Consider the following 140,090-nt stretch of genomic DNA (forward strand, 5'->3'; position numbering starts at 1 on the left):
CTGGGGCTCTAAGGACTTGCAGGGTCCTAGTTGCTGGCAGCTTTCGTTCTGGAAGGATCCAGCACAGTTTGTAGATTCCTGGCTTGGCACTGCCCTGCCTGCCAGGCCAAGTGGCCACAAATGAAGGCCATTTCCCATGGGAAAAAGATGTCCTTTCCCCAGGGTCTCAGTAATATGTTCAAGGTGGCGTTTGAGGCTCTAAGTACTTCCAGGGCCCTAGTTGCTGGCAGCTTTTCTTTTGGAAAAATCCAGCAACGATTGCATCATTCTAGCTAGGCTCCCACTTTCTGCCAGGGTGAGTGGCTGCCAAGGGAGGCCATTTGCCATGGGAAAAAGAAGTCCTTTCCCCAGGGTCTGGGTGTCAGATGAAAGGTGGCCTTTGGGGTTCTGAGGACTTGTAGGGTAGTACTTACTGGCTAGAGTAGAGGAAATGGATTCTATTTGAATATCTGTCTAGAGGCTTTGCCCCACAGGTCCTGGTTGTCCTTGATGGGCTGCAGCTGTGAGCATTGAAGAGAACTGGGATAAAAGGGGGCGGCGTAGCCATTCAGGGAGAGCCTTGAAGGAGCCCTGAACTGGGAAAGAACAGCATGCAGAAGAAAGCGTCTGTGCTGTGAAGATCTGCAGCCATAAGAACACACCGAGGAGGTATGGACTTTAGCAATCTGAGAACAGCATTATGGGACTCTAGAGAAATAGAACAACAACAAGTGGCAGCTTTCAATTTGGAGCAATCCAGCAAAGCTTGCAAATTTCTTGCTGGGCACCACCCTCTTGGTCAGGGCGAGTGGCCAGAAATGGAGGCCATTTTCCATGGGGAAAACGAAGTCATTGGCCCAGGCTCTGGGTGTCAGATGACTGGTGGCATCTGGGGCTCTAAGGACTTGCAGGGTCCTAGTTGCTGGCAGCTTTCGTTCTGGAAGGATCCAGCACAGTTTGTCGATTCCTGGCTTGGCACTGCCCTGCCTGCCAGGCCAAGTGGCCACAAATGAAGGCCATTTTCCATGGGAAAAACGAAGTCCTTTCCCCAGGGTCTCAGTAATATGTTCAAGGTGGCGTTTGAGGCTCTAAGTACTTCCAGGGCCCTAGTTGCTGCCAGCTTTTCTTTTGGAAAAATCCAGCAACGATTGCATCATTCTAGCTAGGCTCCCACTTTCTGCCAGGGTGAGTGGCTGCCAAGGGAGGCCATTTGCCATGGGAAAAAGAAGTCCTTTCCCCAGGGTCTGGGTGTCAGATGAAAGGTGGCCTTTGGGGTTCTGAGGACTTGTAGGGTAGTACTTACTGGCTAGAGTAGAGGAAATGGATTCTATTTGAATATCTGTCTAGAGGCTTTGCCCCACAGGTCCTGGTTGTCCTTGATGGGCTGCAGCTGTGAGCATTGAAGAGAACTGGGATAAAAGGGGGCGGCGTAGCCATTCAGGGAGAGCCTTGAAGGAGCCCTGAACTGGGAAAGAACAGCATGCAGAAGAAAGCGTCTGTGCTGTGAAGATCTGCAGCCATAAGAACACACCGAGGAGGTATGGACTTTAGCAATCTGAGAACAGCATTATGGGACTCTAGAGAAATAGAACAACAACAAGTGGCAGCTTTCGATTTGGAGCAATCCAGCAAAGCTTGCAAATTTCTTGCTGGGCACCACCCTCTTGGTCAGGGCGAGTGGCCAGAAATGGAGGCCATTTTCCATGGGGAAAACGAAGTCATTGGCCCAGGCTCTGGGTGTCAGATGACAGGTGGCATCTGGGGCTGTAAGGACTTGCAGGGTCCTAGTTGCTGGCAGCTTTCGTTCTGGAAGGATCCAGCACAGTTTGTAGATTCCTGGCTTGGCACTGCCCTGCCTGCCAGGCCAAGTGGCCACAAATGAAGGCCATTTCCCATGGGAAAAAGATGTCCTTTCCCCAGGGTCTCAGTAATATGTTCAAGGTGGCGTTTGAGGCTCTAAGTACTTCCAGGGCCCTAGTTCCTGGCAGCTTTTCTTTTGGAAAAATCCAGCAACGATTGCATCATTCTAGCTAGGCTCCCACTTTCTGCCAGGGTGAGTGGCTGCCAAGGGAGGCCATTTGCCATGGGAAAAAGAAGTCCTTTCCCCAGGGTCTGGGTGCCAGATGAAAGGTGGCCTTTGGGGTTCTGAGGACTTGTAGGGTAGTACTTACTGGCTAGAGTAGAGGAAATGGATTCTATTTGAATATCTGTCTAGAGGCTTTGCCCCACAGGTCCTGGTTGTCCTTGATGGGCTGCAGCTGTGAGCATTGAAGAGAACTGGGATAAAAGGGGGCGGCGTAGCCATTCAGGGAGAGCCTTGAAGGAGCCCTGAACTGGGAAAGAACAGCATGCAGAAGAAAGCGTCTGTGCTGTGAAGATCTGCAGCCATAAGAACACACCGAGGAGGTATGGACTTTAGCAATCTGAGAACAGCATTATGGGACTCTAGAGAAATAGAACAACAACAAGTGGCAGCTTTCGATTTGGAGCAATCCAGCAAAGCTTGCAAATTTCTTGCTGGGCACCACCCTCTTGGTCAGGGCGAGTGGCCAGAAATGGAGGCCATTTTCCATGGGGAAAACGAAGTCATTGGCCCAGGCTCTGGGTGTCAGATGACAGGTGGCATCTGGGGCTCTAAGGACTTGCAGGGTCCTAGTTGCTGGCAGCTTTTGTTCTGGAAGGATCCAGCACAGTTTGTAGATTCCTGGCTTGGCACTGCCCTGCCTGCCAGGCCAAGTGGCCACAAATGAAGGCCATTTCCCATGGGAAAAAGATGTCCTTTCCCCAGGGTCTCAGTAATATGTTCAAGGTGGCGTTTGAGGCTCTAAGTACTTCCAGGGCCCTAGTTGCTGCCAGCTTTTCTTTTGGAAAAATCCAGCAACGATTGCATCATTCTAGCTAGGCTCCCACTTTCTGCCAGGGTGAGTGGCTGCCAAGGGAGGCCATTTGCCATGGGAAAAAGAAGTCCTTTCCCCAGGGTCTGGGTGCCAGATGAAAGGTGGCCTTTGGGGTTCTGAGGACTTGTAGGGTAGTACTTACTGGCTAGAGTAGAGGAAATGGATTCTATTTGAATATCTGTCTAGAGGCTTTGCCCCACAGGTCCTGGTTGTCCTTGATGGGCTGCAGCTGTGAGCATTGAAGAGAACTGGGATAAAAGGGGGCGGCGTAGCCATTCAGGGAGAGCCTTGAAGGAGCCCTGAACTGGGAAAGAACAGCATGCAGAAGAAAGCGTCTGTGCTGTGAAGATCTGCAGCCATAAGAACACACCGAGGAGGTATGGACTTTAGCAATCTGAGAACAGCATTATGGGACTCTAGAGAAATAGAACAACAACAAGTGGCAGCTTTCGATTTGGAGCAATCCAGCAAAGCTTGCAAATTTCTTGCTGGGCACCACCCTCTTGGTCAGGGCGAGTGGCCAGAAATGGAGGCCATTTTCCATGGGGAAAACGAAGTCATTGGCCCAGGCTCTGGGTGTCAGATGACTGGTGGCATCTGGGGCTCTAAGGACTTGCAGGGTCCTAGTTGCTGGCAGCTTTCGTTCTGGAAGGATCCAGCACAGTTTGTCGATTCCTGGCTTGGCACTGCCCTGCCTGCCAGGCCAAGTGGCCAGAAATGAAGGCCATTTTCCATGGGAAAAACGAAGTCCTTTCCCCAGGGTCTCAGGAATATGTTCAAGGTGGCGTTTGAGGCTCTAAGTACTTCCAGGGCCCTAGTTGCTGCCAGCTTTTCTTTTGGAAAAATCCAGCAACGATTGCATCATTCTAGCTAGGCTCCCACTTTCTGCCAGGGTGAGTGGCTGCCAAGGGAGGCCATTTGCCATGGGAAAAAGAAGTCCTTTCCCCAGGGTCTGGGTGTCAGATGAAAGGTGGCCTTTGGGGTTCTGAGGACTTGTAGGGTAGTACTTACTGGCTAGAGTAGAGGAAATGGATTCTATTTGAATATCTGTCTAGAGGCTTTGCCCCACAGGTCCTGGTTGTCCTTGATGGGCTGCAGCTGTGAGCATTGAAGAGAACTGGGATAAAAGGGGGCGGCGTAGCCATTCAGGGAGAGCCTTGAAGGAGCCCTGAAGTGGGAAAGAACAGCATGCAGAAGAAAGCGTCTGTGCTGTGAAGATCTGCAGCCATAAGAACACACCGAGGAGGTATGGACTTTAGCAATCTGAGAACAGCATGATGGGACTCTAGAGAAATAGAACAACAACAAGTGGCAGCTTTAGATTTGGAGCAATCCAGCAAAGCTTGCAAATTTCTTGCTGGGCACCACCCTCTTGGTCAGGGCGAGTGGCCAGAAATGGAGGCCATTTTCCATGGGGAAAACGAAGTCATTGGCCCAGGCTCTGGGTGTCAGATGACTGGTGGCATCTGGGGCTCTAAGGACTTGCAGGGTCCTAGTTGCTGGCAGCTTTCGTTCTGGAAGGATCCAGCACAGTTTGTAGATTCCTGGCTTGGCACTGCCCTGCCTGCCAGGCCAAGTGGCCACAAATGAAGGCCATTTCCCATGGGAAAAAGATGTCCTTTCCCCAGGGTCTCAGTAATATGTTCAAGGTGGCGTTTGAGGCTCTAAGTACTTCCAGGGCCCTAGTTGCTGGCAGCTTTTCTTTTGGAAAAATCCAGCAACGATTGCATCATTCTAGCTAGGCTCCCACTTTCTGCCAGGGTGAGTGGCTGCCAAGGGAGGCCATTTGCCATGGGAAAAAGAAGTCCTTTCCCCAGGGTCTGGGTGTCAGATGAAAGGTGGCCTTTGGGGTTCTGAGGACTTGTAGGGTAGTACTTACTGGCTAGAGTAGAGGAAATGGATTCTATTTGAATATCTGTCTAGAGGCTTTGCCCCACAGGTCCTGGTTGTCCTTGATGGGCTGCAGCTGTGAGCATTGAAGAGAACTGGGATAAAAGGGGGCGGCGTAGCCATTCAGGGAGAGCCTTGAAGGAGCCCTGAACTGGGAAAGAACAGCATGCAGAAGAAAGCGTCTGTGCTGTGAAGATCTGCAGCCATAGGAACACACCGAGGAGGTATGGACTTTAGCAATCTGAGAACAGCATTATGGGACTCTAGAGAAATAGAACAACAACAAGTGGCAGCTTTAGATTTGGAGCAATCCAGCAAAGCTTGCAAATTTCTTGCTGGGCACCACCCTCTTGGTCAGGGCGAGTGGCCAGAAATGGAGGCCATTTTCCATGGGGAAAACGAAGTCATTGGCCCAGGCTCTGGGTGTCAGATGACAGGTGGCATCTGGGGCTCTAAGGACTTGCAGGGTCCTAGTTGCTGGCAGCTTTCGTTCTGGAAGGATCCAGCACAGTTTGTAGATTCCTGGCTTGGCACTGCCCTGCCTGCCAGGCCAAGTGGCCACAAATGAAGGCCATTTCCCATGGGAAAAACGAAGTCCTTTCCCCAGGGTCTCAGTAATATGTTCAAGGTGGCGTTTGAGGCTCTAAGTACTTCCAGGGCCCTAGTTGCTGCCAGCTTTTCTTTTGGAAAAATCCAGCAACGATTGCATCATTCTAGCTAGGCTCCCACTTTCTGCCAGGGTGAGTGGCTGCCAAGGGAGGCCATTTGCCATGGGAAAAAGAAGTCCTTTCCCCAGGGTCTGGGTGCCAGATGAAAGGTGGCCTTTGGGGTTCTGAGGACTTGTAGGGTAGTACTTACTGGCTAGAGTAGAGGAAATGGATTCTATTTGAATATCTGTCTAGAGGCTTTGCCCCACAGGTCCTGGTTGTCCTTGATGGGCTGCAGCTGTGAGCATTGAAGAGAACTGGGATAAAAGGGGGCGGCGTAGCCATTCAGGGAGAGCCTTGAAGGAGCCCTGAACTGGGAAAGAACAGCATGCAGAAGAAAGCGTCTGTGCTGTGAAGATCTGCAGCCATAAGAACACACCGAGGAGGTATGGACTTTAGCAATCTGAGAACAGCATTATGGGACTCTAGAGAAATAGAACAACAACAAGTGGCAGCTTTCGATTTGGAGCAATCCAGCAAAGCTTGCAAATTTCTTGCTGGGCACCACCCTCTTGGTCAGGGCGAGTGGCCAGAAATGGAGGCCATTTTCCATGGGGAAAACGAAGTCATTGGCCCAGGCTCTGGGTGTCAGATGACTGGTGGCATCTGGGGCTCTAAGGACTTGCAGGGTCCTAGTTGCTGGCAGCTTTCGTTCTGGAAGGATCCAGCACAGTTTGTAGATTCCTGGCTTGGCACTGCCCTGCCTGCCAGGCCAAGTGGCCACAAATGAAGGCCATTTCCCATGGGAAAAAGATGTCCTTTCCCCAGGGTCTCAGTAATATGTTCAAGGTGGCGTTTGAGGCTCTAAGTACTTCCAGGGCCCTAGTTGCTGGCAGCTTTTCTTTTGGAAAAATCCAGCAACGATTGCATCATTCTAGCTAGGCTCCCACTTTCTGCCAGGGTGAGTGGCTGCCAAGGGAGGCCATTTGCCATGGGAAAAAGAAGTCCTTTCCCCAGGGTCTGGGTGCCAGATGAAAGGTGGCCTTTGGGGTTCTGAGGACTTGTAGGGTAGTACTTACTGGCTAGAGTAGAGGAAATGGATTCTATTTGAATATCTGTCTAGAGGCTTTGCCCCACAGGTCCTGGTTGTCCTTGATGGGCTGCAGCTGTGAGCATTGAAGAGAACTGGGATAAAAGGGGGCGGCGTAGCCATTCAGGGAGAGCCTTGAAGGAGCCCTGAACTGGGAAAGAACAGCATGCAGAAGAAAGCGTCTGTGCTGTGAAGATCTGCAGCCATAAGAACACACCGAGGAGGTATGGACTTTAGCAATCTGAGAACAGCATTATGGGACTCTAGAGAAATAGAACAACAACAAGTGGCAGCTTTCAATTTGGAGCAATCCAGCAAAGCTTGCAAATTTCTTGCTGGGCACCACCCTCTTGGTCAGGGCGAGTGGCCAGAAATGGAGGCCATTTTCCATGGGGAAAACGAAGTCATTGGCCCAGGCTCTGGGTGTCAGATGACTGGTGGCATCTGGGGCTCTAAGGACTTGCAGGGTCCTAGTTGCTGGCAGCTTTCGTTCTGGAAGGATCCAGCACAGTTTGTCGATTCCTGGCTTGGCACTGCCCTGCCTGCCAGGCCAAGTGGCCACAAATGAAGGCCATTTTCCATGGGAAAAACGAAGTCCTTTCCCCAGGGTCTCAGTAATATGTTCAAGGTGGCGTTTGAGGCTCTAAGTACTTCCAGGGCCCTAGTTGCTGCCAGCTTTTCTTTTGGAAAAATCCAGCAACGATTGCATCATTCTAGCTAGGCTCCCACTTTCTGCCAGGGTGAGTGGCTGCCAAGGGAGGCCATTTGCCATGGGAAAAAGAAGTCCTTTCCCCAGGGTCTGGGTGTCAGATGAAAGGTGGCCTTTGGGGTTCTGAGGACTTGTAGGGTAGTACTTACTGGCTAGAGTAGAGGAAATGGATTCTATTTGAATATCTGTCTAGAGGCTTTGCCCCACAGGTCCTGGTTGTCCTTGATGGGCTGCAGCTGTGAGCATTGAAGAGAACTGGGATAAAAGGGGGCGGCGTAGCCATTCAGGGAGAGCCTTGAAGGAGCCCTGAACTGGGAAAGAACAGCATGCAGAAGAAAGCGTCTGTGCTGTGAAGATCTGCAGCCATAAGAACACACCGAGGAGGTATGGACTTTAGCAATCTGAGAACAGCATTATGGGACTCTAGAGAAATAGAACAACAACAAGTGGCAGCTTTCGATTTGGAGCAATCCAGCAAAGCTTGCAAATTTCTTGCTGGGCACCACCCTCTTGGTCAGGGCGAGTGGCCAGAAATGGAGGCCATTTTCCATGGGGAAAACGAAGTCATTGGCCCAGGCTCTGGGTGTCAGATGACAGGTGGCATCTGGGGCTGTAAGGACTTGCAGGGTCCTAGTTGCTGGCAGCTTTCGTTCTGGAAGGATCCAGCACAGTTTGTAGATTCCTGGCTTGGCACTGCCCTGCCTGCCAGGCCAAGTGGCCACAAATGAAGGCCATTTCCCATGGGAAAAAGATGTCCTTTCCCCAGGGTCTCAGTAATATGTTCAAGGTGGCGTTTGAGGCTCTAAGTACTTCCAGGGCCCTAGTTGCTGGCAGCTTTTCTTTTGGAAAAATCCAGCAACGATTGCATCATTCTAGCTAGGCTCCCACTTTCTGCCAGGGTGAGTGGCTGCCAAGGGAGGCCATTTGCCATGGGAAAAAGAAGTCCTTTCCCCAGGGTCTGGGTGCCAGATGAAAGGTGGCCTTTGGGGTTCTGAGGACTTGTAGGGTAGTACTTACTGGCTAGAGTAGAGGAAATGGATTCTATTTGAATATCTGTCTAGAGGCTTTGCCCCACAGGTCCTGGTTGTCCTTGATGGGCTGCAGCTGTGAGCATTGAAGAGAACTGGGATAAAAGGGGGCGGCGTAGCCATTCAGGGAGAGCCTTGAAGGAGCCCTGAAGTGGGAAAGAACAGCATGCAGAAGAAAGCGTCTGTGCTGTGAAGATCTGCAGCCATAAGAACACACCGAGGAGGTATGGACTTTAGCAATCTGAGAACAGCATTATGGGACTCTAGAGAAATAGAACAACAACAAGTGGCAGCTTTCGATTTGGAGCAATCCAGCAAAGCTTGCAAATTTCTTGCTGGGCACCACCCTCTTGGTCAGGGCGAGTGGCCAGAAATGGAGGCCATTTTCCATGGGGAAAACGAAGTCATTGGCCCAGGCTCTGGGTGTCAGATGACTGGTGGCATCTGGGGCTGTAAGGACTTGCAGGGTCCTAGTTGCTGGCAGCTTTCGTTCTGGAAGGATCCAGCACAGTTTGTCGATTCCTGGCTTGGCACTGCCCTGCCTGCCAGGCCAAGTGGCCAGAAATGAAGGCCATTTTCCATGGGAAAAACGAAGTCCTTTCCCCAGGGTCTCAGGAATATGTTCAAGGTGGCGTTTGAGGCTCTAAGTACTTCCAGGGCCCTAGTTGCTGCCAGCTTTTCTTTTGGAAAAATCCAGCAACGATTGCATCATTCTAGCTAGGCTCCCACTTTCTGCCAGGGTGAGTGGCTGCCAAGGGAGGCCATTTGCCATGGGAAAAAGAAGTCCTTTCCCCAGGGTCTGGGTGTCAGATGAAAGGTGGCCTTTGGGGTTCTGAGGACTTGTAGGGTAGTACTTACTGGCTAGAGTAGAGGAAATGGATTCTATTTGAATATCTGTCTAGAGGCTTTGCCCCACAGGTCCTGGTTGTCCTTGATGGGCTGCAGCTGTGAGCATTGAAGAGAACTGGGATAAAAGGGGGCGGCGTAGCCATTCAGGGAGAGCCTTGAAGGAGCCCTGAACTGGGAAAGAACAGCATGCAGAAGAAAGCGTCTGTGCTGTGAAGATCTGCAGCCATAGGAACACACCGAGGAGGTATGGACTTTAGCAATCTGAGAACAGCATTATGGGACTCTAGAGAAATAGAACAACAACAAGTGGCAGCTTTAGATTTGGAGCAATCCAGCAAAGCTTGCAAATTTCTTGCTGGGCACCACCCTCTTGGTCAGGGCGAGTGGCCAGAAATGGAGGCCATTTTCCATGGGGAAAACGAAGTCATTGGCCCAGGCTCTGGGTGTCAGATGACAGGTGGCATCTGGGGCTGTAAGGACTTGCAGGGTCCTAGTTGCTGGCAGCTTTCGTTCTGGAAGGATCCAGCACAGTTTGTAGATTCCTGGCTTGGCACTGCCCTGCCTGCCAGGCCAAGTGGCCACAAATGAAGGCCATTTCCCATGGGAAAAAGATGTCCTTTCCCCAGGGTCTCAGTAATATGTTCAAGGTGGCGTTTGAGGCTCTAAGTACTTCCAGGGCCCTAGTTGCTGCCAGCTTTTCTTTTGGAAAAATCCAGCAACGATTGCATCATTCTAGCTAGGCTCCCACTTTCTGCCAGGGTGAGTGGCTGCCAAGGGAGGCCATTTGCCATGGGAAAAAGAAGTCCTTTCCCCAGGGTCTGGGTGCCAGATGAAAGGTGGCCTTTGGGGTTCTGAGGACTTGTAGGGTAGTACTTACTGGCTAGAGTAGAGGAAATGGATTCTATTTGAATATCTGTCTAGAGGCTTTGCCCCACAGGTCCTGGTTGTCCTTGATGGGCTGCAGCTGTGAGCATTGAAGAGAACTGGGATAAAAGGGGGCGGCGTAGCCATTCAGGGAGAGCCTTGAAGGAGCCCTGAACTGGGAAAGAACAGCATGCAGAAGAAAGCGTCTGTGCTGTGAAGATCTGCAGCCATAAGAACACACCGAGGAGGTATGGACTTTAGCAATCTGAGAACAGCATTATGGGACTCTAGAGAAATAGAACAACAACAAGTGGCAGCTTTCGATTTGGAGCAATCCAGCAAAGCTTGCAAATTTCTTGCTGGGCACCACCCTCTTGGTCAGGGCGAGTGGCCAGAAATGGAGGCCATTTTCCATGGGGAAAACGAAGTCATTGGCCCAGGCTCTGGGTGTCAGATGACTGGTGGCATCTGGGGCTCTAAGGACTTGCAGGGTCCTAGTTGCTGGCAGCTTTCGTTCTGGAAGGATCCAGCACAGTTTGTAGATTCCTGGCTTGGCACTGCCCTGCCTGCCAGGCCAAGTGGCCACAAATGAAGGCCATTTCCCATGGGAAAAAGATGTCCTTTCCCCAGGGTCTCAGTAATATGTTCAAGGTGGCGTTTGAGGCTCTAAGTACTTCCAGGGCCCTAGTTGCTGGCAGCTTTTCTTTTGGAAAAATCCAGCAACGATTGCATCATTCTAGCTAGGCTCCCACTTTCTGCCAGGGTGAGTGGCTGCCAAGGGAGGCCATTTGCCATGGGAAAAAGAAGTCCTTTCCCCAGGGTCTGGGTGTCAGATGAAAGGTGGCCTTTGGGGTTCTGAGGACTTGTAGGGTAGTACTTACTGGCTAGAGTAGAGGAAATGGATTCTATTTGAATATCTGTCTAGAGGCTTTGCCCCACAGGTCCTGGTTGTCCTTGATGGGCTGCAGCTGTGAGCATTGAAGAGAACTGGGATAAAAGGGGGCGGCGTAGCCATTCAGGGAGAGCCTTGAAGGAGCCCTGAAGTGGGAAAGAACAGCATGCAGAAGAAAGCGTCTGTGCTGTGAAGATCTGCAGCCATAAGAACACACCGAGGAGGTATGGACTTTAGCAATCTGAGAACAGCATGATGGGACTCTAGAGAAATAGAACAACAACAAGTGGCAGCTTTCGATTTGGAGCAATCCAGCAAAGCTTGCAAATTTCTTGCTGGGCACCACCCTCTTGGTCAGGGCGAGTGGCCAGAAATGGAGGCCATTTTCCATGAGGAAAACGAAGTCATTGGCCCAGGCTCTGGGTGTCAGATGACTGGTGGCGTCTGGGGCTCTAAGGACTTGCAGGGTCCTAGTTGCTGGCAGCTTTCGTTCTGGAAGGATCCAGCACAGTTTGTAGATTCCTGGCTTGGCACTGCCCTGCCTGCCAGGCCAAGTGGCCACAAATGAAGGCCATTTTCCATGGGAAAAACGAAGTCCTTTCCCCAGGGTCTCAGTAATATGTTCAAGGTGGCGTTTGAGGCTCTAAGTACTTCCAGGGCCCTAGTTGCTGCCAGCTTTTCTTTTGGAAAAATCCAGCAACGATTGCATCATTCTAGCTAGGCTCCCACTTTCTGCCAGGGTGAGTGGCTGCCAAGGGAGGCCATTTGCCATGGGAAAAAGAAGTCCTTTCCCCAGGGTCTGGGTGTCAGATGAAAGGTGGCCTTTGGGGTTCTGAGGACTTGTAGGGTAGTACTTACTGGCTAGAGTAGAGGAAATGGATTCTATTTGAATATCTGTCTAGAGGCTTTGCCCCACAGGTCCTGGTTGTCCTTGATGGGCTGCAGCTGTGAGCATTGAAGAGAACTGGGATAAATTGGGGCGGCTTAGCCATTCAGGGAGAGCCTTGAAGGAGCCCTGAACTGGGAAAGAACAGCATGCAGAAGAAAGCGTCTGTGCTGTGAAGACCTGCAGCCATAAGAACACACCGAGGAGGTATGGACTTTAGCAATCTGAGAACAGCATGATGGGACTCTAGAGAAATAGAACAACAACAAGTGGCAGCTTTAGATTTGGAGCAATCCAGCAAAGCTTGCAAATTTCTTGCTGGGCACCACCCTCTTGGTCAGGGCGAGTGGCCAGAAATGGAGGCCATTTTCCATGGGGAAAACGAAGTCATTGGCCCAGGCTCTGGGTGTCAGATGACTGGTGGCATCTGGGGCTCTAAGGACTTGCAGGGTCCTAGTTGCTGGCAGCTTTCGTTCTGGAAGGATCCAGCACAGTTTGTAGATTCCTGGCTTGGCACTGCGCTGCCTGCCAGGCCAAGTGGCCACAAATGAAGGCCATTTCCCATGGGAAAAAGATGTCCTTTCCCCAGGGTCTCAGTAATATGTTCAAGGTGGCGTTTGAGGCTCTAAGTACTTCCAGGGCCCTAGTTGCTGGCAGCTTTTCTTTTGGAAAAATCCAGCAACGATTGCATCATTCTAGCTAGGCTCCCACTTTCTGCCAGGGTGAGTGGCTGCCAAGGGAGGCCATTTGCCATGGGAAAAAGAAGTCCTTTCCCCAGGGTCTGGGTGTCAGATGAAAGGTGGCCTTTGGGGTTCTGAGGACTTGTAGGGTAGTACTTACTGGCTAGAGTAGAGGAAATGGATTCTATTTGAATATCTGTCTAGAGGCTTTGCCCCACAGGTCCTGGTTGTCCTTGATGGGCTGCAGCTGTGAGCATTGAAGAGAACTGGGATAAAAGGGGGCGGCTTAGCCATTCAGGGAGAGCCTTGAAGGAGCCCTGAACTGGGAAAGAACAGCATGCAGAAGAAAGCGTCTGTGCTGTGAAGATCTGCAGCCATAAGAACACACCGAGGAGGTATGGACTTCAGCAATCTGAGAACAGCATGATGGGACTCTAGAGAAATAGAACAACAACAAGTGGCAGCTTTAGATTTGGAGCAATCCAGCAAAGCTTGCAAATTTCTTGCTGGGCACCACCCTCTTGGTCAGGGCGAGTGGCCAGAAATGGAGGCCATTTTCCATGGGGAAAACGAAGTCATTGGCCCAGGCTCTGGGTGTCAGATGACAGGTGGCATCTGGGGCTCTAAGGACTTGCAGGGTCCTAGTTGCTGGCAGCTTTCGTTCTGGAAGGATCCAGCACAGTTTGTAGATTCCTGGCTTGGCACTGCCCTGCCTGCCAGGCCAAGTGGCCACAAATGAAGGCCATTTGCCATGGGAAAAACGAAGTCCTTTCCCCAGGGTCTCAGGAATATGTTCAAGGTGGCGTTTGAGGCTCTAAGTACTTCCAGGGCCCTAGTTGCTGCCAGCTTTTCTTTTGGAAAAATCCAGCAACGATTGCATCATTCTAGCTAGGCTCCCACTTTCTGCCAGGGTGAGTGGCTGCCAAGGGAGTCCATTTGCCATGGGAAAAAGAAGTCCTTTCCCCAGGGTCTGGGTGTCAGATGAAAGGTGGCCTTTGGGGTTCTGAGGACTTGTAGGGTAGTACTTACTGGCTAGAGTAGAGGAAATGGATTCTATTTGAATATCTGTCTAGAGGCTTTGCCCCACAGGTCCTGGTTGTCCTTGATGGGCTGCAGCTGTGAGCATTGAAGAGAACTGGGATAAAAGGGGGCGGCATAGCCATTCAGGGAGAGCCTTGAAGGAGCCCTGAACTGGGAAAGAACAGCATGCAGAAGAAAGCGTCTGTGCTGTGAAGATCTGCAGCCATAGGAACACACCGAGGAGGTATGGACTTTAGCAATCTGAGAACAGCATTATGGAACTCTAGAGAAATAGAACAACAACAAGTGGCAGCTTTCGATTTGGAGCAATCCAGCAAAGCTTGCAAATTTCTTGCTGGGCACCACCCTCTTGGTCAGGGCAAGTGGCCAGAAATGGAGGCCATTTTCCATGGGGAAAACGAAGTCATTGGCCCAGGCTCTGGGTGTCAGATGACTGGTGGCATCTGGGGCTGTAAGGACTTGCAGGGTCCTAGTTGCTGGCAGCTTTCGTTCTGGAAGGATCCAGCACAGTTTGTAGATTCCTGGCTTGGCACTGCCCTGCCTGCCAGGCCAAGTGGCCAGAAATGAAGGCCATTTTCCATGGGAAAAACGAAGTCCTTTCCCCAGGGTCTCAGTAATATGTTCAAGGTGGCGTTTGAGGCTCTAAGTACTTCCAGGGCCCTAGTTGCTGCCAGCTTTTCTTTTGGAAAAATCCAGCAACGATTGCATCATTCTAGCTAGGCTCCCACTTTCTGCCAGGGTGAGTGGCTGCCAAGGGAGGCCATTTGCCATGGGAAAAAGAAGTCCTTTCCCCAGGGTCTGGGTGCCAGATGAAAGGTGGCCTTTGGGGTTCTGAGGACTTGTAGGGTAGTACTTACTGGCTAGAGTAGAGGAAATGGATTCTATTTGAATATCTGTCTAGAGGCTTTGCCCCACAGGTCCTGGTTGTCCTTGATGGGCTGCAGCTGTGAGCATTGAAGAGAACTGGGATAAAAGGGGGCGGCGTAGCCATTCAGGGAGAGCCTTGAAGGAGCCCTGAAGTGGGAAAGAACAGCATGCAGAAGAAAGCGTCTGTGCTGTGAAGATCTGCAGCCATAAGAACACACCGAGGAGGTATGGACTTTAGCAATCTGAGAACAGCATGATGGGACTCTAGAGAAATAGAACAACAACAAGTGGCAGCTTTAGATTTGGAGCAATCCAGCAAAGCTTGCAAATTTCTTGCTGGGCACCACCCTCTTGGTCAGGGCGAGTGGCCAGAAATGGAGGCCATTTTCCATGGGGAAAACGAAGTCATTGGCCCAGGCTCTGGGTGTCAGATGACAGGTGGCATCTGGGGCTCTAAGGACTTGCAGGGTCCTAGTTGCTGGCAGCTTTCGTTCTGGAAGGATCCAGCACAGTTTGTAGATTCCTGGCTTGGCACTGCCCTGCCTGCCAGGCCAAGTGGCCACAAATGAAGGCCATTTCCCATGGGAAAAAGATGTCCTTTCCCCAGGGTCTCAGTAATATGTTCAAGGTGGCGTTTGAGGCTCTAAGTACTTCCAGGGCCCTAGTTGCTGCCAGCTTTTCTTTTGGAAAAATCCAGCAACGATTGCATCATTCTAGCTAGGCTCCCACTTTCTGCCAGGGTGAGTGGCTGCCAAGGGAGGCCATTTGCCATGGGAAAAAGAAGTCCTTTCCCCAGGGTCTGGGTGCCAGATGAAAGGTGGCCTTTGGGGTTCTGAGGACTTGTAGGGTAGTACTTACTGGCTAGAGTAGAGGAAATGGATTCTATTTGAATATCTGTCTAGAGGCTTTGCCCCACAGGTCCTGGTTGTCCTTGATGGGCTGCAGCTGTGAGCATTGAAGAGAACTGGGATAAAAGGGGGCGGCGTAGCCATTCAGGGAGAGCCTTGAAGGAGCCCTGAACTGGGAAAGAACAGCATGCAGAAGAAAGCGTCTGTGCTGTGAAGATCTGCAGCCATAAGAACACACCGAGGAGGTATGGACTTTAGCAATCTGAGAACAGCATGATGGGACTCTAGAGAAATAGAACAACAACAAGTGGCAGCTTTAGATTTGGAGCAATCCAGCAAAGCTTGCAAATTTCTTGCTGGGCACCACCCTCTTGGTCAGGGCGAGTGGCCAGAAATGGAGGCCATTTTCCATGGGGAAAACGAAGTCATTGGCCCAGGCTCTGGGTGTCAGATGACTGGTGGCATCTGGGGCTCTAAGGACTTGCAGGGTCCTAGTTGCTGGCAGCTTTCGTTCTGGAAGGATCCAGCACAGTTTGTAGATTCCTGGCTTGGCACTGCGCTGCCTGCCAGGCCAAGTGGCCACAAATGAAGGCCATTTCCCATGGGAAAAAGATGTCCTTTCCCCAGGGTCTCAGTAATATGTTCAAGGTGGCGTTTGAGGCTCTAAGTACTTCCAGGGCCCTAGTTGCTGGCAGCTTTTCTTTTGGAAAAATCCAGCAACGATTGCATCATTCTACCTAGGCTCCCACTTTCTGCCAGGGTGAGTGGCTGCCAAGGGAGGCCATTTGCCATGGGAAAAAGAAGTCCTTTCCCCAGGGTCTGGGTGTCAGATGAAAGGTGGCCTTTGGGGTTCTGAGGACTTGTAGGGTAGTACTTACTGGCTAGAGTAGAGGAAATGGATTCTATTTGAATATCTGTCTAGAGGCTTTGCCCCACAGGTCCTGGTTGTCCTTGATGGGCTGCAGCTGTGAGCATTGAAGAGAACTGGGATAAAAGGGGGCGGCTTAGCCATTCAGGGAGAGCCTTGAAGGAGCCCTGAACTGGGAAAGAACAGCATGCAGAAGAAAGCGTCTGTGCTGTGAAGATCTGCAGCCATAAGAACACACCGAGGAGGTATGGACTTCAGCAATCTGAGAACAGCATGATGGGACTCTAGAGAAATAGAACAACAACAAGTGGCAGCTTTAGATTTGGAGCAATCCAGCAAAGCTTGCAAATTTCTTGCTGGGCACCACCCTCTTGGTCAGGGCGAGTGGCCAGAAATGGAGGCCATTTTCCATGGGGAAAACGAAGTCATTGGCCCAGGCTCTGGGTGTCAGATGACAGGTGGCATCTGGGGCTCTAAGGACTTGCAGGGTCCTAGTTGCTGGCAGCTTTCGTTCTGGAAGGATCCAGCACAGTTTGTAGATTCCTGGCTTGGCACTGCCCTGCCTGCCAGGCCAAGTGGCCACAAATGAAGGCCATTTGCCATGGGAAAAACGAAGTCCTTTCCCCAGGGTCTCAGGAATATGTTCAAGGTGGCGTTTGAGGCTCTAAGTACTTCCAGGGCCCTAGTTGCTGCCAGCTTTTCTTTTGGAAAAATCCAGCAACGATTGCATCATTCTAGCTAGGCTCCCACTTTCTGCCAGGGTGAGTGGCTGCCAAGGGAGGCCATTTGCCATGGGAAAAAGAAGTCCTTTCCCCAGGGTCTGGGTGTCAGATGAAAGGTGGCCTTTGGGGTTCTGAGGACTTGTAGGGTAGTACTTACTGGCTAGAGTAGAGGAAATGGATTCTATTTGAATATCTGTCTAGAGGCTTTGCCCCACAGGTCCTGGTTGTCCTTGATGGGCTGCAGCTGTGAGCATTGAAGAGAACTGGGATAAAAGGGGGCGGCGTAGCCATTCAGGGAGAGCCTTGAAGGAGCCCTGAACTGGGAAAGAACAGCATGCAGAAGAAAGCGTCTGTGCTGTGAAGATCTGCAGCCATAAGAACACACCGAGGAGGTATGGACTTTAGCAATCTGAGAACAGCATTATGGGACTCTAGAGAAATAGAACAACAACAAGTGGCAGCTTTAGATTTGGAGCAATCCAGCAAAGCTTGCAAATTTCTTGCTGGGCACCACCCTCTTGGTCAGGGCGAGTGGCCAGAAATGGAGGCCATTTTCCATGGGGAAAACGAAGTCATTGGCCCAGGCTCTGGGTGTCAGATGACAGGTGGCATCTGGGGCTCTAAGGACTTGCAGGGTCCTAGTTGCTGGCAGCTTTTGTTCTGGAAGGATCCAGCACAGTTTGTAGATTCCTGGCTTGGCACTGCCCTGCCTGCCAGGCCAAGTGGCCACAAATGAAGGCCATTTCCCATGGGAAAAAGATGTCCTTTCCCCAGGGTCTCAGTAATATGTTCAAGGTGGCGTTTGAGGCTCTAAGTACTTCCAGGGCCCTAGTTGCTGCCAGCTTTTCTTTTGGAAAAATCCAGCAACGATTGCATCATTCTAGCTAGGCTCCCACTTTCTGCCAGGGTGAGTGGCTGCCAAGGGAGGCCATTTGCCATGGGAAAAAGAAGTCCTTTCCCCAGGGTCTGGGTGCCAGATGAAAGGTGGCCTTTGGGGTTCTGAGGACTTGTAGGGTAGTACTTACTGGCTAGAGTAGAGGAAATGGATTCTATTTGAATATCTGTCTAGAGGCTTTGCCCCACAGGTCCTGGTTGTCCTTGATGGGCTGCAGCTGTGAGCATTGAAGAGAACTGGGATAAAAGGGGGCGGCGTAGCCATTCAGGGAGAGCCTTGAAGGAGCCCTGAACTGGGAAAGAACAGCATGCAGAAGAAAGCGTCTGTGCTGTGAAGATCTGCAGCCATAAGAACACACCGAGGAGGTATGGACTTTAGCAATCTGAGAACAGCATTATGGGACTCTAGAGAAATAGAAGAACAACAAGTGGCAGCTTTCGATTTGGAGCAATCCAGCAAAGCTTGCAAATTTCTTGCTGGGCACCACCCTCTTGGTCAGGGCGAGTGGCCAGAAATGGAGGCCATTTTCCATGGGGAAAACGAAGTCATTGGCCCAGGCTCTGGGTGTCAGATGACTGGTGGCATCTGGGGCTCTAAGGACTTGCAGGGTCCTAGTTGCTGGCAGCTTTCGTTCTGGAAGGATCCAGCACAGTTTGTCGATTCCTGGCTTGGCACTGCCCTGCCTGCCAGGCCAAGTGGCCAGAAATGAAGGCCATTTTCCATGGGAAAAACGAAGTCCTTTCCCCAGGGTCTCAGGAATATGTTCAAGGTGGCGTTTGAGGCTCTAAGTACTTCCAGGGCCCTAGTTGCTGCCAGCTTTTCTTTTGGAAAAATCCAGCAACGATTGCATCATTCTAGCTAGGCTCCCACTTTCTGCCAGGGTGAGTGGCTGCCAAGGGAGGCCATTTGCCATGGGAAAAAGAAGTCCTTTCCCCAGGGTCTGGGTGTCAGATGAATGGTGGCCTTTGGGGTTCTGAGGACTTGTAGGGTAGTACTTACTGGCTAGAGTAGAGGAAATGGATTCTATTTGAATATCTGTCTAGAGGCTTTGCCCCACAGGTCCTGGTTGTCCTTGATGGGCTGCAGCTGTGAGCATTGAAGAGAACTGGGATAAAAGGGGGCGGCGTAGCCATTCAGGGAGAGCCTTGAAGGAGCCCTGAACTGGGAAAGAACAGCATGCAGAAGAAAGCGTCTGTGCTGTGAAGATCTGCAGCCATAAGAACACACCGAGGAGGTATGGACTTTAGCAATCTGAGAACAGCATGATGGGACTCTAGAGAAATAGAACAACAACAAGTGGCAGCTTTAGATTTGGAGCAATCCAGCAAAGCTTGCAAATTTCTTGCTGGGCACCACCCTCTTGGTCAGGGCGAGTGGCCAGAAATGGAGGCCATTTTCCATGGGGAAAACGAAGTCATTGGCCCAGGCTCTGGGTGTCAGATGACAGGTGGCATCTGGGGCTCTAAGGACTTGCAGGGTCCTAGTTGCTGGCAGCTTTCGTTCTGGAAGGATCCAGCACAGTTTGTAGATTCCTGGCTTGGCACTGCCCTGCCTGCCAGGCCAAGTGGCCACAAATGAAGGCCATTTCCCATGGGAAAAAGATGTCCTTTCCCCAGGGTCTCAGTAATATGTTCAAGGTGGCGTTTGAGGCTCTAAGTACTTCCAGGGCCCTAGTTGCTGGCAGCTTTTCTTTTGGAAAAATCCAGCAACGATTGCATCATTCTAGCTAGGCTCCCACTTTCTGCCAGGGTGAGTGGCTGCCAAGGGAGGCCATTTGCCATGGGAAAAAGAAGTCCTTTCCCCAGGGTCTGGGTGTCAGATGAAAGGTGGCCTTTGGGGTTCTGAGGACTTGTAGGGTAGTACTTACTGGCTAGAGTAGAGGAAATGGATTCTATTTGAATATCTGTCTAGAGGCTTTGCCCCACAGGTCCTGGTTGTCCTTGATGGGCTGCAGCTGTGAGCATTGAAGAGAACTGGGATAAAAGGGGGCGGCGTAGCCATTCAGGGAGAGCCTTGAAGGAGCCCTGAAGTGGGAAAGAACAGCATGCAGAAGAAAGCGTCTGTGCTGTGAAGATCTGCAGCCATAAGAACACACCGAGGAGGTATGGACTTTAGCAATCTGAGAACAGCATTATGGGACTCTAGAGAAATAGAACAACAACAAGTGGCAGCTTTCGATTTGGAGCAATCCAGCAAAGCTTGCAAATTTCTTGCTGGGCACCACCCTCTTGGTCAGGGCGAGTGGCCAGAAATGGAGGCCATTTTCCATGGGGAAAACGTAGTCATTGGCCCAGGCTCTGGGTGTCAGATGACTGGTGGCATCTGGGGCTCTAAGGACTTGCAGGGTCCTAGTTGCTGGCAGCTTTCGTTCTGGAAGGATCCAGCACAGTTTGTAGATTCCTGGCTTGGCACTGCCCTGCCTGCCAGGCCAAGTGGCCACAAATGAAGGCCATTTCCCATGGGAAAAAGATGTCCTTTCCCCAGGGTCTCAGTAATATGTTCAAGGTGGCGTTTGAGGCTCTAAGTACTTCCAGGGCCCTAGTTGCTGGCAGCTTTTCTTTTGGAAAAATCCAGCAACGATTGCATCATTCTAGCTAGGCTCCCACTTTCTGCCAGGGTGAGTGGCTGCCAAGGGAGGCCATTTGCCATGGGAAAAAGAAGTCCTTTCCCCAGGGTCTGGGTGCCAGATGAAAGGTGGCCTTTGGGGTTCTGAGGACTTGTAGGGTAGTACTTACTGGCTAGAGTAGAGGAAATGGATTCTATTTGAATATCTGTCTAGAGGCTTTGCCCCACAGGTCCTGGTTGTCCTTGATGGGCTGCAGCTGTGAGCATTGAAGAGAACTGGGATAAAAGGGGGCGGCGTAGCCATTCAGGGAGAGCCTTGAAGGAGCCCTGAACTGGGAAAGAACAGCATGCAGAAGAAAGCGTCTGTGCTGTGAAGATCTGCAGCCATAAGAACACACCGAGGAGGTATGGACTTTAGCAATCTGAGAACAGCATTATGGGACTCTAGAGAAATAGAACAACAACAAGTGGCAGCTTTCGATTTGGAGCAATCCAGCAAAGCTTGCAAATTTCTTGCTGGGCACCACCCTCTTGGTCAGGGCGAGTGGCCAGAAATGGAGGCCATTTTCCATGGGGAAAACGAAGTCATTGGCCCAGGCTCTGGGTGTCAGATGACTGGTGGCATCTGGGGCTCTAAGGACTTGCAGGGTCCTAGTTGCTGGCAGCTTTCGTTCTGGAAGGATCCAGCACAGTTTGTCGATTCCTGGCTTGGCACTGCCCTGCCTGCCAGGCCAAGTGGCCAGAAATGAAGGCCATTTTCCATGGGAAAAACGAAGTCCTTTCCCCAGGGTCTCAGTAATATGTTCAAGGTGGCGTTTGAGGCTCTAAGTACTTCCAGGGCCCTAGTTGCTGCCAGCTTTTCTTTTGGAAAAATCCAGCAACGATTGCATCATTCTAGCTAGGCTCCCACTTTCTGCCAGGGTGAGTGGCTGCCAAGGGAGGCCATTTGCCATGGGAAAAAGAAGTCCTTTCCCCAGGGTCTGGGTGTCAGATGAAAGGTGGCCTTTGGGGTTCTGAGGACTTGTAGGGTAGTACTTACTGGCTAGAGTAGAGGAAATGGATTCTATTTGAATATCTGTCTAGAGGCTTTGCCCCACAGGTCCTGGTTGTCCTTGATGGGCTGCAGCTGTGAGCATTGAAGAGAACTGGGATAAAAGGGGGCGGCGTAGCCATTCAGGGAGAGCCTTGAAGGAGCCCTGAACTGGGAAAGAACAGCATGCAGAAGAAAGCGTCTGTGCTGTGAAGATCTGCAGCCATAAGAACACACCGAGGAGGTATGGACTTTAGCAATCTGAGAACAGCATTATGGGACTCTAGAGAAATAGAACAACAACAAGTGGCAGCTTTCGATTTGGAGCAATCCAGCAAAGCTTGCAAATTTCTTGCTGGGCACCACCCTCTTGGTCAGGGCGAGTGGCCAGAAATGGAGGCCATTTTCCATGGGGAAAACGAAGTCATTGGCCCAGGCTCTGGGTGTCAGATGACAGGTGGCATCTGGGGCTGTAAGGACTTGCAGGGTCCTAGTTGCTGGCAGCTTTCGTTCTGGAAGGATCCAGCACAGTTTGTAGATTCCTGGCTTGGCACTGCCCTGCCTGCCAGGCCAAGTGGCCACAAATGAAGGCCATTTCCCATGGGAAAAAGATGTCCTTTCCCCAGGGTCTCAGTAATATGTTCAAGGTGGCGTTTGAGGCTCTAAGTACTTCCAGGGCCCTAGTTGCTGGCAGCTTTTCTTTTGGAAAAATCCAGCAACGATTGCATCATTCTAGCTAGGCTCCCACTTTCTGCCAGGGTGAGTGGCTGCCAAGGGAGGCCATTTGCCATGGGAAAAAGAAGTCCTTTCCCCAGGGTCTGGGTGCCAGATGAAAGGTGGCCTTTGGGGTTCTGAGGACTTGTAGGGTAGTACTTACTGGCTAGAGTAGAGGAAATGGATTCTATTTGAATATCTGTCTAGAGGCTTTGCCCCACAGGTCCTGGTTGTCCTTGATGGGCTGCAGCTGTGAGCATTGAAGAGAACTGGGATAAAAGGGGGCGGCGTAGCCATTCAGGGAGAGCCTTGAAGGAGCCCTGAAGTGGGAAAGAACAGCATGCAGAAGAAAGCGTCTGTGCTGTGAAGATCTGCAGCCATAAGAACACACCGAGGAGGTATGGACTTTAGCAATCTGAGAACAGCATTATGGGACTCTAGAGAAATAGAACAACAACAAGTGGCAGCTTTCGATTTGGAGCAATCCAGCAAAGCTTGCAAATTTCTTGCTGGGCACCACCCTCTTGGTCAGGGCGAGTGGCCAGAAATGGAGGCCATTTTCCATGGGGAAAACGAAGTCATTGGCCCAGGCTCTGGGTGTCAGATGACTGGTGGCATCTGGGGCTGTAAGGACTTGCAGGGTCCTAGTTGCTGGCAGCTTTCGTTCTGGAAGGATCCAGCACAGTTTGTAGATTCCTGGCTTGGCACTGCCCTGCCTGCCAGGCCAAGTGGCCAGAAATGAAGGCCATTTTCCATGGGAAAAACGAAGTCCTTTCCCCAGGGTCTCAGGAATATGTTCAAGGTGGCGTTTGAGGCTCTAAGTACTTCCAGGGCCCTAGTTGCTGCCAGCTTTTCTTTTGGAAAAATCCAGCAACGATTGCATCATTCTAGCTAGGCTCCCACTTTCTGCCAGGGTGAGTGGCTGCCAAGGGAGGCCATTTGCCATGGGAAAAAGAAGTCCTTTCCCCAGGGTCTGGGTGTCAGATGAAAGGTGGCCTTTGGGGTTCTGAGGACTTGTAGGGTAGTACTTACTGGCTAGAGTAGAGGAAATGGATTCTATTTGAATATCTGTCTAGAGGCTTTGCCCCACAGGTCCTGGTTGTCCTTGATGGGCTGCAGCTGTGAGCATTGAAGAGAACTGGGATAAAAGGGGGCGGCGTAGCCATTCAGGGAGAGCCTTGAAGGAGCCCTGAACTGGGAAAGAACAGCATGCAGAAGAAAGCGTCTGTGCTGTGAAGATCTGCAGCCATAGGAACACACCGAGGAGGTATGGACTTTAGCAATCTGAGAACAGCATTATGGGACTCTAGAGAAATAGAACAACAACAAGTGGCAGCTTTAGATTTGGAGCAATCCAGCAAAGCTTGCAAATTTCTTGCTGGGCGACACCCTCTTGGTCAGGGCGAGTGGCCAGAAATGGAGGCCATTTTCCATGGGGAAAACGAAGTCATTGGCCCAGGCTCTGGGTGTCAGATGACTGGTGGCATCTGGGGCTCTAAGGACTTGCAGGGTCCTAGTTGCTGGCAGCTTTCGTTCTGGAAGGATCCAGCACAGTTTGTAGATTCCTGGCTTGGCACTGCCCTGCCTGCCAGGCCAAGTGGCCACAAATGAAGGCCATTTCCCATGGGAAAAAGATGTCCTTTCCCCAGGGTCTCAGTAATATGTTCAAGGTGGCGTTTGAGGCTCTAAGTACTTCCAGGGCCCTAGTTGCTGGCAGCTTTTCTTTTGGAAAAATCCAGCAACGATTGCATCATTCTAGCTAGGCTCCCACTTTCTGCCAGGGTGAGTGGCTGCCAAGGGAGGCCATTTGCCATGGGAAAAAGAAGTCCTTTCCCCAGGGTCTGGGTGTCAGATGAAAGGTGGCCTTTGGGGTTCTGAGGACTTGTAGGGTAGTACTTACTGGCTAGAGTAGAGGAAATGGATTCTATTTGAATATCTGTCTAGAGGCTTTGCCCCACAGGTCCTGGTTGTCCTTGATGGGCTGCAGCTGTGAGCATTGAAGAGAACTGGGATAAAAGGGGGCGGCGTAGCCATTCAGGGAGAGCCTTGAAGGAGCCCTGAACTGGGAAAGAACAGCATGCAGAAGAAAGCGTCTGTGCTGTGAAGATCTGCAGCCATAGGAACACACCGAGGAGGTATGGACTTTAGCAATCTGAGAACAGCATTATGGGACTCTAGAGAAATAGAACAACAACAAGTGGCAGCTTTAGATTTGGAGCAATCCAGCAAAGCTTGCAAATTTCTTGCTGGGCGACACCCTCTTGGTCAGGGCGAGTGGCCAGAAATGGAGGCCATTTTCCATGGGGAAAACGAAGTCATTGGCCCAGGCTCTGGGTGTCAGATGACTGGTGGCATCTGGGGCTCTAAGGACTTGCAGGGTCCTAGTTGCTGGCAGCTTTCGTTCTGGAAGGATCCAGCACAGTTTGTAGATTCCTGGCTTGGCACTGCCCTGCCTGCCAGGCCAAGTGGCCACAAATGAAGGCCATTTCCCATGGGAAAAAGATGTCCTTTCCCCAGGGTCTCAGGAATATGTTCAAGGTGGCGTTTGAGGCTCTAAGTACTTCCAGGGCCCTAGTTGCTGGCAGCTTTTCTTTTGGAAAAATCCAGCAACGATTGCATCATTCTAGCTAGGCTCCCACTTTCTGCCAGGGTGAGTGGCTGCCAAGGGAGGCCATTTGCCATGGGAAAAAGAAGTCCTTTCCCCAGGGTCTGGGTGTCAGATGAAAGGTGGCCTTTGGGGTTCTGAGGACTTGTAGGGTAGTACTTACTGGCTAGAGTAGAGGAAATGGATTCTATTTGAATATCTGTCTAGAGGCTTTGCCCCACAGGTCCTGGTTGTCCTTGATGGGCTGCAGCTGTGAGCATTGAAGAGAACTGGGATAAAAGGGGGCGGCGTAGCCATTCAGGGAGAGCCTTGAAGGAGCCCTGAACTGGGAAAGAACAGCATGCAGAAGAAAGCGTCTGTGCTGTGAAGATCTGCAGCCATAGGAACACACCGAGGAGGTATGGACTTTAGCAATCTGAGAACAGCATTATGGGACTCTAGAGAAATAGAACAACAACAAGTGGCAGCTTTAGATTTGGAGCAATCCAGCAAAGCTTGCAAATTTCTTGCTGGGCACCACCCTCTTGGTCAGGGCGAGTGGCCAGAAATGGAGGCCATTTTCCATGGGGAAAACGAAGTCATTGGCCCAGGCTCTGGGTGTCAGATGACAGGTGGCATCTGGGGCTGTAAGGACTTGCAGGGTCCTAGTTGCTGGCAGCTTTCGTTCTGGAAGGATCCAGCACAGTTTGTAGATTCCTGGCTTGGCACTGCCCTGCCTGCCAGGCCAAGTGGCCACAAATGAAGGCCATTTTCCATGGGAAAAACGAAGTCCTTTCCCCAGGGTCTCAGGAATATGTTCAAGGTGGCGTTTGAGGCTCTAAGTACTTCCAGGGCCCTAGTTGCTGCCAGCTTTTCTTTTGGAAAAATCCAGCAACGATTGCATCATTCTAGCTAGGCTCCCACTTTCTGCCAGGGTGAGTGGCTGCCAAGGGAGGCCATTTGCCATGGGAAAAAGAAGTCCTTTCCCCAGGGTCTGGGTGTCAGATGAAAGGTGGCCTTTGGGGTTCTGAGGACTTGTAGGGTAGTACTTACTGGCTAGAGTAGAGGAAATGGATTCTATTTGAATATCTGTCTAGAGGCTTTGCCCCACAGGTCCTGGTTGTCCTTGATGGGCTGCAGCTGTGAGCATTGAAGAGAACTGGGATAAAAGGGGGCGGCGTAGCCATTCAGGGAGAGCCTTGAAGGAGCCCTGAACTGGGAAAGAACAGCATGCAGAAGAAAGCGTCTGTGCTGTGAAGATCTGCAGCCATAAGAACACACCGAGGAGGTATGGACTTTAGCAATCTGAGAACAGCATTATGGGACTCTAGAGAAATAGAACAACAACAAGTGGCAGCTTTCGATTTGGAGCAATCCAGCAAAGCTTGCAAATTTCTTGCTGGGCACCACCCTCTTGGTCAGGGCGAGTGGCCAGAAATGGAGGCCATTTTCCATGGGGAAAACGAAGTCATTGGCCCAGGCTCTGGGTGTCAGATGACTGGTGGCATCTGGGGCTCTAAGGACTTGCAGGGTCCTAGTTGCTGGCAGCTTTCGTTCTGGAAGGATCCAGCACAGTTTGTAGATTCCTGGCTTGGCACTGCCCTGCCTGCCAGGCCAAGTGGCCACAAATGAAGGCCATTTCCCATGGGAAAAAGATGTCCTTTCCCCAGGGTCTCAGTAATATGTTCAAGGTGGCGTTTGAGGCTCTAAGTACTTCCAGGGCCCTAGTTGCTGCCAGCTTTTCTTTTGGAAAAATCCAGCAACGATTGCATCATTCTAGCTAGGCTCCCACTTTCTGCCAGGGTGAGTGGCTGCCAAGGGAGGCCATTTGCCATGGGAAAAAGAAGTCCTTTCCCCAGGGTCTGGGTGTCAGATGAAAGGTGGCCTTTGGGGTTCTGAGGACTTGTAGGGTAGTACTTACTGGCTAGAGTAGAGGAAATGGATTCTATTTGAATATCTGTCTAGAGGCTTTGCCCCACAGGTCCTGGTTGTCCTTGATGGGCTGCAGCTGTGAGCATTGAAGAGAACTGGGATAAAAGGGGGCGGCGTAGCCATTCAGGGAGAGCCTTGAAGGAGCCCTGAACTGGGAAAGAACAGCATGCAGAAGAAAGCGTCTGTGCTGTGAAGATCTGCAGCCATAAGAACACACCGAGGAGGTATGGACTTTAGCAATCTGAGAACAGCATGATGGGACTCTAGAGAAATAGAACAACAACAAGTGGCAGCTTTAGATTTGGAGCAATCCAGCAAAGCTTGCAAATTTCTTGCTGGGCACCACCCTCTTGGTCAGGGCGAGTGGCCAGAAATGGAGGCCATTTTCCATGGGGAAAACGAAGTCATTGGCCCAGGCTCTGGGTGTCAGATGACAGGTGGCATCTGGGGCTCTAAGGACTTGCAGGGTCCTAGTTGCTGGCAGCTTTCGTTCTGGAAGGATCCAGCACAGTTTGTAGATTCCTGGCTTGGCACTGCCCTGCCTGCCAGGCCAAGTGGCCACAAATGAAGGCCATTTGCCATGGGAAAAACGAAGTCCTTTCCCCAGGGTCTCAGGAATATGTTCAAGGTGGCGTTTGAGGCTCTAAGTACTTCCAGGGCCCTAGTTGCTGCCAGCTTTTCTTTTGGAAAAATCCAGCAACGATTGCATCATTCTAGCTAGGCTCCCACTTTCTGCCAGGGTGAGTGGCTGCCAAGGGAGGCCATTTGCCATGGGAAAAAGAAGTCCTTTCCCCAGGGTCTGGGTGTCAGATGAAAGGTGGCCTTTGGGGTTCTGAGGACTTGTAGGGTAGTACTTACTGGCTAGAGTAGAGGAAATGGATTCTATTTGAATATCTGTCTAGAGGCTTTGCCCCACAGGTCCTGGTTGTCCTTGATGGGCTGCAGCTGTGAGCATTGAAGAGAACTGGGATAAAAGGGGGCGGCTTAGCCATTCAGGGAGAGCCTTGAAGGAGCCCTGAACTGGGAAAGAACAGCATGCAGAAGAAAGCGTCTGTGCTGTGAAGATCTGCAGCCATAAGAACACACCGAGGAGGTATGGACTTTAGCAATCTGAGAACAGCATTATGGGACTCTAGAGAAATAGAACAACAACAAGTGGCAGCTTTAGATTTGGAGCAATCCAGCAAAGCTTGCAAATTTCTTGCTGGGCACCACCCTCTTGGTCAGGGCGAGTGGCCAGAAATGGAGGCCATTTTCCATGGGGAAAACGAAGTCATTGGCCCAGGCTCTGGGTGTCAGATGACAGGTGGCATCTGGGGCTCTAAGGACTTGCAGGGTCCTAGTTGCTGGCAGCTTTTGTTCTGGAAGGATCCAGCACAGTTTGTAGATTCCTGGCTTGGCACTGCCCTGCCTGCCAGGCCAAGTGGCCACAAATGAAGGCCATTTCCCATGGGAAAAAGATGTCCTTTCCCCAGGGTCTCAGTAATATGTTCAAGGTGGCGTTTGAGGCTCTAAGTACTTCCAGGGCCCTAGTTGCTGCCAGCTTTTCTTTTGGAAAAATCCAGCAACGATTGCATCATTCTAGCTAGGCTCCCACTTTCTGCCAGGGTGAGTGGCTGCCAAGGGAGGCCATTTGCCATGGGAAAAAGAAGTCCTTTCCCCAGGGTCTGGGTGCCAGATGAAAGGTGGCCTTTGGGGTTCTGAGGACTTGTAGGGTAGTACTTACTGGCTAGAGTAGAGGAAATGGATTCTATTTGAATATCTGTCTAGAGGCTTTGCCCCACAGGTCCTGGTTGTCCTTGATGGGCTGCAGCTGTGAGCATTGAAGAGAACTGGGATAAAAGGGGGCGGCGTAGCCATTCAGGGAGAGCCTTGAAGGAGCCCTGAACTGGGAAAGAACAGCATGCAGAAGAAAGCGTCTGTGCTGTGAAGATCTGCAGCCATAAGAACACACCGAGGAGGTATGGACTTTAGCAATCTGAGAACAGCATTATGGGACTCTAGAGAAATAGAACAACAACAAGTGGCAGCTTTCGATTTGGAGCAATCCAGCAAAGCTTGCAAATTTCTTGCTGGGCACCACCCTCTTGGTCAGGGCGAGTGGCCAGAAATGGAGGCCATTTTCCATGGGGAAAACGAAGTCATTGGCCCAGGCTCTGGGTGTCAGATGACTGGTGGCATCTGGGGCTCTAAGGACTTGCAGGGTCCTAGTTGCTGGCAGCTTTCGTTCTGGAAGGATCCAGCACAGTTTGTCGATTCCTGGCTTGGCACTGCCCTGCCTGCCAGGCCAAGTGGCCAGAAATGAAGGCCATTTTCCATGGGAAAAACGAAGTCCTTTCCCCAGGGTCTCAGGAATATGTTCAAGGTGGCGTTTGAGGCTCTAAGTACTTCCAGGGCCCTAGTTGCTGCCAGCTTTTCTTTTGGAAAAATCCAGCAACGATTGCATCATTCTAGCTAGGCTCCCACTTTCTGCCAGGGTGAGTGGCTGCCAAGGGAGGCCATTTGCCATGGGAAAAAGAAGTCCTTTCCCCAGGGTCTGGGTGTCAGATGAATGGTGGCCTTTGGGGTTCTGAGGACTTGTAGGGTAGTACTTACTGGCTAGAGTAGAGGAAATGGATTCTATTTGAATATCTGTCTAGAGGCTTTGCCCCACAGGTCCTGGTTGTCCTTGATGGGCTGCAGCTGTGAGCATTGAAGAGAACTGGGATAAAAGGGGGCGGCGTAGCCATTCAGGGAGAGCCTTGAAGGAGCCCTGAACTGGGAAAGAACAGCATGCAGAAGAAAGCGTCTGTGCTGTGAAGATCTGCAGCCATAAGAACACACCGAGGAGGTATGGACTTTAGCAATCTGAGAACAGCATTATGGGACTCTAGAGAAATAGAACAACAACAAGTGGCAGCTTTCGATTTGGAGCAATCCAGCAAAGCTTGCAAATTTCTTGCTGGGCACCACCCTCTTGGTCAGGGCGAGTGGCCAGAAATGGAGGCCATTTTCCATGGGGAAAACGAAGTCATTGGCCCAGGCTCTGGGTGTCAGATGACTGGTGGCATCTGGGGCTCTAAGGACTTGCAGGGTCCTAGTTGCTGTCAGCTTTCGTTCTGGAAGGATCCAGCACAGTTTGTAGATTCCTGGCTTGGCACTGCCCTGCCTGCCAGGCCAAGTGGCCACAAATGAAGGCCATTTCCCATGGGAAAAAGATGTCCTTTCCCCAGGGTCTCAGTAATATGTTCAAGGTGGCGTTTGAGGCTCTAAGTACTTCCAGGGCCCTAGTTGCTGGCAGCTTTTCTTTTGGAAAAATCCAGCAACGATTGCATCATTCTAGCTAGGCTCCCACTTTCTGCCAGGGTGAGTGGCTGCCAAGGGAGGCCATTTGCCATGGGAAAAAGAAGTCCTTTCCCCAGGGTCTGGGTGTCAGATGAAAGGTGGCCTTTGGGGTTCTGAGGACTTGTAGGGTAGTACTTACTGGCTAGAGTAGAGGAAATGGATTCTATTTGAATATCTGTCTAGAGGCTTTGCCCCACAGGTCCTGGTTGTCCTTGATGGGCTGCAGCTGTGAGCATTGAAGAGAACTGGGATAAAAGGGGGCGGCGTAGCCATTCAGGGAGAGCCTTGAAGGAGCCCTGAACTGGGAAAGAACAGCATGCAGAAGAAAGCGTCTGTGCTGTGAAGATCTGCAGCCATAAGAACACACCGAGGAGGTATGGACTTTAGCAATCTGAGAACAGCATGATGGGACTCTAGAGAAATAGAACAACAACAAGTGGCAGCTTTAGATTTGGAGCAATCCAGCAAAGCTTGCAAATTTCTTGCTGGGCACCACCCTCTTGGTCAGGGCGAGTGGCCAGAAATGGAGGCCATTTTCCATGGGGAAAACGAAGTCATTGGCCCAGGCTCTGGGTGTCAGATGACAGGTGGCATCTGGGGCTCTAAGGACTTGCAGGGTCCTAGTTGCTGGCAGCTTTCGTTCTGGAAGGATCCAGCACAGTTTGTCGATTCCTGGCTTGGCACTGCCCTGCCTGCCAGGCCAAATGGCCACAAATGAAGGCCATTTTCCATGGGAAAAAGATGTCCTTTCCCCAGGGTCTCAGTAATATGTTCAAGGTGGCGTTTGAGGCTCTAAGTACTTCCAGGGCCCTAGTTGCTGGCAGCTTTTCTTTTGGAAAAATCCAGCAACGATTGCATCATTCTACCTAGGCTCCCACTTTCTGCCAGGGTGAGTGGCTGCCAAGGGAGGCCATTTGCCATGGGAAAAAGAAGTCCTTTCCCCAGGGTCTGGGTGTCAGATGAAAGGTGGCCTTTGGGGTTCTGAGGACTTGTAGGGTAGTACTTACTGGCTAGAGTAGAGGAAATGGATTCTATTTGAATATCTGTCTAGAGGCTTTGCCCCACAGGTCCTGGTTGTCCTTGATGGGCTGCAGCTGTGAGCATTGAAGAGAACTGGGATAAAAGGGGGCGGCTTAGCCATTCAGGGAGAGCCTTGAAGGAGCCCTGAACTGGGAAAGAACAGCATGCAGAAGAAAGCGTCTGTGCTGTGAAGATCTGCAGCCATAAGAACACACCGAGGAGGTATGGACTTCAGCAATCTGAGAACAGCATGATGGGACTCTAGAGAAATAGAACAACAACAAGTGGCAGCTTTCGATTTGGAGCAATCCAGCAAAGCTTGCAAATTTCTTGCTGGGCACCACCCTCTTGGTCAGGGCGAGTGGCCAGAAATGGAGGCCATTTTCCATGGGGAAAACGAAGTCATTGGCCCAGGCTCTGGGTGTCAGATGACAGGTGGCATCTGGGGCTCTAAGGACTTGCAGGGTCCTAGTTGCTGGCAGCTTTCGTTCTGGAAGGATCCAGCACAGTTTGTAGATTCCTGGCTTGGCACTGCCCTGCCTGCCAGGCCAAGTGGCCACAAATGAAGGCCATTTGCCATGGGAAAAACGAAGTCCTTTCCCCAGGGTCTCAGGAATATGTTCAAGGTGGCGTTTGAGGCTCTAAGTACTTCCAGGGCCCTAGTTGCTGCCAGCTTTTCTTTTGGAAAAATCCAGCAACGATTGCATCATTCTAGCTAGGCTCCCACTTTCTGCCAGGGTGAGTGGCTGCCAAGGGAGGCCATTTGCCATGGGAAAAAGAAGTCCTTTCCCCAGGGTCTGGGTGTCAGATGAAAGGTGGCCTTTGGGGTTCTGAGGACTTGTAGGGTAGTACTTACTGGCTAGAGTAGAGGAAATGGATTCTATTTGAATATCTGTCTAGAGGCTTTGCCCCACAGGTCCTGGTTGTCCTTGATGGGCTGCAGCTGTGAGCATTGAAGAGAACTGGGATAAAAGGGGGCGGCGTAGCCATTCAGGGAGAGCCTTGAAGGAGCCCTGAACTGGGAAAGAACAGCATGCAGAAGAAAGCGTCTGTGCTGTGAAGATCTGCAGCCATAAGAACACACCGAGGAGGTATGGACTTTAGCAATCTGAGAACAGCATTATGGGACTCTAGAGAAATAGAACAACAACAAGTGGCAGCTTTAGATTTGGAGCAATCCAGCAAAGCTTGCAAATTTCTTGCTGGGCACCACCCTCTTGGTCAGGGCGAGTGGCCAGAAATGGAGGCCATTTTCCATGGGGAAAACGAAGTCATTGGCCCAGGCTCTGGGTGTCAGATGACTGGTGGCATCTGGGGCTCTAAGGACTTGCAGGGTCCTAGTTGCTGGCAGCTTTTGTTCTGGAAGGATCCAGCACAGTTTGTAGATTCCTGGCTTGGCACTGCCCTGCCTGCCAGGCCAAGTGGCCACAAATGAAGGCCATTTCCCATGGGAAAAAGATGTCCTTTCCCCAGGGTCTCAGTAATATGTTCAAGGTGGCGTTTGAGGCTCTAAGTACTTCCAGGGCCCTAGTTGCTGCCAGCTTTTCTTTTGGAAAAATCCAGCAACGATTGCATCATTCTAGCTAGGCTCCCACTTTCTGCCAGGGTGAGTGGCTGCCAAGGGAGGCCATTTGCCATGGGAAAAAGAAGTCCTTTCCCCAGGGTCTGGGTGCCAGATGAAAGGTGGCCTTTGGGGTTCTGAGGACTTGTAGGGTAGTACTTACTGGCTAGAGTAGAGGAAATGGATTCTATTTGAATATCTGTCTAGAGGCTTTGCCCCACAGGTCCTGGTTGTCCTTGATGGGCTGCAGCTGTGAGCATTGAAGAGAACTGGGATAAAAGGGGGCGGCGTAGCCATTCAGGGAGAGCCTTGAAGGAGCCCTGAAGTGGGAAAGAACAGCATGCAGAAGAAAGCGTCTGTGCTGTGAAGATCTGCAGCCATAAGAACACACCGAGGAGGTATGGACTTTAGCAATCTGAGAACAGCATTATGGGACTCTAGAGAAATAGAACAACAACAAGTGGCAGCTTTCGATTTGGAGCAATCCAGCAAAGCTTGCAAATTTCTTGCTGGGCACCACCCTCTTGGTCAGGGCGAGTGGCCAGAAATGGAGGCCATTTTCCATGGGGAAAACGAAGTCATTGGCCCAGGCTCTGGGTGTCAGATGACTGGTGGCATCTGGGGCTGTAAGGACTTGCAGGGTCCTAGTTGCTGGCAGCTTTCGTTCTGGAAGGATCCAGCACAGTTTGTCGATTCCTGGCTTGGCACTGCCCTGCCTGCCAGGCCAAGTGGCCAGAAATGAAGGCCATTTTCCATGGGAAAAACGAAGTCCTTTCCCCAGGGTCTCAGGAATATGTTCAAGGTGGCGTTTGAGGCTCTAAGTACTTCCAGGGCCCTAGTTGCTGCCAGCTTTTCTTTTGGAAAAATCCAGCAACGATTGCATCATTCTAGCTAGGCTCCCACTTTCTGCCAGGGTGAGTGGCTGCCAAGGGAGGCCATTTGCCATGGGAAAAAGAAGTCCTTTCCCCAGGGTCTGGGTGTCAGATGAAAGGTGGCCTTTGGGGTTCTGAGGACTTGTAGGGTAGTACTTACTGGCTAGAGTAGAGGAAATGGATTCTATTTGAATATCTGTCTAGAGGCTTTGCCCCACAGGTCCTGGTTGTCCTTGATGGGCTGCAGCTGTGAGCATTGAAGAGAACTGGGATAAAAGGGGGCGGCGTAGCCATTCAGGGAGAGCCTTGAAGGAGCCCTGAACTGGGAAAGAACAGCATGCAGAAGAAAGCGTCTGTGCTGTGAAGATCTGCAGCCATAAGAACACACCGAGGAGGTATGGACTTTAGCAATCTGAGAACAGCATTATGGGACTCTAGAGAAATAGAACAACAACAAGTGGCAGCTTTCGATTTGGAGCAATCCAGCAAAGCTTGCAAATTTCTTGCTGGGCACCACCCTCTTGGTCAGGGTGAGAGGCCAGAAATGGAGGCCATTTTCCATGAGGAAAACGAAGTCATTGGCCCAGGCTCTGGGTGTCAGATGAAAGGTGGCATCTGGGGCTCTAAGGACTTGCAGGGTCCTAGTTGCTGGCAGCTTTCGTTCTGGAAGGATCCAGCACAGTTTGTAGATTCCTGGCTTGGCACTGCCCTGCCTGCCAGGCCAAGTGGCCACAAATGAAGGCCATTTGCCATGGGAAAAAGAAGTCCTTTCCCCAGGGTCTCAGTAATATGTTCAAGGTGGCGTTTGAGGCTCTAAGTACTTCCAGGGCCCTAGTTGCTGCCAGCTTTTCTTTTGGAAAAATCCAGCAACGATTGCATCATTCTAGCTAGGCTCCCACTTTCTGCCAGGGTGAGTGGCTGCCAAGGGAGGCCATTTGCCATGGGAAAAAGAAGTCCTTTCCCCAGGGTCTGGGTGTCAGATGAAAGGTGGCCTTTGGGGTTCTGAGGACTTGTAGGGTAGTACTTACTGGCTAGAGTAGAGGAAATGGATTCTATTTGAATATCTGTCTAGAGGCTTTGCCCCACAGGTCCTGGTTGTCCTTGATGGGCTGCAGCTGTGAGCATTGAAGAGAACTGGGATAAAAGGGGGCGGCGTAGCCATTCAGGGAGAGCCTTGAAGGAGCCCTGAAGTGGGAAAGAACAGCATGCAGAAGAAAGCGTCTGTGCTGTGAAGATCTGCAGCCATAAGAACACACCGAGGAGGTATGGACTTTAGCAATCTGAGAACAGCATGATGGGACTCTAGAGAAATAGAACAACAACAAGTGGCAGCTTTAGATTTGGAGCAATCCAGCAAAGCTTGCAAATTTCTTGCTGGGCGACACCCTCTTGGTCAGGGCGAGTGGCCAGAAATGGAGGCCATTTTCCATGGGGAAAACGAAGTCATTGGCCCAGGCTCTGGGTGTCAGATGACTGGTGGCATCTGGGGCTCTAAGGACTTGCAGGGTCCTAGTTGCTGGCAGCTTTCGTTCTGGAAGGATCCAGCACAGTTTGTAGATTCCTGGCTTGGCACTGCCCTGCCTGCCAGGCCAAGTGGCCACAAATGAAGGCCATTTCCCATGGGAAAAAGATGTCCTTTCCCCAGGGTCTCAGTAATATGTTCAAGGTGGCGTTTGAGGCTCTAAGTACTTCCAGGGCCCTAGTTGCTGGCAGCTTTTCTTTTGGAAAAATCCAGCAACGATTGCATCATTCTAGCTAGGCTCCCACTTTCTGCCAGGGTGAGTGGCTGCCAAGGGAGGCCATTTGCCATGGGAAAAAGAAGTCCTTTCCCCAGGGTCTGGGTGTCAGATGAAAGGTGGCCTTTGGGGTTCTGAGGACTTGTAGGGTAGTACTTACTGGCTAGAGTAGAGGAAATGGATTCTATTTGAATATCTGTCTAGAGGCTTTGCCCCACAGGTCCTGGTTGTCCTTGATGGGCTGCAGCTGTGAGCATTGAAGAGAACTGGGATAAAAGGGGGCGGCGTAGCCATTCAGGGAGAGCCTTGAAGGAGCCCTGAACTGGGAAAGAACAGCATGCAGAAGAAAGCGTCTGTGCTGTGAAGATCTGCAGCCATAGGAACACACCGAGGAGGTATGGACTTTAGCAATCTGAGAACAGCATGATGGGACTCTAGAGAAATAGAACAACAACAAGTGGCAGCTTTAGATTTGGAGCAATCCAGCAAAGCTTGCAAATTTCTTGCTGGGCGACACCCTCTTGGTCAGGGCGAGTGGCCAGAAATGGAGGCCATTTTCCATGGGGAAAACGAAGTCATTGGCCCAGGCTCTGGGTGTCAGATGACTGGTGGCATCTGGGGCTCTAAGGACTTGCAGGGTCCTAGTTGCTGGCAGCTTTCGTTCTGGAAGGATCCAGCACAGTTTGTAGATTCCTGGCTTGGCACTGCCCTGCCTGCCAGGCCAAGTGGCCACAAATGAAGGCCATTTCCCATGGGAAAAAGATGTCCTTTCCCCAGGGTCTCAGTAATATGTTCAAGGTGGCGTTTGAGGCTCTAAGTACTTCCAGGGCCCTAGTTGCTGCCAGCTTTTCTTTTGGAAAAATCCAGCAACGATTGCATCATTCTAGCTAGGCTCCCACTTTCTGCCAGGGTGAGTGGCTGCCAAGGGAGGCCATTTGCCATGGGAAAAAGAAGTCCTTTCCCCAGGGTCTGGGTGTCAGATGAAAGGTGGCCTTTGGGGTTCTGAGGACTTGTAGGGTAGTACTTACTGGCTAGAGTAGAGGAAATGGATTCTATTTGAATATCTGTCTAGAGGCTTTGCCCCACAGGTCCTGGTTGTCCTTGATGGGCTGCAGCTGTGAGCATTGAAGAGAACTGGGATAAAAGGGGGCGGCGTAGCCATTCAGGGAGAGCCTTGAAGGAGCCCTGAACTGGGAAAGAACAGCATGCAGAAGAAAGCGTCTGTGCTGTGAAGATCTGCAGCCATAGGAACACACCGAGGAGGTATGGACTTTAGCAATCTGAGAACAGCATTATGGGACTCTAGAGAAATAGAACAACAACAAGTGGCAGCTTTCAATTTGGAGCAATCCAGCAAAGCTTGCAAATTTCTTGCTGGGCACCACCCTCTTGGTCAGGGCGAGTGGCCAGAAATGGAGGCCATTTTCCATGGGGAAAACGAAGTCATTGGCCCAGGCTCTGGGTGTCAGATGACTGGTGGCATCTGGGGCTCTAAGGACTTGCAGGGTCCTAGTTGCTGGCAGCTTTCGTTCTGGAAGGATCCAGCAGAGTTTGTCGATTCCTGGCTTGGCACTGCCCTGCCTGCCAGGCCAAGTGGCCACAAATGAAGGCCATTTTCCATGGGAAAAACGAAGTCCTTTCCCCAGGGTCTCAGTAATATGTTCAAGGTGGCGTTTGAGGCTCTAAGTACTTCCAGGGCCCTAGTTGCTGCCAGCTTTTCTTTTGGAAAAATCCAGCAACGATTGCATCATTCTAGCTAGGCTCCCACTTTCTGCCAGGGTGAGTGGCTGCCAAGGGAGGCCATTTGCCATGGGAAAAAGAAGTCCTTTCCCCAGGGTCTGGGTGCCAGATGAAAGGTGGCCTTTGGGGTTCTGAGGACTTGTAGGGTAGTACTTACTGGCTAGAGTAGAGGAAATGGATTCTATTTGAATATCTGTCTAGAGGCTTTGCCCCACAGGTCCTGGTTGTCCTTGATGGGCTGCAGCTGTGAGCATTGAAGAGAACTGGGATAAAAGGGGGCGGCGTAGCCATTCAGGGAGAGCCTTGAAGGAGCCCTGAACTGGGAAAGAACAGCATGCAGAAGAAAGCGTCTGTGCTGTGAAGATCTGCAGCCATAAGAACACACCGAGGAGGTATGGACTTTAGCAATCTGAGAACAGCATTATGGGACTCTAGAGAAATAGAACAACAACAAGTGGCAGCTTTCGATTTGGAGCAATCCAGCAAAGCTTGCAAATTTCTTGCTGGGCACCACCCTCTTGGTCAGGGCGAGTGGCCAGAAATGGAGGCCATTTTCCATGGGGAAAACGAAGTCATTGGCCCAGGCTCTGGGTGTCAGATGACTGGTGGCATCTGGGGCTCTAAGGACTTGCAGGGTCCTAGTTGCTGGCAGCTTTCGTTCTGGAAGGATCCAGCACAGTTTGTAGATTCCTGGCTTGGCACTGCCCTGCCTGCCAGGCCAAGTGGCCACAAATGAAGGCCATTTCCCATGGGAAAAAGATGTCCTTTCCCCAGGGTCTCAGTAATATGTTCAAGGTGGCGTTTGAGGCTCTAAGTACTTCCAGGGCCCTAGTTGCTGGCAGCTTTTCTTTTGGAAAAATCCAGCAACGATTGCATCATTCTAGCTAGGCTCCCACTTTCTGCCAGGGTGAGTGGCTGCCAAGGGAGGCCATTTGCCATGGGAAAAAGAAGTCCTTTCCCCAGGGTCTGGGTGTCAGATGAAAGGTGGCCTTTGGGGTTCTGAGGACTTGTAGGGTAGTACTTACTGGCTAGAGTAGAGGAAATGGATTCTATTTGAATATCTGTCTAGAGGCTTTGCCCCACAGGTCCTGGTTGTCCTTGATGGGCTGCAGCTGTGAGCATTGAAGAGAACTGGGATAAAAGGGGGCGGCGTAGCCATTCAGGGAGAGCCTTGAAGGAGCCCTGAACTGGGAAAGAACAGCATGCAGAAGAAAGCGTCTGTGCTGTGAAGATCTGCAGCCATAAGAACACACCGAGGAGGTATGGACTTTAGCAATCTGAGAACAGCATGATGGGACTCTAGAGAAATAGAACAACAACAAGTGGCAGCTTTCAATTTGGAGCAATCCAGCAAAGCTTGCAAATTTCTTGCTGGGCACCACCCTCTTGGTCAGGGCGAGTGGCCAGAAATGGAGGCCATTTTCCATGGGGAAAACGAAGTCATTGGCCCAGGCTCTGGGTGTCAGATGACTGGTGGCGTCTGGGGCTCTAAGGACTTGCAGGGTCCTAGTTGCTGGCAGCTTTCGTTCTGGAAGGATCCAGCACAGTTTGTAGATTCCTGGCTTGGCACTGCCCTGCCTGCCAGGCCAAGTGGCCACAAATGAAGGCCATTTTCCATGGGAAAAACGAAGTCCTTTCCCCAGGGTCTCAGTAATATGTTCAAGGTGGCGTTTGAGGCTCTAAGTACTTCCAGGGCCCTAGTTGCTGCCAGCTTTTCTTTTGGAAAAATCCAGCAACGATTGCATCATTCTAGCTAGGCTCCCACTTTCTGCCAGGGTGAGTGGCTGCCAAGGGAGGCCATTTGCCATGGGAAAAAGAAGTCCTTTCCCCAGGGTCTGGGTGTCAGATGAAAGGTGGCCTTTGGGGTTCTGAGGACTTGTAGGGTAGTACTTACTGGCTAGAGTAGAGGAAATGGATTCTATTTGAATATCTGTCTAGAGGCTTTGCCCCACAGGTCCTGGTTGTCCTTGATGGGCTGCAGCTGTGAGCATTGAAGAGAACTGGGATAAATTGGGGCGGCTTAGCCATTCAGGGAGAGCCTTGAAGGAGCCCTGAACTGGGAAAGAACAGCATGCAGAAGAAAGCGTCTGTGCTGTGAAGATCTGCAGCCATAAGAACACACCGAGGAGGTATGGACTTTAGCAATCTGAGAACAGCATTATGGGACTCTAGAGAAATAGAACAACAACAAGTGGCAGCTTTAGATTTGGAGCAATCCAGCAAAGCTTGCAAATTTCTTGCTGGGCACAACCCTCTTGGTCAGGGCGAGTGGCCAGAAATGGAGGCCATTTTCCATGGGGAAAACGAAGTCATTGGCCCAGGCTCTGGGTGTCAGATGACTGGTGGCATCTGGGGCTGTAAGGACTTGCAGGGTCCTAGTTGCTGGCAGCTTTCGTTCTGGAAGGATCCAGCACAGTTTGTAGATTCCTGGCTTGGCACTGCCCTGCCTGCCAGGCCAAGTGGCCACAAATGAAGGCCATTTTCCATGGAAAAACGAAGTCCTTTCCCCAGGGTCTCAGTAATATGTTCAAGGTGGCGTTTGAGGCTCTAAGTACTTCCAGGGCCCTAGTTGCTGCCAGCTTTTCTTTTGGAAAAATCCAGCAACGATTGCATCATTCTAGCTAGGCTCCCACTTTCTGCCAGGGTGAGTGGCTGCCAAGGGAGGCCATTTGCCATGGGAAAAAGAAGTCCTTTCCCCAGGGTCTGGGTGCCAGATGAAAGGTGGCCTTTGGGGTTCTGAGGACTTGTAGGGTAGTACTTACTGGCTAGAGTAGAGGAAATGGATTCTATTTGAATATCTGTCTAGAGGCTTTGCCCCACAGGTCCTGGTTGTCCTTGATGGGCTGCAGCTGTGAGCATTGAAGAGAACTGGGATAAAAGGGGGCGGCGTAGCCATTCAGGGAGAGCCTTGAAGGAGCCCTGAACTGGGAAAGAACAGCATGCAGAAGAAAGTGTCTGTGCTGTGAAGATCTGCAGCCATAAGAACACACCGAGGAGGTATGGACTTTAGCAATCTGAGAACAGCATGATGGGACTCTAGAGAAATAGAACAACAACAAGTGGCAGCTTTAGATTTGGAGCAATCCAGCAAAGCTTGCAAATTTCTTGCTGGGCACCACCCTCTTGGTCAGGGCGAGTGGCCAGAAATGGAGGCCATTTTCCATGGGGAAAACGAAGTCATTGGCCCAGGCTCTGGGTGTCAGATGACAGGTGGCATTTGGGGCTCTAAGGACTTGCAGGGTCCTAGTTGCTGGCAGCTTTCGTTCTGGAAGGATCCAGCACAGTTTGTAGATTCCTGGCTTGGCACTGCCCTGCCTGCCAGGCCAAGTGGCCACAAATGAAGGCCATTTCCCATGGGAAAAAGATGTCCTTTCCCCAGGGTCTCAGTAATATGTTCAAGGTGGCGTTTGAGGCTCTAAGTACTTCCAGGGCCCTAGTTGCTGCCAGCTTTTCTTTTGGAAAAATCCAGCAACGATTGCATCATTCTAGCTAGGCTCCCACTTTCTGCCAGGGTGAGTGGCTGCCAAGGGAGGCCATTTGCCATGGGAAAAAGAAGTCCTTTCCCCAGGGTCTGGGTGTCAGATGAAAGGTGGCCTTTGGGGTTCTGAGGACTTGTAGGGTAGTACTTACTGGCTAGAGTAGAGGAAATGGATTCTATTTGAATATCTGTCTAGAGGCTTTGCCCCACAGGTCCTGGTTGTCCTTGATGGGCTGCAGCTGTGAGCATTGAAGAGAACTGGGATAAAAGGGGGCGGCGTAGCCATTCAGGGAGAGCCTTGAAGGAGCCCTGAACTGGGAAAGAACAGCATGCAGAAGAAAGCGTCTGTGCTGTGAAGATCTGCAGCCATAAGAACACACCGAGGAGGTATGGACTTTAGCAATCTGAGAACAGCATTATGGGACTCTAGAGAAATAGAACAACAACAAGTGGCAGCTTTCGATTTGGAGCAATCCAGCAAAGCTTGCAAATTTCTTGCTGGGCACCACCCTCTTGGTCAGGGCGAGTGGCCAGAAATGGAGGCCATTTTCCATGGGGAAAACGAAGTCATTGGCCCAGGCTCTGGGTGTCAGATGAATGGTGGCATCTGGGGCTCTAAGGACTTGCAGGGTCCTAGTTGCTGGCAGCTTTCGTTCTGGAAGGATCCAGCACAGTTTGTAGATTCCTGGCTTGGCACTGCCCTGCCTGCCAGGCCAAGTGGCCACAAATGAAGGCCATTTTCCATGGGAAAAACGAAGTCCTTTCCCCAGGGTCTCAGGAATATGTTCAAGGTGGCGTTTGAGGCTCTAAGTACTTCCAGGGCCCTAGTTGCTGGCAGCTTTTCTTTTGGAAAAATCCAGCAACGATTGCATCATTCTAGCTAGGCTCCCACTTTCTGCCAGGGTGAGTGGCTGCCAAGGGAGGCCATTTGCCATGGGAAAAAGAAGTCCTTTCCCCAGGGTCTGGGTGTCAGATGAAAGGTGGCCTTTGGGGTTCTGAGGACTTGTAGGGTAGTACTTACTGGCTAGAGTAGAGGAAATGGATTCTATTTGAATATCTGTCTAGAGGCTTTGCCCCACAGGTCCTGGTTGTCCTTGATGGGCTGCAGCTGTGAGCATTGAAGAGAACTGGGATAAAAGGGGGCGGCGTAGCCATTCAGGGAGAGCCTTGAAGGAGCCCTGAACTGGGAAAGAACAGCATGCAGAAGAAAGCGTCTGTGCTGTGAAGATCTGCAGCCATAAGAACACACCGAGGAGGTATGGACTTTAGCAATCTGAGAACAGCATTATGGGACTCTAGAGAAATAGAACAACAACAAGTGGCAGCTTTCGATTTGGAGCAATCCAGCAAAGCTTGCAAATTTCTTGCTGGGCACCACCCTCTTGGTCAGGGCGAGTGGCCAGAAATGGAGGCCATTTTCCATGGGGAAAACGAAGTCATTGGCCCAGGCTCTGGGTGTCAGATGACTGGTGGCATCTGGGGCTCTAAGGACTTGCAGGGTCCTAGTTGCTGGCAGCTTTCGTTCTGGAAGGATCCAGCACAGTTTGTAGATTCCTGGCTTGGCACTGCCCTGCCTGCCAGGCCAAGTGGCCACAAATGAAGGCCATTTCCCATGGGAAAAAGATGTCCTTTCCCCAGGGTCTCAGTAATATGTTCAAGGTGGCGTTTGAGGCTCTAAGTACTTCCAGGGCCCTAGTTGCTGCCAGCTTTTCTTTTGGAAAAATCCAGCAACGATTGCATCATTCTAGCTAGGCTCCCACTTTCTGCCAGGGTGAGTGGCTGCCAAGGGAGGCCATTTGCCATGGGAAAAAGAAGTCCTTTCCCCAGGGTCTGGGTGTCAGATGAAAGGTGGCCTTTGGGGTTCTGAGGACTTGTAGGGTAGTACTTACTGGCTAGAGTAGAGGAAATGGATTCTATTTGAATATCTGTCTAGAGGCTTTGCCCCACAGGTCCTGGTTGTCCTTGATGGGCTGCAGCTGTGAGCATTGAAGAGAACTGGGATAAAAGGGGGCGGCGTAGCCATTCAGGGAGAGCCTTGAAGGAGCCCTGAACTGGGAAAGAACAGCATGCAGAAGAAAGCGTCTGTGCTGTGAAGATCTGCAGCCATAAGAACACACCGAGGAGGTATGGACTTTAGCAATCTGAGAACAGCATGATGGGACTCTAGAGAAATAGAACAACAACAAGTGGCAGCTTTAGATTTGGAGCAATCCAGCAAAGCTTGCAAATTTCTTGCTGGGCACCACCCTCTTGGTCAGGGCGAGTGGCCAGAAATGGAGGCCATTTTCCATGGGGAAAACGAAGTCATTGGCCCAGGCTCTGGGTGTCAGATGACAGGTGGCATCTGGGGCTCTAAGGACTTGCAGGGTCCTAGTTGCTGGCAGCTTTCGTTCTGGAAGGATCCAGCACAGTTTGTCGATTCCTGGCTTGGCACTGCCCTGCCTGCCAGGCCAAATGGCCACAAATGAAGGCCATTTTCCATGGGAAAAACGAAGTCCTTTCCCCAGGGTCTCAGTAATATGTTCAAGGTGGCGTTTGAGGCTCTAAGTACTTCCAGGGCCCTAGTTGCTGCCAGCTTTTCTTTTGGAAAAATCCAGCAACGATTGCATCATTCTAGCTAGGCTCCCACTTTCTGCCAGGGTGAGTGGCTGCCAAGGGAGGCCATTTGCCATGGGAAAAAGAAGTCCTTTCCCCAGGGTCTGGGTGTCAGATGAAAGGTGGCCTTTGGGGTTCTGAGGACTTGTAGGGTAGTACTTACTGGCTAGAGTAGAGGAAATGGATTCTATTTGAATATCTGTCTAGAGGCTTTGCCCCACAGGTCCTGGTTGTCCTTGATGGGCTGCAGCTGTGAGCATTGAAGAGAACTGGGATAAATTGGGGCGGCTTAGCCATTCAGGGAGAGCCTTGAAGGAGCCCTGAACTGGGAAAGAACAGCATGCAGAAGAAAGCGTCTGTGCTGTGAAGACCTGCAGCCATAAGAACACACCGAGGAGGTATGGACTTTAGCAATCTGAGAACAGCATGATGGGACTCTAGAGAAATAGAACAACAACAAGTGGCAGCTTTAGATTTGGAGCAATCCAGCAAAGCTTGCAAATTTCTTGCTGGGCACAACCCTCTTGGTCAGGGCGAGTGGCCAGAAATGGAGGCCATTTTCCATGGGGAAAACGAAGTCATTGGCCCAGGCTCTGGGTGTCAGATGACTGGTGGCATCTGGGGCTCTAAGGACTTGCAGGGTCCTAGTTGCTGGCAGCTTTCGTTCTGGAAGGATCCAGCACAGTTTGTAGATTCCTGGCTTGGCACTGCCCTGCCTGCCAGGCCAAGTGGCCAGAAATGAAGGCCATTTTCCATGGGAAAAACGAAGTCCTTTCCCCAGGGTCTCAGTAATATGTTCAAGGTGGCGTTTGAGGCTCTAAGTACTTCCAGGGCCCTAGTTGCTGGCAGCTTTTCTTTTGGAAAAATCCAGCAACGATTGCATCATTCTAGCTAGGCTCCCACTTTCTGCCAGGGTGAGTGGCTGCCAAGGGAGGCCATTTGCCATGGGAAAAAGAAGTCCTTTCCCCAGGGTCTGGGTGCCAGATGAAAGGTGGCCTTTGGGGTTCTGAGGACTTGTAGGGTAGTACTTACTGGCTAGAGTAGAGGAAATGGATTCTATTTGAATATCTGTCTAGAGGCTTTGCCCCACAGGTCCTGGTTGTCCTTGATGGGCTGCAGCTGTGAGCATTGAAGAGAACTGGGATAAAAGGGGGCGGCGTAGCCATTCAGGGAGAGCCTTGAAGGAGCCCTGAACTGGGAAAGAACAGCATGCAGAAGAAAGTGTCTGTGCTGTGAAGATCTGCAGCCATAAGAACACACCGAGGAGGTATGGACTTTAGCAATCTGAGAACAGCATGATGGGACTCTAGAGAAATAGAACAACAACAAGTGGCAGCTTTAGATTTGGAGCAATCCAGCAAAGCTTGCAAATTTCTTGCTGGGCACCACCCTCTTGGTCAGGGCGAGTGGCCAGAAATGGAGGCCATTTTCCATGGGGAAAACGAAGTCATTGGCCCAGGCTCTGGGTGTCAGATGACAGGTGGCATTTGGGGCTCTAAGGACTTGCAGGGTCCTAGTTGCTGGCAGCTTTCGTTCTGGAAGGATCCAGCACAGTTTGTAGATTCCTGGCTTGGCACTGCCCTGCCTGCCAGGCCAAGTGGCCACAAATGAAGGCCATTTCCCATGGGAAAAAGATGTCCTTTCCCCAGGGTCTCAGGAATATGTTCAAGGTGGCGTTTGAGGCTCTAAGTACTTCCAGGGCCCTAGTTGCTGCCAGCTTTTCTTTTGGAAAAATCCAGCAACGATTGCATCATTCTAGCTAGGCTCCCACTTTCTGCCAGGGTGAGTGGCTGCCAAGGGAGGCCATTTGCCATGGGAAAAAGAAGTCCTTTCCCCAGGGTCTGGGTGTCAGATGAAAGGTGGCCTTTGGGGTTCTGAGGACTTGTAGGGTAGTACTTACTGGCTAGAGTAGAGGAAATGGATTCTATTTGAATATCTGTCTAGAGGCTTTGCCCCACAGGTCCTGGTTGTCCTTGATGGGCTGCAGCTGTGAGCATTGAAGAGAACTGGGATAAAAGGGGGCGGCGTAGCCATTCAGGGAGAGCCTTGAAGGAGCCCTGAACTGGGAAAGAACAGCATGCAGAAGAAAGCGTCTGTGCTGTGAAGCTCTGCAGCCATAAGAACACACCGAGGAGGTATGGACTTTAGCAATCTGAGAACAGCATGATGGGACTCTAGAGAAATAGAACAACAACAAGTGGCAGCTTTCGATTTGGAGCAATCCAGCAAAGCTTGCAAATTTCTTGCTGGGCACCACCCTCTTGGTCAGGGCGAGTGGCCAGAAATGGAGGCCATTTTCCATGGGGAAAACGAAGTCATTGGCCCAGGCTCTGGGTGTCAGATGAATGGTGGCATCTGGGGCTCTAAGGACTTGCAGGGTCCTAGTTGCTGGCAGCTTTCGTTCTGGAAGGATCTAGCACAGTTTGTAGATTCCTGGCTTGGCACTGCCCTGCCTGCCAGGCCAAGTGGCCACAAATGAAGGCCATTTTCCATGGGAAAAACGAAGTCCTTTCCCCAGGGTCTCAGGAATATGTTCAAGGTGGCGTTTGAGGCTCTAAGTACTTCCAGGGCCCTAGTTGCTGCCAGCTTTTCTTTTGGAAAAATCCAGCAACGATTGCATCATTCTAGCTAGGCTCCCACTTTCTGCCAGGGTGAGTGGCTGCCAAGGGAGGCCATTTGCCATGGGAAAAAGAAGTCCTTTCCCCAGGGTCTGGGTGCCAGATGAAAGGTGGCCTTTGGGGTTCTGAGGACTTGTAGGGTAGTACTTACTGGCTAGAGTAGAGGAAATGGATTCTATTTGAATATCTGTCTAGAGGCTTTGCCCCACAGGTCCTGGTTGTCCTTGATGGGCTGCAGCTGTGAGCATTGAAGAGAACTGGGATAAAAGGGGGCGGCGTAGCCATTCAGGGAGAGCCTTGAAGGAGCCCTGAACTGGGAAAGAACAGCATGCAGAAGAAAGCGTCTGTGCTGTGAAGATCTGCAGCCATAAGAACACACCGAGGAGGTATGGACTTTAGCAATCTGAGAACAGCATGATGGGACTCTAGAGAAATAGAACAACAACAAGTGGCAGCTTTAGATTTGGAGCAATCCAGCAAAGCTTGCAAATTTCTTGCTGGGCACCACCCTCTTGGTCAGGGCGAGTGGCCAGAAATGGAGGCCATTTTCCATGGGGAAAACGAAGTCATTGGCCCAGGCTCTGGGTGTCAGATGACAGGTGGCATCTGGGGCTCTAAGGACTTGCAGGGTCCTAGTTGCTGGCAGCTTTCGTTCTGGAAGGATCCAGCACAGTTTGTCGATTCCTGGCTTGGCACTGCCCTGCCTGCCAGGCCAAATGGCCACAAATGAAGGCCATTTTCCATGGGAAAAACGAAGTCCTTTCCCCAGGGTCTCAGTAATATGTTCAAGGTGGCGTTTGAGGCTCTAAGTACTTCCAGGGCCCTAGTTGCTGCCAGCTTTTCTTTTGGAAAAATCCAGCAACGATTGCATCATTCTAGCTAGGCTCCCACTTTCTGCCAGGGTGAGTGGCTGCCAAGGGAGGCCATTTGCCATGGGAAAAAGAAGTCCTTTCCCCAGGGTCTGGGTGCCAGATGAAAGGTGGCCTTTGGGGTTCTGAGGACTTGTAGGGTAGTACTTACTGGCTAGAGTAGAGGAAATGGATTCTATTTGAATATCTGTCTAGAGGCTTTGCCCCACAGGTCCTGGTTGTCCTTGATGGGCTGCAGCTGTGAGCATTGAAGAGAACTGGGATAAAAGGGGGCGGCGTAGCCATTCAGGGAGAGCCTTGAAGGAGCCCTGAACTGGGAAAGAACAGCATGCAGAAGAAAGTGTCTGTGCTGTGAAGATCTGCAGCCATAAGAACACACCGAGGAGGTATGGACTTTAGCAATCTGAGAACAGCATGATGGGACTCTAGAGAAATAGAACAACAACAAGTGGCAGCTTTAGATTTGGAGCAATCCAGCAAAGCTTGCAAATTTCTTGCTGGGCACCACCCTCTTGGTCAGGGCGAGTGGCCAGAAATGGAGGCCATTTTCCATGGGGAAAACGAAGTCATTGGCCCAGGCTCTGGGTGTCAGATGACAGGTGGCATTTGGGGCTCTAAGGACTTGCAGGGTCCTAGTTGCTGGCAGCTTTTGTTCTGGAAGGATCCAGCACAGTTTGTAGATTCCTGGCTTGGCACTGCCCTGCCTGCCAGGCCAAGTGGCCACAAATGAAGGCCATTTCCCATGGGAAAAAGATGTCCTTTCCCCAGGGTCTCAGGAATATGTTCAAGGTGGCGTTTGAGGCTCTAAGTACTTCCAGGGCCCTAGTTGCTGGCAGCTTTTCTTTTGGAAAAATCCAGCAACGATTGCATCATTCTAGCTAGGCTCCCACTTTCTGCCAGGGTGAGTGGCTGCCAAGGGAGGCCATTTGCCATGGGAAAAAGAAGTCCTTTCCCCAGGGTCTGGGTGTCAGATGAAAGGTGGCCTTTGGGGTTCTGAGGACTTGTAGGGTAGTACTTACTGGCTAGAGTAGAGGAAATGGATTCTATTTGAATATCTGTCTAGAGGCTTTGCCCCACAGGTCCTGGTTGTCCTTGATGGGCTGCAGCTGTGAGCATTGAAGAGAACTGGGATAAAAGGGGGCGGCGTAGCCATTCAGGGAGAGCCTTGAAGGAGCCCTGAACTGGGAAAGAACAGCATGCAGAAGAAAGCGTCTGTGCTGTGAAGATCTGCAGCCATAAGAACACACCGAGGAGGTATGGACTTTAGCAATCTGAGAACAGCATTATGGGACTCTAGAGAAATAGAACAACAACAAGTGGCAGCTTTCGATTTGGAGCAATCCAGCAAAGCTTGCAAATTTCTTGCTGGGCACCACCCTCTTGGTCAGGGCGAGTGGCCAGAAATGGAGGCCATTTTCCATGGGGAAAACGAAGTCATTGGCCCAGGCTCTGGGTGTCAGATGACTGGTGGCATCTGGGGCTCTAAGGACTTGCAGGGTCCTAGTTGCTGGCAGCTTTCGTTCTGGAAGGATCCAGCACAGTTTGTAGATTCCTGGCTTGGCACTGCCCTGCCTGCCAGGCCAAGTGGCCACAAATGAAGGCCATTTCCCATGGGAAAAAGATGTCCTTTCCCCAGGGTCTCAGTAATATGTTCAAGGTGGCGTTTGAGGCTCTAAGTACTTCCAGGGCCCTAGTTGCTGCCAGCTTTTCTTTTGGAAAAATCCAGCAACGATTGCATCATTCTAGCTAGGCTCCCACTTTCTGCCAGGGTGAGTGGCTGCCAAGGGAGGCCATTTGCCATGGGAAAAAGAAGTCCTTTCCCCAGGGTCTGGGTGTCAGATGAAAGGTGGCCTTTGGGGTTCTGAGGACTTGTAGGGTAGTACTTACTGGCTAGAGTAGAGGAAATGGATTCTATTTGAATATCTGTCTAGAGGCTTTGCCCCACAGGTCCTGGTTGTCCTTGATGGGCTGCAGCTGTGAGCATTGAAGAGAACTGGGATAAAAGGGGGCGGCGTAGCCATTCAGGGAGAGCCTTGAAGGAGCCCTGAACTGGGAAAGAACAGCATGCAGAAGAAAGCGTCTGTGCTGTGAAGATCTGCAGCCATAAGAACACACCGAGGAGGTATGGACTTTAGCAATCTGAGAACAGCATTATGGGACTCTAGAGAAATAGAACAACAACAAGTGGCAGCTTTCGATTTGGAGCAATCCAGCAAAGCTTGCAAATTTCTTGCTGGGCACCACCCTCTTGGTCAGGGCGAGTGGCCAGAAATGGAGGCCATTTTCCATGGGGAAAACGAAGTCATTGGCCCAGGCTCTGGGTGTCAGATGACAGGTGGCATCTGGGGCTCTAAGGACTTGCAGGGTCCTAGTTGCTGGCAGCTTTCGTTCTGGAAGGATCCAGCACAGTTTGTAGATTCCTGGCTTGGCACTGCCCTGCCTGCCAGGCCAAGTGGCCAGAAATGAAGGCCATTTTCCATGGGAAAAACGAAGTCCTTTCCCCAGGGTCTCAGGAATATGTTCAAGGTGGCGTTTGAGGCTCTAAGTACTTCCAGGGCCCTAGTTGCTGCCAGCTTTTCTTTTGGAAAAATCCAGCAACGATTGCATCATTCTAGCTAGGCTCCCACTTTCTGCCAGGGTGAGTGGCTGCCAAGGGAGGCCATTTGCCATGGGAAAAAGAAGTCCTTTCCCCAGGGTCTGGGTGTCAGATGAAAGGTGGCCTTTGGGGTTCTGAGGACTTGTAGGGTAGTACTTACTGGCTAGAGTAGAGGAAATGGATTCTATTTGAATATCTGTCTAGAGGCTTTGCCCCACAGGTCCTGGTTGTCCTTGATGGGCTGCAGCTGTGAGCATTGAAGAGAACTGGGATAAAAGGGGGCGGCGTAGCCATTCAGGGAGAGCCTTGAAGGAGCCCTGAAGTGGGAAAGAACAGCATGCAGAAGAAAGCGTCTGTGCTGTGAAGATCTGCAGCCATAGGAACACACCGAGGAGGTATGGACTTTAGCAATCTGAGAACAGCATTATGGAACTCTAGAGAAATAGAACAACAACAAGTGGCAGCTTTCGATTTGGAGCAATCCAGCAAAGCTTGCAAATTTCTTGCTGGGCACCACCCTCTTGGTCAGGGCAAGTGGCCAGAAATGGAGGCCATTTTCCATGGGGAAAACGAAGTCATTGGCCCAGGCTCTGGGTGTCAGATGACTGGTGGCATCTGGGGCTGTAAGGACTTGCAGGGTCCTAGTTGCTGGCAGCTTTCGTTCTGGAAGGATCCAGCACAGTTTGTAGATTCCTGGCTTGGCACTGCCCTGCCTGCCAGGCCAAGTGGCCAGAAATGAAGGCCATTTTCCATGGGAAAAACGAAGTCCTTTCCCCAGGGTCTCAGGAATATGTTCAAGGTGGCGTTTGAGGCTCTAAGTACTTCCAGGGCCCTAGTTGCTGCCAGCTTTTCTTTTGGAAAAATCCAGCAACGATTGCATCATTCTAGCTAGGCTCCCACTTTCTGCCAGGGTGAGTGGCTGCCAAGGGAGGCCATTTGCCATGGGAAAAAGAAGTCCTTTCCCCAGGGTCTGGGTGTCAGATGAAAGGTGGCCTTTGGGGTTCTGAGGACTTGTAGGGTAGTACTTACTGGCTAGAGTAGAGGAAATGGATTCTATTTGAATATCTGTCTAGAGGCTTTGCCCCACAGGTCCTGGTTGTCCTTGATGGGCTGCAGCTGTGAGTATTGAAGAGAACTGGGATAAAAGGGGGCGGCTTAGCCATTCAGGGAGAGCCTTGAGGGAGCCCTGAACTGGGAAAGAACAGCATGCAGAAGAAAGCGTCTGTGCTGTGAAGATCTGCAGCCATAAGAACACACCGAGGAGGTATGGACTTTAGCAATCTGAGAACAGCATTATGGGACTCTAGAGAAATAGAACAACAACAAGTGGCAGCTTTCGATTTGGAGCAATCCAGCAAAGCTTGCAAATTTCTTGCTGGGCACCACCCTCTTGGTCAGGGCGAGTGGCCAGGAATGGAGGCCATTTTCCATGGGGAAAACGAAGTCATTGGCCCAGGCTCTGGGTGTCAGATGACAGGTGGCATCTGGGGCTCTAAGGACTTGCAGGGTCCTAGTTGCTGGCAGCTTTCGTTCTGGAAGGATCCAGCACAGTTTGTAGATTCCTGGCTTGGCACTGCCCTGCCTGCCAGGCCAAGTGGCCACAAATGAAGGCCATTTTCCATGGGAAAAACGAAGTCCTTTCCCCAGGGTCTCAGTAATATGTTCAAGGTGGCGTTTGAGGCTCTAAGTACTTCCAGGGCCCTAGTTGCTGCCAGCTTTTCTTTTGGAAAAAACCAGCAACGATTGCATCATTCTAGCTAGGCTCCCACTTTCTGCCAGGGTGAGTGGCTGCCAAGGGAGGCCATTTGCCATGGGAAAAAGAAGTCCTTTCCCCAGGGTCTGGGTGCCAGATGAAAGGTGGCCTTTGGGGTTCTGAGGACTTGTAGGGTAGTACTTACTGGCTAGAGTAGAGGAAATGGATTCTATTTGAATATCTGTCTAGAGGCTTTGCCCCACAGGTCCTGGTTGTCCTTGATGGGCTGCAGCTGTGAGCATTGAAGAGAACTGGGATAAAAGGGGGCGGCTTAGCCATTCAGGGAGAGCCTTGAAGGAGCCCTGAACTGGGAAAGAACAGCATGCAGAAGAAAGCGTCTGTGCTGTGAAGATCTGCAGCCATAAGAACACACCGAGGAGGTATGGACTTCAGCAATCTGAGAACAGCATGATGGGACTCTAGAGAAATAGAACAACAACAAGTGGCAGCTTTCGATTTGGAGCAATCCAGCAAAGCTTGCAAATTTCTTGCTGGGCACCACCCTCTTGGTCAGGGCGAGTGGCCAGAAATGGAGGCCATTTTCCATGGGGAAAACGAAGTCATTGGCCCAGGCTCTGGGTGTCAGATGAATGGTGGCATCTGGGGCTCTAAGGACTTGCAGGGTCCTAGTTGCTGGCAGCTTTCGTTCTGGAAGGATCCAGCACAGTTTGTAGATTCCTGGCTTGGCACTGCCCTGCCTGCCAGGCCAAGTGGCCACAAATGAAGGCCATTTTCCATGGGAAAAACGAAGTCCTTTCCCCAGGGTCTCAGGAATATGTTCAAGGTGGCGTTTGAGGCTCTAAGTACTTCCAGGGCCCTAGTTGCTGGCAGCTTTTCTTTTGGAAAAATCCAGCAACGATTGCATCATTCTAGCTAGGCTCCCACTTTCTGCCAGGGTGAGTGGCTGCCAAGGGAGGCCATTTGCCATGGGAAAAAGAAGTCCTTTCCCCAGGGTCTGGGTGTCAGATGAAAGGTGGCCTTTGGGGTTCTGAGGACTTGTAGGGTAGTACTTACTGGCTAGAGTAGAGGAAATGGATTCTATTTGAATATCTGTCTAGAGGCTTTGCCCCACAGGTCCTGGTTGTCCTTGATGGGCTGCAGCTGTGAGCATTGAAGAGAACTGGGATAAAAGGGGGCGGCGTAGCCATTCAGGGAGAGCCTTGAAGGAGCCCTGAACTGGGAAAGAACAGCATGCAGAAGAAAGCGTCTGTGCTGTGAAGATCTGCAGCCATAAGAACACACCGAGGAGGTATGGACTTTAGCAATCTGAGAACAGCATTATGGGACTCTAGAGAAATAGAACAACAACAAGTGGCAGCTTTCGATTTGGAGCAATCCAGCAAAGCTTGCAAATTTCTTGCTGGGCACCACCCTCTTGGTCAGGGCGAGTGGCCAGGAATGGAGGCCATTTTCCATGGGGAAAACGAAGTCATTGGCCCAGGCTCTGGGTGTCAGATGAATGGTGGCATCTGGGGCTCTAAGGACTTGCAGGGTCCTAGTTGCTGGCAGCTTTCGTTCTGGAAGGATCCAGCACAGTTTGTAGATTCCTGGCTTGGCACTGCCCTGCCTGCCAGGCCAAGTGGCCAGAAATGAAGGCCATTTTCCATGGGAAAAACGAAGTCCTTTCCCCAGGGTCTCAGTAATATGTTCAAGGTGGCGTTTGAGGCTCTAAGTACTTCCAGGGCCCTAGTTGCTGCCAGCTTTTCTTTTGGAAAAAACCAGCAACGATTGCATCATTCTAGCTAGGCTCCCACTTTCTGCCAGGGTGAGTGGCTGCCAAGGGAGGCCATTTGCCATGGGAAAAAGAAGTCCTTTCCCCAGGGTCTGGGTGTCAGATGAAAGGTGGCCTTTGGGGTTCTGAGGACTTGTAGGGTAGTACTTACTGGCTAGAGTAGAGGAAATGGATTCTATTTGAATATCTGTCTAGAGGCTTTGCCCCACAGGTCCTGGTTGTCCTTGATGGGCTGCAGCTGTGAGCATTGAAGAGAACTGGGATAAAAGGGGGCGGCGTAGCCATTCAGGGAGAGCCTTGAAGGAGCCCTGAACTGGGAAAGAACAGCATGCAGAAGAAAGCGTCTGTGCTGTGAAGATCTGCAGCCATAAGAACACACCGAGGAGGTATGGACTTCAGCAATCTGAGAACAGCATGATGGGACTCTAGAGAAATAGAACAACAACAAGTGGCAGCTTTCGATTTGGAGCAATCCAGCAAAGCTTGCAAATTTCTTGCTGGGCACCACCCTCTTGGTCAGGGCGAGTGGCCAGAAATGGAGGCCATTTTCCATGGGGAAAACGAAGTCATTGGCCCAGGCTCTGGGTGTCAGATGAATGGTGGCATCTGGGGCTCTAAGGACTTGCAGGGTCCTAGTTGCTGGCAGCTTTCGTTCTGGAAGGATCCAGCACAGTTTGTAGATTCCTGGCTTGGCACTGCCCTGCCTGCCAGGCCAAGTGGCCACAAATGAAGGCCATTTTCCATGGGAAAAACGAAGTCCTTTCCCCAGGGTCTCAGTAATATGTTCAAGGTGGCGTTTGAGGCTCTAAGTACTTCCAGGGCCCTAGTTGCTGGCAGCTTTTCTTTTGGAAAAATCCAGCAACGATTGCATCATTCTAGCTAGGCTCCCACTTTCTGCCAGGGTGAGTGGCTGCCAAGGGAGGCCATTTGCCATGGGAAAAAGAAGTCCTTTCCCCAGGGTCTGGGTGTCAGATGAAAGGTGGCCTTTGGGGTTCTGAGGACTTGTAGGGTAGTACTTACTGGCTAGAGTAGAGGAAATGGATTCTATTTGAATATCTGTCTAGAGGCTTTGCCCCACAGGTCCTGGTTGTCCTTGATGGGCTGCAGCTGTGAGCATTGAAGAGAACTGGGATAAAAGGGGGCGGCGTAGCCATTCAGGGAGAGCCTTGAAGGAGCCCTGAAGTGGGAAAGAACAGCATGCAGAAGAAAGCGTCTGTGCTGTGAAGATCTGCAGCCATAAGAACACACCGAGGAGGTATGGACTTTAGCAATCTGAGAACAGCGTTATGGGACTCTAGAGAAATAGAACAACAACAAGTGGCAGCTTTCGATTTGGAGCAATCCAGCAAAGCTTGCAAATTTCTTGCTGGGCACCACCCTCTTGGTCAGGGCGAGTGGCCAGAAATGGAGGCCATTTTCCATGGGGAAAACGAAGTCATTGGCCCAGGCTCTGGGTGTCAGATGACTGGTGGCATCTGGGGCTCTAAGGACTTGCAGGGTCCTAGTTGCTGGCAGCTTTCGTTCTGGAAGGATCCAGCACAGTTTGTAGATTCCTGGCTTGGCACTGCCCTGCCTGCCAGGCCAAGTGGCCACAAATGAAGGCCATTTCCCATGGGAAAAACGAAGTCCTTTCCCCAGGGTCTCAGGAATATGTTCAAGGTGGCGTTTGAGGCTCTAAGTACTTCCAGGGCCCTAGTTGCTGCCAGCTTTTCTTTTGGAAAAATCCAGCAACGATTGCATCATTCTAGCTAGGCTCCCACTTTCTGCCAGGGTGAGTGGCTGCCAAGGGAGGCCATTTGCCATGGGAAAAAGAAGTCCTTTCCCCAGGGTCTGGGTGTCAGATGAAAGGTGGCCTTTGGGGTTCTGAGGACTTGTAGGGTAGTACTTACTGGCTAGAGTAGAGGAAATGGATTCTATTTGAATATCTGTCTAGAGGCTTTGCCCCACAGGTCCTGGTTGTCCTTGATGGGCTGCAGCTGTGAGCATTGAAGAGAACTGGGATAAAAGGGGGCGGCGTAGCCATTCAGGGAGAGCCTTGAAGGAGCCCTGAACTGGGAAAGAACAGCATGCAGAAGAAAGCGTCTGTGCTGTGAAGATCTGCAGCCATAAGAACACACCGAGGAGGTATGGACTTTAGCAATCTGAGAACAGCATTATGGGACTCTAGAGAAATAGAACAACAACAAGTGGCAGCTTTCGATTTGGAGCAATCCAGCAAAGCTTGCAAATTTCTTGCTGGGCACCACCCTCTTGGTCAGGGCGAGTGGCCAGAAATGGAGGCCATTTTCCATGGGGAAAACGAAGTCATTGGCCCAGGCTCTGGGTGTCAGATGAATGGTGGCATCTGGGGCTCTAAGGACTTGCAGGGTCCTAGTTGCTGGCAGCTTTCGTTCTGGAAGGATCCAGCACAGTTTGTAGATTCCTGGCTTGGCACTGCCCTGCCTGCCAGGCCAAGTGGCCACAAATGAAGGCCATTTTCCATGGGAAAAACGAAGTCCTTTCCCCAGGGTCTCAGGAATATGTTCAAGGTGGCGTTTGAGGCTCTAAGTACTTCCAGGGCCCTAGTTGCTGCCAGCTTTTCTTTTGGAAAAATCCAGCAACGATTGCATCATTCTAGCTAGGCTCCCACTTTCTGCCAGGGTGAGTGGCTGCCAAGGGAGGCCATTTGCCATGGGAAAAAGAAGTCCTTTCCCCAGGGTCTGGGTGTCAGATGAAAGGTGGCCTTTGGGGTTCTGAGGACTTGTAGGGTAGTACTTACTGGCTAGAGTAGAGGAAATGGATTCTATTTGAATATCTGTCTAGAGGCTTTGCCCCACAGGTCCTGGTTGTCCTTGATGGGCTGCAGCTGTGAGCATTGAAGAGAACTGGGATAAAAGGGGGCGGCGTAGCCATTCAGGGAGAGCCTTGAAGGAGCCCTGAACTGGGAAAGAACAGCATGCAGAAGAAAGCGTCTGTGCTGTGAAGATCTGCAGCCATAGGAACACACCGAGGAGGTATGGACTTTAGCAATCTGAGAACAGCATTATGGAACTCTAGAGAAATAGAACAACAACAAGTGGCAGCTTTAGATTTGGAGCAATCCAGCAAAGCTTGCAAATTTCTTGCTGGGCACCACCCTCTTGGTCAGGGCGAGTGGCCAGAAATGGAGGCCATTTTCCATGGGGAAAACGAAGTCATTGGCCCAGGCTCTGGGTGTCAGATGAATGGTGGCATCTGGGGCTCTAAGGACTTGCAGGGTCCTAGTTGCTGGCAGCTTTCGTTCTGGAAGGATCCAGCACAGTTTGTAGATTCCTGGCTTGGCACTGCCCTGCCTGCCAGGCCAAGTGGCCACAAATGAAGGCCATTTTCCATGGGAAAAACGAAGTCCTTTCCCCAGGGTCTCAGTAATATGTTCAAGGTGGCGTTTGAGGCTCTAAGTACTTCCAGGGCCCTAGTTGCTGCCAGCTTTTCTTTTGGAAAAATCCAGCAACGATTGCATCATTCTAGCTAGGCTCCCACTTTCTGCCAGGGTGAGTGGCTGCCAAGGGAGGCCATTTGCCATGGGAAAAAGAAGTCCTTTCCCCAGGGTCTGGGTGTCAGATGAAAGGTGGCCTTTGGGGTTCTGAGGACTTGTAGGGTAGTACTTACTGGCTAGAGTAGAGGAAATGGATTCTATTTGAATATCTGTCTAGAGGCTTTGCCCCACAGGTCCTGGTTGTCCTTGATGGGCTGCAGCTGTGAGCATTGAAGAGAACTGGGATAAAAGGGGGCGGCTTAGCCATTCAGGGAGAGCCTTGAAGGAGCCCTGAACTGGGAAAGAACAGCATGCAGAAGAAAGCATCTGTGCTGTGAAGATCTGCAGCCATAAGAACACACCGAGGAGGTATGGACTTCAGCAATCTGAGAACAGCATGATGGGACTCTAGAGAAATAGAACAACAACAAGTGGCAGCTTTCGATTTGGAGCAATCCAGCAAAGCTTGCAAATTTCTTGCTGGGCACCACCCTCTTGGTCAGGGCGAGTGGCCAGAAATGGAGGCCATTTTCCATGGGGAAAACGAAGTCATTGGCCCAGGCTCTGGGTGTCAGATGACAGGTGGCATCTGGGGCTCTAAGGACTTGCAGGGTCCTAGTTGCTGGCAGCTTTCGTTCTGGAAGGATCCAGCACAGTTTGTAGATTCCTGGCTTGGCACTGCCCTGCCTGCCAGGCCAAGTGGCCACAAATGAAGGCCATTTTCCATGGGAAAAACGAAGTCCTTTCCCCAGGGTCTCAGGAATATGTTCAAGGTGGCGTTTGAGGCTCTAAGTACTTCCAGGGCCCTAGTTGCTGGCAGCTTTTCTTTTGGAAAAATCCAGCAACGATTGCATCATTCTAGCTAGGCTCCCACTTTCTGCCAGGGTGAGTGGCTGCCAAGGGAGGCCATTTGCCATGGGAAAAAGAAGTCCTTTCCCCAGGGTCTGGGTGTCAGATGAAAGGTGGCCTTTGGGGTTCTGAGGACTTGTAGGGTAGTACTTACTGGCTAGAGTAGAGGAAATGGATTCTATTTGAATATCTGTCTAGAGGCTTTGCCCCACAGGTCCTGGTTGTCCTTGATGGGCTGCAGCTGTGAGCATTGAAGAGAACTGGGATAAAAGGGGGCGGCTTAGCCATTCAGGGAGAGCCTTGAAGGAGCCCTGAACTGGGAAAGAACAGCATGCAGAAGAAAGCATCTGTGCTGTGAAGATCTGCAGCCATAAGAACACACCGAGGAGGTATGGACTTCAGCAATCTGAGAACAGCATGATGGGACTCTAGAGAAATAGAACAACAACAAGTGGCAGCTTTCGATTTGGAGCAATCCAGCAAAGCTTGCAAATTTCTTGCTGGGCACCACCCTCTTGGTCAGGGCGAGTGGCCAGAAATGGAGGCCATTTTCCATGGGGAAAACGAAGTCATTGGCCCAGGCTCTGGGTGTCAGATGACAGGTGGCATCTGGGGCTCTAAGGACTTGCAGGGTCCTAGTTGCTGGCAGCTTTCGTTCTGGAAGGATCCAGCACAGTTTGTAGATTCCTGGCTTGGCACTGCCCTGCCTGCCAGGCCAAGTGGCCAGAAATGAAGGCCATTTTCCATGGGAAAAACGAAGTCCTTTCCCCAGGGTCTCAGGAATATGTTCAAGGTGGCGTTTGAGGCTCTAAGTACTTCCAGGGCCCTAGTTGCTGGCAGCTTTTCTTTTGGAAAAATCCAGCAACGATTGCATCATTCTAGCTAGGCTCCCACTTTCTGCCAGGGTGAGTGGCTGCCAAGGGAGGCCATTTGCCATGGGAAAAAGAAGTCCTTTCCCCAGGGTCTGGGTGTCAGATGAAAGGTGGCCTTTGGGGTTCTGAGGACTTGTAGGGTAGTACTTACTGGCTAGAGTAGAGGAAATGGATTCTATTTGAATATCTGTCTAGAGGCTTTGCCCCACAGGTCCTGGTTGTCCTTGATGGGCTGCAGCTGTGAGCATTGAAGAGAACTGGGATAAAAGGGGGCGGCGTAGCCATTCAGGGAGAGCCTTGAAGGAGCCCTGAAGTGGGAAAGAACAGCATGCAGAAGAAAGCGTCTGTGCTGTGAAGATCTGCAGCCATAAGAACACACCGAGGAGGTATGGACTTTAGCAATCTGAGAACAGCATTATGGGACTCTAGAGAAATAGAACAACAACAAGTGGCAGCTTTCGATTTGGAGCAATCCAGCAAAGCTTGCAAATTTCTTGCTGGGCACCACCCTCTTGGTCAGGGCGAGTGGCCAGAAATGGAGGCCATTTTCCATGGGGAAAACGAAGTCATTGGCCCAGGCTCTGGATGTCAGATGACTGGTGGCATCTGGGGCTCTAAGGACTTGCAGGGTCCTAGTTGCTGGCAGCTTTCGTTCTGGAAGGATCCAGCACAGTTTGTAGATTCCTGGCTTGGCACTGCCCTGCCTGCCAGGCCAAGTGGCCACAAATGAAGGCCATTTCCCATGGGAAAAAGATGTCCTTTCCCCAGGGTCTCAGTAATATGTTCAAGGTGGCGTTTGAGGCTCTAAGTACTTCCAGGGCCCTAGTTGCTGCCAGCTTTTCTTTTGGAAAAATCCAGCAACGATTGCATCATTCTAGCTAGGCTCCCACTTTCTGCCAGGGTGAGTGGCTGCCAAGGGAGGCCATTTGCCATGGGAAAAAGAAGTCCTTTCCCCAGGGTCTGGGTGTCAGATGAAAGGTGGCCTTTGGGGTTCTGAGGACTTGTAGGGTAGTACTTACTGGCTAGAGTAGAGGAAATGGATTCTATTTGAATATCTGTCTAGAGGCTTTGCCCCACAGGTCCTGGTTGTCCTTGATGGGCTGCAGCTGTGAGCATTGAAGAGAACTGGGATAAAAGGGGGCGGCGTAGCCATTCAGGGAGAGCCTTGAAGGAGCCCTGAACTGGGAAAGAACAGCATGCAGAAGAAAGCGTCTGTGCTGTGAAGATCTGCAGCCATAAGAACACACCGAGGAGGTATGGACTTTAGCAATCTGAGAACAGCATGATGGGACTCTAGAGAAATAGAACAACAACAAGTGGCAGCTTTAGATTTGGAGCAATCCAGCAAAGCTTGCAAATTTCTTGCTGGGCACCACCCTCTTGGTCAGGGCGAGTGGCCAGAAATGGAGGCCATTTTCCATGGGGAAAACGAAGTCATTGGCCCAGGCTCTGGGTGTCAGATGACAGGTGGCATCTGGGGCTCTAAGGACTTGCAGGGTCCTAGTTGCTGGCAGCTTTCGTTCTGGAAGGATCCAGCACAGTTTGTAGATTCCTGGCTTGGCACTGCCCTGCCTGCCAGGCCAAGTGGCCACAAATGAAGGCCATTTGCCATGGGAAAAACGAAGTCCTTTCCCCAGGGTCTCAGTAATATGTTCAAGGTGGCGTTTGAGGCTCTAAGTACTTCCAGGGCCCTAGTTGCTGCCAGCTTTTCTTTTGGAAAAATCCAGCAACGATTGCATCATTCTAGCTAGGCTCCCACTTTCTGCCAGGGTGAGTGGCTGCCAAGGGAGGCCATTTGCCATGGGAAAAAGAAGTCCTTTCCCCAGGGTCTGGGTGTCAGATGAAAGGTGGCCTTTGGGGTTCTGAGGACTTGTAGGGTAGTACTTACTGGCTAGAGTAGAGGAAATGGATTCTATTTGAATATCTGTCTAGAGGCTTTGCCCCACAGGTCCTGGTTGTCCTTGATGGGCTGCAGCTGTGAGCATTGAAGAGAACTGGGATAAAAGGGGGCGGCGTAGCCATTCAGGGAGAGCCTTGAAGGAGCCCTGAACTGGGAAAGAACAGCATGCAGAAGAAAGCGTCTGTGCTGTGAAGATCTGCAGCCATAGGAACACACCGAGGAGGTATGGACTTTAGCAATCTGAGAACAGCATTATGGAACTCTAGAGAAATAGAACAACAACAAGTGGCAGCTTTCGATTTGGAGCAATCCAGCAAAGCTTGCAAATTTCTTGCTGGGCACCACCCTCTTGGTCAGGGCGAGTGGCCAGAAATGGAGGCCATTTTCCATGGGGAAAACGAAGTCATTGGCCCAGGCTCTGGGTGTCAGATGACTGGTGGCATCTGGGGCTCTAAGGACTTGCAGGGTCCTAGTTGCTGGCAGCTTTCGTTCTGGAAGGATCCAGCACAGTTTGTAGATTCCTGGCTTGGCACTGCCCTGCCTGCCAGGCCAAGTGGCCACAAATGAAGGCCATTTCCCATGGGAAAAAGATGTCCTTTCCCCAGGGTCTCAGTAATATGTTCAAGGTGGCGTTTGAGGCTCTAAGTACTTCCAGGGCCCTAGTTGCTGGCAGCTTTTCTTTTGGAAAAATCCAGCAACGATTGCATCATTCTAGCTAGGCTCCCACTTTCTGCCAGGGTGAGTGGCTGCCAAGGGAGGCCATTTGCCATGGGAAAAAGAAGTCCTTTCCCCAGGGTCTGGGTGTCAGATGAAAGGTGGCCTTTGGGGTTCTGAGGACTTGTAGGGTAGTACTTACTGGCTAGAGTAGAGGAAATGGATTCTATTTGAATATCTGTCTAGAGGCTTTGCCCCACAGGTCCTGGTTGTCCTTGATGGGCTGCAGCTGTGAGCATTGAAGAGAACTGGGATAAAAGGGGGCGGCGTAGCCATTCAGGGAGAGCCTTGAAGGAGCCCTGAACTGGGAAAGAACAGCATGCAGAAGAAAGCGTCTGTGCTGTGAAGATCTGCAGCCATAGGAACACACCGAGGAGGTATGGACTTTAGCAATCTGAGAACAGCATTATGGAACTCTAGAGAAATAGAACAACAACAAGTGGCAGCTTTCGATTTGGAGCAATCCAGCAAAGCTTGCAAATTTCTTGCTGGGCACCACCCTCTTGGTCAGGGCGAGTGGCCAGAAATGGAGGCCATTTTCCATGGGGAAAACGAAGTCATTGGCCCAGGCTCTGGGTGTCAGATGACTGGTGGCATCTGGGGCTGTAAGGACTTGCTGGGTCCTAGTTGCTGGCAGCTTTCGTTCTGGAAGGATCCAGCACAGTTTGTAGATTCCTGGCTTGGCACTGCCCTGCCTGCCAGGCCAAGTGGCCAGAAATGAAGGCCATTTTCCATGGGAAAAACGAAGTCCTTTCCCCAGGGTCTCAGGAATATGTTCAAGGTGGCGTTTGAGGCTCTAAGTACTTCCAGGGCCCTAGTTGCTGGCAGCTTTTCTTTTGGAAAAATCCAGCAACGATTGCATCATTCTAGCTAGGCTCCCACTTTCTGCCAGGGTGAGTGGCTGCCAAGGGAGGCCATTTGCCATGGGAAAAAGAAGTCCTTTCCCCAGGGTCTGGGTGTCAGATGAAAGGTGGCCTTTGGGGTTCTGAGGACTTGTAGGGTAGTACTTACTGGCTAGAGTAGAGGAAATGGATTCTATTTGAATATCTGTCTAGAGGCTTTGCCCCACAGGTCCTGGTTGTCCTTGATGGGCTGCAGCTGTGAGCATTGAAGAGAACTGGGATAAAAGGGGGCGGCGTAGCCATTCAGGGAGAGCCTTGAAGGAGCCCTGAAGTGGGAAAGAACAGCATGCAGAAGAAAGCGTCTGTGCTGTGAAGATCTGCAGCCATAAGAACACACCGAGGAGGTATGGACTTTAGCAATCTGAGAACAGCATTATGGGACTCTAGAGAAATAGAACAACAACAAGTGGCAGCTTTAGATTTGGAGCAATCCAGCAAAGCTTGCAAATTTCTTGCTGGGCACCACCCTCTTGGTCAGGGCGAGTGGCCAGAAATGGAGGCCATTTTCCATGGGGAAAACGAAGTCATTGGCCCAGGCTCTGGGTGTCAGATGACAGGTGGCATCTGGGGCTCTAAGGACTTGCAGGGTCCTAGTTGCTGGCAGCTTTCGTTCTGGAAGGATCCAGCACAGTTTGTAGATTCCTGGCTTGGCACTGCCCTGCCTGCCAGGCCAAGTGGCCAGAAATGAAGGCCATTTCCCATGGGAAAAAGATGTCCTTTCCCCAGGGTCTCAGTAATATGTTCAAGGTGGCGTTTGAGGCTCTAAGTACTTCCAGGGCCCTAGTTGCTGCCAGCTTTTCTTTTGGAAAAATCCAGCAACGATTGCATCATTCTAGCTAGGCTCCCACTTTCTGCCAGGGTGAGTGGCTGCCAAGGGAGGCCATTTGCCATGGGAAAAAGAAGTCCTTTCCCCAGGGTCTGGGTGTCAGATGAAAGGTGGCCTTTGGGGTTCTGAGGACTTGTAGGGTAGTACTTACTGGCTAGAGTAGAGGAAATGGATTCTATTTGAATATCTGTCTAGAGGCTTTGCCCCACAGGTCCTGGTTGTCCTTGATGGGCTGCAGCTGTGAGCATTGAAGAGAACTGGGATAAAAGGGGGCGGCGTAGCCATTCAGGGAGAGCCTTGAAGGAGCCCTGAAGTGGGAAAGAACAGCATGCAGAAGAAAGCGTCTGTGCTGTGAAGATCTGCAGCCATAAGAACACACCGAGGAGGTATGGACTTTAGCAATCTGAGAACAGCATGATGGGACTCTAGAGAAATAGAACAACAACAAGTGGCAGCTTTCGATTTGGAGCAATCCAGCAAAGCTTGCAAATTTCTTGCTGGGCACCACCCTCTTGGTCAGGGCGAGTGGCCAGAAATGGAGGCCATTTTCCATGGGGAAAACGAAGTCATTGGCCCAGGCTCTGGGTGTCAGATGACTGGTGGCATCTGGGGCTCTAAGGACTTGCAGGGTCCTAGTTGCTGGCAGCTTTCGTTCTGGAAGGATCCAGCACAGTTTGTAGATTCCTGGCTTGGCACTGCCCTGCCTGCCAGGCCAAGTGGCCACAAATGAAGGCCATTTCCCATGGGAAAAAGATGTCCTTTCCCCAGGGTCTCAGTAATATGTTCAAGGTGGCGTTTGAGGCTCTAAGTACTTCCAGGGCCCTAGTTGCTGCCAGCTTTTCTTTTGGAAAAATCCAGCAACGATTGCATCATTCTAGCTAGGCTCCCACTTTCTGCCAGGGTGAGTGGCTGCCAAGGGAGGCCATTTGCCATGGGAAAAAGAAGTCCTTTCCCCAGGGTCTGGGTGTCAGATGAAAGGTGGCCTTTGGGGTTCTGAGGACTTGTAGGGTAGTACTTACTGGCTAGAGTAGAGGAAATGGATTCTATTTGAATATCTGTCTAGAGGCTTTGCCCCACAGGTCCTGGTTGTCCTTGATGGGCTGCAGCTGTGAGCATTGAAGAGAACTGGGATAAAAGGGGGCGGCGTAGCCATTCAGGGAGAGCCTTGAAGGAGCCCTGAACTGGGAAAGAACAGCATGCAGAAGAAAGCGTCTGTGCTGTGAAGATCTGCAGCCATAGGAACACACCGAGGAGGTATGGACTTTAGCAATCTGAGAACAGCATTATGGAACTCTAGAGAAATAGAACAACAACAAGTGGCAGCTTTCGATTTGGAGCAATCCAGCAAAGCTTGCAAATTTCTTGCTGGGCACCACCCTCTTGGTCAGGGCGAGTGGCCAGAAATGGAGGCCATTTTCCATGGGGAAAACGAAGTCATTGGCCCAGGCTCTGGGTGTCAGATGACTGGTGGCATCTGGGGCTGTAAGGACTTGCTGGGTCCTAGTTGCTGGCAGCTTTCGTTCTGGAAGGATCCAGCACAGTTTGTAGATTCCTGGCTTGGCACTGCCCTGCCTGCCAGGCCAAGTGGCCACAAATGAAGGCCATTTTCCATGGGAAAAACGAAGTCCTTTCCCCAGGGTCTCAGTAATATGTTCAAGGTGGCGTTTGAGGCTCTAAGTACTTCCAGGGCCCTAGTTGCTGCCAGCTTTTCTTTTGGAAAAATCCAGCAACGATTGCATCATTCTAGCTAGGCTCCCACTTTCTGCCAGGGTGAGTGGCTGCCAAGGGAGGCCATTTGCCATGGGAAAAAGAAGTCCTTTCCCCAGGGTCTGGGTGTCAGATGAAAGGTGGCCTTTGGGGTTCTGAGGACTTGTAGGGTAGTACTTACTGGCTAGAGTAGAGGAAATGGATTCTATTTGAATATCTGTCTAGAGGCTTTGCCCCACAGGTCCTGGTTGTCCTTGATGGGCTGCAGCTGTGAGCATTGAAGAGAACTGGGATAAAAGGGGGCGGCGTAGCCATTCAGGGAGAGCCTTGAAGGAGCCCTGAACTGGGAAAGAACAGCATGCAGAAGAAAGCGTCTGTGCTGTGAAGATCTGCAGCCATAAGAACACACCGAGGAGGTATGGACTTTAGCAATCTGAGAACAGCATTATGGGACTCTAGAGAAATAGAACAACAACAAGTGGCAGCTTTCGATTTGGAGCAATCCAGCAAAGCTTGCAAATTTCTTGCTGGGCACCACCCTCTTGGTCAGGGCGAGTGGCCAGAAATGGAGGCCATTTTCCATGGGGAAAACGAAGTCATTGGCCCAGGCTCTGGGTGTCAGATGACAGGTGGCATCTGGGGCTCTAAGGACTTGCAGGGTCCTAGTTGCTGGCAGCTTTCGTTCTGGAAGGATCCAGCACAGTTTGTAGATTCCTGGCTTGGCACTGCCCTGCCTGCCAGGCCAAGTGGCCAGAAATGAAGGCCATTTCCCATGGGAAAAAGATGTCCTTTCCCCAGGGTCTCAGTAATATGTTCAAGGTGGCGTTTGAGGCTCTAAGTACTTCCAGGGCCCTAGTTGCTGCCAGCTTTTCTTTTGGAAAAATCCAGCAACGATTGCATCATTCTAGCTAGGCTCCCACTTTCTGCCAGGGTGAGTGGCTGCCAAGGGAGGCCATTTGCCATGGGAAAAAGAAGTCCTTTCCCCAGGGTCTGGGTGCCAGATGAAAGGTGGCCTTTGGGGTTCTGAGGACTTGTAGGGTAGTACTTACTGGCTAGAGTAGAGGAAATGGATTCTATTTGAATATCTGTCTAGAGGCTTTGCCCCACAGGTCCTGGTTGTCCTTGATGGGCTGCAGCTGTGAGCATTGAAGAGAACTGGGATAAAAGGGGGCGGCGTAGCCATTCAGGGAGAGCCTTGAAGGAGCCCTGAACTGGGAAAGAACAGCATGCAGAAGAAAGCGTCTGTGCTGTGAAGATCTGCAGCCATAAGAACACACCGAGGAGGTATGGACTTTAGCAATCTGAGAACAGCATTATGGGACTCTAGAGAAATAGAACAACAACAAGTGGCAGCTTTCGATTTGGAGCAATCCAGCAAAGCTTGCAAATTTCTTGCTGGGCACCACCCTCTTGGTCAGGGCGAGTGGCCAGAAATGGAGGCCATTTTCCATGGGGAAAACGAAGTCATTGGCCCAGGCTCTGGGTGTCAGATGACTGGTGGCGTCTGGGGCTCTAAGGACTTGCAGGGTCCTAGTTGCTGGCAGCTTTCGTTCTGGAAGGATCCAGCACAGTTTGTAGATTCCTGGCTTGGCACTGCCCTGCCTGCCAGGCCAAGTGGCCAGAAATGAAGGCCATTTCCCATGGGAAAAAGATGTCCTTTCCCCAGGGTCTCAGTAATATGTTCAAGGTGGCGTTTGAGGCTCTAAGTACTTCCAGGGCCCTAGTTGCTGCCAGCTTTTCTTTTGGAAAAATCCAGCAACGATTGCATCATTCTAGCTAGGCTCCCACTTTCTGCCAGGGTGAGTGGCTGCCAAGGGAGGCCATTTGCCATGGGAAAAAGAAGTCCTTTCCCCAGGGTCTGGGTGTCAGATGAAAGGTGGCCTTTGGGGTTCTGAGGACTTGTAGGGTAGTACTTACTGGCTAGAGTAGAGGAAATGGATTCTATTTGAATATCTGTCTAGAGGCTTTGCCCCACAGGTCCTGGTTGTCCTTGATGGGCTGCAGCTGTGAGCATTGAAGAGAACTGGGATAAAAGGGGGCGGCGTAGCCATTCAGGGAGAGCCTTGAAGGAGCCCTGAACTGGGAAAGAACAGCATGCAGAAGAAAGCGTCTGTGCTGTGAAGATCTGCAGCCATAAGAACACACCGAGGAGGTATGGACTTTAGCAATCTGAGAACAGCATTATGGAACTCTAGAGAAATAGAACAACAACAAGTGGCAGCTTTCGATTTGGAGCAATCCAGCAAAGCTTGCAAATTTCTTGCTGGGCACCACCCTCTTGGTCAGGGCAAGTGGCCAGAAATGGAGGCCATTTTCCATGGGGAAAACGAAGTCATTGGCCCAGGCTCTGGGTGTCAGATGACTGGTGGCATCTGGGGCTGTAAGGACTTGCTGGGTCCTAGTTGCTGGCAGCTTTCGTTCTGGAAGGATCCAGCACAGTTTGTAGATTCCTGGCTTGGCACTGCCCTGCCTGCCAGGCCAAGTGGCCACAAATGAAGGCCATTTTCCATGGGAAAAACGAAGTCCTTTCCCCAGGGTCTCAGTAATATGTTCAAGGTGGCGTTTGAGGCTCTAAGTACTTCCAGGGCCCTAGTTGCTGCCAGCTTTTCTTTTGGAAAAATCCAGCAACGATTGCATCATTCTAGCTAGGCTCCCACTTTCTGCCAGGGTGAGTGGCTGCCAAGGGAGGCCATTTGCCATGGGAAAAAGAAGTCCTTTCCCCAGGGTCTGGGTGTCAGATGAAAGGTGGCCTTTGGGGTTCTGAGGACTTGTAGGGTAGTACTTACTGGCTAGAGTAGAGGAAATGGATTCTATTTGAATATCTGTCTAGAGGCTTTGCCCCACAGGTCCTGGTTGTCCTTGATGGGCTGCAGCTGTGAGCATTGAAGAGAACTGGGATAAAAGGGGGCGGCGTAGCCATTCAGGGAGAGCCTTGAAGGAGCCCTGAAGTGGGAAAGAACAGCATGCAGAAGAAAGCGTCTGTGCTGTGAAGATCTGCAGCCATAAGAACACACCGAGGAGGTATGGACTTTAGCAATCTGAGAACAGCATGATGGGACTCTAGAGAAATAGAACAACAACAAGTGGCAGCTTTCGATTTGGAGCAATCCAGCAAAGCTTGCAAATTTCTTGCTGGGCACCACCCTCTTGGTCAGGGCGAGTGGCCAGAAATGGAGGCCATTTTCCATGGGGAAAACGAAGTCATTGGCCCAGGCTCTGGGTGTCAGATGACTGGTGGCATCTGGGGCTCTAAGGACTTGCAGGGTCCTAGTTGCTGGCAGCTTTCGTTCTGGAAGGATCCAGCACAGTTTGTAGATTCCTGGCTTGGCACTGCCCTGCCTGCCAGGCCAAGTGGCCACAAATGAAGGCCATTTCCCATGGGAAAAAGATGTCCTTTCCCCAGGGTCTCAGTAATATGTTCAAGGTGGCGTTTGAGGCTCTAAGTACTTCCAGGGCCCTAGTTGCTGCCAGCTTTTCTTTTGGAAAAATCCAGCAACGATTGCATCATTCTAGCTAGGCTCCCACTTTCTGCCAGGGTGAGTGGCTGCCAAGGGAGGCCATTTGCCATGGGAAAAAGAAGTCCTTTCCCCAGGGTCTGGGTGTCAGATGAAAGGTGGCCTTTGGGGTTCTGAGGACTTGTAGGGTAGTACTTACTGGCTAGAGTAGAGGAAATGGATTCTATTTGAATATCTGTCTAGAGGCTTTGCCCCACAGGTCCTGGTTGTCCTTGATGGGCTGCAGCTGTGAGCATTGAAGAGAACTGGGATAAAAGGGGGCGGCGTAGCCATTCAGGGAGAGCCTTGAAGGAGCCCTGAACTGGGAAAGAACAGCATGCAGAAGAAAGCGTCTGTGCTGTGAAGATCTGCAGCCATAGGAACACACCGAGGAGGTATGGACTTTAGCAATCTGAGAACAGCATTATGGAACTCTAGAGAAATAGAACAACAACAAGTGGCAGCTTTCGATTTGGAGCAATCCAGCAAAGCTTGCAAATTTCTTGCTGGGCACCACCCTCTTGGTCAGGGCGAGTGGCCAGAAATGGAGGCCATTTTCCATGGGGAAAACGAAGTCATTGGCCCAGGCTCTGGGTGTCAGATGACTGGTGGCATCTGGGGCTGTAAGGACTTGCTGGGTCCTAGTTGCTGGCAGCTTTCGTTCTGGAAGGATCCAGCACAGTTTGTAGATTCCTGGCTTGGCACTGCCCTGCCTGCCAGGCCAAGTGGCCACAAATGAAGGCCATTTTCCATGGGAAAAACGAAGTCCTTTCCCCAGGGTCTCAGTAATATGTTCAAGGTGGCGTTTGAGGCTCTAAGTACTTCCAGGGCCCTAGTTGCTGCCAGCTTTTCTTTTGGAAAAATCCAGCAACGATTGCATCATTCTAGCTAGGCTCCCACTTTCTGCCAGGGTGAGTGGCTGCCAAGGGAGGCCATTTGCCATGGGAAAAAGAAGTCCTTTCCCCAGGGTCTGGGTGTCAGATGAAAGGTGGCCTTTGGGGTTCTGAGGACTTGTAGGGTAGTACTTACTGGCTAGAGTAGAGGAAATGGATTCTATTTGAATATCTGTCTAGAGGCTTTGCCCCACAGGTCCTGGTTGTCCTTGATGGGCTGCAGCTGTGAGCATTGAAGAGAACTGGGATAAAAGGGGGCGGCGTAGCCATTCAGGGAGAGCCTTGAAGGAGCCCTGAACTGGGAAAGAACAGCATGCAGAAGAAAGCGTCTGTGCTGTGAAGATCTGCAGCCATAAGAACACACCGAGGAGGTATGGACTTTAGCAATCTGAGAACAGCATTATGGGACTCTAGAGAAATAGAACAACAACAAGTGGCAGCTTTCGATTTGGAGCAATCCAGCAAAGCTTGCAAATTTCTTGCTGGGCACCACCCTCTTGGTCAGGGCGAGTGGCCAGAAATGGAGGCCATTTTCCATGGGGAAAACGAAGTCATTGGCCCAGGCTCTGGGTGTCAGATGACAGGTGGCATCTGGGGCTCTAAGGACTTGCAGGGTCCTAGTTGCTGGCAGCTTTCGTTCTGGAAGGATCCAGCACAGTTTGTAGATTCCTGGCTTGGCACTGCCCTGCCTGCCAGGCCAAGTGGCCAGAAATGAAGGCCATTTCCCATGGGAAAAAGATGTCCTTTCCCCAGGGTCTCAGTAATATGTTCAAGGTGGCGTTTGAGGCTCTAAGTACTTCCAGGGCCCTAGTTGCTGCCAGCTTTTCTTTTGGAAAAATCCAGCAACGATTGCATCATTCTAGCTAGGCTCCCACTTTCTGCCAGGGTGAGTGGCTGCCAAGGGAGGCCATTTGCCATGGGAAAAAGAAGTCCTTTCCCCAGGGTCTGGGTGCCAGATGAAAGGTGGCCTTTGGGGTTCTGAGGACTTGTAGGGTAGTACTTACTGGCTAGAGTAGAGGAAATGGATTCTATTTGAATATCTGTCTAGAGGCTTTGCCCCACAGGTCCTGGTTGTCCTTGATGGGCTGCAGCTGTGAGCATTGAAGAGAACTGGGATAAAAGGGGGCGGCGTAGCCATTCAGGGAGAGCCTTGAAGGAGCCCTGAACTGGGAAAGAACAGCATGCAGAAGAAAGCGTCTGTGCTGTGAAGATCTGCAGCCATAAGAACACACCGAGGAGGTATGGACTTTAGCAATCTGAGAACAGCATTATGGGACTCTAGAGAAATAGAACAACAACAAGTGGCAGCTTTCGATTTGGAGCAATCCAGCAAAGCTTGCAAATTTCTTGCTGGGCACCACCCTCTTGGTCAGGGCGAGTGGCCAGAAATGGAGGCCATTTTCCATGGGGAAAACGAAGTCATTGGCCCAGGCTCTGGGTGTCAGATGACTGGTGGCGTCTGGGGCTCTAAGGACTTGCAGGGTCCTAGTTGCTGGCAGCTTTCGTTCTGGAAGGATCCAGCACAGTTTGTAGATTCCTGGCTTGGCACTGCCCTGCCTGCCAGGCCAAGTGGCCACAAATGAAGGCCATTTCCCATGGGAAAAAGATGTCCTTTCCCCAGGGTCTCAGGAATATGTTCAAGGTGGCGTTTGAGGCTCTAAGTACTTCCAGGGCCCTAGTTGCTGCCAGCTTTTCTTTTGGAAAAATCCAGCAACGATTGCATCATTCTAGCTAGGCTCCCACTTTCTGCCAGGGTGAGTGGCTGCCAAGGGAGGCCATTTGCCATGGGAAAAAGAAGTCCTTTCCCCAGGGTCTGGGTGTCAGATGAAAGGTGGCCTTTGGGGTTCTGAGGACTTGTAGGGTAGTACTTACTGGCTAGAGTAGAGGAAATGGATTCTATTTGAATATCTGTCTAGAGGCTTTGCCCCACAGGTCCTGGTTGTCCTTGATGGGCTGCAGCTGTGAGCATTGAAGAGAACTGGGATAAAAGGGGGCGGCGTAGCCATTCAGGGAGAGCCTTGAAGGAGCCCTGAACTGGGAAAGAACAGCATGCAGAAGAAAGCGTCTGTGCTGTGAAGATCTGCAGCCATAAGAACACACCGAGGAGGTATGGACTTTAGCAATCTGAGAACAGCATTATGGGACTCTAGAGAAATAGAACAACAACAAGTGGCAGCTTTCGATTTGGAGCAATCCAGCAAAGCTTGCAAATTTCTTGCTGGGCACCACCCTCTTGGTCAGGGCGAGTGGCCAGAAATGGAGGCCATTTTCCATGGGGAAAACGAAGTCATTGGCCCAGGCTCTGGGTGTCAGATGACTGGTGGCGTCTGGGGCTCTAAGGACTTGCAGGGTCCTAGTTGCTGGCAGCTTTCGTTCTGGAAGGATCCAGCACAGTTTGTAGATTCCTGGCTTGGCACTGCCCTGCCTGCCAGGCCAAGTGGCCAGAAATGAAGGCCATTTTCCATGGGAAAAACGAAGTCCTTTCCCCAGGGTCTCAGTAATATGTTCAAGGTGGCGTTTGAGGCTCTAAGTACTTCCAGGGCCCTAGTTGCTGCCAGCTTTTCTTTTGGAAAAATCCAGCAACGATTGCATCATTCTAGCTAGGCTCCCACTTTCTGCCAGGGTGAGTGGCTGCCAAGGGAGGCCATTTGCCATGGGAAAAAGAAGTCCTTTCCCCAGGGTCTGGGTGCCAGATGAAAGGTGGCCTTTGGGGTTCTGAGGACTTGTAGGGTAGTACTTACTGGCTAGAGTAGAGGAAATGGATTCTATTTGAATATCTGTCTAGAGGCTTTGCCCCACAGGTCCTGGTTGTCCTTGATGGGCTGCAGCTGTGAGCATTGAAGAGAACTGGGATAAAAGGGGGCGGCGTAGCCATTCAGGGAGAGCCTTGAAGGAGCCCTGAACTGGGAAAGAACAGCATGCAGAAGAAAGCGTCTGTGCTGTGAAGATCTGCAGCCATAGGAACACACCGAGGAGGTATGGACTTTAGCAATCTGAGAACAGCATTATGGAACTCTAGAGAAATAGAACAACAACAAGTGGCAGCTTTCGATTTGGAGCAATCCAGCAAAGCTTGCAAATTTCTTGCTGGGCACCACCCTCTTGGTCAGGGCGAGTGGCCAGAAATGGAGGCCATTTTCCATGGGGAAAACGAAGTCATTGGCCCAGGCTCTGGGTGTCAGATGACTGGTGGCATCTGGGGCTCTAAGGACTTGCAGGGTCCTAGTTGCTGGCAGCTTTCGTTCTGGAAGGATCCAGCACAGTTTGTAGATTCCTGGCTTGGCACTGCCCTGCCTGCCAGGCCAAGTGGCCACAAATGAAGGCCATTTCCCATGGGAAAAAGATGTCCTTTCCCCAGGGTCTCAGTAATATGTTCAAGGTGGCGTTTGAGGCTCTAAGTACTTCCAGGGCCCTAGTTGCTGCCAGCTTTTCTTTTGGAAAAATCCAGCAACGATTGCATCATTCTAGCTAGGCTCCCACTTTCTGCCAGGGTGAGTGGCTGCCAAGGGAGGCCATTTGCCATGGGAAAAAGAAGTCCTTTCCCCAGGGTCTGGGTGTCAGATGAAAGGTGGCCTTTGGGGTTCTGAGGACTTGTAGGGTAGTACTTACTGGCTAGAGTAGAGGAAATGGATTCTATTTGAATATCTGTCTAGAGGCTTTGCCCCACAGGTCCTGGTTGTCCTTGATGGGCTGCAGCTGTGAGCATTGAAGAGAACTGGGATAAAAGGGGGCGGCGTAGCCATTCAGGGAGAGCCTTGAAGGAGCCCTGAACTGGGAAAGAACAGCATGCAGAAGAAAGCGTCTGTGCTGTGAAGATCTGCAGCCATAGGAACACACCGAGGAGGTATGGACTTTAGCAATCTGAGAACAGCATTATGGAACTCTAGAGAAATAGAACAACAACAAGTGGCAGCTTTCGATTTGGAGCAATCCAGCAAAGCTTGCAAATTTCTTGCTGGGCACCACCCTCTTGGTCAGGGCGAGTGGCCAGAAATGGAGGCCATTTTCCATGGGGAAAACGAAGTCATTGGCCCAGGCTCTGGGTGTCAGATGACTGGTGGCATCTGGGGCTGTAAGGACTTGCTGGGTCCTAGTTGCTGGCAGCTTTCGTTCTGGAAGGATCCAGCACAGTTTGTAGATTCCTGGCTTGGCACTGCCCTGCCTGCCAGGCCAAGTGGCCACAAATGAAGGCCATTTTCCATGGGAAAAACGAAGTCCTTTCCCCAGGGTCTCAGTAATATGTTCAAGGTGGCGTTTGAGGCTCTAAGTACTTCCAGGGCCCTAGTTGCTGCCAGCTTTTCTTTTGGAAAAATCCAGCAACGATTGCATCATTCTAGCTAGGCTCCCACTTTCTGCCAGGGTGAGTGGCTGCCAAGGGAGGCCATTTGCCATGGGAAAAAGAAGTCCTTTCCCCAGGGTCTGGGTGTCAGATGAAAGGTGGCCTTTGGGGTTCTGAGGACTTGTAGGGTAGTACTTACTGGCTAGAGTAGAGGAAATGGATTCTATTTGAATATCTGTCTAGAGGCTTTGCCCCACAGGTCCTGGTTGTCCTTGATGGGCTGCAGCTGTGAGCATTGAAGAGAACTGGGATAAAAGGGGGCGGCGTAGCCATTCAGGGAGAGCCTTGAAGGAGCCCTGAAGTGGGAAAGAACAGCATGCAGAAGAAAGCGTCTGTGCTGTGAAGATCTGCAGCCATAAGAACACACCGAGGAGGTATGGACTTTAGCAATCTGAGAACAGCATTATGGGACTCTAGAGAAATAGAACAACAACAAGTGGCAGCTTTAGATTTGGAGCAATCCAGCAAAGCTTGCAAATTTCTTGCTGGGCACCACCCTCTTGGTCAGGGCGAGTGGCCAGAAATGGAGGCCATTTTCCATGGGGAAAACGAAGTCATTGGCCCAGGCTCTGGGTGTCAGATGACAGGTGGCATCTGGGGCTCTAAGGACTTGCAGGGTCCTAGTTGCTGGCAGCTTTCGTTCTGGAAGGATCCAGCACAGTTTGTAGATTCCTGGCTTGGCACTGCCCTGCCTGCCAGGCCAAGTGGCCAGAAATGAAGGCCATTTCCCATGGGAAAAAGATGTCCTTTCCCCAGGGTCTCAGTAATATGTTCAAGGTGGCGTTTGAGGCTCTAAGTACTTCCAGGGCCCTAGTTGCTGCCAGCTTTTCTTTTGGAAAAATCCAGCAACGATTGCATCATTCTAGCTAGGCTCCCACTTTCTGCCAGGGTGAGTGGCTGCCAAGGGAGGCCATTTGCCATGGGAAAAAGAAGTCCTTTCCCCAGGGTCTGGGTGTCAGATGAAAGGTGGCCTTTGGGGTTCTGAGGACTTGTAGGGTAGTACTTACTGGCTAGAGTAGAGGAAATGGATTCTATTTGAATATCTGTCTAGAGGCTTTGCCCCACAGGTCCTGGTTGTCCTTGATGGGCTGCAGCTGTGAGCATTGAAGAGAACTGGGATAAAAGGGGGCGGCGTAGCCATTCAGGGAGAGCCTTGAAGGAGCCCTGAAGTGGGAAAGAACAGCATGCAGAAGAAAGCGTCTGTGCTGTGAAGATCTGCAGCCATAAGAACACACCGAGGAGGTATGGACTTTAGCAATCTGAGAACAGCATTATGGAACTCTAGAGAAATAGAACAACAACAAGTGGCAGCTTTCGATTTGGAGCAATCCAGCAAAGCTTGCAAATTTCTTGCTGGGCACCACCCTCTTGGTCAGGGCAAGTGGCCAGAAATGGAGGCCATTTTCCATGGGGAAAACGAAGTCATTGGCCCAGGCTCTGGGTGTCAGATGACAGGTGGCATCTGGGGCTCTAAGGACTTGCAGGGTCCTAGTTGCTGGCAGCTTTCGTTCTGGAAGGATCCAGCACAGTTTGTAGATTCCTGGCTTGGCACTGCCCTGCCTGCCAGGCCAAGTGGCCAGAAATGAAGGCCATTTCCCATGGGAAAAAGATGTCCTTTCCCCAGGGTCTCAGTAATATGTTCAAGGTGGCGTTTGAGGCTCTAAGTACTTCCAGGGCCCTAGTTGCTGCCAGCTTTTCTTTTGGAAAAATCCAGCAACGATTGCATCATTCTAGCTAGGCTCCCACTTTCTGCCAGGGTGAGTGGCTGCCAAGGGAGGCCATTTGCCATGGGAAAAAGAAGTCCTTTCCCCAGGGTCTGGGTGTCAGATGAAAGGTGGCCTTTGGGGTTCTGAGGACTTGTAGGGTAGTACTTACTGGCTAGAGTAGAGGAAATGGATTCTATTTGAATATCTGTCTAGAGGCTTTGCCCCACAGGTCCTGGTTGTCCTTGATGGGCTGCAGCTGTGAGCATTGAAGAGAACTGGGATAAAAGGGGGCGGCGTAGCCATTCAGGGAGAGCCTTGAAGGAGCCCTGAACTGGGAAAGAACAGCATGCAGAAGAAAGCGTCTGTGCTGTGAAGATCTGCAGCCATAAGAACACACCGAGGAGGTATGGACTTTAGCAATCTGAGAACAGCATTATGGAACTCTAGAGAAATAGAACAACAACAAGTGGCAGCTTTCGATTTGGAGCAATCCAGCAAAGCTTGCAAATTTCTTGCTGGGCACCACCCTCTTGGTCAGGGCAAGTGGCCAGAAATGGAGGCCATTTTCCATGGGGAAAACGAAGTCATTGGCCCAGGCTCTGGGTGTCAGATGACTGGTGGCATCTGGGGCTGTAAGGACTTGCTGGGTCCTAGTTGCTGGCAGCTTTCGTTCTGGAAGGATCCAGCACAGTTTGTAGATTCCTGGCTTGGCACTGCCCTGCCTGCCAGGCCAAGTGGCCACAAATGAAGGCCATTTTCCATGGGAAAAACGAAGTCCTTTCCCCAGGGTCTCAGTAATATGTTCAAGGTGGCGTTTGAGGCTCTAAGTACTTCCAGGGCCCTAGTTGCTGCCAGCTTTTCTTTTGGAAAAATCCAGCAACGATTGCATCATTCTAGCTAGGCTCCCACTTTCTGCCAGGGTGAGTGGCTGCCAAGGGAGGCCATTTGCCATGGGAAAAAGAAGTCCTTTCCCCAGGGTCTGGGTGTCAGATGAAAGGTGGCCTTTGGGGTTCTGAGGACTTGTAGGGTAGTACTTACTGGCTAGAGTAGAGGAAATGGATTCTATTTGAATATCTGTCTAGAGGCTTTGCCCCACAGGTCCTGGTTGTCCTTGATGGGCTGCAGCTGTGAGCATTGAAGAGAACTGGGATAAAAGGGGGCGGCGTAGCCATTCAGGGAGAGCCTTGAAGGAGCCCTGAAGTGGGAAAGAACAGCATGCAGAAGAAAGCGTCTGTGCTGTGAAGATCTGCAGCCATAAGAACACACCGAGGAGGTATGGACTTTAGCAATCTGAGAACAGCATGATGGGACTCTAGAGAAATAGAACAACAACAAGTGGCAGCTTTCGATTTGGAGCAATCCAGCAAAGCTTGCAAATTTCTTGCTGGGCACCACCCTCTTGGTCAGGGCGAGTGGCCAGAAATGGAGGCCATTTTCCATGGGGAAAACGAAGTCATTGGCCCAGGCTCTGGGTGTCAGATGACTGGTGGCATCTGGGGCTCTAAGGACTTGCAGGGTCCTAGTTGCTGGCAGCTTTCGTTCTGGAAGGATCCAGCACAGTTTGTAGATTCCTGGCTTGGCACTGCCCTGCCTGCCAGGCCAAGTGGCCACAAATGAAGGCCATTTCCCATGGGAAAAAGATGTCCTTTCCCCAGGGTCTCAGTAATATGTTCAAGGTGGCGTTTGAGGCTCTAAGTACTTCCAGGGCCCTAGTTGCTGCCAGCTTTTCTTTTGGAAAAATCCAGCAACGATTGCATCATTCTAGCTAGGCTCCCACTTTCTGCCAGGGTGAGTGGCTGCCAAGGGAGGCCATTTGCCATGGGAAAAAGAAGTCCTTTCCCCAGGGTCTGGGTGTCAGATGAAAGGTGGCCTTTGGGGTTCTGAGGACTTGTAGGGTAGTACTTACTGGCTAGAGTAGAGGAAATGGATTCTATTTGAATATCTGTCTAGAGGCTTTGCCCCACAGGTCCTGGTTGTCCTTGATGGGCTGCAGCTGTGAGCATTGAAGAGAACTGGGATAAAAGGGGGCGGCGTAGCCATTCAGGGAGAGCCTTGAAGGAGCCCTGAACTGGGAAAGAACAGCATGCAGAAGAAAGCGTCTGTGCTGTGAAGATCTGCAGCCATAGGAACACACCGAGGAGGTATGGACTTTAGCAATCTGAGAACAGCATTATGGAACTCTAGAGAAATAGAACAACAACAAGTGGCAGCTTTCGATTTGGAGCAATCCAGCAAAGCTTGCAAATTTCTTGCTGGGCACCACCCTCTTGGTCAGGGCGAGTGGCCAGAAATGGAGGCCATTTTCCATGGGGAAAACGAAGTCATTGGCCCAGGCTCTGGGTGTCAGATGACTGGTGGCATCTGGGGCTGTAAGGACTTGCTGGGTCCTAGTTGCTGGCAGCTTTCGTTCTGGAAGGATCCAGCACAGTTTGTAGATTCCTGGCTTGGCACTGCCCTGCCTGCCAGGCCAAGTGGCCACAAATGAAGGCCATTTTCCATGGGAAAAACGAAGTCCTTTCCCCAGGGTCTCAGTAATATGTTCAAGGTGGCGTTTGAGGCTCTAAGTACTTCCAGGGCCCTAGTTGCTGCCAGCTTTTCTTTTGGAAAAATCCAGCAACGATTGCATCATTCTAGCTAGGCTCCCACTTTCTGCCAGGGTGAGTGGCTGCCAAGGGAGGCCATTTGCCATGGGAAAAAGAAGTCCTTTCCCCAGGGTCTGGGTGTCAGATGAAAGGTGGCCTTTGGGGTTCTGAGGACTTGTAGGGTAGTACTTACTGGCTAGAGTAGAGGAAATGGATTCTATTTGAATATCTGTCTAGAGGCTTTGCCCCACAGGTCCTGGTTGTCCTTGATGGGCTGCAGCTGTGAGCATTGAAGAGAACTGGGATAAAAGGGGGCGGCGTAGCCATTCAGGGAGAGCCTTGAAGGAGCCCTGAACTGGGAAAGAACAGCATGCAGAAGAAAGCGTCTGTGCTGTGAAGATCTGCAGCCATAAGAACACACCGAGGAGGTATGGACTTTAGCAATCTGAGAACAGCATTATGGGACTCTAGAGAAATAGAACAACAACAAGTGGCAGCTTTCGATTTGGAGCAATCCAGCAAAGCTTGCAAATTTCTTGCTGGGCACCACCCTCTTGGTCAGGGCGAGTGGCCAGAAATGGAGGCCATTTTCCATGGGGAAAACGAAGTCATTGGCCCAGGCTCTGGGTGTCAGATGACAGGTGGCATCTGGGGCTCTAAGGACTTGCAGGGTCCTAGTTGCTGGCAGCTTTCGTTCTGGAAGGATCCAGCACAGTTTGTAGATTCCTGGCTTGGCACTGCCCTGCCTGCCAGGCCAAGTGGCCAGAAATGAAGGCCATTTCCCATGGGAAAAAGATGTCCTTTCCCCAGGGTCTCAGTAATATGTTCAAGGTGGCGTTTGAGGCTCTAAGTACTTCCAGGGCCCTAGTTGCTGCCAGCTTTTCTTTTGGAAAAATCCAGCAACGATTGCATCATTCTAGCTAGGCTCCCACTTTCTGCCAGGGTGAGTGGCTGCCAAGGGAGGCCATTTGCCATGGGAAAAAGAAGTCCTTTCCCCAGGGTCTGGGTGCCAGATGAAAGGTGGCCTTTGGGGTTCTGAGGACTTGTAGGGTAGTACTTACTGGCTAGAGTAGAGGAAATGGATTCTATTTGAATATCTGTCTAGAGGCTTTGCCCCACAGGTCCTGGTTGTCCTTGATGGGCTGCAGCTGTGAGCATTGAAGAGAACTGGGATAAAAGGGGGCGGCGTAGCCATTCAGGGAGAGCCTTGAAGGAGCCCTGAACTGGGAAAGAACAGCATGCAGAAGAAAGCGTCTGTGCTGTGAAGATCTGCAGCCATAAGAACACACCGAGGAGGTATGGACTTTAGCAATCTGAGAACAGCATGATGGGACTCTAGAGAAATAGAACAACAACAAGTGGCAGCTTTCGATTTGGAGCAATCCAGCAAAGCTTGCAAATTTCTTGCTGGGCACCACCCTCTTGGTCAGGGCGAGTGGCCAGAAATGGAGGCCATTTTCCATGGGGAAAACGAAGTCATTGGCCCAGGCTCTGGGTGTCAGATGACTGGTGGCGTCTGGGGCTCTAAGGACTTGCAGGGTCCTAGTTGCTGGCAGCTTTCGTTCTGGAAGGATCCAGCACAGTTTGTAGATTCCTGGCTTGGCACTGCCCTGCCTGCCAGGCCAAGTGGCCACAAATGAAGGCCATTTCCCATGGGAAAAAGATGTCCTTTCCCCAGGGTCTCAGGAATATGTTCAAGGTGGCGTTTGAGGCTCTAAGTACTTCCAGGGCCCTAGTTGCTGCCAGCTTTTCTTTTGGAAAAATCCAGCAACGATTGCATCATTCTAGCTAGGCTCCCACTTTCTGCCAGGGTGAGTGGCTGCCAAGGGAGGCCATTTGCCATGGGAAAAAGAAGTCCTTTCCCCAGGGTCTGGGTGTCAGATGAAAGGTGGCCTTTGGGGTTCTGAGGACTTGTAGGGTAGTACTTACTGGCTAGAGTAGAGGAAATGGATTCTATTTGAATATCTGTCTAGAGGCTTTGCCCCACAGGTCCTGGTTGTCCTTGATGGGCTGCAGCTGTGAGCATTGAAGAGAACTGGGATAAAAGGGGGCGGCGTAGCCATTCAGGGAGAGCCTTGAAGGAGCCCTGAACTGGGAAAGAACAGCATGCAGAAGAAAGCGTCTGTGCTGTGAAGATCTGCAGCCATAAGAACACACCGAGGAGGTATGGACTTTAGCAATCTGAGAACAGCATGATGGGACTCTAGAGAAATAGAACAACAACAAGTGGCAGCTTTCGATTTGGAGCAATCCAGCAAAGCTTGCAAATTTCTTGCTGGGCACCACCCTCTTGGTCAGGGCGAGTGGCCAGAAATGGAGGCCATTTTCCATGGGGAAAACGAAGTCATTGGCCCAGGCTCTGGGTGTCAGATGACTGGTGGCGTCTGGGGCTCTAAGGACTTGCAGGGTCCTAGTTGCTGGCAGCTTTCGTTCTGGAAGGATCCAGCACAGTTTGTAGATTCCTGGCTTGGCACTGCCCTGCCTGCCAGGCCAAGTGGCCAGAAATGAAGGCCATTTTCCATGGGAAAAACGAAGTCCTTTCCCCAGGGTCTCAGTAATATGTTCAAGGTGGCGTTTGAGGCTCTAAGTACTTCCAGGGCCCTAGTTGCTGCCAGCTTTTCTTTTGGAAAAATCCAGCAACGATTGCATCATTCTAGCTAGGCTCCCACTTTCTGCCAGGGTGAGTGGCTGCCAAGGGAGGCCATTTGCCATGGGAAAAAGAAGTCCTTTCCCCAGGGTCTGGGTGCCAGATGAAAGGTGGCCTTTGGGGTTCTGAGGACTTGTAGGGTAGTACTTACTGGCTAGAGTAGAGGAAATGGATTCTATTTGAATATCTGTCTAGAGGCTTTGCCCCACAGGTCCTGGTTGTCCTTGATGGGCTGCAGCTGTGAGCATTGAAGAGAACTGGGATAAAAGGGGGCGGCGTAGCCATTCAGGGAGAGCCTTGAAGGAGCCCTGAACTGGGAAAGAACAGCATGCAGAAGAAAGTGTCTGTGCTGTGAAGATCTGCAGCCATAAGAACACACCGAGGAGGTATGGACTTTAGCAATCTGAGAACAGCATTATGGGACTCTAGAGAAATAGAACAACAACAAGTGGCAGCTTTAGATTTGGAGCAATCCAGCAAAGCTTGCAAATTTCTTGCTGGGCACCACCCTCTTGGTCAGGGCGAGTGGCCAGAAATGGAGGCCATTTTCCATGGGGAAAACGAAGTCATTGGCCCAGGCTCTGGGTGTCAGATGACTGGTGGCATTTGGGGCTCTAAGGACTTGCAGGGTCCTAGTTGCTGGCAGCTTTCGTTCTGGAAGGATCCAGCACAGTTTGTAGATTCCTGGCTTGGCACTGCCCTGCCTGCCAGGCCAAGTGGCCACAAATGAAGGCCATTTCCCATGGGAAAAAGATGTCCTTTCCCCAGGGTCTCAGTAATATGTTCAAGGTGGCGTTTGAGGCTCTAAGTACTTCCAGGGCCCTAGTTGCTGGCAGCTTTTCTTTTGGAAAAATCCAGCAACGATTGCATCATTCTAGCTAGGCTCCCACTTTCTGCCAGGGTGAGTGGCTGCCAAGGGAGGCCATTTGCCATGGGAAAAAGAAGTCCTTTCCCCAGGGTCTGGGTGTCAGATGAAAGGTGGCCTTTGGGGTTCTGAGGACTTGTAGGGTAGTACTTACTGGCTAGAGTAGAGGAAATGGATTCTATTTGAATATCTGTCTAGAGGCTTTGCCCCACAGGTCCTGGTTGTCCTTGATGGGCTGCAGCTGTGAGCATTGAAGAGAACTGGGATAAAAGGGGGCGGCGTAGCCATTCAGGGAGAGCCTTGAAGGAGCCCTGAACTGGGAAAGAACAGCATGCAGAAGAAAGCGTCTGTGCTGTGAAGATCTGCAGCCATAAGAACACACCGAGGAGGTATGGACTTTAGCAATCTGAGAACAGCATTATGGGACTCTAGAGAAATAGAACAACAACAAGTGGCAGCTTTCGATTTGGAGCAATCCAGCAAAGCTTGCAAATTTCTTGCTGGGCACCACCCTCTTGGTCAGGGCGAGTGGCCAGAAATGGAGGCCATTTTCCATGGGGAAAACGAAGTCATTGGCCCAGGCTCTGGGTGTCAGATGAAAGGTGGCATCTGGGGCTCTAAGGACTTGCAGGGTCCTAGTTGCTGGCAGCTTTCGTTCTGGAAGGATCCAGCACAGTTTGTAGATTCCTGGCTTGGCACTGCCCTGCCTGCCAGGCCAAGTGGCCACAAATGAAGGCCATTTTCCATGGGAAAAACGAAGTCCTTTCCCCAGGGTCTCAGGAATATGTTCAAGGTGGCGTTTGAGGCTCTAAGTACTTCCAGGGCCTTAGTTGCTGCCAGCTTTTCTTTTGGAAAAATCCAGCAACGATTGCATCATTCTAGCTAGGCTCCCACTTTCTGCCAGGGTGAGTGGCTGCCAAGGGAGGCCATTTGCCATGGGAAAAAGAAGTCCTTTCCCCAGGGTCTGGGTGCCAGATGAAAGGTGGCCTTTGGGGTTCTGAGGACTTGTAGGGTAGTACTTACTGGCTAGAGTAGAGGAAATGGATTCTATTTGAATATCTGTCTAGAGGCTTTGCCCCACAGGTCCTGGTTGTCCTTGATGGGCTGCAGCTGTGAGCATTGAAGAGAACTGGGATAAAAGGGGGCGGCGTAGCCATTCAGGGAGAGCCTTGAAGGAGCCCTGAACTGGGAAAGAACAGCATGCAGAAGAAAGCGTCTGTGCTGTGAAGATCTGCAGCCATAAGAACACACCGAGGAGGTATGGACTTTAGCAATCTGAGAACAGCATTATGGGACTCTAGAGAAATAGAACAACAACAAGTGGCAGCTTTCGATTTGGAGCAATCCAGCAAAGCTTGCAAATTTCTTGCTGGGCACCACCCTCTTGGTCAGGGCGAGTGGCCAGAAATGGAGGCCATTTTCCATGGGGAAAACGAAGTCATTGGCCCAGGCTCTGGGTGTCAGATGACTGGTGGCATCTGGGGCTCTAAGGACTTGCAGGGTCCTAGTTGCTGGCAGCTTTCGTTCTGGAAGGATCCAGCACAGTTTGTAGATTCCTGGCTTGGCACTGCCCTGCCTGCCAGGCCAAGTGGCCACAAATGAAGGCCATTTCCCATGGGAAAAAGATGTCCTTTCCCCAGGGTCTCAGTAATATGTTCAAGGTGGCGTTTGAGGCTCTAAGTACTTCCAGGGCCCTAGTTGCTGCCAGCTTTTCTTTTGGAAAAATCCAGCAACGATTGCATCATTCTAGCTAGGCTCCCACTTTCTGCCAGGGTGAGTGGCTGCCAAGGGAGGCCATTTGCCATGGGAAAAAGAAGTCCTTTCCCCAGGGTCTGGGTGTCAGATGAAAGGTGGCCTTTGGGGTTCTGAGGACTTGTAGGGTAGTACTTACTGGCTAGAGTAGAGGAAATGGATTCTATTTGAATATCTGTCTAGAGGCTTTGCCCCACAGGTCCTGGTTGTCCTTGATGGGCTGCAGCTGTGAGCATTGAAGAGAACTGGGATAAAAGGGGGCGGCGTAGCCATTCAGGGAGAGCCTTGAAGGAGCCCTGAACTGGGAAAGAACAGCATGCAGAAGAAAGCGTCTGTGCTGTGAAGATCTGCAGCCATAGGAACACACCGAGGAGGTATGGACTTTAGCAATCTGAGAACAGCATTATGGAACTCTAGAGAAATAGAACAACAACAAGTGGCAGCTTTCGATTTGGAGCAATCCAGCAAAGCTTGCAAATTTCTTGCTGGGCACCACCCTCTTGGTCAGGGCGAGTGGCCAGAAATGGAGGCCATTTTCCATGGGGAAAACGAAGTCATTGGCCCAGGCTCTGGGTGTCAGATGACTGGTGGCATCTGGGGCTGTAAGGACTTGCTGGGTCCTAGTTGCTGGCAGCTTTCGTTCTGGAAGGATCCAGCACAGTTTGTAGATTCCTGGCTTGGCACTGCCCTGCCTGCCAGGCCAAGTGGCCACAAATGAAGGCCATTTTCCATGGGAAAAACGAAGTCCTTTCCCCAGGGTCTCAGTAATATGTTCAAGGTGGCGTTTGAGGCTCTAAGTACTTCCAGGGCCCTAGTTGCTGCCAGCTTTTCTTTTGGAAAAATCCAGCAACGATTGCATCATTCTAGCTAGGCTCCCACTTTCTGCCAGGGTGAGTGGCTGCCAAGGGAGGCCATTTGCCATGGGAAAAAGAAGTCCTTTCCCCAGGGTCTGGGTGTCAGATGAAAGGTGGCCTTTGGGGTTCTGAGGACTTGTAGGGTAGTACTTACTGGCTAGAGTAGAGGAAATGGATTCTATTTGAATATCTGTCTAGAGGCTTTGCCCCACAGGTCCTGGTTGTCCTTGATGGGCTGCAGCTGTGAGCATTGAAGAGAACTGGGATAAAAGGGGGCGGCGTAGCCATTCAGGGAGAGCCTTGAAGGAGCCCTGAACTGGGAAAGAACAGCATGCAGAAGAAAGCGTCTGTGCTGTGAAGATCTGCAGCCATAAGAACACACCGAGGAGGTATGGACTTTAGCAATCTGAGAACAGCATTATGGGACTCTAGAGAAATAGAACAACAACAAGTGGCAGCTTTCGATTTGGAGCAATCCAGCAAAGCTTGCAAATTTCTTGCTGGGCACCACCCTCTTGGTCAGGGCGAGTGGCCAGAAATGGAGGCCATTTTCCATGGGGAAAACGAAGTCATTGGCCCAGGCTCTGGGTGTCAGATGACTGGTGGCATCTGGGGCTCTAAGGACTTGCAGGGTCCTAGTTGCTGGCAGCTTTCGTTCTGGAAGGATCCAGCACAGTTTGTAGATTCCTGGCTTGGCACTGCCCTGCCTGCCAGGCCAAGTGGCCACAAATGAAGGCCATTTCCCATGGGAAAAAGATGTCCTTTCCCCAGGGTCTCAGGAATATGTTCAAGGTGGCGTTTGAGGCTCTAAGTACTTCCAGGGCCCTAGTTGCTGCCAGCTTTTCTTTTGGAAAAATCCAGCAACGATTGCATCATTCTAGCTAGGCTCCCACTTTCTGCCAGGGTGAGTGGCTGCCAAGGGAGGCCATTTGCCATGGGAAAAAGAAGTCCTTTCCCCAGGGTCTGGGTGTCAGATGAAAGGTGGCCTTTGGGGTTCTGAGGACTTGTAGGGTAGTACTTACTGGCTAGAGTAGAGGAAATGGATTCTATTTGAATATCTGTCTAGAGGCTTTGCCCCACAGGTCCTGGTTGTCCTTGATGGGCTGCAGCTGTGAGCATTGAAGAGAACTGGGATAAAAGGGGGCGGCGTAGCCATTCAGGGAGAGCCTTGAAGGAGCCCTGAACTGGGAAAGAACAGCATGCAGAAGAAAGCGTCTGTGCTGTGAAGATCTGCAGCCATAAGAACACACCGAGGAGGTATGGACTTTAGCAATCTGAGAACAGCATTATGGGACTCTAGAGAAATAGAACAACAACAAGTGGCAGCTTTCGATTTGGAGCAATCCAGCAAAGCTTGCAAATTTCTTGCTGGGCACCACCCTCTTGGTCAGGGCGAGTGGCCAGAAATGGAGGCCATTTTCCATGGGGAAAACGAAGTCATTGGCCCAGGCTCTGGGTGTCAGATGACTGGTGGCGTCTGGGGCTCTAAGGACTTGCAGGGTCCTAGTTGCTGGCAGCTTTCGTTCTGGAAGGATCCAGCACAGTTTGTAGATTCCTGGCTTGGCACTGCCCTGCCTGCCAGGCCAAGTGGCCAGAAATGAAGGCCATTTTCCATGGGAAAAACGAAGTCCTTTCCCCAGGGTCTCAGTAATATGTTCAAGGTGGCGTTTGAGGCTCTAAGTACTTCCAGGGCCCTAGTTGCTGGCAGCTTTTCTTTTGGAAAAATCCAGCAACGATTGCATCATTCTAGCTAGGCTCCCACTTTCTGCCAGGGTGAGTGGCTGCCAAGGGAGGCCATTTGCCATGGGAAAAAGAAGTCCTTTCCCCAGGGTCTGGGTGCCAGATGAAAGGTGGCCTTTGGGGTTCTGAGGACTTGTAGGGTAGTACTTACTGGCTAGAGTAGAGGAAATGGATTCTATTTGAATATCTGTCTAGAGGCTTTGCCCCACAGGTCCTGGTTGTCCTTGATGGGCTGCAGCTGTGAGCATTGAAGAGAACTGGGATAAAAGGGGGCGGCGTAGCCATTCAGGGAGAGCCTTGAAGGAGCCCTGAACTGGGAAAGAACAGCATGCAGAAGAAAGTGTCTGTGCTGTGAAGATCTGCAGCCATAAGAACACACCGAGGAGGTATGGACTTTAGCAATCTGAGAACAGCATTATGGGACTCTAGAGAAATAGAACAACAACAAGTGGCAGCTTTAGATTTGGAGCAATCCAGCAAAGCTTGCAAATTTCTTGCTGGGCACCACCCTCTTGGTCAGGGCGAGTGGCCAGAAATGGAGGCCATTTTCCATGGGGAAAACGAAGTCATTGGCCCAGGCTCTGGGTGTCAGATGACTGGTGGCATTTGGGGCTCTAAGGACTTGCAGGGTCCTAGTTGCTGGCAGCTTTCGTTCTGGAAGGATCCAGCACAGTTTGTAGATTCCTGGCTTGGCACTGCCCTGCCTGCCAGGCCAAGTGGCCACAAATGAAGGCCATTTCCCATGGGAAAAAGATGTCCTTTCCCCAGGGTCTCAGTAATATGTTCAAGGTGGCGTTTGAGGCTCTAAGTACTTCCAGGGCCCTAGTTGCTGGCAGCTTTTCTTTTGGAAAAATCCAGCAACGATTGCATCATTCTAGCTAGGCTCCCACTTTCTGCCAGGGTGAGTGGCTGCCAAGGGAGGCCATTTGCCATGGGAAAAAGAAGTCCTTTCCCCAGGGTCTGGGTGTCAGATGAAAGGTGGCCTTTGGGGTTCTGAGGACTTGTAGGGTAGTACTTACTGGCTAGAGTAGAGGAAATGGATTCTATTTGAATATCTGTCTAGAGGCTTTGCCCCACAGGTCCTGGTTGTCCTTGATGGGCTGCAGCTGTGAGCATTGAAGAGAACTGGGATAAAAGGGGGCGGCGTAGCCATTCAGGGAGAGCCTTGAAGGAGCCCTGAAGTGGGAAAGAACAGCATGCAGAAGAAAGCGTCTGTGCTGTGAAGATCTGCAGCCATAAGAACACACCGAGGAGGTATGGACTTTAGCAATCTGAGAACAGCATGATGGGACTCTAGAGAAATAGAACAACAACAAGTGGCAGCTTTCGATTTGGAGCAATCCAGCAAAGCTTGCAAATTTCTTGCTGGGCACCACCCTCTTGGTCAGGGCGAGTGGCCAGAAATGGAGGCCATTTTCCATGGGGAAAACGAAGTCATTGGCCCAGGCTCTGGGTGTCAGATGACAGGTGGCATCTGGGGCTCTAAGGACTTGCAGGGTCCTAGTTGCTGGCAGCTTTCGTTCTGGAAGGATCCAGCACAGTTTGTAGATTCCTGGCTTGGCACTGCCCTGCCTGCCAGGCCAAGTGGCCACAAATGAAGGCCATTTTCCATGGGAAAAACGAAGTCCTTTCCCCAGGGTCTCAGGAATATGTTCAAGGTGGCGTTTGAGGCTCTAAGTACTTCCAGGGCCTTAGTTGCTGCCAGCTTTTCTTTTGGAAAAATCCAGCAACGATTGCATCATTCTAGCTAGGCTCCCACTTTCTGCCAGGGTGAGTGGCTGCCAAGGGAGGCCATTTGCCATGGGAAAAAGAAGTCCTTTCCCCAGGGTCTGGGTGCCAGATGAAAGGTGGCCTTTGGGGTTCTGAGGACTTGTAGGGTAGTACTTACTGGCTAGAGTAGAGGAAATGGATTCTATTTGAATATCTGTCTAGAGGCTTTGCCCCACAGGTCCTGGTTGTCCTTGATGGGCTGCAGCTGTGAGCATTGAAGAGAACTGGGATAAAAGGGGGCGGCGTAGCCATTCAGGGAGAGCCTTGAAGGAGCCCTGAACTGGGAAAGAACAGCATGCAGAAGAAAGCGTCTGTGCTGTGAAGATCTGCAGCCATAAGAACACACCGAGGAGGTATGGACTTTAGCAATCTGAGAACAGCATGATGGGACTCTAGAGAAATAGAACAACAACAAGTGGCAGCTTTAGATTTGGAGCAATCCAGCAAAGCTTGCAAATTTCTTGCTGGGCACCACCCTCTTGGTCAGGGCGAGAGGCCAGAAATGGAGGCCATTTTCCATGGGGAAAACGAAGTCATTGGCCCAGGCTCTGGGTGTCAGATGACTGGTGGCATCTGGGGCTCTAAGGACTTGCAGGGTCCTAGTTGCTGGCAGCTTTCGTTCTGGAAGGATCCAGCACAGTTTGTAGATTCCTGGCTTGGCACTGCCCTGCCTGCCAGGCCAAGTGGCCACAAATGAAGGCCATTTCCCATGGGAAAAAGATGTCCTTTCCCCAGGGTCTCAGTAATATGTTCAAGGTGGCGTTTGAGGCTCTAAGTACTTCCAGGGCCCTAGTTGCTGCCAGCTTTTCTTTTGGAAAAATCCAGCAACGATTGCATCATTCTAGCTAGGCTCCCACTTTCTGCCAGGGTGAGTGGCTGCCAAGGGAGGCCATTTGCCATGGGAAAAAGAAGTCCTTTCCCCAGGGTCTGGGTGTCAGATGAAAGGTGGCCTTTGGGGTTCTGAGGACTTGTAGGGTAGTACTTACTGGCTAGAGTAGAGGAAATGGATTCTATTTGAATATCTGTCTAGAGGCTTTGCCCCACAGGTCCTGGTTGTCCTTGATGGGCTGCAGCTGTGAGCATTGAAGAGAACTGGGATAAAAGGGGGCGGCGTAGCCATTCAGGGAGAGCCTTGAAGGAGCCCTGAACTGGGAAAGAACAGCATGCAGAAGAAAGCGTCTGTGCTGTGAAGATCTGCAGCCATAGGAACACACCGAGGAGGTATGGACTTTAGCAATCTGAGAACAGCATTATGGAACTCTAGAGAAATAGAACAACAACAAGTGGCAGCTTTCGATTTGGAGCAATCCAGCAAAGCTTGCAAATTTCTTGCTGGGCACCACCCTCTTGGTCAGGGCGAGTGGCCAGAAATGGAGGCCATTTTCCATGGGGAAAACGAAGTCATTGGCCCAGGCTCTGGGTGTCAGATGACTGGTGGCATCTGGGGCTGTAAGGACTTGCTGGGTCCTAGTTGCTGGCAGCTTTCGTTCTGGAAGGATCCAGCACAGTTTGTAGATTCCTGGCTTGGCACTGCCCTGCCTGCCAGGCCAAGTGGCCACAAATGAAGGCCATTTTCCATGGGAAAAACGAAGTCCTTTCCCCAGGGTCTCAGTAATATGTTCAAGGTGGCGTTTGAGGCTCTAAGTACTTCCAGGGCCCTAGTTGCTGCCAGCTTTTCTTTTGGAAAAATCCAGCAACGATTGCATCATTCTAGCTAGGCTCCCACTTTCTGCCAGGGTGAGTGGCTGCCAAGGGAGGCCATTTGCCATGGGAAAAAGAAGTCCTTTCCCCAGGGTCTGGGTGTCAGATGAAAGGTGGCCTTTGGGGTTCTGAGGACTTGTAGGGTAGTACTTACTGGCTAGAGTAGAGGAAATGGATTCTATTTGAATATCTGTCTAGAGGCTTTGCCCCACAGGTCCTGGTTGTCCTTGATGGGCTGCAGCTGTGAGCATTGAAGAGAACTGGGATAAAAGGGGGCGGCGTAGCCATTCAGGGAGAGCCTTGAAGGAGCCCTGAACTGGGAAAGAACAGCATGCAGAAGAAAGCGTCTGTGCTGTGAAGATCTGCAGCCATAAGAACACACCGAGGAGGTATGGACTTTAGCAATCTGAGAACAGCATTATGGGACTCTAGAGAAATAGAACAACAACAAGTGGCAGCTTTCGATTTGGAGCAATCCAGCAAAGCTTGCAAATTTCTTGCTGGGCACCACCCTCTTGGTCAGGGCGAGTGGCCAGAAATGGAGGCCATTTTCCATGGGGAAAACGAAGTCATTGGCCCAGGCTCTGGGTGTCAGATGACAGGTGGCATCTGGGGCTCTAAGGACTTGCAGGGTCCTAGTTGCTGGCAGCTTTCGTTCTGGAAGGATCCAGCACAGTTTGTAGATTCCTGGCTTGGCACTGCCCTGCCTGCCAGGCCAAGTGGCCAGAAATGAAGGCCATTTCCCATGGGAAAAAGATGTCCTTTCCCCAGGGTCTCAGTAATATGTTCAAGGTGGCGTTTGAGGCTCTAAGTACTTCCAGGGCCCTAGTTGCTGCCAGCTTTTCTTTTGGAAAAATCCAGCAACGATTGCATCATTCTAGCTAGGCTCCCACTTTCTGCCAGGGTGAGTGGCTGCCAAGGGAGGCCATTTGCCATGGGAAAAAGAAGTCCTTTCCCCAGGGTCTGGGTGCCAGATGAAAGGTGGCCTTTGGGGTTCTGAGGACTTGTAGGGTAGTACTTACTGGCTAGAGTAGAGGAAATGGATTCTATTTGAATATCTGTCTAGAGGCTTTGCCCCACAGGTCCTGGTTGTCCTTGATGGGCTGCAGCTGTGAGCATTGAAGAGAACTGGGATAAAAGGGGGCGGCGTAGCCATTCAGGGAGAGCCTTGAAGGAGCCCTGAACTGGGAAAGAACAGCATGCAGAAGAAAGCGTCTGTGCTGTGAAGATCTGCAGCCATAAGAACACACCGAGGAGGTATGGACTTTAGCAATCTGAGAACAGCATTATGGGACTCTAGAGAAATAGAACAACAACAAGTGGCAGCTTTCGATTTGGAGCAATCCAGCAAAGCTTGCAAATTTCTTGCTGGGCACCACCCTCTTGGTCAGGGCGAGTGGCCAGAAATGGAGGCCATTTTCCATGGGGAAAACGAAGTCATTGGCCCAGGCTCTGGGTGTCAGATGACTGGTGGCGTCTGGGGCTCTAAGGACTTGCAGGGTCCTAGTTGCTGGCAGCTTTCGTTCTGGAAGGATCCAGCACAGTTTGTAGATTCCTGGCTTGGCACTGCCCTGCCTGCCAGGCCAAGTGGCCACAAATGAAGGCCATTTCCCATGGGAAAAAGATGTCCTTTCCCCAGGGTCTCAGGAATATGTTCAAGGTGGCGTTTGAGGCTCTAAGTACTTCCAGGGCCCTAGTTGCTGCCAGCTTTTCTTTTGGAAAAATCCAGCAACGATTGCATCATTCTAGCTAGGCTCCCACTTTCTGCCAGGGTGAGTGGCTGCCAAGGGAGGCCATTTGCCATGGGAAAAAGAAGTCCTTTCCCCAGGGTCTGGGTGTCAGATGAAAGGTGGCCTTTGGGGTTCTGAGGACTTGTAGGGTAGTACTTACTGGCTAGAGTAGAGGAAATGGATTCTATTTGAATATCTGTCTAGAGGCTTTGCCCCACAGGTCCTGGTTGTCCTTGATGGGCTGCAGCTGTGAGCATTGAAGAGAACTGGGATAAAAGGGGGCGGCGTAGCCATTCAGGGAGAGCCTTGAAGGAGCCCTGAACTGGGAAAGAACAGCATGCAGAAGAAAGCGTCTGTGCTGTGAAGATCTGCAGCCATAAGAACACACCGAGGAGGTATGGACTTTAGCAATCTGAGAACAGCATTATGGGACTCTAGAGAAATAGAACAACAACAAGTGGCAGCTTTCGATTTGGAGCAATCCAGCAAAGCTTGCAAATTTCTTGCTGGGCACCACCCTCTTGGTCAGGGCGAGTGGCCAGAAATGGAGGCCATTTTCCATGGGGAAAACGAAGTCATTGGCCCAGGCTCTGGGTGTCAGATGACTGGTGGCGTCTGGGGCTCTAAGGACTTGCAGGGTCCTAGTTGCTGGCAGCTTTCGTTCTGGAAGGATCCAGCACAGTTTGTAGATTCCTGGCTTGGCACTGCCCTGCCTGCCAGGCCAAGTGGCCAGAAATGAAGGCCATTTTCCATGGGAAAAACGAAGTCCTTTCCCCAGGGTCTCAGTAATATGTTCAAGGTGGCGTTTGAGGCTCTAAGTACTTCCAGGGCCCTAGTTGCTGCCAGCTTTTCTTTTGGAAAAATCCAGCAACGATTGCATCATTCTAGCTAGGCTCCCACTTTCTGCCAGGGTGAGTGGCTGCCAAGGGAGGCCATTTGCCATGGGAAAAAGAAGTCCTTTCCCCAGGGTCTGGGTGCCAGATGAAAGGTGGCCTTTGGGGTTCTGAGGACTTGTAGGGTAGTACTTACTGGCTAGAGTAGAGGAAATGGATTCTATTTGAATATCTGTCTAGAGGCTTTGCCCCACAGGTCCTGGTTGTCCTTGATGGGCTGCAGCTGTGAGCATTGAAGAGAACTGGGATAAAAGGGGGCGGCTTAGCCATTCAGGGAGAGCCTTGAAGGAGCCCTGAACTGGGAAAGAACAGCATGCAGAAGAAAGCGTCTGTGCTGTGAAGATCTGCAGCCATAAGAACACACCGAGGAGGTATGGACTTTAGCAATCTGAGAACAGCATTATGGGACTCTAGAGAAATAGAACAACAACAAGTGGCAGCTTTCGATTTGGAGCAATCCAGCAAAGCTTGCAAATTTCTTGCTGGGCACCACCCTCTTGGTCAGGGCGAGTGGCCAGAAATGGAGGCCATTTTCCATGGGGAAAACGAAGTCATTGGCCCAGGCTCTGGGTGTCAGATGACTGGTGGCATTTGGGGCTCTAAGGACTTGCAGGGTCCTAGTTGCTGGCAGCTTTCGTTCTGGAAGGATCCAGCACAGTTTGTAGATTCCTGGCTTGGCACTGCCCTGCCTGCCAGGCCAAGTGGCCACAAATGAAGGCCATTTCCCATGGGAAAAAGATGTCCTTTCCCCAGGGTCTCAGTAATATGTTCAAGGTGGCGTTTGAGGCTCTAAGTACTTCCAGGGCCCTAGTTGCTGCCAGCTTTTCTTTTGGAAAAATCCAGCAACGATTGCATCATTCTAGCTAGGCTCCCACTTTCTGCCAGGGTGAGTGGCTGCCAAGGGAGGCCATTTGCCATGGGAAAAAGAAGTCCTTTCCCCAGGGTCTGGGTGTCAGATGAAAGGTGGCCTTTGGGGTTCTGAGGACTTGTAGGGTAGTACTTACTGGCTAGAGTAGAGGAAATGGATTCTATTTGAATATCTGTCTAGAGGCTTTGCCCCACAGGTCCTGGTTGTCCTTGATGGGCTGCAGCTGTGAGCATTGAAGAGAACTGGGATAAAAGGGGGCGGCGTAGCCATTCAGGGAGAGCCTTGAAGGAGCCCTGAAGTGGGAAAGAACAGCATGCAGAAGAAAGCGTCTGTGCTGTGAAGATCTGCAGCCATAAGAACACACCGAGGAGGTATGGACTTTAGCAATCTGAGAACAGCATTATGGGACTCTAGAGAAATAGAACAACAACAAGTGGCAGCTTTCGATTTGGAGCAATCCAGCAAAGCTTGCAAATTTCTTGCTGGGCACCACCCTCTTGGTCAGGGCGAGTGGCCAGAAATGGAGGCCATTTTCCATGGGGAAAACGAAGTCATTGGCCCAGGCTCTGGGTGTCAGATGAAAGGTGGCATCTGGGGCTCTAAGGACTTGCAGGGTCCTAGTTGCTGGCAGCTTTCGTTCTGGAAGGATCCAGCACAGTTTGTAGATTCCTGGCTTGGCACTGCCCTGCCTGCCAGGCCAAGTGGCCACAAATGAAGGCCATTTTCCATGGGAAAAACGAAGTCCTTTCCCCAGGGTCTCAGGAATATGTTCAAGGTGGCGTTTGAGGCTCTAAGTACTTCCAGGGCCCTAGTTGCTGCCAGCTTTTCTTTTGGAAAAATCCAGCAACGATTGCATCATTCTAGCTAGGCTCCCACTTTCTGCCAGGGTGAGTGGCTGCCAAGGGAGGCCATTTGCCATGGGAAAAAGAAGTCCTTTCCCCAGGGTCTGGGTGCCAGATGAAAGGTGGCCTTTGGGGTTCTGAGGACTTGTAGGGTAGTACTTACTGGCTAGAGTAGAGGAAATGGATTCTATTTGAATATCTGTCTAGAGGCTTTGCCCCACAGGTCCTGGTTGTCCTTGATGGGCTGCAGCTGTGAGCATTGAAGAGAACTGGGATAAAAGGGGGCGGCGTAGCCATTCAGGGAGAGCCTTGAAGGAGCCCTGAACTGGGAAAGAACAGCATGCAGAAGAAAGCGTCTGTGCTGTGAAGATCTGCAGCCATAAGAACACACCGAGGAGGTATGGACTTTAGCAATCTGAGAACAGCATGATGGGACTCTAGAGAAATAGAACAACAACAAGTGGCAGCTTTCGATTTGGAGCAATCCAGCAAAGCTTGCAAATTTCTTGCTGGGCACCACCCTCTTGGTCAGGGCGAGTGGCCAGAAATGGAGGCCATTTTCCATGGGGAAAACGAAGTCATTGGCCCAGGCTCTGGGTGTCAGATGAATGGTGGCATCTGGGGCTCTAAGGACTTGCAGGGTCCTAGTTGCTGGCAGCTTTCGTTCTGGAAGGATCCAGCACAGTTTGTAGATTCCTGGCTTGGCACTGCCCTGCCTGCCAGGCCAAGTGGCCACAAATGAAGGCCATTTTCCATGGGAAAAACGAAGTCCTTTCCCCAGGGTCTCAGGAATATGTTCAAGGTGGCGTTTGAGGCTCTAAGTACTTCCAGGGCCCTAGTTGCTGCCAGCTTTTCTTTTGGAAAAATCCAGCAACGATTGCATCATTCTAGCTAGGCTCCCACTTTCTGCCAGGGTGAGTGGCTGCCAAGGGAGGCCATTTGCCATGGGAAAAAGAAGTCCTTTCCCCAGGGTCTGGGTGTCAGATGAAAGGTGGCCTTTGGGGTTCTGAGGACTTGTAGGGTAGTACTTACTGGCTAGAGTAGAGGAAATGGATTCTATTTGAATATCTGTCTAGAGGCTTTGCCCCACAGGTCCTGGTTGTCCTTGATGGGCTGCAGCTGTGAGCATTGAAGAGAACTGGGATAAAAGGGGGCGGCGTAGCCATTCAGGGAGAGCCTTGAAGGAGCCCTGAACTGGGAAAGAACAGCATGCAGAAGAAAGCGTCTGTGCTGTGAAGATCTGCAGCCATAAGAACACACCGAGGAGGTATGGACTTTAGCAATCTGAGAACAGCATTATGGGACTCTAGAGAAATAGAACAACAACAAGTGGCAGCTTTCGATTTGGAGCAATCCAGCAAAGCTTGCAAATTTCTTGCTGGGCACCACCCTCTTGGTCAGGGCGAGTGGCCAGAAATGGAGGCCATTTTCCATGGGGAAAACGAAGTCATTGGCCCAGGCTCTGGGTGTCAGATGAATGGTGGCATCTGGGGCTCTAAGGACTTGTAGGGTCCTAGTTGCTGGCAGCTTTCGTTCTGGAAGGATCCAGCAGAGTTTGTAGATTCCTGGCTTGGCACTGCCCTGCCTGCCAGGCCAAGTGGCCACAAATGAAGGCCATTTTCCATGGGAAAAACGAAGTCCTTTCCCCAGGGTCTCAGGAATATGTTCAAGGTGGCGTTTGAGGCTCTAAGTACTTCCAGGGCCCTAGTTGCTGGCAGCTTTTCTTTTGGAAAAATCCAGCAACGATTGCATCATTCTAGCTAGGCTCCCACTTTCTGCCAGGGTGAGTGGCTGCCAAGGGAGGCCATTTGCCATGGGAAAAAGAAGTCCTTTCCCCAGGGTCTGGGTGTCAGATGAAAGGTGGCCTTTGGGGTTCTGAGGACTTGTAGGGTAGTACTTACTGGCTAGAGTAGAGGAAATGGATTCTATTTGAATATCTGTCTAGAGGCTTTGCCCCACAGGTCCTGGTTGTCCTTGATGGGCTGCAGCTGTGAGCATTGAAGAGAACTGGGATAAAAGGGGGCGGCGTAGCCATTCAGGGAGAGCCTTGAAGGAGCCCTGAACTGGGAAAGAACAGCATGCAGAAGAAAGCGTCTGTGCTGTGAAGATCTGCAGCCATAAGAACACACCGAGGAGGTATGGACTTTAGCAATCTGAGAACAGCATGATGGGACTCTAGAGAAATAGAACAACAACAAGTGGCAGCTTTCGATTTGGAGCAATCCAGCAAAGCTTGCAAATTTCTTGCTGGGCACCACCCTCTTGGTCAGGGCGAGTGGCCAGAAATGGAGGCCATTTTCCATGGGGAAAACGAAGTCATTGGCCCAGGCTCTGGGTGTCAGATGACTGGTGGCATCTGGGGCTCTAAGGACTTGCAGGGTCCTAGTTGCTGGCAGCTTTCGTTCTGGAAGGATCCAGCACAGTTTGTAGATTCCTGGCTTGGCACTGCCCTGCCTGCCAGGCCAAGTGGCCACAAATGAAGGCCATTTCCCATGGGAAAAAGATGTCCTTTCCCCAGGGTCTCAGTAATATGTTCAAGGTGGCGTTTGAGGCTCTAAGTACTTCCAGGGCCCTAGTTGCTGCCAGCTTTTCTTTTGGAAAAATCCAGCAACGATTGCATCATTCTAGCTAGGCTCCCACTTTCTGCCAGGGTGAGTGGCTGCCAAGGGAGGCCATTTGCCATGGGAAAAAGAAGTCCTTTCCCCAGGGTCTGGGTGTCAGATGAAAGGTGGCCTTTGGGGTTCTGAGGACTTGTAGGGTAGTACTTACTGGCTAGAGTAGAGGAAATGGATTCTATTTGAATATCTGTCTAGAGGCTTTGCCCCACAGGTCCTGGTTGTCCTTGATGGGCTGCAGCTGTGAGCATTGAAGAGAACTGGGATAAAAGGGGGCGGCGTAGCCATTCAGGGAGAGCCTTGAAGGAGCCCTGAACTGGGAAAGAACAGCATGCAGAAGAAAGCGTCTGTGCTGTGAAGATCTGCAGCCATAAGAACACACCGAGGAGGTATGGACTTTAGCAATCTGAGAACAGCATGATGGGACTCTAGAGAAATAGAACAACAACAAGTGGCAGCTTTCGATTTGGAGCAATCCAGCAAAGCTTGCAAATTTCTTGCTGGGCACCACCCTCTTGGTCAGGGCGAGTGGCCAGAAATGGAGGCCATTTTCCATGGGGAAAACGAAGTCATTGGCCCAGGCTCTGGGTGTCAGATGACTGGTGGCATCTGGGGCTCTAAGGACTTGCAGGGTCCTAGTTGCTGGCAGCTTTCGTTCTGGAAGGATCCAGCACAGTTTGTAGATTCCTGGCTTGGCACTGCCCTGCCTGCCAGGCCAAGTGGCCACAAATGAAGGCCATTTCCCATGGGAAAAAGATGTCCTTTCCCCAGGGTCTCAGTAATATGTTCAAGGTGGCGTTTGAGGCTCTAAGTACTTCCAGGGCCCTAGTTGCTGGCAGCTTTTCTTTTGGAAAAATCCAGCAACGATTGCATCATTCTAGCTAGGCTCCCACTTTCTGCCAGGGTGAGTGGCTGCCAAGGGAGGCCATTTGCCATGGGAAAAAGAAGTCCTTTCCCCAGGGTCTGGGTGTCAGATGAAAGGTGGCCTTTGGGGTTCTGAGGACTTGTAGGGTAGTACTTACTGGCTAGAGTAGAGGAAATGGATTCTATTTGAATATCTGTCTAGAGGCTTTGCCCCACAGGTCCTGGTTGTCCTTGATGGGCTGCAGCTGTGAGCATTGAAGAGAACTGGGATAAAAGGGGGCGGCGTAGCCATTCAGGGAGAGCCTTGAAGGAGCCCTGAACTGGGAAAGAACAGCATGCAGAAGAAAGCGTCTGTGCTGTGAAGATCTGCAGCCATAAGAACACACCGAGGAGGTATGGACTTTAGCAATCTGAGAACAGCATTATGGGACTCTAGAGAAATAGAACAACAACAAGTGGCAGCTTTAGATTTGGAGCAATCCAGCAAAGCTTGCAAATTTCTTGCTGGGCACCACCCTCTTGGTCAGGGCGAGTGGCCAGAAATGGAGGCCATTTTCCATGGGGAAAACGAAGTCATTGGCCCAGGCTCTGGGTGTCAGATGACAGGTGGCATCTGGGGCTGTAAGGACTTGCAGGGTCCTAGTTGCTGGCAGCTTTCGTTCTGGAAGGATCCAGCACAGTTTGTAGATTCCTGGCTTGGCACTGCCCTGCCTGCCAGGCCAAGTGGCCACAAATGAAGGCCATTTTCCATGGGAAAAACGAAGTCCTTTCCCCAGGGTCTCAGGAATATGTTCAAGGTGGCGTTTGAGGCTCTAAGTACTTCCAGGGCCCTAGTTGCTGCCAGCTTTTCTTTTGGAAAAATCCAGCAACGATTGCATCATTCTAGCTAGGCTCCCACTTTCTGCCAGGGTGAGTGGCTGCCAAGGGAGGCCATTTGCCATGGGAAAAAGAAGTCCTTTCCCCAGGGTCTGGGTGTCAGATGAAAGGTGGCCTTTGGGGTTCTGAGGACTTGTAGGGTAGTACTTACTGGCTAGAGTAGAGGAAATGGATTCTATTTGAATATCTGTCTAGAGGCTTTGCCCCACAGGTCCTGGTTGTCCTTGATGGGCTGCAGCTGTGAGCATTGAAGAGAACTGGGATAAAAGGGGGCGGCGTAGCCATTCAGGGAGAGCCTTGAAGGAGCCCTGAACTGGGAAAGAACAGCATGCAGAAGAAAGCGTCTGTGCTGTGAAGATCTGCAGCCATAGGAACACACCGAGGAGGTATGGACTTTAGCAATCTGAGAACAGCATTATGGAACTCTAGAGAAATAGAACAACAACAAGTGGCAGCTTTCGATTTGGAGCAATCCAGCAAAGCTTGCAAATTTCTTGCTGGGCACCACCCTCTTGGTCAGGGCAAGTGGCCAGAAATGGAGGCCATTTTCCATGGGGAAAACGAAGTCATTGGCCCAGGCTCTGGGTGTCAGATGACTGGTGGCATCTGGGGCTGTAAGGACTTGCAGGGTCCTAGTTGCTGGCAGCTTTCGTTCTGGAAGGATCCAGCACAGTTTGTAGATTCCTGGCTTGGCACTGCCCTGCCTGCCAGGCCAAGTGGCCAGAAATGAAGGCCATTTTCCATGGGAAAAACGAAGTCCTTTCCCCAGGGTCTCAGTAATATGTTCAAGGTGGCGTTTGAGGCTCTAAGTACTTCCAGGGCCCTAGTTGCTGCCAGCTTTTCTTTTGGAAAAATCCAGCAACGATTGCATCATTCTAGCTAGGCTCCCACTTTCTGCCAGGGTGAGTGGCTGCCAAGGGAGGCCATTTGCCATGGGAAAAAGAAGTCCTTTCCCCAGGGTCTGGGTGTCAGATGAAAGGTGGCCTTTGGGGTTCTGAGGACTTGTAGGGTAGTACTTACTGGCTAGAGTAGAGGAAATGGATTCTATTTGAATATCTGTCTAGAGGCTTTGCCCCACAGGTCCTGGTTGTCCTTGATGGGCTGCAGCTGTGAGCATTGAAGAGAACTGGGATAAAAGGGGGCGGCGTAGCCATTCAGGGAGAGCCTTGAAGGAGCCCTGAACTGGGAAAGAACAGCATGCAGAAGAAAGCGTCTGTGCTGTGAAGATCTGCAGCCATAAGAACACACCGAGGAGGTATGGACTTTAGCAATCTGAGAACAGCATTATGGGACTCTAGAGAAATAGAACAACAACAAGTGGCAGCTTTCGATTTGGAGCAATCCAGCAAAGCTTGCAAATTTCTTGCTGGGCACCACCCTCTTGGTCAGGGCGAGTGGCCAGAAATGGAGGCCATTTTCCATGGGGAAAACGAAGTCATTGGCCCAGGCTCTGGGTGTCAGATGACAGGTGGCATCTGGGGCTCTAAGGACTTGCAGGGTCCTAGTTGCTGGCAGCTTTCGTTCTGGAAGGATCCAGCACAGTTTGTAGATTCCTGGCTTGGCACTGCCCTGCCTGCCAGGCCAAGTGGCCACAAATGAAGGCCATTTCCCATGGGAAAAAGATGTCCTTTCCCCAGGGTCTCAGTAATATGTTCAAGGTGGCGTTTGAGGCTCTAAGTACTTCCAGGGCCCTAGTTGCTGCCAGCTTTTCTTTTGGAAAAATCCAGCAACGATTGCATCATTCTAGCTAGGCTCCCACTTTCTGCCAGGGTGAGTGGCTGCCAAGGGAGGCCATTTGCCATGGGAAAAAGAAGTCCTTTCCCCAGGGTCTGGGTGCCAGATGAAAGGTGGCCTTTGGGGTTCTGAGGACTTGTAGGGTAGTACTTACTGGCTAGAGTAGAGGAAATGGATTCTATTTGAATATCTGTCTAGAGGCTTTGCCCCACAGGTCCTGGTTGTCCTTGATGGGCTGCAGCTGTGAGCATTGAAGAGAACTGGGATAAAAGGGGGCGGCGTAGCCATTCAGGGAGAGCCTTGAAGGAGCCCTGAACTGGGAAAGAACAGCATGCAGAAGAAAGCGTCTGTGCTGTGAAGATCTGCAGCCATAAGAACACACCGAGGAGGTATGGACTTTAGCAATCTGAGAACAGCATGATGGGACTCTAGAGAAATAGAACAACAACAAGTGGCAGCTTTCGATTTGGAGCAATCCAGCAAAGCTTGCAAATTTCTTGCTGGGCACCACCCTCTTGGTCAGGGCGAGTGGCCAGAAATGGAGGCCATTTTCCATGGGGAAAACGAAGTCATTGGCCCAGGCTCTGGGTGTCAGATGACAGGTGGCATCTGGGGCTCTAAGGACTTGCAGGGTCCTAGTTGCTGGCAGCTTTCGTTCTGGAAGGATCCAGCACAGTTTGTAGATTCCTGGCTTGGCACTGCCCTGCCTGCCAGGCCAAGTGGCCACAAATGAAGGCCATTTCCCATGGGAAAAAGATGTCCTTTCCCCAGGGTCTCAGTAATATGTTCAAGGTGGCGTTTGAGGCTCTAAGTACTTCCAGGGCCCTAGTTGCTGCCAGCTTTTCTTTTGGAAAAATCCAGCAACGATTGCATCATTCTAGCTAGGCTCCCACTTTCTGCCAGGGTGAGTGGCTGCCAAGGGAGGCCATTTGCCATGGGAAAAAGAAGTCCTTTCCCCAGGGTCTGGGTGCCAGATGAAAGGTGGCCTTTGGGGTTCTGAGGACTTGTAGGGTAGTACTTACTGGCTAGAGTAGAGGAAATGGATTCTATTTGAATATCTGTCTAGAGGCTTTGCCCCACAGGTCCTGGTTGTCCTTGATGGGCTGCAGCTGTGAGCATTGAAGAGAACTGGGATAAAAGGGGGCGGCGTAGCCATTCAGGGAGAGCCTTGAAGGAGCCCTGAACTGGGAAAGAACAGCATGCAGAAGAAAGCGTCTGTGCTGTGAAGATCTGCAGCCATAAGAACACACCGAGGAGGTATGGACTTTAGCAATCTGAGAACAGCATTATGGGACTCTAGAGAAATAGAACAACAACAAGTGGCAGCTTTAGATTTGGAGCAATCCAGCAAAGCTTGCAAATTTCTTGCTGGGCACCACCCTCTTGGTCAGGGCGAGTGGCCAGAAATGGAGGCCATTTTCCATGGGGAAAACGAAGTCATTGGCCCAGGCTCTGGGTGTCAGATGACTGGTGGCATCTGGGGCTCTAAGGACTTGCAGGGTCCTAGTTGCTGGCAGCTTTCGTTCTGGAAGGATCCAGCACATTTTTTCGATTCCTGCCTTGGCACTGCCCTGCCTGCCAGGCCAAGTGGCCACAAATGAAGGCCATTTTCCATGGGAAAAACGAAGTCCTTTCCCCAGGGTCTCAGGAATATGTTCAAGGTGGCGTTTGAGGCTCTAAGTACTTCCAGGGCCCTAGTTGCTGGCAGCTTTTCTTTTGGAAAAATCCAGCAACGATTGCATCATTCTAGCTAGGCTCCCACTTTCTGCCAGGGTGAGTGGCTGCCAAGGGAGGCCATTTGCCATGGGAAAAAGAAGTCCTTTCCCCAGGGTCTGGGTGTCAGATGAAAGGTGGCCTTTGGGGTTCTGAGGACTTGTAGGGTAGTACTTACTGGCTAGAGTAGAGGAAATGGATTCTATTTGAATATCTGTCTAGAGGCTTTGCCCCACAGGTCCTGGTTGTCCTTGATGGGCTGCAGCTGTGAGCATTGAAGAGAACTGGGATAAAAGGGGGCGGCGTAGCCATTCAGGGAGAGCCTTGAAGGAGCCCTGAACTGGGAAAGAACAGCATGCAGAAGAAAGCGTCTGTGCTGTGAAGATCTGCAGCCATAAGAACACACCGAGGAGGTATGGACTTTAGCAATCTGAGAACAGCATTATGGGACTCTAGAGAAATAGAACAACAACAAGTGGCAGCTTTCGATTTGGAGCAATCCAGCAAAGCTTGCAAATTTCTTGCTGGGCACCACCCTCTTGGTCAGGGCGAGTGGCCAGAAATGGAGGCCATTTTCCATGGGGAAAACGAAGTCATTGGCCCAGGCTCTGGGTGTCAGATGAATGGTGGCATCTGGGGCTCTAAGGACTTGCAGGGTCCTAGTTGCTGGCAGCTTTCGTTCTGGAAGGATCCAGCACAGTTTGTAGATTCCTGGCTTGGCACTGCCCTGCCTGCCAGGCCAAGTGGCCACAAATGAAGGCCATTTTCCATGGGAAAAACGAAGTCCTTTCCCCAGGGTCTCAGGAATATGTTCAAGGTGGCGTTTGAGGCTCTAAGTACTTCCAGGGCCCTAGTTGCTGCCAGCTTTTCTTTTGGAAAAATCCAGCAACGATTGCATCATTCTAGCTAGGCTCCCACTTTCTGCCAGGGTGAGTGGCTGCCAAGGGAGGCCATTTGCCATGGGAAAAAGAAGTCCTTTCCCCAGGGTCTGGGTGTCAGATGAAAGGTGGCCTTTGGGGTTCTGAGGACTTGTAGGGTAGTACTTACTGGCTAGAGTAGAGGAAATGGATTCTATTTGAATATCTGTCTAGAGGCTTTGCCCCACAGGTCCTGGTTGTCCTTGATGGGCTGCAGCTGTGAGCATTGAAGAGAACTGGGATAAAAGGGGGCGGCGTAGCCATTCAGGGAGAGCCTTGAAGGAGCCCTGAACTGGGAAAGAACAGCATGCAGAAGAAAGCGTCTGTGCTGTGAAGATCTGCAGCCATAGGAACACACCGAGGAGGTATGGACTTTAGCAATCTGAGAACAGCATTATGGAACTCTAGAGAAATAGAACAACAACAAGTGGCAGCTTTCGATTTGGAGCAATCCAGCAAAGCTTGCAAATTTCTTGCTGGGCACCACCCTCTTGGTCAGGGCAAGTGGCCAGAAATGGAGGCCATTTTCCATGGGGAAAACGAAGTCATTGGCCCAGGCTCTGGGTGTCAGATGACTGGTGGCATCTGGGGCTCTAAGGACTTGCAGGGTCCTAGTTGCTGGCAGCTTTCGTTCTGGAAGGATCCAGCACAGTTTGTAGATTCCTGGCTTGGCACTGCCCTGCCTGCCAGGCCAAGTGGCCACAAATGAAGGCCATTTTCCATGGGAAAAACGAAGTCCTTTCCCCAGGGTCTCAGTAATATGTTCAAGGTGGCGTTTGAGGCTCTAAGTACTTCCAGGGCCCTAGTTGCTGCCAGCTTTTCTTTTGGAAAAATCCAGCAACGATTGCATCATTCTAGCTAGGCTCCCACTTTCTGCCAGGGTGAGTGGCTGCCAAGGGAGGCCATTTGCCATGGGAAAAAGAAGTCCTTTCCCCAGGGTCTGGGTGTCAGATGAAAGGTGGCCTTTGGGGTTCTGAGGACTTGTAGGGTAGTACTTACTGGCTAGAGTAGAGGAAATGGATTCTATTTGAATATCTGTCTAGAGGCTTTGCCCCACAGGTCCTGGTTGTCCTTGATGGGCTGCAGCTGTGAGCATTGAAGAGAACTGGGATAAAAGGGGGCGGCGTAGCCATTCAGGGAGAGCCTTGAAGGAGCCCTGAACTGGGAAAGAACAGCATGCAGAAGAAAGCGTCTGTGCTGTGAAGATCTGCAGCCATAAGAACACACCGAGGAGGTATGGACTTTAGCAATCTGAGAACAGCATTATGGGACTCTAGAGAAATAGAACAACAACAAGTGGCAGCTTTCGATTTGGAGCAATCCAGCAAAGCTTGCAAATTTCTTGCTGGGCACCACCCTCTTGGTCAGGGCGAGTGGCCAGAAATGGAGGCCATTTTCCATGGGGAAAACGAAGTCATTGGCCCAGGCTCTGGGTGTCAGATGACAGGTGGCATCTGGGGCTCTAAGGACTTGCAGGGTCCTAGTTGCTGGCAGCTTTCGTTCTGGAAGGATCCAGCACAGTTTGTAGATTCCTGGCTTGGCACTGCCCTGCCTGCCAGGCCAAGTGGCCACAAATGAAGGCCATTTCCCATGGGAAAAAGATGTCCTTTCCCCAGGGTCTCAGTAATATGTTCAAGGTGGCGTTTGAGGCTCTAAGTACTTCCAGGGCCCTAGTTGCTGCCAGCTTTTCTTTTGGAAAAATCCAGCAACGATTGCATCATTCTAGCTAGGCTCCCACTTTCTGCCAGGGTGAGTGGCTGCCAAGGGAGGCCATTTGCCATGGGAAAAAGAAGTCCTTTCCCCAGGGTCTGGGTGCCAGATGAAAGGTGGCCTTTGGGGTTCTGAGGACTTGTAGGGTAGTACTTACTGGCTAGAGTAGAGGAAATGGATTCTATTTGAATATCTGTCTAGAGGCTTTGCCCCACAGGTCCTGGTTGTCCTTGATGGGCTGCAGCTGTGAGCATTGAAGAGAACTGGGATAAAAGGGGGCGGCGTAGCCATTCAGGGAGAGCCTTGAAGGAGCCCTGAACTGGGAAAGAACAGCATGCAGAAGAAAGCGTCTGTGCTGTGAAGATCTGCAGCCATAAGAACACACCGAGGAGGTATGGACTTTAGCAATCTGAGAACAGCATGATGGGACTCTAGAGAAATAGAACAACAACAAGTGGCAGCTTTCGATTTGGAGCAATCCAGCAAAGCTTGCAAATTTCTTGCTGGGCACCACCCTCTTGGTCAGGGCGAGTGGCCAGAAATGGAGGCCATTTTCCATGGGGAAAACGAAGTCATTGGCCCAGGCTCTGGGTGTCAGATGACAGGTGGCATCTGGGGCTCTAAGGACTTGCAGGGTCCTAGTTGCTGGCAGCTTTCGTTCTGGAAGGATCCAGCACAGTTTGTAGATTCCTGGCTTGGCACTGCCCTGCCTGCCAGGCCAAGTGGCCACAAATGAAGGCCATTTCCCATGGGAAAAAGATGTCCTTTCCCCAGGGTCTCAGTAATATGTTCAAGGTGGCGTTTGAGGCTCTAAGTACTTCCAGGGCCCTAGTTGCTGGCAGCTTTTCTTTTGGAAAAATCCAGCAACGATTGCATCATTCTAGCTAGGCTCCCACTTTCTGCCAGGGTGAGTGGCTGCCAAGGGAGGCCATTTGCCATGGGAAAAAGAAGTCCTTTCCCCAGGGTCTGGGTGCCAGATGAAAGGTGGCCTTTGGGGTTCTGAGGACTTGTAGGGTAGTACTTACTGGCTAGAGTAGAGGAAATGGATTCTATTTGAATATCTGTCTAGAGGCTTTGCCCCACAGGTCCTGGTTGTCCTTGATGGGCTGCAGCTGTGAGCATTGAAGAGAACTGGGATAAAAGGGGGCGGCGTAGCCATTCAGGGAGAGCCTTGAAGGAGCCCTGAACTGGGAAAGAACAGCATGCAGAAGAAAGCGTCTGTGCTGTGAAGATCTGCAGCCATAAGAACACACCGAGGAGGTATGGACTTTAGCAATCTGAGAACAGCATTATGGGACTCTAGAGAAATAGAACAACAACAAGTGGCAGCTTTCGATTTGGAGCAATCCAGCAAAGCTTGCAAATTTCTTGCTGGGCACCACCCTCTTGGTCAGGGCGAGTGGCCAGAAATGGAGGCCATTTTCCATGGGGAAAACGAAGTCATTGGCCCAGGCTCTGGGTGTCAGATGACTGGTGGCATCTGGGGCTGTAAGGACTTGCAGGGTCCTAGTTGCTGGCAGCTTTCGTTCTGGAAGGATCCAGCACAGTTTGTAGATTCCTGGCTTGGCACTGCCCTGCCTGCCAGGCCAAGTGGCCACAAATGAAGGCCATTTTCCATGGGAAAAACGAAGTCCTTTCCCCAGGGTCTCAGGAATATGTTCAAGGTGGCGTTTGAGGCTCTAAGTACTTCCAGGGCCCTAGTTGCTGGCAGCTTTTCTTTTGGAAAAATCCAGCAACGATTGCATCATTCTAGCTAGGCTCCCACTTTCTGCCAGGGTGAGTGGCTGCCAAGGGAGGCCATTTGCCATGGGAAAAAGAAGTCCTTTCCCCAGGGTCTGGGTGTCAGATGAAAGGTGGCCTTTGGGGTTCTGAGGACTTGTAGGGTAGTACTTACTGGCTAGAGTAGAGGAAATGGATTCTATTTGAATATCTGTCTAGAGGCTTTGCCCCACAGGTCCTGGTTGTCCTTGATGGGCTGCAGCTGTGAGCATTGAAGAGAACTGGGATAAAAGGGGGCGGCGTAGCCATTCAGGGAGAGCCTTGAAGGAGCCCTGAACTGGGAAAGAACAGCATGCAGAAGAAAGCGTCTGTGCTGTGAAGATCTGCAGCCATAAGAACACACCGAGGAGGTATGGACTTTAGCAATCTGAGAACAGCATTATGGGACTCTAGAGAAATAGAACAACAACAAGTGGCAGCTTTCGATTTGGAGCAATCCAGCAAAGCTTGCAAATTTCTTGCTGGGCACCACCCTCTTGGTCAGGGCGAGTGGCCAGAAATGGAGGCCATTTTCCATGGGGAAAACGAAGTCATTGGCCCAGGCTCTGGGTGTCAGATGACAGGTGGCATCTGGGGCTCTAAGGACTTGCAGGGTCCTAGTTGCTGGCAGCTTTCGTTCTGGAAGGATCCAGCACAGTTTGTAGATTCCTGGCTTGGCACTGCCCTGCCTGCCAGGCCAAGTGGCCACAAATGAAGGCCATTTCCCATGGGAAAAAGATGTCCTTTCCCCAGGGTCTCAGTAATATGTTCAAGGTGGCGTTTGAGGCTCTAAGTACTTCCAGGGCCCTAGTTGCTGCCAGCTTTTCTTTTGGAAAAATCCAGCAACGATTGCATCATTCTAGCTAGGCTCCCACTTTCTGCCAGGGTGAGTGGCTGCCAAGGGAGGCCATTTGCCATGGGAAAAAGAAGTCCTTTCCCCAGGGTCTGGGTGCCAGATGAAAGGTGGCCTTTGGGGTTCTGAGGACTTGTAGGGTAGTACTTACTGGCTAGAGTAGAGGAAATGGATTCTATTTGAATATCTGTCTAGAGGCTTTGCCCCACAGGTCCTGGTTGTCCTTGATGGGCTGCAGCTGTGAGCATTGAAGAGAACTGGGATAAAAGGGGGCGGCGTAGCCATTCAGGGAGAGCCTTGAAGGAGCCCTGAACTGGGAAAGAACAGCATGCAGAAGAAAGCGTCTGTGCTGTGAAGATCTGCAGCCATAAGAACACACCGAGGAGGTATGGACTTTAGCAATCTGAGAACAGCATTATGGGACTCTAGAGAAATAGAACAACAACAAGTGGCAGCTTTCGATTTGGAGCAATCCAGCAAAGCTTGCAAATTTCTTGCTGGGCACCACCCTCTTGGTCAGGGCGAGTGGCCAGAAATGGAGGCCATTTTCCATGGGGAAAACGAAGTCATTGGCCCAGGCTCTGGGTGTCAGATGACAGGTGGCATCTGGGGCTCTAAGGACTTGCAGGGTCCTAGTTGCTGGCAGCTTTCGTTCTGGAAGGATCCAGCACAGTTTGTAGATTCCTGGCTTGGCACTGCCCTGCCTGCCAGGCCAAGTGGCCACAAATGAAGGCCATTTCCCATGGGAAAAAGATGTCCTTTCCCCAGGGTCTCAGTAATATGTTCAAGGTGGCGTTTGAGGCTCTAAGTACTTCCAGGGCCCTAGTTGCTGCCAGCTTTTCTTTTGGAAAAATCCAGCAACGATTGCATCATTCTAGCTAGGCTCCCACTTTCTGCCAGGGTGAGTGGCTGCCAAGGGAGGCCATTTGCCATGGGAAAAAGAAGTCCTTTCCCCAGGGTCTGGGTGCCAGATGAAAGGTGGCCTTTGGGGTTCTGAGGACTTGTAGGGTAGTACTTACTGGCTAGAGTAGAGGAAATGGATTCTATTTGAATATCTGTCTAGAGGCTTTGCCCCACAGGTCCTGGTTGTCCTTGATGGGCTGCAGCTGTGAGCATTGAAGAGAACTGGGATAAAAGGGGGCGGCGTAGCCATTCAGGGAGAGCCTTGAAGGAGCCCTGAACTGGGAAAGAACAGCATGCAGAAGAAAGCGTCTGTGCTGTGAAGATCTGCAGCCATAAGAACACACCGAGGAGGTATGGACTTTAGCAATCTGAGAACAGCATTATGGGACTCTAGAGAAATAGAACAACAACAAGTGGCAGCTTTCGATTTGGAGCAATCCAGCAAAGCTTGCAAATTTCTTGCTGGGCACCACCCTCTTGGTCAGGGCGAGTGGCCAGAAATGGAGGCCATTTTCCATGGGGAAAACGAAGTCATTGGCCCAGGCTCTGGGTGTCAGATGACTGGTGGCATCTGGGGCTCTAAGGACTTGCAGGGTCCTAGTTGCTGGCAGCTTTCGTTCTGGAAGGATCCAGCACATTTTTTCGATTCCTGCCTTGGCACTGCCCTGCCTGCCAGGCCAAGTGGCCACAAATGAAGGCCATTTTCCATGGGAAAAACGAAGTCCTTTCCCCAGGGTCTCAGGAATATGTTCAAGGTGGCGTTTGAGGCTCTAAGTACTTCCAGGGCCCTAGTTGCTGGCAGCTTTTCTTTTGGAAAAATCCAGCAACGATTGCATCATTCTAGCTAGGCTCCCACTTTCTGCCAGGGTGAGTGGCTGCCAAGGGAGGCCATTTGCCATGGGAAAAAGAAGTCCTTTCCCCAGGGTCTGGGTGTCAGATGAAAGGTGGCCTTTGGGGTTCTGAGGACTTGTAGGGTAGTACTTACTGGCTAGAGTAGAGGAAATGGATTCTATTTGAATATCTGTCTAGAGGCTTTGCCCCACAGGTCCTGGTTGTCCTTGATGGGCTGCAGCTGTGAGTATTGAAGAGAACTGGGATAAAAGGGGGCGGCGTAGCCATTCAGGGAGAGCCTTGAAGGAGCCCTGAACTGGGAAAGAACAGCATGCAGAAGAAAGCGTCTGTGCTGTGAAGATCTGCAGCCATAAGAACACACCGAGGAGGTATGGACTTTAGCAATCTGAGAACAGCATTATGGGACTCTAGAGAAATAGAACAACAACAAGTGGCAGCTTTCGATTTGGAGCAATCCAGCAAAGCTTGCAAATTTCTTGCTGGGCACCACCCTCTTGGTCAGGGCGAGTGGCCAGAAATGGAGGCCATTTTCCATGGGGAAAACGAAGTCATTGGCCCAGGCTCTGGGTGTCAGATGAATGGTGGCATCTGGGGCTCTAAGGACTTGCAGGGTCCTAGTTGCTGGCAGCTTTCGTTCTGGAAGGATCCAGCACAGTTTGTAGATTCCTGGCTTGGCACTGCCCTGCCTGCCAGGCCAAGTGGCCAGAAATGAAGGCCATTTTCCATGGGAAAAACGAAGTCCTTTCCCCAGGGTCTCAGTAATATGTTCAAGGTGGCGTTTGAGGCTCTAAGTACTTCCAGGGCCCTAGTTGCTGCCAGCTTTTCTTTTGGAAAAATCCAGCAACGATTGCATCATTCTAGCTAGGCTCCCACTTTCTGCCAGGGTGAGTGGCTGCCAAGGGAGGCCATTTGCCATGGGAAAAAGAAGTCCTTTCCCCAGGGTCTGGGTGTCAGATGAAAGGTGGCCTTTGGGGTTCTGAGGACTTGTAGGGTAGTACTTACTGGCTAGAGTAGAGGAAATGGATTCTATTTGAATATCTGTCTAGAGGCTTTGCCCCACAGGTCCTGGTTGTCCTTGATGGGCTGCAGCTGTGAGCATTGAAGAGAACTGGGATAAAAGGGGGCGGCGTAGCCATTCAGGGAGAGCCTTGAAGGAGCCCTGAACTGGGAAAGAACAGCATGCAGAAGAAAGCGTCTGTGCTGTGAAGATCTGCAGCCATAAGAACACACCGAGGAGGTATGGACTTTAGCAATCTGAGAACAGCATTATGGGACTCTAGAGAAATAGAACAACAACAAGTGGCAGCTTTAGATTTGGAGCAATCCAGCAAAGCTTGCAAATTTCTTGCTGGGCACCACCCTCTTGGTCAGGGCGAGTGGCCAGAAATGGAGGCCATTTTCCATGGGGAAAACGAAGTCATTGGCCCAGGCTCTGGGTGTCAGATGACTGGTGGCATCTGGGGCTGTAAGGACTTGCAGGGTCCTAGTTGCTGGCAGCTTTCGTTCTGGAAGGATCCAGCACAGTTTGTAGATTCCTGGCTTGGCACTGCCCTGCCTGCCAGGCCAAGTGGCCAGAAATGAAGGCCATTTTCCATGGGAAAAACGAAGTCCTTTCCCCAGGGTCTCAGTAATATGTTCAAGGTGGCGTTTGAGGCTCTAAGTACTTCCAGGGCCCTAGTTGCTGCCAGCTTTTCTTTTGGAAAAATCCAGCAACGATTGCATCATTCTAGCTAGGCTCCCACTTTCTGCCAGGGTGAGTGGCTGCCAAGGGAGGCCATTTGCCATGGGAAAAAGAAGTCCTTTCCCCAGGGTCTGGGTGTCAGATGAAAGGTGGCCTTTGGGGTTCTGAGGACTTGTAGGGTAGTACTTACTGGCTAGAGTAGAGGAAATGGATTCTATTTGAATATCTGTCTAGAGGCTTTGCCCCACAGGTCCTGGTTGTCCTTGATGGGCTGCAGCTGTGAGCATTGAAGAGAACTGGGATAAAAGGGGGCGGCTTAGCCATTCAGGGAGAGCCTTGAAGGAGCCCTGAACTGGGAAAGAACAGCATGCAGAAGAAAGCGTCTGTGCTGTGAAGATCTGCAGCCATAAGAACACACCGAGGAGGTATGGACTTCAGCAATCTGAGAACAGCATGATGGGACTCTAGAGAAATAGAACAACAACAAGTGGCAGCTTTCGATTTGGAGCAATCCAGCAAAGCTTGCAAATTTCTTGCTGGGCACCACCCTCTTGGTCAGGGCGAGTGGCCAGAAATGGAGGCCATTTTCCATGGGGAAAACGAAGTCATTGGCCCAGGCTCTGGGTGTCAGATGAATGGTGGCATCTGGGGCTCTAAGGACTTGCAGGGTCCTAGTTGCTGGCAGCTTTCGTTCTGGAAGGATCCAGCACAGTTTGTAGATTCCTGCCTTGGCACTGCCCTGCCTGCCAGGCCAAGTGGCCACAAATGAAGGCCATTTTCCATGGGAAAAACGAAGTCCTTTCCCCAGGGTCTCAGGAATATGTTCAAGGTGGCGTTTGAGGCTCTAAGTACTTCCAGGGCCCTAGTTGCTGGCAGCTTTTCTTTTGGAAAAATCCAGCAACGATTGCATCATTCTAGCTAGGCTCCCACTTTCTGCCAGGGTGAGTGGCTGCCAAGGGAGGCCATTTGCCATGGGAAAAAGAAGTCCTTTCCCCAGGGTCTGGGTGTCAGATGAAAGGTGGCCTTTGGGGTTCTGAGGACTTGTAGGGTAGTACTTACTGGCTAGAGTAGAGGAAATGGATTCTATTTGAATATCTGTCTAGAGGCTTTGCCCCACAGGTCCTGGTTGTCCTTGATGGGCTGCAGCTGTGAGTATTGAAGAGAACTGGGATAAAAGGGGGCGGCGTAGCCATTCAGGGAGAGCCTTGAAGGAGCCCTGAACTGGGAAAGAACAGCATGCAGAAGAAAGCGTCTGTGCTGTGAAGATCTGCAGCCATAAGAACACACCGAGGAGGTATGGACTTTAGCAATCTGAGAACAGCATTATGGGACTCTAGAGAAATAGAACAACAACAAGTGGCAGCTTTCGATTTGGAGCAATCCAGCAAAGCTTGCAAATTTCTTGCTGGGCACCACCCTCTTGGTCAGGGCGAGTGGCCAGAAATGGAGGCCATTTTCCATGGGGAAAACGAAGTCATTGGCCCAGGCTCTGGGTGTCAGATGAATGGTGGCATCTGGGGCTCTAAGGACTTGCAGGGTCCTAGTTGCTGGCAGCTTTCGTTCTGGAAGGATCCAGCACAGTTTGTAGATTCCTGGCTTGGCACTGCCCTGCCTGCCAGGCCAAGTGGCCAGAAATGAAGGCCATTTTCCATGGGAAAAACGAAGTCCTTTCCCCAGGGTCTCAGTAATATGTTCAAGGTGGCGTTTGAGGCTCTAAGTACTTCCAGGGCCCTAGTTGCTGCCAGCTTTTCTTTTGGAAAAATCCAGCAACGATTGCATCATTCTAGCTAGGCTCCCACTTTCTGCCAGGGTGAGTGGCTGCCAAGGGAGGCCATTTGCCATGGGAAAAAGAAGTCCTTTCCCCAGGGTCTGGGTGTCAGATGAAAGGTGGCCTTTGGGGTTCTGAGGACTTGTAGGGTAGTACTTACTGGCTAGAGTAGAGGAAATGGATTCTATTTGAATATCTGTCTAGAGGCTTTGCCCCACAGGTCCTGGTTGTCCTTGATGGGCTGCAGCTGTGAGCATTGAAGAGAACTGGGATAAAAGGGGGCGGCGTAGCCATTCAGGGAGAGCCTTGAAGGAGCCCTGAACTGGGAAAGAACAGCATGCAGAAGAAAGCGTCTGTGCTGTGAAGATCTGCAGCCATAAGAACACACCGAGGAGGTATGGACTTTAGCAATCTGAGAACAGCATTATGGGACTCTAGAGAAATAGAACAACAACAAGTGGCAGCTTTAGATTTGGAGCAATCCAGCAAAGCTTGCAAATTTCTTGCTGGGCACCACCCTCTTGGTCAGGGCGAGTGGCCAGAAATGGAGGCCATTTTCCATGGGGAAAACGAAGTCATTGGCCCAGGCTCTGGGTGTCAGATGACTGGTGGCATCTGGGGCTCTAAGGACTTGCAGGGTCCTAGTTGCTGGCAGCTTTCGTTCTGGAAGGATCCAGCACAGTTTGTAGATTCCTGGCTTGGCACTGCCCTGCCTGCCAGGCCAAGTGGCCACAAATGAAGGCCATTTTCCATGGGAAAAACGAAGTCCTTTCCCCAGGGTCTCAGTAATATGTTCAAGGTGGCGTTTGAGGCTCTAAGTACTTCCAGGGCCCTAGTTGCTGCCAGCTTTTCTTTTGGAAAAATCCAGCAACGATTGCATCATTCTAGCTAGGCTCCCACTTTCTGCCAGGGTGAGTGGCTGCCAAGGGAGGCCATTTGCCATGGGAAAAAGAAGTCCTTTCCCCAGGGTCTGGGTGTCAGATGAAAGGTGGCCTTTGGGGTTCTGAGGACTTGTAGGGTAGTACTTACTGGCTAGAGTAGAGGAAATGGATTCTATTTGAATATCTGTCTAGAGGCTTTGCCCCACAGGTCCTGGTTGTCCTTGATGGGCTGCAGCTGTGAGTATTGAAGAGAACTGGGATAAAAGGGGGCGGCGTAGCCATTTTCAGGGAGAGCCTTGAAGGAGCCCTGAAGTGGGAAAGAACAGCATGCAGAAGAAAGCGTCTGTGCTGTGAAGATCTGCAGCCATAAGAACACACCGAGGAGGTATGGACTTTAGCAATCTGAGAACAGCGTTATGGGACTCTAGAGAAATAGAACAACAACAAGTGGCAGCTTTCGATTTGGAGCAATCCAGCAAAGCTTGCAAATTTCTTGCTGGGCACCACCCTCTTGGTCAGGGCGAGTGGCCAGAAATGGAGGCCATTTTCCATGGGGAAAACGAAGTCATTGGCCCAGGCTCTGGGTGTCAGATGACTGGTGGCATCTGGGGCTGTAAGGACTTGCAGGGTCCTAGTTGCTGGCAGCTTTCGTTCTGGAAGGATCCAGCACAGTTTGTAGATTCCTGGCTTGGCACTGCCCTGCCTGCCAGGCCAAGTGGCCACAAATGAAGGCCATTTCCCATGGGAAAAAGATGTCCTTTCCCCAGGGTCTCAGTAATATGTTCAAGGTGGCGTTTGAGGCTCTAAGTACTTCCAGGGCCCTAGTTGCTGGCAGCTTTTCTTTTGGAAAAATCCAGCAACGATTGCATCATTCTAGCTAGGCTCCCACTTTCTGCCAGGGTGAGTGGCTGCCAAGGGAGGCCATTTGCCATGGGAAAAAGAAGTCCTTTCCCCAGGGTCTGGGTGTCAGATGAAAGGTGGCCTTTGGGGTTCTGAGGACTTGTAGGGTAGTACTTACTGGCTAGAGTAGAGGAAATGGATTCTATTTGAATATCTGTCTAGAGGCTTTGCCCCACAGGTCCTGGTTGTCCTTGATGGGCTGCAGCTGTGAGCATTGAAGAGAACTGGGATAAAAGGGGGCGGCGTAGCCATTCAGGGAGAGCCTTGAAGGAGCCCTGAACTGGGAAAGAACAGCATGCAGAAGAAAGCGTCTGTGCTGTGAAGATCTGCAGCCATAAGAACACACCGAGGAGGTATGGACTTTAGCAATCTGAGAACAGCATTATGGGACTCTAGAGAAATAGAACAACAACAAGTGGCAGCTTTCGATTTGGAGCAATCCAGCAAAGCTTGCAAATTTCTTGCTGGGCACCACCCTCTTGGTCAGGGCGAGTGGCCAGAAATGGAGGCCATTTTCCATGGGGAAAACGAAGTCATTGGCCCAGGCTCTGGGTGTCAGATGACAGGTGGCATCTGGGGCTCTAAGGACTTGCAGGGTCCTAGTTGCTGGCAGCTTTCGTTCTGGAAGGATCCAGCACAGTTTGTAGATTCCTGGCTTGGCACTGCCCTGCCTGCCAGGCCAAGTGGCCACAAATGAAGGCCATTTTCCATGGGAAAAACGAAGTCCTTTCCCCAGGGTCTCAGGAATATGTTCAAGGTGGCGTTTGAGGCTCTAAGTACTTCCAGGGCCCTAGTTGCTGCCAGCTTTTCTTTTGGAAAAATCCAGCAACGATTGCATCATTCTAGCTAGGCTCCCACTTTCTGCCAGGGTGAGTGGCTGCCAAGGGAGGCCATTTGCCATGGGAAAAAGAAGTCCTTTCCCCAGGGTCTGGGTGTCAGATGAAAGGTGGCCTTTGGGGTTCTGAGGACTTGTAGGGTAGTACTTACTGGCTAGAGTAGAGGAAATGGATTCTATTTGAATATCTGTCTAGAGGCTTTGCCCCACAGGTCCTGGTTGTCCTTGATGGGCTGCAGCTGTGAGCATTGAAGAGAACTGGGATAAAAGGGGGCGGCGTAGCCATTCAGGGAGAGCCTTGAAGGAGCCCTGAACTGGGAAAGAACAGCATGCAGAAGAAAGCGTCTGTGCTGTGAAGATCTGCAGCCATAGGAACACACCGAGGAGGTATGGACTTTAGCAATCTGAGAACAGCATTATGGAACTCTAGAGAAATAGAACAACAACAAGTGGCAGCTTTCGATTTGGAGCAATCCAGCAAAGCTTGCAAATTTCTTGCTGGGCACCACCCTCTTGGTCAGGGCGAGTGGCCAGAAATGGAGGCCATTTTCCATGGGGAAAACGAAGTCATTGGCCCAGGCTCTGGGTGTCAGATGAATGGTGGCATCTGGGGCTCTAAGGACTTGCAGGGTCCTAGTTGCTGGCAGCTTTCGTTCTGGAAGGATCCAGCACAGTTTGTCGATTCCTGGCTTGGCACTGCCCTGCCTGCCAGGCCAAGTGGCCACAAATGAAGGCCATTTTCCATGGGAAAAACGAAGTCCTTTCCCCAGGGTCTCAGGAATATGTTCAAGGTGGCGTTTGAGGCTCTAAGTACTTCCAGGGCCCTAGTTGCTGGCAGCTTTTCTTTTGGAAAAATCCAGCAACGATTGCATCATTCTAGCTAGGCTCCCACTTTCTGCCAGGGTGAGTGGCTGCCAAGGGAGGCCATTTGCCATGGGAAAAAGAAGTCCTTTCCCCAGGGTCTGGGTGTCAGATGAAAGGTGGCCTTTGGGGTTCTGAGGACTTGTAGGGTAGTACTTACTGGCTAGAGTAGAGGAAATGGATTCTATTTGAATATCTGTCTAGAGGCTTTGCCCCACAGGTCCTGGTTGTCCTTGATGGGCTGCAGCTGTGAGCATTGAAGAGAACTGGGATAAAAGGGGGCGGCTTAGCCATTCAGGGAGAGCCTTGAAGGAGCCCTGAACTGGGAAAGAACAGCATGCAGAAGAAAGCGTCTGTGCTGTGAAGATCTGCAGCCATAAGAACACACCGAGGAGGTATGGACTTCAGCAATCTGAGAACAGCATGATGGGACTCTAGAGAAATAGAACAACAACAAGTGGCAGCTTTCGATTTGGAGCAATCCAGCAAAGCTTGCAAATTTCTTGCTGGGCACCACCCTCTTGGTCAGGGCGAGTGGCCAGAAATGGAGGCCATTTTCCATGGGGAAAACGAAGTCATTGGCCCAGGCTCTGGGTGTCAGATGAATGGTGGCATCTGGGGCTCTAAGGACTTGCAGGGTCCTAGTTGCTGGCAGCTTTCGTTCTGGAAGGATCCAGCACAGTTTGTAGATTCCTGGCTTGGCACTGCCCTGCCTGCCAGGCCAAGTGGCCACAAATGAAGGCCATTTTCCATGGGAAAAACGAAGTCCTTTCCCCAGGGTCTCAGTAATATGTTCAAGGTGGCGTTTGAGGCTCTAAGTACTTCCAGGGCCCTAGTTGCTGGCAGCTTTTCTTTTGGAAAAATCCAGCAACGATTGCATCATTCTAGCTAGGCTCCCACTTTCTGCCAGGGTGAGTGGCTGCCAAGGGAGGCCATTTGCCATGGGAAAAAGAAGTCCTTTCCCCAGGGTCTGGGTGTCAGATGAAAGGTGGCCTTTGGGGTTCTGAGGACTTGTAGGGTAGTACTTACTGGCTAGAGTAGAGGAAATGGATTCTATTTGAATATCTGTCTAGAGGCTTTGCCCCACAGGTCCTGGTTGTCCTTGATGGGCTGCAGCTGTGAGCATTGAAGAGAACTGGGATAAAAGGGGGCGGCGTAGCCATTCAGGGAGAGCCTTGAAGGAGCCCTGAACTGGGAAAGAACAGCATGCAGAAGAAAGCGTCTGTGCTGTGAAGATCTGCAGCCATAAGAACACACCGAGGAGGTATGGACTTTAGCAATCTGAGAACAGCATGATGGGACTCTAGAGAAATAGAACAACAACAAGTGGCAGCTTTCGATTTGGAGCAATCCAGCAAAGCTTGCAAATTTCTTGCTGGGCACCACCCTCTTGGTCAGGGCGAGTGGCCAGAAATGGAGGCCATTTTCCATGGGGAAAACGAAGTCATTGGCCCAGGCTCTGGGTGTCAGATGACTGGTGGCATCTGGGGCTCTAAGGACTTGCAGGGTCCTAGTTGCTGGCAGCTTTCGTTCTGGAAGGATCCAGCACAGTTTGTAGATTCCTGGCTTGGCACTGCCCTGCCTGCCAGGCCAAGTGGCCACAAATGAAGGCCATTTCCCATGGGAAAAAGATGTCCTTTCCCCAGGGTCTCAGTAATATGTTCAAGGTGGCGTTTGAGGCTCTAAGTACTTCCAGGGCCCTAGTTGCTGCCAGCTTTTCTTTTGGAAAAATCCAGCAACGATTGCATCATTCTAGCTAGGCTCCCACTTTCTGCCAGGGTGAGTGGCTGCCAAGGGAGGCCATTTGCCATGGGAAAAAGAAGTCCTTTCCCCAGGGTCTGGGTGTCAGATGAAAGGTGGCCTTTGGGGTTCTGAGGACTTGTAGGGTAGTACTTACTGGCTAGAGTAGAGGAAATGGATTCTATTTGAATATCTGTCTAGAGGCTTTGCCCCACAGGTCCTGGTTGTCCTTGATGGGCTGCAGCTGTGAGCATTGAAGAGAACTGGGATAAAAGGGGGCGGCGTAGCCATTCAGGGAGAGCCTTGAAGGAGCCCTGAACTGGGAAAGAACAGCATGCAGAAGAAAGCGTCTGTGCTGTGAAGATCTGCAGCCATAAGAACACACCGAGGAGGTATGGACTTTAGCAATCTGAGAACAGCATTATGGGACTCTAGAGAAATAGAACAACAACAAGTGGCAGCTTTCGATTTGGAGCAATCCAGCAAAGCTTGCAAATTTCTTGCTGGGCACCACCCTCTTGGTCAGGGCGAGTGGCCAGAAATGGAGGCCATTTTCCATGGGGAAAACGAAGTCATTGGCCCAGGCTCTGGGTGTCAGATGACAGGTGGCATCTGGGGCTCTAAGGACTTGCAGGGTCCTAGTTGCTGGCAGCTTTCGTTCTGGAAGGATCCAGCACAGTTTGTAGATTCCTGGCTTGGCACTGCCCTGCCTGCCAGGCCAAGTGGCCAGAAATGAAGGCCATTTTCCATGGGAAAAACGAAGTCCTTTCCCCAGGGTCTCAGGAATATGTTCAAGGTGGCGTTTGAGGCTCTAAGTACTTCCAGGGCCCTAGTTGCTGCCAGCTTTTCTTTTGGAAAAATCCAGCAACGATTGCATCATTCTAGCTAGGCTCCCACTTTCTGCCAGGGTGAGTGGCTGCCAAGGGAGGCCATTTGCCATGGGAAAAAGAAGTCCTTTCCCCAGGGTCTGGGTGTCAGATGAAAGGTGGCCTTTGGGGTTCTGAGGACTTGTAGGGTAGTACTTACTGGCTAGAGTAGAGGAAATGGATTCTATTTGAATATCTGTCTAGAGGCTTTGCCCCACAGGTCCTGGTTGTCCTTGATGGGCTGCAGCTGTGAGCATTGAAGAGAACTGGGATAAAAGGGGGCGGCTTAGCCATTCAGGGAGAGCCTTGAAGGAGCCCTGAACTGGGAAAGAACAGCATGCAGAAGAAAGCGTCTGTGCTGTGAAGATCTGCAGCCATAGGAACACACCGAGGAGGTATGGACTTTAGCAATCTGAGAACAGCATTATGGAACTCTAGAGAAATAGAACAACAACAAGTGGCAGCTTTCGATTTGGAGCAATCCAGCAAAGCTTGCAAATTTCTTGCTGGGCACCACCCTCTTGGTCAGGGCGAGTGGCCAGAAATGGAGGCCATTTTCCATGGGGAAAACGAAGTCATTGGCCCAGGCTCTGGGTGTCAGATGAATGGTGGCATCTGGGGCTCTAAGGACTTGCAGGGTCCTAGTTGCTGGCAGCTTTCGTTCTGGAAGGATCCAGCACAGTTTGTAGATTCCTGGCTTGGCACTGCCCTGCCTGCCAGGCCAAGTGGCCACAAATGAAGGCCATTTTCCATGGGAAAAACGAAGTCCTTTCCCCAGGGTCTCAGTAATATGTTCAAGGTGGCGTTTGAGGCTCTAAGTACTTCCAGGGCCCTAGTTGCTGCCAGCTTTTCTTTTGGAAAAATCCAGCAACGATTGCATCATTCTAGCTAGGCTCCCACTTTCTGCCAGGGTGAGTGGCTGCCAAGGGAGGCCATTTGCCATGGGAAAAAGAAGTCCTTTCCCCAGGGTCTGGGTGTCAGATGAAAGGTGGCCTTTGGGGTTCTGAGGACTTGTAGGGTAGTACTTACTGGCTAGAGTAGAGGAAATGGATTCTATTTGAATATCTGTCTAGAGGCTTTGCCCCACAGGTCCTGGTTGTCCTTGATGGGCTGCAGCTGTGAGCATTGAAGAGAACTGGGATAAAAGGGGGCGGCTTAGCCATTCAGGGAGAGCCTTGAAGGAGCCCTGAACTGGGAAAGAACAGCATGCAGAAGAAAGCGTCTGTGCTGTGAAGATCTGCAGCCATAAGAACACACCGAGGAGGTATGGACTTCAGCAATCTGAGAACAGCATGATGGGACTCTAGAGAAATAGAACAACAACAAGTGGCAGCTTTCGATTTGGAGCAATCCAGCAAAGCTTGCAAATTTCTTGCTGGGCACCACCCTCTTGGTCAGGGCGAGTGGCCAGAAATGGAGGCCATTTTCCATGGGGAAAACGAAGTCATTGGCCCAGGCTCTGGGTGTCAGATGAATGGTGGCATCTGGGGCTCTAAGGACTTGCAGGGTCCTAGTTGCTGGCAGCTTTCGTTCTGGAAGGATCCAGCACAGTTTGTAGATTCCTGGCTTGGCACTGCCCTGCCTGCCAGGCCAAGTGGCCACAAATGAAGGCCATTTTCCATGGGAAAAACGAAGTCCTTTCCCCAGGGTCTCAGGAATATGTTCAAGGTGGCGTTTGAGGCTCTAAGTACTTCCAGGGCCCTAGTTGCTGCCAGCTTTTCTTTTGGAAAAATCCAGCAACGATTGCATCATTCTAGCTAGGCTCCCACTTTCTGCCAGGGTGAGTGGCTGCCAAGGGAGGCCATTTGCCATGGGAAAAAGAAGTCCTTTCCCCAGGGTCTGGGTGTCAGATGAAAGGTGGCCTTTGGGGTTCTGAGGACTTGTAGGGTAGTACTTACTGGCTAGAGTAGAGGAAATGGATTCTATTTGAATATCTGTCTAGAGGCTTTGCCCCACAGGTCCTGGTTGTCCTTGATGGGCTGCAGCTGTGAGCATTGAAGAGAACTGGGATAAAAGGGGGCGGCGTAGCCATTCAGGGAGAGCCTTGAAGGAGCCCTGAAGTGGGAAAGAACAGCATGCAGAAGAAAGCGTCTGTGCTGTGAAGATCTGCAGCCATAAGAACACACCGAGGAGGTATGGACTTTAGCAATCTGAGAACAGCGTTATGGGACTCTAGAGAAATAGAACAACAACAAGTGGCAGCTTTCGATTTGGAGCAATCCAGCAAAGCTTGCAAATTTCTTGCTGGGCACCACCCTCTTGGTCAGGGCGAGTGGCCAGAAATGGAGGCCATTTTCCATGGGGAAAACGAAGTCATTGGCCCAGGCTCTGGGTGTCAGATGACTGGTGGCATCTGGGGCTCTAAGGACTTGCAGGGTCCTAGTTGCTGGCAGCTTTCGTTCTGGAAGGATCCAGCACAGTTTGTAGATTCCTGGCTTGGCACTGCCCTGCCTGCCAGGCCAAGTGGCCACAAATGAAGGCCATTTCCCATGGGAAAAAGATGTCCTTTCCCCAGGGTCTCAGTAATATGTTCAAGGTGGCGTTTGAGGCTCTAAGTACTTCCAGGGCCCTAGTTGCTGGCAGCTTTTCTTTTGGAAAAATCCAGCAACGATTGCATCATTCTAGCTAGGCTCCCACTTTCTGCCAGGGTGAGTGGCTGCCAAGGGAGGCCATTTGCCATGGGAAAAAGAAGTCCTTTCCCCAGGGTCTGGGTGTCAGATGAAAGGTGGCCTTTGGGGTTCTGAGGACTTGTAGGGTAGTACTTACTGGCTAGAGTAGAGGAAATGGATTCTATTTGAATATCTGTCTAGAGGCTTTGCCCCACAGGTCCTGGTTGTCCTTGATGGGCTGCAGCTGTGAGCATTGAAGAGAACTGGGATAAAAGGGGGCGGCGTAGCCATTCAGGGAGAGCCTTGAAGGAGCCCTGAACTGGGAAAGAACAGCATGCAGAAGAAAGCGTCTGTGCTGTGAAGATCTGCAGCCATAAGAACACACCGAGGAGGTATGGACTTTAGCAATCTGAGAACAGCATTATGGGACTCTAGAGAAATAGAACAACAACAAGTGGCAGCTTTCGATTTGGAGCAATCCAGCAAAGCTTGCAAATTTCTTGCTGGGCACCACCCTCTTGGTCAGGGCGAGTGGCCAGAAATGGAGGCCATTTTCCATGGGGAAAACGAAGTCATTGGCCCAGGCTCTGGGTGTCAGATGACAGGTGGCATCTGGGGCTCTAAGGACTTGCAGGGTCCTAGTTGCTGGCAGCTTTCGTTCTGGAAGGATCCAGCACAGTTTGTAGATTCCTGGCTTGGCACTGCCCTGCCTGCCAGGCCAAGTGGCCACAAATGAAGGCCATTTTCCATGGGAAAAACGAAGTCCTTTCCCCAGGGTCTCAGTAATATGTTCAAGGTGGCGTTTGAGGCTCTAAGTACTTCCAGGGCCCTAGTTGCTGCCAGCTTTTCTTTTGGAAAAATCCAGCAACGATTGCATCATTCTAGCTAGGCTCCCACTTTCTGCCAGGGTGAGTGGCTGCCAAGGGAGGCCATTTGCCATGGGAAAAAGAAGTCCTTTCCCCAGGGTCTGGGTGTCAGATGAAAGGTGGCCTTTGGGGTTCTGAGGACTTGTAGGGTAGTACTTACTGGCTAGAGTAGAGGAAATGGATTCTATTTGAATATCTGTCTAGAGGCTTTGCCCCACAGGTCCTGGTTGTCCTTGATGGGCTGCAGCTGTGAGCATTGAAGAGAACTGGGATAAAAGGGGGCGGCGTAGCCATTCAGGGAGAGCCTTGAAGGAGCCCTGAACTGGGAAAGAACAGCATGCAGAAGAAAGCGTCTGTGCTGTGAAGATCTGCAGCCATAAGAACACACCGAGGAGGTATGGACTTTAGCAATCTGAGAACAGCATGATGGGACTCTAGAGAAATAGAACAACAACAAGTGGCAGCTTTCGATTTGGAGCAATCCAGCAAAGCTTGCAAATTTCTTGCTGGGCACCACCCTCTTGGTCAGGGCGAGTGGCCAGAAATGGAGGCCATTTTCCATGGGGAAAACGAAGTCATTGGCCCAGGCTCTGGGTGTCAGATGACTGGTGGCATCTGGGGCTCTAAGGACTTGCAGGGTCCTAGTTGCTGGCAGCTTTCGTTCTGGAAGGATCCAGCACAGTTTGTAGATTCCTGGCTTGGCACTGCCCTGCCTGCCAGGCCAAGTGGCCACAAATGAAGGCCATTTCCCATGGGAAAAAGATGTCCTTTCCCCAGGGTCTCAGTAATATGTTCAAGGTGGCGTTTGAGGCTCTAAGTACTTCCAGGGCCCTAGTTGCTGGCAGCTTTTCTTTTGGAAAAATCCAGCAACGATTGCATCATTCTAGCTAGGCTCCCACTTTCTGCCAGGGTGAGTGGCTGCCAAGGGAGGCCATTTGCCATGGGAAAAAGAAGTCCTTTCCCCAGGGTCTGGGTGTCAGATGAAAGGTGGCCTTTGGGGTTCTGAGGACTTGTAGGGTAGTACTTACTGGCTAGAGTAGAGGAAATGGATTCTATTTGAATATCTGTCTAGAGGCTTTGCCCCACAGGTCCTGGTTGTCCTTGATGGGCTGCAGCTGTGAGCATTGAAGAGAACTGGGATAAAAGGGGGCGGCGTAGCCATTCAGGGAGAGCCTTGAAGGAGCCCTGAACTGGGAAAGAACAGCATGCAGAAGAAAGCGTCTGTGCTGTGAAGATCTGCAGCCATAAGAACACACCGAGGAGGTATGGACTTTAGCAATCTGAGAACAGCATTATGGGACTCTAGAGAAATAGAACAACAACAAGTGGCAGCTTTCGATTTGGAGCAATCCAGCAAAGCTTGCAAATTTCTTGCTGGGCACCACCCTCTTGGTCAGGGCGAGTGGCCAGAAATGGAGGCCATTTTCCATGGGGAAAACGAAGTCATTGGCCCAGGCTCTGGGTGTCAGATGACAGGTGGCATCTGGGGCTCTAAGGACTTGCAGGGTCCTAGTTGCTGGCAGCTTTCGTTCTGGAAGGATCCAGCACAGTTTGTAGATTCCTGGCTTGGCACTGCCCTGCCTGCCAGGCCAAGTGGCCAGAAATGAAGGCCATTTTCCATGGGAAAAACGAAGTCCTTTCCCCAGGGTCTCAGGAATATGTTCAAGGTGGCGTTTGAGGCTCTAAGTACTTCCAGGGCCCTAGTTGCTGCCAGCTTTTCTTTTGGAAAAATCCAGCAACGATTGCATCATTCTAGCTAGGCTCCCACTTTCTGCCAGGGTGAGTGGCTGCCAAGGGAGGCCATTTGCCATGGGAAAAAGAAGTCCTTTCCCCAGGGTCTGGGTGTCAGATGAAAGGTGGCCTTTGGGGTTCTGAGGACTTGTAGGGTAGTACTTACTGGCTAGAGTAGAGGAAATGGATTCTATTTGAATATCTGTCTAGAGGCTTTGCCCCACAGGTCCTGGTTGTCCTTGATGGGCTGCAGCTGTGAGCATTGAAGAGAACTGGGATAAAAGGGGGCGGCGTAGCCATTCAGGGAGAGCCTTGAAGGAGCCCTGAACTGGGAAAGAACAGCATGCAGAAGAAAGCGTCTGTGCTGTGAAGATCTGCAGCCATAGGAACACACCGAGGAGGTATGGACTTTAGCAATCTGAGAACAGCATTATGGAACTCTAGAGAAATAGAACAACAACAAGTGGCAGCTTTCGATTTGGAGCAATCCAGCAAAGCTTGCAAATTTCTTGCTGGGCACCACCCTCTTGGTCAGGGCGAGTGGCCAGAAATGGAGGCCATTTTCCATGGGGAAAACGAAGTCATTGGCCCAGGCTCTGGGTGTCAGATGAATGGTGGCATCTGGGGCTCTAAGGACTTGCAGGGTCCTAGTTGCTGGCAGCTTTCGTTCTGGAAGGATCCAGCACAGTTTGTAGATTCCTGGCTTGGCACTGCCCTGCCTGCCAGGCCAAGTGGCCACAAATGAAGGCCATTTTCCATGGGAAAAACGAAGTCCTTTCCCCAGGGTCTCAGTAATATGTTCAAGGTGGCGTTTGAGGCTCTAAGTACTTCCAGGGCCCTAGTTGCTGCCAGCTTTTCTTTTGGAAAAATCCAGCAACGATTGCATCATTCTAGCTAGGCTCCCACTTTCTGCCAGGGTGAGTGGCTGCCAAGGGAGGCCATTTGCCATGGGAAAAAGAAGTCCTTTCCCCAGGGTCTGGGTGTCAGATGAAAGGTGGCCTTTGGGGTTCTGAGGACTTGTAGGGTAGTACTTACTGGCTAGAGTAGAGGAAATGGATTCTATTTGAATATCTGTCTAGAGGCTTTGCCCCACAGGTCCTGGTTGTCCTTGATGGGCTGCAGCTGTGAGCATTGAAGAGAACTGGGATAAAAGGGGGCGGCTTAGCCATTCAGGGAGAGCCTTGAAGGAGCCCTGAACTGGGAAAGAACAGCATGCAGAAGAAAGCGTCTGTGCTGTGAAGATCTGCAGCCATAAGAACACACCGAGGAGGTATGGACTTCAGCAATCTGAGAACAGCATGATGGGACTCTAGAGAAATAGAACAACAACAAGTGGCAGCTTTCGATTTGGAGCAATCCAGCAAAGCTTGCAAATTTCTTGCTGGGCACCACCCTCTTGGTCAGGGCGAGTGGCCAGAAATGGAGGCCATTTTCCATGGGGAAAACGAAGTCATTGGCCCAGGCTCTGGGTGTCAGATGAATGGTGGCATCTGGGGCTCTAAGGACTTGCAGGGTCCTAGTTGCTGGCAGCTTTCGTTCTGGAAGGATCCAGCACAGTTTGTAGATTCCTGGCTTGGCACTGCCCTGCCTGCCAGGCCAAGTGGCCACAAATGAAGGCCATTTTCCATGGGAAAAACGAAGTCCTTTCCCCAGGGTCTCAGGAATATGTTCAAGGTGGCGTTTGAGGCTCTAAGTACTTCCAGGGCCCTAGTTGCTGCCAGCTTTTCTTTTGGAAAAATCCAGCAACGATTGCATCATTCTAGCTAGGCTCCCACTTTCTGCCAGGGTGAGTGGCTGCCAAGGGAGGCCATTTGCCATGGGAAAAAGAAGTCCTTTCCCCAGGGTCTGGGTGTCAGATGAAAGGTGGCCTTTGGGGTTCTGAGGACTTGTAGGGTAGTACTTACTGGCTAGAGTAGAGGAAATGGATTCTATTTGAATATCTGTCTAGAGGCTTTGCCCCACAGGTCCTGGTTGTCCTTGATGGGCTGCAGCTGTGAGCATTGAAGAGAACTGGGATAAAAGGGGGCGGCGTAGCCATTCAGGGAGAGCCTTGAAGGAGCCCTGAACTGGGAAAGAACAGCATGCAGAAGAAAGCGTCTGTGCTGTGAAGATCTGCAGCCATAAGAACACACCGAGGAGGTATGGACTTTAGCAATCTGAGAACAGCGTTATGGGACTCTAGAGAAATAGAACAACAACAAGTGGCAGCTTTCGATTTGGAGCAATCCAGCAAAGCTTGCAAATTTCTTGCTGGGCACCACCCTCTTGGTCAGGGCGAGTGGCCAGAAATGGAGGCCATTTTCCATGGGGAAAACGAAGTCATTGGCCCAGGCTCTGGGTGTCAGATGACTGGTGGCATCTGGGGCTCTAAGGACTTGCAGGGTCCTAGTTGCTGGCAGCTTTCGTTCTGGAAGGATCCAGCACAGTTTGTAGATTCCTGGCTTGGCACTGCCCTGCCTGCCAGGCCAAGTGGCCACAAATGAAGGCCATTTCCCATGGGAAAAAGATGTCCTTTCCCCAGGGTCTCAGTAATATGTTCAAGGTGGCGTTTGAGGCTCTAAGTACTTCCAGGGCCCTAGTTGCTGGCAGCTTTTCTTTTGGAAAAATCCAGCAACGATTGCATCATTCTAGCTAGGCTCCCACTTTCTGCCAGGGTGAGTGGCTGCCAAGGGAGGCCATTTGCCATGGGAAAAAGAAGTCCTTTCCCCAGGGTCTGGGTGTCAGATGAAAGGTGGCCTTTGGGGTTCTGAGGACTTGTAGGGTAGTACTTACTGGCTAGAGTAGAGGAAATGGATTCTATTTGAATATCTGTCTAGAGGCTTTGCCCCACAGGTCCTGGTTGTCCTTGATGGGCTGCAGCTGTGAGCATTGAAGAGAACTGGGATAAAAGGGGGCGGCGTAGCCATTCAGGGAGAGCCTTGAAGGAGCCCTGAACTGGGAAAGAACAGCATGCAGAAGAAAGCGTCTGTGCTGTGAAGATCTGCAGCCATAAGAACACACCGAGGAGGTATGGACTTTAGCAATCTGAGAACAGCATTATGGGACTCTAGAGAAATAGAACAACAACAAGTGGCAGCTTTCGATTTGGAGCAATCCAGCAAAGCTTGCAAATTTCTTGCTGGGCACCACCCTCTTGGTCAGGGCGAGTGGCCAGAAATGGAGGCCATTTTCCATGGGGAAAACGAAGTCATTGGCCCAGGCTCTGGGTGTCAGATGACAGGTGGCATCTGGGGCTCTAAGGACTTGCAGGGTCCTAGTTGCTGGCAGCTTTCGTTCTGGAAGGATCCAGCACAGTTTGTAGATTCCTGGCTTGGCACTGCCCTGCCTGCCAGGCCAAGTGGCCAGAAATGAAGGCCATTTTCCATGGGAAAAACGAAGTCCTTTCCCCAGGGTCTCAGGAATATGTTCAAGGTGGCGTTTGAGGCTCTAAGTACTTCCAGGGCCCTAGTTGCTGCCAGCTTTTCTTTTGGAAAAATCCAGCAACGATTGCATCATTCTAGCTAGGCTCCCACTTTCTGCCAGGGTGAGTGGCTGCCAAGGGAGGCCATTTGCCATGGGAAAAAGAAGTCCTTTCCCCAGGGTCTGGGTGTCAGATGAAAGGTGGCCTTTGGGGTTCTGAGGACTTGTAGGGTAGTACTTACTGGCTAGAGTAGAGGAAATGGATTCTATTTGAATATCTGTCTAGAGGCTTTGCCCCACAGGTCCTGGTTGTCCTTGATGGGCTGCAGCTGTGAGCATTGAAGAGAACTGGGATAAAAGGGGGCGGCGTAGCCATTCAGGGAGAGCCTTGAAGGAGCCCTGAACTGGGAAAGAACAGCATGCAGAAGAAAGCGTCTGTGCTGTGAAGATCTGCAGCCATAGGAACACACCGAGGAGGTATGGACTTTAGCAATCTGAGAACAGCATTATGGAACTCTAGAGAAATAGAACAACAACAAGTGGCAGCTTTCGATTTGGAGCAATCCAGCAAAGCTTGCAAATTTCTTGCTGGGCACCACCCTCTTGGTCAGGGCGAGTGGCCAGAAATGGAGGCCATTTTCCATGGGGAAAACGAAGTCATTGGCCCAGGCTCTGGGTGTCAGATGAATGGTGGCATCTGGGGCTCTAAGGACTTGCAGGGTCCTAGTTGCTGGCAGCTTTCGTTCTGGAAGGATCCAGCACAGTTTGTAGATTCCTGGCTTGGCACTGCCCTGCCTGCCAGGCCAAGTGGCCACAAATGAAGGCCATTTTCCATGGGAAAAACGAAGTCCTTTCCCCAGGGTCTCAGTAATATGTTCAAGGTGGCGTTTGAGGCTCTAAGTACTTCCAGGGCCCTAGTTGCTGCCAGCTTTTCTTTTGGAAAAATCCAGCAACGATTGCATCATTCTAGCTAGGCTCCCACTTTCTGCCAGGGTGAGTGGCTGCCAAGGGAGGCCATTTGCCATGGGAAAAAGAAGTCCTTTCCCCAGGGTCTGGGTGTCAGATGAAAGGTGGCCTTTGGGGTTCTGAGGACTTGTAGGGTAGTACTTACTGGCTAGAGTAGAGGAAATGGATTCTATTTGAATATCTGTCTAGAGGCTTTGCCCCACAGGTCCTGGTTGTCCTTGATGGGCTGCAGCTGTGAGCATTGAAGAGAACTGGGATAAAAGGGGGCGGCGTAGCCATTCAGGGAGAGCCTTGAAGGAGCCCTGAAGTGGGAAAGAACAGCATGCAGAAGAAAGCGTCTGTGCTGTGAAGATCTGCAGCCATAAGAACACACCGAGGAGGTATGGACTTTAGCAATCTGAGAACAGCGTTATGGGACTCTAGAGAAATAGAACAACAACAAGTGGCAGCTTTCGATTTGGAGCAATCCAGCAAAGCTTGCAAATTTCTTGCTGGGCACCACCCTCTTGGTCAGGGCGAGTGGCCAGAAATGGAGGCCATTTTCCATGGGGAAAACGAAGTCATTGGCCCAGGCTCTGGGTGTCAGATGACTGGTGGCATCTGGGGCTCTAAGGACTTGCAGGGTCCTAGTTGCTGGCAGCTTTCGTTCTGGAAGGATCCAGCACAGTTTGTAGATTCCTGGCTTGGCACTGCCCTGCCTGCCAGGCCAAGTGGCCACAAATGAAGGCCATTTCCCATGGGAAAAAGATGTCCTTTCCCCAGGGTCTCAGTAATATGTTCAAGGTGGCGTTTGAGGCTCTAAGTACTTCCAGGGCCCTAGTTGCTGGCAGCTTTTCTTTTGGAAAAATCCAGCAACGATTGCATCATTCTAGCTAGGCTCCCACTTTCTGCCAGGGTGAGTGGCTGCCAAGGGAGGCCATTTGCCATGGGAAAAAGAAGTCCTTTCCCCAGGGTCTGGGTGTCAGATGAAAGGTGGCCTTTGGGGTTCTGAGGACTTGTAGGGTAGTACTTACTGGCTAGAGTAGAGGAAATGGATTCTATTTGAATATCTGTCTAGAGGCTTTGCCCCACAGGTCCTGGTTGTCCTTGATGGGCTGCAGCTGTGAGCATTGAAGAGAACTGGGATAAAAGGGGGCGGCGTAGCCATTCAGGGAGAGCCTTGAAGGAGCCCTGAACTGGGAAAGAACAGCATGCAGAAGAAAGCGTCTGTGCTGTGAAGATCTGCAGCCATAAGAACACACCGAGGAGGTATGGACTTTAGCAATCTGAGAACAGCATTATGGGACTCTAGAGAAATAGAACAACAACAAGTGGCAGCTTTCGATTTGGAGCAATCCAGCAAAGCTTGCAAATTTCTTGCTGGGCACCACCCTCTTGGTCAGGGCGAGTGGCCAGAAATGGAGGCCATTTTCCATGGGGAAAACGAAGTCATTGGCCCAGGCTCTGGGTGTCAGATGACAGGTGGCATCTGGGGCTCTAAGGACTTGCAGGGTCCTAGTTGCTGGCAGCTTTCGTTCTGGAAGGATCCAGCACAGTTTGTAGATTCCTGGCTTGGCACTGCCCTGCCTGCCAGGCCAAGTGGCCAGAAATGAAGGCCATTTTCCATGGGAAAAACGAAGTCCTTTCCCCAGGGTCTCAGGAATATGTTCAAGGTGGCGTTTGAGGCTCTAAGTACTTCCAGGGCCCTAGTTGCTGCCAGCTTTTCTTTTGGAAAAATCCAGCAACGATTGCATCATTCTAGCTAGGCTCCCACTTTCTGCCAGGGTGAGTGGCTGCCAAGGGAGGCCATTTGCCATGGGAAAAAGAAGTCCTTTCCCCAGGGTCTGGGTGTCAGATGAAAGGTGGCCTTTGGGGTTCTGAGGACTTGTAGGGTAGTACTTACTGGCTAGAGTAGAGGAAATGGATTCTATTTGAATATCTGTCTAGAGGCTTTGCCCCACAGGTCCTGGTTGTCCTTGATGGGCTGCAGCTGTGAGCATTGAAGAGAACTGGGATAAAAGGGGGCGGCGTAGCCATTCAGGGAGAGCCTTGAAGGAGCCCTGAACTGGGAAAGAACAGCATGCAGAAGAAAGCGTCTGTGCTGTGAAGATCTGCAGCCATAGGAACACACCGAGGAGGTATGGACTTTAGCAATCTGAGAACAGCATTATGGAACTCTAGAGAAATAGAACAACAACAAGTGGCAGCTTTCGATTTGGAGCAATCCAGCAAAGCTTGCAAATTTCTTGCTGGGCACCACCCTCTTGGTCAGGGCGAGTGGCCAGAAATGGAGGCCATTTTCCATGGGGAAAACGAAGTCATTGGCCCAGGCTCTGGGTGTCAGATGAATGGTGGCATCTGGGGCTCTAAGGACTTGCAGGGTCCTAGTTGCTGGCAGCTTTCGTTCTGGAAGGATCCAGCACAGTTTGTAGATTCCTGGCTTGGCACTGCCCTGCCTGCCAGGCCAAGTGGCCACAAATGAAGGCCATTTTCCATGGGAAAAACGAAGTCCTTTCCCCAGGGTCTCAGTAATATGTTCAAGGTGGCGTTTGAGGCTCTAAGTACTTCCAGGGCCCTAGTTGCTGCCAGCTTTTCTTTTGGAAAAATCCAGCAACGATTGCATCATTCTAGCTAGGCTCCCACTTTCTGCCAGGGTGAGTGGCTGCCAAGGGAGGCCATTTGCCATGGGAAAAAGAAGTCCTTTCCCCAGGGTCTGGGTGTCAGATGAAAGGTGGCCTTTGGGGTTCTGAGGACTTGTAGGGTAGTACTTACTGGCTAGAGTAGAGGAAATGGATTCTATTTGAATATCTGTCTAGAGGCTTTGCCCCACAGGTCCTGGTTGTCCTTGATGGGCTGCAGCTGTGAGCATTGAAGAGAACTGGGATAAAAGGGGGCGGCTTAGCCATTCAGGGAGAGCCTTGAAGGAGCCCTGAACTGGGAAAGAACAGCATGCAGAAGAAAGCGTCTGTGCTGTGAAGATCTGCAGCCATAAGAACACACCGAGGAGGTATGGACTTCAGCAATCTGAGAACAGCATGATGGGACTCTAGAGAAATAGAACAACAACAAGTGGCAGCTTTCGATTTGGAGCAATCCAGCAAAGCTTGCAAATTTCTTGCTGGGCACCACCCTCTTGGTCAGGGCGAGTGGCCAGAAATGGAGGCCATTTTCCATGGGGAAAACGAAGTCATTGGCCCAGGCTCTGGGTGTCAGATGAATGGTGGCATCTGGGGCTCTAAGGACTTGCAGGGTCCTAGTTGCTGGCAGCTTTCGTTCTGGAAGGATCCAGCACAGTTTGTAGATTCCTGGCTTGGCACTGCCCTGCCTGCCAGGCCAAGTGGCCACAAATGAAGGCCATTTTCCATGGGAAAAACGAAGTCCTTTCCCCAGGGTCTCAGGAATATGTTCAAGGTGGCGTTTGAGGCTCTAAGTACTTCCAGGGCCCTAGTTGCTGCCAGCTTTTCTTTTGGAAAAATCCAGCAACGATTGCATCATTCTAGCTAGGCTCCCACTTTCTGCCAGGGTGAGTGGCTGCCAAGGGAGGCCATTTGCCATGGGAAAAAGAAGTCCTTTCCCCAGGGTCTGGGTGTCAGATGAAAGGTGGCCTTTGGGGTTCTGAGGACTTGTAGGGTAGTACTTACTGGCTAGAGTAGAGGAAATGGATTCTATTTGAATATCTGTCTAGAGGCTTTGCCCCACAGGTCCTGGTTGTCCTTGATGGGCTGCAGCTGTGAGCATTGAAGAGAACTGGGATAAAAGGGGGCGGCGTAGCCATTCAGGGAGAGCCTTGAAGGAGCCCTGAAGTGGGAAAGAACAGCATGCAGAAGAAAGCGTCTGTGCTGTGAAGATCTGCAGCCATAAGAACACACCGAGGAGGTATGGACTTTAGCAATCTGAGAACAGCGTTATGGGACTCTAGAGAAATAGAACAACAACAAGTGGCAGCTTTCGATTTGGAGCAATCCAGCAAAGCTTGCAAATTTCTTGCTGGGCACCACCCTCTTGGTCAGGGCGAGTGGCCAGAAATGGAGGCCATTTTCCATGGGGAAAACGAAGTCATTGGCCCAGGCTCTGGGTGTCAGATGACTGGTGGCATCTGGGGCTCTAAGGACTTGCAGGGTCCTAGTTGCTGGCAGCTTTCGTTCTGGAAGGATCCAGCACAGTTTGTAGATTCCTGGCTTGGCACTGCCCTGCCTGCCAGGCCAAGTGGCCACAAATGAAGGCCATTTCCCATGGGAAAAAGATGTCCTTTCCCCAGGGTCTCAGTAATATGTTCAAGGTGGCGTTTGAGGCTCTAAGTACTTCCAGGGCCCTAGTTGCTGGCAGCTTTTCTTTTGGAAAAATCCAGCAACGATTGCATCATTCTAGCTAGGCTCCCACTTTCTGCCAGGGTGAGTGGCTGCCAAGGGAGGCCATTTGCCATGGGAAAAAGAAGTCCTTTCCCCAGGGTCTGGGTGTCAGATGAAAGGTGGCCTTTGGGGTTCTGAGGACTTGTAGGGTAGTACTTACTGGCTAGAGTAGAGGAAATGGATTCTATTTGAATATCTGTCTAGAGGCTTTGCCCCACAGGTCCTGGTTGTCCTTGATGGGCTGCAGCTGTGAGCATTGAAGAGAACTGGGATAAAAGGGGGCGGCGTAGCCATTCAGGGAGAGCCTTGAAGGAGCCCTGAACTGGGAAAGAACAGCATGCAGAAGAAAGCGTCTGTGCTGTGAAGATCTGCAGCCATAAGAACACACCGAGGAGGTATGGACTTTAGCAATCTGAGAACAGCATTATGGGACTCTAGAGAAATAGAACAACAACAAGTGGCAGCTTTCGATTTGGAGCAATCCAGCAAAGCTTGCAAATTTCTTGCTGGGCACCACCCTCTTGGTCAGGGCGAGTGGCCAGAAATGGAGGCCATTTTCCATGGGGAAAACGAAGTCATTGGCCCAGGCTCTGGGTGTCAGATGACAGGTGGCATCTGGGGCTCTAAGGACTTGCAGGGTCCTAGTTGCTGGCAGCTTTCGTTCTGGAAGGATCCAGCACAGTTTGTAGATTCCTGGCTTGGCACTGCCCTGCCTGCCAGGCCAAGTGGCCAGAAATGAAGGCCATTTTCCATGGGAAAAACGAAGTCCTTTCCCCAGGGTCTCAGGAATATGTTCAAGGTGGCGTTTGAGGCTCTAAGTACTTCCAGGGCCCTAGTTGCTGCCAGCTTTTCTTTTGGAAAAATCCAGCAACGATTGCATCATTCTAGCTAGGCTCCCACTTTCTGCCAGGGTGAGTGGCTGCCAAGGGAGGCCATTTGCCATGGGAAAAAGAAGTCCTTTCCCCAGGGTCTGGGTGTCAGATGAAAGGTGGCCTTTGGGGTTCTGAGGACTTGTAGGGTAGTACTTACTGGCTAGAGTAGAGGAAATGGATTCTATTTGAATATCTGTCTAGAGGCTTTGCCCCACAGGTCCTGGTTGTCCTTGATGGGCTGCAGCTGTGAGCATTGAAGAGAACTGGGATAAAAGGGGGCGGCGTAGCCATTCAGGGAGAGCCTTGAAGGAGCCCTGAACTGGGAAAGAACAGCATGCAGAAGAAAGCGTCTGTGCTGTGAAGATCTGCAGCCATAGGAACACACCGAGGAGGTATGGACTTTAGCAATCTGAGAACAGCATTATGGAACTCTAGAGAAATAGAACAACAACAAGTGGCAGCTTTCGATTTGGAGCAATCCAGCAAAGCTTGCAAATTTCTTGCTGGGCACCACCCTCTTGGTCAGGGCGAGTGGCCAGAAATGGAGGCCATTTTCCATGGGGAAAACGAAGTCATTGGCCCAGGCTCTGGGTGTCAGATGAATGGTGGCATCTGGGGCTCTAAGGACTTGCAGGGTCCTAGTTGCTGGCAGCTTTCGTTCTGGAAGGATCCAGCACAGTTTGTAGATTCCTGGCTTGGCACTGCCCTGCCTGCCAGGCCAAGTGGCCACAAATGAAGGCCATTTTCCATGGGAAAAACGAAGTCCTTTCCCCAGGGTCTCAGTAATATGTTCAAGGTGGCGTTTGAGGCTCTAAGTACTTCCAGGGCCCTAGTTGCTGCCAGCTTTTCTTTTGGAAAAATCCAGCAACGATTGCATCATTCTAGCTAGGCTCCCACTTTCTGCCAGGGTGAGTGGCTGCCAAGGGAGGCCATTTGCCATGGGAAAAAGAAGTCCTTTCCCCAGGGTCTGGGTGTCAGATGAAAGGTGGCCTTTGGGGTTCTGAGGACTTGTAGGGTAGTACTTACTGGCTAGAGTAGAGGAAATGGATTCTATTTGAATATCTGTCTAGAGGCTTTGCCCCACAGGTCCTGGTTGTCCTTGATGGGCTGCAGCTGTGAGCATTGAAGAGAACTGGGATAAAAGGGGGCGGCTTAGCCATTCAGGGAGAGCCTTGAAGGAGCCCTGAACTGGGAAAGAACAGCATGCAGAAGAAAGCGTCTGTGCTGTGAAGATCTGCAGCCATAAGAACACACCGAGGAGGTATGGACTTCAGCAATCTGAGAACAGCATGATGGGACTCTAGAGAAATAGAACAACAACAAGTGGCAGCTTTCGATTTGGAGCAATCCAGCAAAGCTTGCAAATTTCTTGCTGGGCACCACCCTCTTGGTCAGGGCGAGTGGCCAGAAATGGAGGCCATTTTCCATGGGGAAAACGAAGTCATTGGCCCAGGCTCTGGGTGTCAGATGACTGGTGGCATCTGGGGCTCTAAGGACTTGCAGGGTCCTAGTTGCTGGCAGCTTTCGTTCTGGAAGGATCCAGCACAGTTTGTAGATTCCTGGCTTGGCACTGCCCTGCCTGCCAGGCCAAGTGGCCAGAAATGAAGGCCATTTTCCATGGGAAAAACGAAGTCCTTTCCCCAGGGTCTCAGTAATATGTTCAAGGTGGCGTTTGAGGCTCTAAGTACTTCCAGGGCCCTAGTTGCTGCCAGCTTTTCTTTTGGAAAAATCCAGCAACGATTGCATCATTCTAGCTAGGCTCCCACTTTCTGCCAGGGTGAGTGGCTGCCAAGGGAGGCCATTTGCCATGGGAAAAAGAAGTCCTTTCCCCAGGGTCTGGGTGTCAGATGAAAGGTGGCCTTTGGGGTTCTGAGGACTTGTAGGGTAGTACTTACTGGCTAGAGTAGAGGAAATGGATTCTATTTGAATATCTGTCTAGAGGCTTTGCCCCACAGGTCCTGGTTGTCCTTGATGGGCTGCAGCTGTGAGCATTGAAGAGAACTGGGATAAAAGGGGGCGGCGTAGCCATTCAGGGAGAGCCTTGAAGGAGCCCTGAACTGGGAAAGAACAGCATGCAGAAGAAAGCGTCTGTGCTGTGAAGATCTGCAGCCATAAGAACACACCGAGGAGGTATGGACTTTAGCAATCTGAGAACAGCATTATGGGACTCTAGAGAAATAGAACAACAACAAGTGGCAGCTTTCGATTTGGAGCAATCCAGCAAAGCTTGCAAATTTCTTGCTGGGCACCACCCTCTTGGTCAGGGCGAGTGGCCAGAAATGGAGGCCATTTTCCATGGGGAAAACGAAGTCATTGGCCCAGGCTCTGGGTGTCAGATGACTGGTGGCATCTGGGGCTCTAAGGACTTGCAGGGTCCTAGTTGCTGGCAGCTTTCGTTCTGGAAGGATCCAGCACAGTTTGTAGATTCCTGGCTTGGCACTGCCCTGCCTGCCAGGCCAAGTGGCCACAAATGAAGGCCATTTCCCATGGGAAAAAGATGTCCTTTCCCCAGGGTCTCAGTAATATGTTCAAGGTGGCGTTTGAGGCTCTAAGTACTTCCAGGGCCCTAGTTGCTGCCAGCTTTTCTTTTGGAAAAATCCAGCAACGATCGCATCATTCTAGCTAGGCTCCCACTTTCTGCCAGGGTGAGTGGCTGCCAAGGGAGGCCATTTGCCATGGGAAAAAGAAGTCCTTTCCCCAGGGTCTGGGTGTCAGATGAAAGGTGGCCTTTGGGGTTCTGAGGACTTGTAGGGTAGTACTTACTGGCTAGAGTAGAGGAAATGGATTCTATTTGAATATCTGTCTAGAGGCTTTGCCCCACAGGTCCTGGTTGTCCTTGATGGGCTGCAGCTGTGAGCATTGAAGAGAACTGGGATAAAAGGGGGCGGCGTAGCCATTCAGGGAGAGCCTTGAAGGAGCCCTGAACTGGGAAAGAACAGCATGCAGAAGAAAGCGTCTGTGCTGTGAAGATCTGCAGCCATAAGAACACACCGAGGAGGTATGGACTTTAGCAATCTGAGAACAGCATTATGGGACTCTAGAGAAATAGAACAACAACAAGTGGCAGCTTTCGATTTGGAGCAATCCAGCAAAGCTTGCAAATTTCTTGCTGGGCACCACCCTCTTGGTCAGGGCGAGTGGCCAGAAATGGAGGCCATTTTCCATGGGGAAAACGAAGTCATTGGCCCAGGCTCTGGGTGTCAGATGACAGGTGGCATCTGGGGCTCTAAGGACTTGCAGGGTCCTAGTTGCTGGCAGCTTTCGTTCTGGAAGGATCCAGCACAGTTTGTAGATTCCTGGCTTGGCACTGCCCTGCCTGCCAGGCCAAGTGGCCAGAAATGAAGGCCATTTTCCATGGGAAAAACGAAGTCCTTTCCCCAGGGTCTCAGGAATATGTTCAAGGTGGCGTTTGAGGCTCTAAGTACTTCCAGGGCCCTAGTTGCTGCCAGCTTTTCTTTTGGAAAAATCCAGCAACGATTGCATCATTCTAGCTAGGCTCCCACTTTCTGCCAGGGTGAGTGGCTGCCAAGGGAGGCCATTTGCCATGGGAAAAAGAAGTCCTTTCCCCAGGGTCTGGGTGTCAGATGAAAGGTGGCCTTTGGGGTTCTGAGGACTTGTAGGGTAGTACTTACTGGCTAGAGTAGAGGAAATGGATTCTATTTGAATATCTGTCTAGAGGCTTTGCCCCACAGGTCCTGGTTGTCCTTGATGGGCTGCAGCTGTGAGCATTGAAGAGAACTGGGATAAAAGGGGGCGGCGTAGCCATTCAGGGAGAGCCTTGAAGGAGCCCTGAAGTGGGAAAGAACAGCATGCAGAAGAAAGCGTCTGTGCTGTGAAGATCTGCAGCCATAGGAACACACCGAGGAGGTATGGACTTTAGCAATCTGAGAACAGCATTATGGAACTCTAGAGAAATAGAACAACAACAAGTGGCAGCTTTCGATTTGGAGCAATCCAGCAAAGCTTGCAAATTTCTTGCTGGGCACCACCCTCTTGGTCAGGGCGAGTGGCCAGAAATGGAGGCCATTTTCCATGGGGAAAACGAAGTCATTGGCCCAGGCTCTGGGTGTCAGATGAATGGTGGCATCTGGGGCTCTAAGGACTTGCAGGGTCCTAGTTGCTGGCAGCTTTCGTTCTGGAAGGATCCAGCACAGTTTGTAGATTCCTGGCTTGGCACTGCCCTGCCTGCCAGGCCAAGTGGCCACAAATGAAGGCCATTTTCCATGGGAAAAACGAAGTCCTTTCCCCAGGGTCTCAGTAATATGTTCAAGGTGGCGTTTGAGGCTCTAAGTACTTCCAGGGCCCTAGTTGCTGCCAGCTTTTCTTTTGGAAAAATCCAGCAACGATTGCATCATTCTAGCTAGGCTCCCACTTTCTGCCAGGGTGAGTGGCTGCCAAGGGAGGCCATTTGCCATGGGAAAAAGAAGTCCTTTCCCCAGGGTCTGGGTGTCAGATGAAAGGTGGCCTTTGGGGTTCTGAGGACTTGTAGGGTACTACTTACTGGCTAGAGTAGAGGAAATGGATTCTATTTGAATATCTGTCTAGAGGCTTTGCCCCACAGGTCCTGGTTGTCCTTGATGGGCTGCAGCTGTGAGCATTGAAGAGAACTGGGATAAAAGGGGGCGGCGTAGCCATTCAGGGAGAGCCTTGAAGGAGCCCTGAAGTGGGAAAGAACAGCATGCAGAAGAAAGCGTCTGTGCTGTGAAGATCTGCAGCCATAAGAACACACCGAGGAGGTATGGACTTTAGCAATCTGAGAACAGCGTTATGGGACTCTAGAGAAATAGAACAACAACAAGTGGCAGCTTTCGATTTGGAGCAATCCAGCAAAGCTTGCAAATTTCTTGCTGGGCACCACCCTCTTGGTCAGGGCGAGTGGCCAGAAATGGAGGCCATTTTCCATGGGGAAAACGAAGTCATTGGCCCAGGCTCTGGGTGTCAGATGAATGGTGGCATCTGGGGCTCTAAGGACTTGCAGGGTCCTAGTTGCTGGCAGCTTTCGTTCTGGAAGGATCCAGCACAGTTTGTCGATTCCTGGCTTGGCACTGCCCTGCCTGCCAGGCCAAGTGGCCACAAATGAAGGCCATTTTCCATGGGAAAAACGAAGTCCTTTCCCCAGGGTCTCAGTAATATGTTCAAGGTGGCGTTTGAGGCTCTAAGTACTTCCAGGGCCCTAGTTGCTGCCAGCTTTTCTTTTGGAAAAATCCAGCAACGATTGCATCATTCTAGCTAGGCTCCCACTTTCTGCCAGGGTGAGTGGCTGCCAAGGGAGGCCATTTGCCATGGGAAAAAGAAGTCCTTTCCCCAGGGTCTGGGTGTCAGATGAAAGGTGGCCTTTGGGGTTCTGAGGACTTGTAGGGTAGTACTTACTGGCTAGAGTAGAGGAAATGGATTCTATTTGAATATCTGTCTAGAGGCTTTGCCCCACAGGTCCTGGTTGTCCTTGATGGGCTGCAGCTGTGAGCATTGAAGAGAACTGGGATAAAAGGGGGCGGCGTAGCCATTCAGGGAGAGCCTTGAAGGAGCCCTGAACTGGGAAAGAACAGCATGCAGAAGAAAGCGTCTGTGCTGTGAAGATCTGCAGCCATAAGAACACACCGAGGAGGTATGGACTTTAGCAATCTGAGAACAGCATTATGGGACTCTAGAGAAATAGAACAACAACAAGTGGCAGCTTTCGATTTGGAGCAATCCAGCAAAGCTTGCAAATTTCTTGCTGGGCACCACCCTCTTGGTCAGGGCGAGTGGCCAGAAATGGAGGCCATTTTCCATGGGGAAAACGAAGTCATTGGCCCAGGCTCTGGGTGTCAGATGACTGGTGGCATCTGGGGCTGTAAGGACTTGCTGGGTCCTAGTTGCTGGCAGCTTTCGTTCTGGAAGGATCCAGCACAGTTTGTAGATTCCTGGCTTGGCACTGCCCTGCCTGCCAGGCCAAGTGGCCACAAATGAAGGCCATTTTCCATGGGAAAAACGAAGTCCTTTCCCCAGGGTCTCAGTAATATGTTCAAGGTGGCGTTTGAGGCTCTAAGTACTTCCAGGGCCCTAGTTGCTGCCAGCTTTTCTTTTGGAAAAATCCAGCAACGATTGCATCATTCTAGCTAGGCTCCCACTTTCTGCCAGGGTGAGTGGCTGCCAAGGGAGGCCATTTGCCATGGGAAAAAGAAGTCCTTTCCCCAGGGTCTGGGTGTCAGATGAAAGGTGGCCTTTGGGGTTCTGAGGACTTGTAGGGTAGTACTTACTGGCTAGAGTAGAGGAAATGGATTCTATTTGAATATCTGTCTAGAGGCTTTGCCCCACAGGTCCTGGTTGTCCTTGATGGGCTGCAGCTGTGAGCATTGAAGAGAACTGGGATAAAAGGGGGCGGCTTAGCCATTCAGGGAGAGCCTTGAAGGAGCCCTGAACTGGGAAAGAACAGCATGCAGAAGAAAGCGTCTGTGCTGTGAAGATCTGCAGCCATAAGAACACACCGAGGAGGTATGGACTTTAGCAATCTGAGAACAGCATTATGGGACTCTAGAGAAATAGAACAACAACAAGTGGCAGCTTTAGATTTGGAGCAATCCAGCAAAGCTTGCAAATTTCTTGCTGGGCACCACCCTCTTGGTCAGGGCGAGTGGCCAGAAATGGAGGCCATTTTCCATGGGGAAAACGAAGTCATTGGCCCAGGCTCTGGGTGTCAGATGACAGGTGGCATCTGGGGCTCTAAGGACTTGCAGGGTCCTAGTTGCTGGCAGCTTTCGTTCTGGAAGGATCCAGCACAGTTTGTAGATTCCTGGCTTGGCACTGCCCTGCCTGCCAGGCCAAGTGGCCACAAATGAAGGCCATTTTCCATGGGAAAAACGAAGTCCTTTCCCCAGGGTCTCAGGAATATGTTCAAGGTGGCGTTTGAGGCTCTAAGTACTTCCAGGGCCCTAGTTGCTGCCAGCTTTTCTTTTGGAAAAATCCAGCAACGATTGCATCATTCTAGCTAGGCTCCCACTTTCTGCCAGGGTGAGTGGCTGCCAAGGGAGGCCATTTGCCATGGGAAAAAGAAGTCCTTTCCCCAGGGTCTGGGTGTCAGATGAAAGGTGGCCTTTGGGGTTCTGAGGACTTGTAGGGTAGTACTTACTGGCTAGAGTAGAGGAAATGGATTCTATTTGAATATCTGTCTAGAGGCTTTGCCCCACAGGTCCTGGTTGTCCTTGATGGGCTGCAGCTGTGAGCATTGAAGAGAACTGGGATAAAAGGGGGCGGCGTAGCCATTCAGGGAGAGCCTTGAAGGAGCCCTGAAGTGGGAAAGAACAGCATGCAGAAGAAAGCGTCTGTGCTGTGAAGATCTGCAGCCATAAGAACACACCGAGGAGGTATGGACTTTAGCAATCTGAGAACAGCGTTATGGGACTCTAGAGAAATAGAACAACAACAAGTGGCAGCTTTCGATTTGGAGCAATCCAGCAAAGCTTGCAAATTTCTTGCTGGGCACCACCCTCTTGGTCAGGGCGAGTGGCCAGAAATGGAGGCCATTTTCCATGGGGAAAACGAAGTCATTGGCCCAGGCTCTGGGTGTCAGATGACTGGTGGCATCTGGGGCTCTAAGGACTTGCAGGGTCCTAGTTGCTGGCAGCTTTCGTTCTGGAAGGATCCAGCACAGTTTGTAGATTCCTGGCTTGGCACTGCCCTGCCTGCCAGGCCAAGTGGCCACAAATGAAGGCCATTTCCCATGGGAAAAAGATGTCCTTTCCCCAGGGTCTCAGTAATATGTTCAAGGTGGCGTTTGAGGCTCTAAGTACTTCCAGGGCCCTAGTTGCTGGCAGCTTTTCTTTTGGAAAAATCCAGCAACGATTGCATCATTCTAGCTAGGCTCCCACTTTCTGCCAGGGTGAGTGGCTGCCAAGGGAGGCCATTTGCCATGGGAAAAAGAAGTCCTTTCCCCAGGGTCTGGGTGTCAGATGAAAGGTGGCCTTTGGGGTTCTGAGGACTTGTAGGGTAGTACTTACTGGCTAGAGTAGAGGAAATGGATTCTATTTGAATATCTGTCTAGAGGCTTTGCCCCACAGGTCCTGGTTGTCCTTGATGGGCTGCAGCTGTGAGCATTGAAGAGAACTGGGATAAAAGGGGGCGGCGTAGCCATTCAGGGAGAGCCTTGAAGGAGCCCTGAACTGGGAAAGAACAGCATGCAGAAGAAAGCGTCTGTGCTGTGAAGATCTGCAGCCATAAGAACACACCGAGGAGGTATGGACTTTAGCAATCTGAGAACAGCATTATGGGACTCTAGAGAAATAGAACAACAACAAGTGGCAGCTTTCGATTTGGAGCAATCCAGCAAAGCTTGCAAATTTCTTGCTGGGCACCACCCTCTTGGTCAGGGCGAGTGGCCAGAAATGGAGGCCATTTTCCATGGGGAAAACGAAGTCATTGGCCCAGGCTCTGGGTGTCAGATGACAGGTGGCATCTGGGGCTCTAAGGACTTGCAGGGTCCTAGTTGCTGGCAGCTTTCGTTCTGGAAGGATCCAGCACAGTTTGTAGATTCCTGGCTTGGCACTGCCCTGCCTGCCAGGCCAAGTGGCCAGAAATGAAGGCCATTTTCCATGGGAAAAACGAAGTCCTTTCCCCAGGGTCTCAGGAATATGTTCAAGGTGGCGTTTGAGGCTCTAAGTACTTCCAGGGCCCTAGTTGCTGCCAGCTTTTCTTTTGGAAAAATCC

The sequence above is a fragment of the Agelaius phoeniceus genome, chromosome 13, assembly GCF_051311805.1.
Source record: "Agelaius phoeniceus isolate bAgePho1 chromosome 13, bAgePho1.hap1, whole genome shotgun sequence".
Classification (NCBI taxonomy): domain Eukaryota; kingdom Metazoa; phylum Chordata; class Aves; order Passeriformes; family Icteridae; genus Agelaius; species Agelaius phoeniceus.